We start from the raw sequence: 144,179 nt of genomic DNA, 5'->3' as shown, positions 1-144,179 counted from the left end.
AGGTGCCACATATTATGCCTTTTCTCCATCCTGCTTTGGGGCTTTTGTCTTTTGTTTGGAGTAAATGTCAAATATGCTGATATAATAATCAAAACGGGGAGAAACAGAAGAGAAACTTAGCATGATGTGTGATTAATCTAAGATGTAAAGCATCAGAACTAAGCAGAAAGACACTCAGACTCTTGATTTGTGTTGAAAACTGCTAAAATGATCTCAGCTGTTACAGCACTCAGGGTCTTCAGCAACAAGTAATGCAATTTCAAAGTTATTTCCAAAATAAGAAAGAAGAACTTACAGTTCATTTCAATTTGTTAGAACAAATTGCAAAGAATCCCAACAATTTAGATCGTTAAGTAAAAACAAAACTCTCAACTCTGAGGTTGTCTGATTGTTCAGAAGACTTCCCTTACCACAAAAACAATGTCCTTGTAGTTTGAGAGGTTCTCTCAAGACACCACCTTTAGGTTTAAAATAACTTGGCTTCTGATAACAAAATGTTCTGGTTTCAAACAAATCCATGTCCCCCGTGCCCCTTAGCTCTGGTTTACTCTGTCTCTTACTCTTTTCCTGCACATCCAGGAAGTGTGAAAGGTGCTCTTTCCCAGGGCTCAGGCACTACATTTACCTGACAATATCGACTGATATTGTAGGTTATAACTGTAGGTTATTCAGTACATGTGAACTAGACATACGTATATGTGTGGACGCTAATGAATGCAAATGTTGAATTCATTTTTTTATTGATATTTGAAATACAGGGATACAGTGGGGGTTTTTTTTAGATGTAGAGCAGGATTATAAATTATATTCATCATGCAGATTTTAATTCTGAAATAGCAAATACAGTACTTGACAAAAACTCCTATTAATGAGAAACATTAAATGGAGGCTACAATCAAACATAATTTGCATAGCACCTTTCAAACTCATTCAAAAATGTTAAAGTGCTTTACAGATAACTAGTTAGCTTATAATAAGACGGTGTTCATGTAAAAAAACAATTGAAAAGAAATACAACACTTTTTATATATATATATATATATATATATATATATATATATATATATATATATATATATATATATATATATATATATATAGTAGGCAATAAAAACAAGGACACTTTGATTTTGCTTAGCCCAAGCTACCATACAGAGGAATGACCTCAAACCTAGGAACTAAACAGCTGAGTGAGTTAACTGCCTGGCTGACACTCATCATACTGTACAACTGGTTACCATTTAGATAATAATCTTATGTAAGTTAATTACAGTGAGTAAACAAAGGGATGCATTGTCTCGTTCACGGACACTACAACAAGTCGCATGGCTGATTACAGGCACATGTTCACTATTTCTAGCATTAAACTTGTGACCTTCTCTTATAGGACAGTCATTCTATTCACTGCATCAAATTTAAACATGTGTTACGGCATCACATCCTGTTCCTCTGTTACCTTTCTGCAGGATTCAAGTGCTTGGAAACAGCCATCACATCCAGTTCCTCTGACCATTAATCCATTACATTAGTCTGCACAGTCCACCCTGTAATTGATCAAAAGCTATCATTTTGCAATGTTATCGTTATCATCACTAATTGATTTGATGATCCATGCGTCCCATTAATAATGTAATAGATGGGAGATTAAGAATTTAACTGTCCATTGCCATTAATGTGATCAAGATGTAATGATGAGCTACATTTCATTTCATTTAATCAAACTCAATTTTATGCAGTCCACTTTCAGCCCATATATCCTGCCAGCACACAGATATTAAATGCTTGATGTGAATGATGTGGAAAGGTTTTACATATCTTTATGACAGACTTAAGTTTTGGACACTATATTTCTTCTCCATACAATTATGAATTATCTGAGTGGTTATCAAATAAATGAATACCTTGTAAAACACAGGGCTTGAGCACCATTATCCTTTTAGTCAGACATACTTATTGCATTATAATGAGGACTTTATTTAAAAAAAGAAGCTAAAACTGTAATCACATATTGCCTTTTTACTTACAACTATTTTAAAATAAAAACACAATTTTAAGTACAGAGATACAGAAACTTACTGAAGGGTTCTTCTCATTTTTTCCATCTCTCTCTCTCTCTCTCTCTCTCTCTCTCTCTCTCTGTAATGCAATTAGAAATGCTGCAGCTCCCCCTATTGGCATGGATCAGGTGGGAGCCTTTTAGAGAAAGTTCTCCAGCCTTATCAAACACAGCTCTGTAATGTAATACCGCAGCCGGGAAACCAGTCCTGAACAATATTTGACACGTTTAAAGTGGTAATCTTTATCCATGATCTGTGCACTGTGGTTTGCCTAAATGGCACATTCAACAGAGCGGTGCCGGACATGTCATTAAGGCATTTATGAGTGTAATTAAGCATGCCTAATCTCAAATGACATCAATAACTGCCTCATTCTACACTACATCTGAGCTTATTCACTTTTTTTTCCATGCAGGAAAATTATATCAATTTACTGAGATCAAGCAGCAGCGGAAATCCTTCAGTCTCGAGTGTAATTACTGGTGTATTGAAACACAAGCACCCTTTCTGCCTTAACAGTTGAATCTCAAACTGCTTCTCTTTTGAGCTCCCTTTGTCCGACAATGCCAGTGACGCACATTCAAGATGTTCAGCGTGTTGATGCCTTTGGATGACATCTGGAGAGCAATAGACAGTGTGAGTGGTTCTCTGTTTTTTGGGCCTTCCTCCTGATTTTGAAAGCCCAGATGAATATCCGCTCATCATCACAAGCTCCATACACAGTGAACCTCCAACTGTCCCAATTTTTCACTGAACTGCCTGAATAATAAGTGATATAAAAGGAGATTTGTATCTCAGCAGCCTCAGTTTAGTCACAATCTAAAGACATATGATAACCAAAACTTGTACTGTAGGTAATAGTCTGTGCATGTGTCTTTTCAGCATCTCTGTGAATTCTCATTGTCGCATCTTTGAGTTTTTAGGAATCAAAAAGAAAGTAAAAGAAAGCAGCAGTTTGGAGTTGAACATGAATGCCAATATGGAATGCTGTTTTATTCAATATTAAATAAATGAATACATACATAAATAAATTAATAAATACATAAAAACATGAATAAATAAATAAATATGCCTTTGAAATACATCATGAAATAAATAAATGAGGCAATAAATACAAAAATAATGAAATAAATGTAAATATTCATATATAAATGAATCAATTAGTTAAATAATTATATTAAAAGGTTTTACTTGTATTTATTTCATGGTACTTTTATTTCATAAGTCCATGTTTATTTATTTCATGAGACTTTAATTTCATAAATCCACATTTATTTATTTGCGTGGACTTTTATTTCCTAATGCCACATTTATTGATTTCCCTCTCTATTTATTTCCAGTTCTTATATGCAAATCAGGGGGCGTGGCTATCTCTCACATTCACAACAGAGCCGTGGGGGAAAAAAGGCTGGCGAAGTGAGAGTCAGTAGCGGAGTGGCAATCGGGAGAGTCGGGACTTTTCCCGGTGGGCCGGTAGTGGTTTGAGGCCACGAGGGCCAGTCCGATAATACTTATACATTGCAAGCTCATAACATCACCATCCGGCGGCCCGCTGGTGTGCGGCCGCTGTCCGCTGGTCAAACTGTGCAGCCTCTGCTCAATCTGTACGGCGGGCTGCAGCAGCCTCTTATTTCAATACAAACACAGGCTATATATGTGGCTAAGCTGCTGCCTAGCAGGTAAAACCCATTATTAAAACACAATGTATTAGGTAGCTAGAAATTATGCCACATATCTACCACTTCGAAAGATTGTTTAGATCCTGTGAAACTGCCGTTTCGGTACGCCATTAAAAATTACAAAATAAAAAGACGTATTAACAGGAAGTGGAAGGCAGGAGTTAGGTTGTTTGTTTTGGTCGATGTTATGAAAACATCCCACCTACTCAGTTTAAAACTCGGACCCTCCACTCGCCTTGTCTGGAACCTGTAAGGTAGGTCAGTGGCTTTCTTTTTCTCAATTTGGCCGGCTGTAGCATAAGTTAGCTTGGCAGTCAGTTCCAATGCGCTACTTGCGTTGGGCTAGTGTGGATCGTGTTGCTGTGCTGTGTGTCCGAACATCCCCCCCGCCCCCAGTAGTGGTGCTCCATCAGTTGAGCGGTAGATGGTGGTCTAGTTACCCCAGAATAGATGACTGTAGGCTGGGTACAGGGCATCACGAGCTGCACTCTCACTTCGCCAGCCTTTTTTTGCCCACGGCTCTGTTGTGAATGTGAGAGATAGCCACGCCTGCTGATTTGCATATAAGAACTGGAAATAAATAGAGAGGGAAATCAATAAATGTGGCATTAGGAAATAAAAGTCCACGTAAATAAATAAATGTGGATTTATGAAATAAAAGTCTCTTGAAATAAGTAAACGTGGACTTATGAAATAAAAGTACCATGAAATAAATAAAAGTAAATCCTTTTAATATATTACATTTATTTAATTATTTACGTATTTATTGCCTCATTTATTTATTTCATGATGTATTTCAAAGGCATATTTATTTATTTATTCATGTATTTATGTATTTATTCATTTATTTAATATTGAATAAAACGGCATTCCATATGCCTGCCGTGTGTGAACACAGCCTAAAACAATCAAAACTCTGAATTGATTCCCTTCTCTTTCTCCTCCCTTTGCTTCTCCTTTGTGCTGAAAAAGCAGATTGAAACCATTGATACCACCATACATCTGTCTATCCAAATGCATATCTGTCAGCGAGGAGAAAGAAGGAGAAATGGAAATATGTCTGTGTAGAGTGGAGGAGGAGGGGTGGGGTTGTCGGTAAGTAAAGTTTGCCCCAGGTGACAGTTTGCACAAACTCCCATAAAGCTCTCTGCCGAGAGAGTTGCATGCTGGGCCGCACAGAAACAATGGACTAATTAAGGCGAGGCTCTCGATGCAGGGTTCATTGCAAGTCCCTGGTTCTTGGCTGGACGGTGGAGTAAGGGGGGGGGTTCTCCTGATTAAATTCAGATCAAGGGAGCTGACACAATCTGGCTTTGGTTCTGGCTTAATGAATGGCTCCAATTATTTTAGCTGCAGGTTCTATCTGCTTTGACTGCAGTAAACACACACACGCACACGCACACACACACAATGGATGGCACATGGCACTATCAAAACCAAATCTCACCATAAAGAGCCATATAAACTGTACAACAAACGGCATGTATGATTGTCTTTTTCCACATTATACTCGCTCCACCATACGATACTGAAACAAAGTGCCTGTGTGCATTTTTAAAATGTCACATGCAGATTGCTAAATTGAGCAAATAAAGCCCTGGATTCAATCTCTGCCAACCATATCAAGAGAAAGATGGATTTGGAAAGTAAACAGGGGCATATGGAAAGACTTTAGAGAGATTAAGCTTTTTTATGTGGTGTACTGTAGATGTAGGGAAGGAGAGAGACAGACTGTTGGGAAATCTATTTGACCGGGATCTGAATCAAAAAAGGGTATAAAAACCATTAATACACAGTTTTACCAATAAAGTCTTCCAGTGTAATTTGTGAGCCTATTTTAATATCAAATTTATACTGACAGTAACAAAAATTAATGCACCGTAACTCTGCATGATATTCTATAAATTCAGTAAAACAGGAGGCAGAGCTTACATAACTCAAATAGGCTGTTTGGCAGTGGACAATGGTGTGGTCTGGTAGGAAGCAGCAGGCATACTTAGAAATTACTACAGCTAGGATGTGCTATATTCATCTGTAAAATAAAAAAAATGGTATGGTGTGTTATTAGTGACATTACAAACATTGAAAGCAGAAACCGGTCTTGGAAAGTCTTAATTGTCTGAAATGTCAATATTGGTCTTATGTTTGATGTTTGATTGACCTTGACACACAGTAGCTATCACACTCCAACACAGTCTCACTGTTTGATTTGTGTACACAAACATTTATCTCTTTTTTTTCGTGACGGTCATCACTTTTTTTATAATACCAACAATTGCATAGCTGTATACAGCGGGACAGGTTGGGTTTAGGAAAAGAAGAACGGGACATTGGTTTTAGTAAAAGAAGAAAGCGACGGTTGGGTTTAGGAAACATGACACGATCCCCGGTCTCCGGGGTGAAAGTCCTGTGTTGTTTGACCCATCCACCACCCTAACCAACCTCCCTATATGGATTTTCGGGCTTTCATACTACTCGCTACCGTAGTCGCTCTTAATGCTACGTCATCTTCTCATTGAGAATCGTGCTGTGGTCACGAAAGATTCTTCCCATTGAAATACATTAGGTTAAAAAACGTGCTCACCATCACGAAAAAAAACGAGATAAACGTATTTGTGTACACAAATCAAATTATGTGACCTTTTCACAAACTGCCGTGAGACTGGGTTGCACACTCACAGAAGCAGTGGACTCAAAATGCACGACTCTGGTAAGTAGAATTCCAAAAGTTTTATTTGGAGCACAAATAAAACTCACAGGCAAAAGTATCCAAATCAACAGGCAAGGGGATGTCCAAAAACAGGCAATGGTACAAAAACACTGGGAATAAGAAAAACAGGAACACAAGGAATACAGGGAAATGCTCAAAAGCTGACACAATGGAACAGATGATCTCGCACAGAGGTGAAGTACAAGTGAACTTAAAGAGGCGCTATGCAGTTTTGGCTTTTTGCTCGCAGGTTTCTCTATAGAGCTCCCCCTACAGCTTTGGAATAGATATTTGGCAGCTCCTATGTTTACTTGTGTCTGATTCCTCGCTTGGTCAGTCTGCCGTTTCCTCTTTCTCTGTTCCTCTGACAATGCTTTCCTAGTTTTCTGCTTCTTTTTTGCCAGCTCAGCCATGACGATAGTGTGAAAAACTCCATCGCTACCTTGTTAGCCGGTTCCTGAATGGGCGTATGTGTGCAGTGCCGTGAAGCAATTTGTTACATCGCAAGACCTGATATCACAGGATACTTCCTGATGCCGAGGCCGGCGGCTTGCCAGCCGAAAGTTGCAAGGGTGGTTTTTATGCTCACAAACGCTAGGGGGAAACAAGACAACCACCATTCAACTCGAAAAAAGTCATATAACCATTCCAATGACTCCGAAGCTGTTCAGTTAAAGTAAATTAGCTAAAAAAGCTGCATAGCTCCCCTTTAAATACAAAAAGACAGGGGAGACAACAAGAGACAGGTGCAACACATAAGGGCGGGGAAAGGTAATCACACAGGCGGAAAAGCAGAAGACAGAAAGTAAAACAAGACATAACATGGGAGAACAGAGATACTACAAAATAAAACAGGAAACTAAGCATGAAACAAACATACAAGGAAAAACAGAAAACAGAAAAAATGAGATGTGAAACAATGAAACAAACACAATGAAACAGGAAAAAAAACTACAACAGAAACCCGCAATCGTGACAGTAGCGACCTCACCAACAGGGACACATTTATCCAGGTGCTCTTAAAAAACTGGGAACAAATCAGAGCAAAAAGGAGGCTGAGAACAAGAAACCAGAGTGGATACAGGGAATTCACCTATTCACTATTGATGTCAATATTGAAGTTTTGCTAAATCAACTGCTAAAATGTCTTGCTTTCAAAGGACGGCACAAGGGCTTGTCTTTCTTTTTGGAGTTCTTTCAATATCATGACCTTAATAAACGAGAGCAGGGTGAATCATACTTCCTCACTTCCAAGCTATGAAACAGGTTTGGTCTGGATTTAGCGAAGTGGAAGCATGTGTAACCATCGTGGCTGAGGTCAGTTGGCTTTAAATGAAAGGTTGTGTTTCAATGCTCAGTATTTGCATTCAGAAGGAAAGAAAAAAAAATATTGCTAATCATTCCCTATCTATTATTTTCAAGTTCAATCTGTAATCGTATCAGGATTTAATGGTCAGGTAGTTTACTTTCTAATATCAAACATTGTATGTGACACCCACAAAGTTGATGTCAACTGTTTTTAAGAAATTGTGTATTTTCCAGCAAGGACTATTCCACCAGTCGAGCTATGATGTAGTTGGAGCTCCTGTCATAGCATGTTGTAAATCAAAAGACTGGGCAACTGCCAGGTAAAGCTCTAGCTAAAAGAGTGTTAAAACAATGCTTTAGCAGTTCAACAATATCACTTTTTTTTTACATTTTTGAGATGTAAGCTAAAATAAAAGGGTCTCTGATTTAATGAGGTTGATTAGATCTGCCAAGATTTCTGTATAAAACGATACTGGTCTTATCAGTTTAAATTACAAAGTAGGGCTGAATTAATCATTAGCTCCTCCTGAACTGAATTCTGGTGTATGTAAGTATGTTCACAAGTGTGAAATCTTCTTTACAAAATCCAATTTATCCTCTAAAAAAAGTCAATTAAGATTTAGAGCCAACAACACAAGCAATGTGGCCCTACATTTACTCAAGGTCTCTGTTAAACTGTTAATTTTCCTATCTCATAAATAACAAATGAACTCCAACTCCTGTTGACATGTACAAAAGAGCTGTATGTCTCCATACATTGATACAGTATGGACACTTCATTCAAAATTACAGTGAGTGGCCAATGAAGGTCTTCTTGTGGTGTTTAAATGAGAATGTTGTATGATTAACAGTGTTTTATTTGTTTGTCTTTCACTTTTAAACGATAGCTATTATTTTTCTGTACCATCCCCAAATCGAAACAGACACACATTCTATCCATCCTCTAAAACTCCATCCATCGCTGTTGTTTGCCGACAGTTCGTTTTTGGGTTTTAAAATTTTTGTTTAAACTTGGCAGTGACAGCTATGCAGCTTGTCGAAGACTGGGAAACAAACACATGCTGTCATCTGTCGGCCTGTCTCTCTGTCGGCCTGTCTGCCAGCCTGGATTGTGAGGTTCCTCACAAGTGACAGGTTTCCGTTCGGCAATCTGCCTCATCTGCTGATTTAAATCGTTGTTTAGTGTGTGTGTGTGTGTGTGTGTGTGTGTGTGTGTGTGTGTGTGTGTGTGTGTGTGTGTGTGTGTGTGTGTGTGTGAGACCAAATGTGCAAGCTCTGCAAGTTTGTGTGTGCATGTATGTACGTGTCAATTTGTGCGCATGTTTATCTGGAATGTATGTGTGCAATGCATATGTCCAGCAGATCGAGTTTTAGTTTAACATTTTCAGATGCAGGGCTCTAGCTGGCAACAGAAATAAGAACATGGCTTTTGGAGCCAGAAATAACAAAACTAACTAAAAACATAAACTAAAAAAAAAAACTTGAGTGGCAGAGAAGAAACTAATTTATGGACAAAAAAGGAGACGTCAGCCCCAATAATTTCACATACTCTGAATCATTTGTTCCCCTCAATTAAGTCTATCAAATATACTATATACTATATGAGTGAGAAACAGATCACAGAGAGAGACTCTGCAGTTTGTGGTTTACACTTTTGACAAACAGTGGGCACTTCTGTCCGGTGGAGACATTTTCACTCAGCTAGTCAGTCGTCTCACTTGCTGCGGTCAACTGTTAGCTATTAGTCTTGCAGCAATCATCTATTTCAGGGTGCTAGCAAACTAATGTGTTTGTTGTTCTTTTGTTACAGAAGTGATAGTTAACCGGATGAGAAGTGTTATGTACTGCAAATTCAGTGTGTTCCACAAATAATAGCCCGTCCCTTTAAGAACACTAGTAGACTTGAGATCGGTCAAATGTGTAATGGAAATCACATATTCGACGCAGACATTGGCAAAAAAATCTTAAGAAAGTTTTTGCTTTTTAAGGTTAATTAATCACCACCAATTAACAGTGTAGTTTAAATCTTACTTTAGGCAATTTTGGGTGATTGCCCAGAAATAATTGCACTTATCCACATGATGAAGGAAACCTCTTCTGGCCTAATATCTGATGTATCTATTTTACAGACACAGGCTAAGTGGGAGGAGGTTTGAGAAGAACGATGATTTTATTGAAACAAAACAGGTTATCAGTCATAGCATCCATTTTGACATACTAATTAAAATAAACCAGGTACCAGGCAAAATGCATTTTTCCTGTGTATCTATAAACTGCAATGCAAACTGTGCTGGCACCAATACATCTTTGTAGAGTATAAGCTTGAATAGAGAGGGATGGTTTATCTTGTCCTGCTGTGGCGGTTATATTTCCTTCTGCCTATATTGATTTTACACGTCATCTATCTGTCTGTCCTGGTTGTAGGAGAGATGCCACTGAACGATTCACATTTTCTCCAGTTCATCTCCTGCAGTTGATATAACACACTACTATGGTGTTAGCCTTTAGCTATATTTTAGTTTAAACTTACAAAAAACTTTAATAAAAAAAGTTTTTTTGGGTCATATGACATTTGACCAGTGCATTTAGCCCATCCTAAGCATTAGGAGCAGTGGGCCATCCAGGGAAATCCTTTTTTTCTCATTCACACACACATTTAAACACCGATGGTGGTGGAGCTGCCAAGCAACTTGGGGTTTAGTGCTATACTCACGGACAGTTCAACATGTGGACAGGAGTCGATGGACCCACCAACCTTGTGATTAAAGCAACCCTAGGTAACTTTTCCCGCTTCGGTCCCCCTACAGTTTGGAAACGGAATTGTCCATTACATTACATTATGCAAGTTTGCCAGATTGGGTAGCGGATCTGTAGTTCGAATGAACTGAACAATGTAATGTAATGGACACTTCCGCTTCCAACCTGTAGGGGGACCGAAGCGGAAAAAGTTACCTAGTGTTGCATTAAAGGATAACCCGCTCTACCTCCTGAGCTACAGCCCCCTATCCTTAATCAGTTGTACTTTTTAAGTAAAAAATATTCACGAAGGAACAACTTATTTTGAAATGATATCACATACCAGTATCTACCTTCATCCACAGTACGCCCATTTGCTGCGGTCATGGAAAAGGAAAGTCAGTGCGAGAGAACAGTTGAGGAAAATAATAAACAACGAAGATTGATTTCCGGGAAAAATGCTTAAAATAGTGAACATGGTTTTCTCTGCAGCAAGAAAAAGTCCAGTTCTGCAAGTGATCCAACCACAGAAATAAAATGGCTAGCAAAGGACATTGAACTGTTTGCTGTGGTTGTTTGATTAGGACAAAACAAAATGGCTATTGTTGTAAGTTGTCATGGTAACAACACGCGTCAGTGGGTCCATAAAGTGTTTCTTTGTCCATTACTGCAAAACATCACATCCGCCACTTGCCGCAAGTCGGTTTATACGGAAGTTTATATGTTGCCATGGCAATGGTACACATACAAATGGCCTTTCTATCCATTTTATTTCTCTGAATCCAACTGTCCATTGTAGAAGTGCTCCTGCATTAAAATGCACGAAAAGCACTTGTTATAACAACAGACCCTCAGTAAGTTATATAGATCAAAGATATATTATTTGTATTTTCACTCTTCTATAATGCTTTAATAAATCATTAATAACCAATCAATACAGCCATTAGTTACAACTTTAGTACATTACTGTCCAAAGAGCAACTTAACAACTATTCCACTATACTATAGTGTATTCACAGGCTGTTGATACAAGCGTTAAAAGAGCTTTGATGCAGACATCTGCTAAAGTAGTCGGATAGCGAGAAAATCTGGTGCTCTGTGGTTCTGCCCACTGAGGTTTGACTCAACCTGTGAGATAATTTTTTCTCCTTTAGAGCAAAGTGTGTTTGTGAGGGTGTGTATGTGTCCATGGGTGTTAAGACAGAGTCATCCGTAGGAAGTGAAGATGCTGAATAACGATCACAGCTCAGAGATGACCGCAGACAGGAATCTGTGACCTTTCTGACTTTTCTATATCAAAAATGTATAGGAGGAGAACAGCTGTCTCATCTGATCTGACTCTCCAACATGAATAACAAACATTACGGTTCCCCAGTGTCACCAGATAGCTTTGTTGGGAGTGGCGTGTAGCTGGGCGGTGGCAGCTTGGCGGTGTATGCATGTGTGTGTATTTCTTCATCCTTTTGAGTTTTCTTGTTTTCCTTCTTCCCCAGACAAAACAATCGAAAGGCTGTTTTCATCACCACATATTCTTTGCATTATGGGTAAGACGATACACACTGCAAACTGTTCAAAACCAGGAGGTGCTGCATGGGCGCCGTCATCCAAAACTAAATAAAATATTTAGCCAAAGGACATGGACTCCTATAAGGCAGAAAAGCACACAGTGTATATGAAATGCTGCTGAGGGAATGAAGGGAGGGGGAAAAAGCACTCAAACATTTGAAATTGTAAGTGGTGCCATCTTCTATGGCCAAACAACTCAATCAGCAATCTGTCTGGACATTTAGAAAATGGAATTCTCCTTCAGTGATGACTGCAGGCATTCACTTCCTCTGTGATGGAATGACAGCTACCAATCCTCTGCTTTTATTTACCTTCGGCTCTCCATCGCAAATTTAATATTACAGGCCATATTTCCACATCTGCCCTCACTAGTTTTTATCAGAGGTCAAAATGTTTAAAAAAAAACTGCTGTCATTAGAAGTTTATCATGGAAAAAACATTAAATAAAAACATCTTGGCTCTGCTGTGTTGGGGCTGCAGCCTCTGCTATTGAGGAGCCTATGCGCTGTTAATGGGGTGCAGTGCACTGTGGAAGCTGCTGCCATACAGATAGATTACACTTGTCACTGCTGATCTACGTGGAATGGTTGGCCATTACCGGAATGATCTCAGTCCGCATACAAATGCACATTATATAAGCAGAGCACAGGTGGACCATCGGCATGGGATAGATATTTGATGGAGACAAGTAGTGTGTATTGTAGTCTACATGGCGAAAGACAGATGGCAACGTGGACTGTTGTAAAGTGCTTGTGATTACACATGCACACACACACACACACACACACACACACACACACATTCACAAACTGAGACACATGCGAGACATACCCATGTGCATCCACTCACACACTGGAGTCCCAAAGCAGATAAAGCTATCAGTGGAATTAATATCTGTGTGCTGTAGTGCATTGGGCCAAAGCCCTCAGCGTAAACACATCACTCACAGTGTAGCCAATCGGGCCAAGGGATCAACCCAATGGTTGGGAAGGAGGGGACATGATTTAAGTCTATGTTAATGTTGCGTCTGAGTAGCACTAAAACAGTAAGCTAAGGAATGGTTGATGTTTTCTTTACCGGTTGTGAGAGATAAGAATACAGTACCCTAAAAGATTAATTATATTCTGTATTTGTACTAACAATGAATTGATTCTACTAACAAGTATACGTTTGTGTAGCCAAAGCCTGAAATAGTTAATTCCGCTGTGACCCAATTTCCATAAAAAGTACATTCATGAGCCACAACTTTGCAGTGACATGTTCCTTTGCAATCAGCATGGGCACTGTAGTTTTATTTGAGTCACTTTAACATAGACCATCCTTGATCCAGAAATACTCTCTAACGTTACAAACATGTCTTAATCCACCAGTGTTAATTTTGACAGCAAATTCTGATTTAGTCTTTTGAATAACACACCATTTAGTTTTAGTCTTATTTTAGTCATCTGAAATCTTTTAGTCTTAGTCTAGTTTTAGTCGACTAAATATCACAAGAGTTTTAGTCTTAGTCTAGTCTTAAGTCTTGTAGTCTTAGTCTAGTTTTAGTAGACCAAATATTAGCAGATTTTAGTCGATTAAATCTACAGTGGATTTAGTTGACTAAATGTTTCTCCAGAATTTTTGGTCATTGGAAGTATCAGTCTGTTATGGAATGGTATTAAGGTTTGAATATGCAATACAGATTTAACGGTCCGTCCTAGACCTAGCTCTGACATTTCTGTTGTTCATGAGACATGGCATTGCCCTCGGACCGGGTGCACTGCAAAACGTTAGCGTGTTGCTAACGAGCGAAGTCAACTGAAATCAGCTAAAGCTGTGTAACTAAGACTGTGCAACTAAACACAACTAAGTATAATGTAAACAACCTTACTGTTGTGAAAACGTCCTCGAAACTGTGCAAAGTTCTGCAAACTCGTCCTCCTGTGTAACTTCTGCTGCATTTGTTTAGCTGTTGCGCCTGCATTTGCCGCGGCTTTTTAAAATGGCTCTGCTGCTTCCGCATTAATCAACCTACCCTCAAAGATTCGCTCTGATTGGATTTCTTCCCAACTTGTCCCACAAAAAAAGAGTGGTTCTGATTGGATCTCTTCTCCATTCGTCCCTCCCTAACATTTTCGTCTCATTTTTATTTGTTGACTAAAGTGTCTGTTATATTTCGTCACAGTCTTCGTCATCATATCTGACTTTTTATTTAGTTTTTATTTAGTTTTCGTCCGTGAAAAAGGTTCGTTGACGAATATTTTTCGTCATAGTCTTTGTCAACAAAATTAACACTGTAATCCACAGCTTTTTTTTTTATCTTTGTAAATGTAATGTTTGCTAACGACAGTGCCCTGCCATTTTAAAAGTTCTTTAGCCTTTTTTGATTTTTCAAAAAAGGCTAAAGAACTTTTAGCATATTTGTGACCCGTTTTAAGTTTTACACCTTTAGCAAGAACAAATTAGCCACTAAAAGACTGGAGAAGTGGTTTCTGTCTTTTCACAGGATTTGTTGACAATAACTAAAATATTGAATATCACCAGCCTTATCCTTTAACACTACAATGAAATAAGTGGTACTCTTGCACTGAGCTCTTTAATTGTACAAGAACAAAGATGTCTGAGATCCTTTTACTCTTCACCTACAATTAGGTTTCTTTTAAATCTTGGTGCAAGATTAAATTACCTTTGTTCATTGGAAGATTGTTTGCTTGAGTAGGGCACATCTGAAATATCTGTATCAAAAACGAGATGAGGTTATCATGTTGAGTTGAAAAGAGAGCAGAAATGTTTGATGATACAACTTCAAAGAGAGAACAAATCTTCCTTTATGGTTAAAGAGCCTGTCTTATAACTGCTGTTCCAACTTTAACTATTTTTCAACAAAACAAATCCAATAAGTGGGAAGATTTTATTGATTCACTACTGATTAATCTCATCAGCCTCTTGCAGGTAATGGTCAACTATTAAAGAATAGAAGGAGGCCATGGCTGGGAAAGACGGTGATAGTGGATTGTGGGGAAAAAAAGGAGGCACAGAGGATGCGAAGGGACCAGAGAGAAGGAGGGGTCGGGGACCGTACGGGAAGTTAGAGCAGTCCGTGTCAATCACACAGGCCTTGGCCATGGCTGAGTGGGAGGTGGTGATGGACCAGACCAAGCTCCCGTTATCAAGAAAAAGGGCACGGAGAGGACAAGCTTAGACGGGCGGGCGATGAGTGAACCTCGGCTAGACTGAAATAAATAAATAAATTGGGTGAATTTTCAAGTAGAATAAAGAGAGCGACAAAAAGGGAGAGGGGGGCTTGAATGCTCGGGGTCTGACATCAAACAGGACCCAGGCTGAGGAGACCTATTGTGCGTGAGAGAGAAAGAGCGAGATTGAAAGAGAGGCCGTGAACGTGAGAGAGATTGTGGGTTTAGTGCAGAGAGCAAGAGTGATGGAGGATATCACAACTGTTTTAGGGGATACACTGAGACAAGACGGGGGTAAAAGATAATAGAATAGAACAGAGACAGTCTTTGTTGTCTCATTCTTCACGGCTGCTTTGCGAGCTTGATTACTCAATCTCTGCAACCAAAAGGAAGGAGTACAAACACGGTCTGCCATATGTCCTAAAGTAATATAGAAAGCCTGGATCACAGCGTGATATAACTGAGATAGAAGATACATTTTACAGCTAATACATGGATCGAATCTAATTCTCGCAGAAAAAAAGATCAATGAAGTGATTTGGGGCTGAAGTGTAGCTCAGTCTCATCCAACTTTTATTAGAAACAAGGAGCAAAGAAAATCAGGAGAGGCATTTTTCTTTGAGCGTCGAGGGCTTTAAGCCACATTTTGAATCAGTGGTAAGGTGTCACACCTGCAGTCTCTTCTGGCAGCCATTTTGAAACAGCTGGAGGAAAAGTTTACTCAAGGAGAAATTAAGCTATGGTGATGAGGGGATAGCCAAGAGTGAGGGTGCTGCCTGTACTCCTAGCAGCATCACACGCAGCCCAAACAATCACATTCAATGATGCATTTAAGTTTAATTAATTAATTAAATAACATTTAATTTGTCCTTTATGGCAGAATTTTGATTTAAATACAAAGCTATTTTTCAGCCAGGAACACTCTCGTCATAGAATTAACCACTTATTTCAACAAATGCAAATAGAGTTATGCTTGGTGCTGATGGCTTGGCTCTTGATAATGCTCCGTGGACCAGCCAAGCAGCATGCTAAGCTGAAACAGGGAGCACTATGCAGAAACCCCCCTGGGTAAAAAAAAGAGTGAGCCAATAGAAAGACATTGAAAACCATTTTAAACCTTGAATCACGTTAGGACTCTGAACTAGAAAGGTGGAGGCTGGGGTGGTGGAGGCAAAATGTTGCCAGTAGCAGCAGTGAGTGAAGCAGCGTCAGTGTAGCAGGGATCAGTGAGGAGGGAGTCATATTTAAAAGGACTAGCTTGATGTGAGAATGGCTGTGATTGGTGTGTGTCTGATAGGAACGATAATTCAATCAGTGGGCGTATGACTTCCGTGTCCTACATGAACTGACGCCAAGCTTAATGATCAAATAATAACAAATGTGACAAGACATTCAATGCCATCGCTTGGCATACAGCTTTCAATACTCAGAAACATTTCAGTCAATACCAAAAAGTTATTGAGGTTCAATGCCCCGGCCTACTCCCACTTGGTGTCTGACCTGTGTATGTGCATCATTACATGCAGCAAACATTGCAGTGAAATCTACCTAATGACTCATTCATGTTTCCTTTTAGAGAAGGCTGACAAGCCACCTTTGAAGACATACATGTATCAACTACTGTAGAAGCAGTGTTTTTCCCTGTTTTTAGCTATTTGGATTGTCACTGTTAAAACAAAAAAACCCAGCCCAGACCAAATTAAAGCATCTGTACTAGCATTAACATTTGCAGAGGTGTCATGTATAGGCTGACAACTGACTCAGAAAAACAATAGCTGCTTAGAGTGTGAGGGAAGCACAAGTTAATTATAAACTGGAACAGTTGTACGAAGAAAAAAGTATCTCATTGGGCTTGATGGAAAATGTACTTTGAATCAGCTCCTAGTGAAAAGAAAACATGGAAGCACAACATTTTCTTGTCAAACTATAAAAAACCTTCAACGTGCTAAAGCCTGACAAGTTTCTGGCATTGGCCACCCACTCCGCCTCCTGAAAAATGTGTGAACTCCTCTGAATCACGTATCAAGTATGAGAAAGTCTAAATCACAAATCACAATCCACGGTATACACGCACAAAACCTGCCGGTGCAGCCAAAACAGTGTTGTGCAGCAAATACACATGTCCAGAAAAATTCAAAGTGACACATTTGAATGCGTTTCATATCTAATCTGGGAAATGTTCTACAGAGACAGGCTATCACTTTAACTTTCCTGGAAGCATTTGGGAGAAAACTGATGATAGCAGTCTGCACAGTGTTCCAAATGCTGCCTCCTGGGACTCATCTGTAAACACACACACACTAAAGATTGCCTCACACACACCTACTCATACTTAAAGGAACTCCCCAAACATGTGCACACTTAAGCAACAAAAACTTTCCCATTGAAATGCATACACATTTGAAGCCACCCGCACTTAAAACACACTCTCGCCATCCCTCTATCTCCCTCTTCTCCTCTCTCTCTCCTTCTCTTTCTCATGCTTTACCCAGGACGTCCGGATGAGCCTCTCTAACTCCTCAATGCAGAAATGTCCCCCTCTAACTTCACTTCTTTTCATGTCTCTGTTTGCCTGCTGCAGTGGGGTGGGAGCTGACAGCCAACAAAAGAGCAGCCTGTTTCTAGTTCCCCAAAAAATAAAAAAAGACTAATCCTTTCTGTGTTGAGTGGTTTGTTTTTCCTCCTTTCTGTGTACTTTGCTCCAGATTTTGGCCTCTTTTAATGTGGTCTTAATAAGAGAGAGGGAAAGATTTAATAGAATTCATTACCCCAAGCTGGCCGTCCGGCCAAAATGTTTTCTGCGCACACAGCAGCGGAATGTTAAAGTCTATAAAAGTCTAAACAGAGATATAGTGTTTGGAGGGTTTTAATGACTATAGTCAAGTCAACATGTTCATTCAATTAGAAAGATTAATTTTCTCCCGCACGTAGCTGACGACCTTGATTTGCAGCGTTGCTTTGAAGCACAGACCAGAGATAGCAGCGGTCAGAGGTGGCAAAGACCACATTGAAACCTACACTGCTGAAAAATGCTGACACTCCCTTAACATTTTTATTGGAAAAATGTATTTTATGTTTTCTTTTTGTTTTAAATTACAAAGAAGAAATAAATACATTGTGATAGTTTTTTGGCACCTGTAAATACAAAATGCAAAACACACTAAAGAATTTAAATTCCTATATCACAACAGGCCATCTGTGCATCTGTTCTTGGAATCAAAAACTCTATTCCATACTGTACACTACGGGATAAATCCAAATCTGCATATTGTTATACTCAAGGCCCTCTCCACCAAACACTGAACTCCTAAAAGTTCTGTGAATATTTAATAGGCACAGGAGGCTTTTTGTGAACCACCAGCACACCATTTCATTGTAAAATCTTTCAATATAGCCTATATAAATATTTATTTTTACTGTATTGGGCTCATGAATAATTCAGGTCGGATAGAAGAAGGCTCTCAGGGGCTGTGGTTGTTGTTATTGTTACTCTTTTGTTTGCTGTTATGGCACTCTTCTTGGCCCTAAGCTGTACCCTCTCTTCTTACAGCCGTCCGCTTGTGTTGTTCAGAGGAAATCACTGTAGGTCCTTTTGTTTTCTCGTGATGAGTTTGTGTCCATTGTGTGTGTGTGTGTGTGTGTGTGTGTGTGTGTGTGTGTGTGTGTGTGTGTGTGTGTGTGTGTGTGTGTGTGTGCGTGCATGCACAGAAATGAAAGCAGCAGCCATTATAGTGTAGCTGGTTGCAAACATGAAGGTTTCCTGAGGTGTGTGATGGCGGTCAGTAATGTTCAAACAGCCTTTTTTCCTTTATTGTGTATTTGTTGTGTATTGTGTTATAGCACTTCTTTTCTGGATTCAAACCATGCTATTGCTGCTGCTGCTGCTGCTGCTTCTGTTTGGCAAACAAGAGTTTACAGCCATGCTGGCAGCTCTGTGAGATGTATTGAATGCTAACATCAGCATGCTAACATGCTCATCAACACGCTCATTTTTAGTAGGCAGTATTGTATTAGGTTCAGCAGGTGCCATGTTCACCATCTTAGTTTAGCTAGTTTAGCTCAACTAAGTTTATTAGCACTCAACGCAATCACAGCTGAGGTTCATGAGGTATAGTTTTGCCAGAATTTGACATTAATCAAAGTATCAAACAAAGTTTTGACCCGATGATGGCGTTAAAAAGTTAAAGGATCTACAAAGTGATTATGATTCATCCTGAGGGGAAAATTAATGCCAAGGCAATGTGTCATAATCCAATTGTTGTCAAGACATTTCACTCAAAACCACAAATGTCAAGCTCATGGTGGCGCTAGAGGAAAAGTCATTAGGATACATTTGGGTGCCATGGATATTTGTACTAAATTCCATGGCAATCCATCCAATAGTTGTTGAGATATTTCAGTCTGGTACATTTTTAGCAACGTCGCCACCGAAGCTGTACTGACATGGAATACATTTTTACTCATTGTCATTTAAAATTGTGTACTAAATCAAAAGTATAAACAAAGGAAAGCATCCTGACACTGAAACATCATAAAAGGCCTGCTTACCCCAGAGGGAAAAAGTTCCAAATAAGCCATTTTAAATTCATTACACTCTGCTGATCCCTTGTTTCTATTTGCAATTCAGACAGGGCTTATGCGTTTGACCTGTCAGCCTTCCACAAGGGCTCGAACAATTGGCCAGATAAGTAATGCAGCAAATACACAATAGCAGTAGAAAGCAGTCTAAGAAAAACCTCCATCAGATTAAGGTTAAGACGTCAGAGTTTTCCCTGCCTGCAGTCCTTGGGCTCTCAGAGGTCTAACGCATGTGGTGGGGAGACAGCAGGGCTGCTAGGTCAGCAATCGGCAGTCGCTGATAAACAAACATGAGAGGAGAAGATGGGAAGAGAAGGAGTGCTGATGGTGAGAGGAGAGAAGGGAGGAAAGCAAAGGTACATTCTGAGAATTCAAGAGTGAGTAGTAAGGAGGAGGAAAAGGTCAAGAGAGTTGGGAAATGCAGAGAGAGATGTGAACTCAAGGGAAGAGGAGAGGTGGAAGTAAAAAGTTAGGATCTACAGGAGCTAAAGTGAGTTGAGCGACTAATGAGTCAGCATTTGTTCACTGGCAAAGTTTGAGAGTTTTGCAGAATACAGAAGTGCAAGTGTGAAACTGTGGTGTGTGCAGTAAGTGGATGTGTGTCCGTTTATGGGTTTGTTCAGACGGAATGCAAAGCTAATTTTAGAGAAGGTGCAACTAATTTGGAAATCTGCAAGAAGGTGCAGGTTCGCTCTAGGTGGTGAAAACTGAGGCAAATATAGAAGAACAGAAGAACTGTGTTATGATAAATCTTTGGCAGATTGGGGCATGTGTAGAAAGAGATTGAATGGTCAGAGGTAATAAGGGACGGGTTGTGTTAAGCCACTAATGCAACATAGCGTACTGTACTTGGGAGATGCTAGGAGAGCAACAGTGAAAATGTTGAGTTGAGATTTGTTATGTTGATTTCTTTTAACAATTTGGGAACTTTGCCATCCACCGTTTTAATCATTAAAATAAAATGTAAACTGCCAACATCAAGATAAGACTGCGCTGGCCAGAAAAGGACCAAAACACAAGGACCAAAAACACCACCAGCCTTATTGTCATGTCTCATGGGTGATACAGAGTCTATATAGGCTAGGTCATATTTTAAATGTTCCCACAATAGCTTAAAAGTTTACTGTGGAACAATATTTCCAAAAATGTGTCTAGTTTAGTAGAACATAGGGGAAATGACAGGGCTTTAAAAGAAGAAAAACAGAAAGAACCAGAGGTCCTCATTAATGGTAAGATGTCAGACACGCTGACAGTTGGTGTATGTTTGTTAACTGCAGCTAAGTTTGTGCATTGGCTGTTAGTGGCAAATAAAATGGACTGCAAAAAGACTCCAGTGGGAGAATTTGTGCAAAATAAGGCAAGGCAAAAAATGTCTTTGGTTTCATTTAAACAGAGGCAGATTTGAGGTTTAGTTATATTGAAGTCTATCATGCACAAAAGAAATGTCCTCAGTTGAGGCAAACCTAATTGGGTACAGCCAAAGTGCTGCAGTTTTTCCAATTAGGTTTTAATTAAATCCAGTGAAAAAAAATATTATAAAGCTCAACACTATTGCTGTCACCTGGAAAACCTCAGTATAAAGTAATAGCTGATGCTCGGCGTTATGTAATTGAATTACAATTTTTTTTTAACTGTAAACCGTTACAGTTACTGGGAAAAATGTGTAATTAAATTACAGTTACTTATGAAAATGTTTATGATTACATTAGGGGTTAGATCTGAATATTTTCAGTAAAAAGCTAGGCTTTATGTTGAATAATATTAATTGTGTTGCTTTGCATGTTTTTCATGTGCACAACGTCTTCTTTTGCCATTTCCAGCCACAGCTGTTTAGTAAAGTTTGACGCTATTCTGATGCTTTCGATTGGTTTTCGAAAGCAGCGCCACCCATCTGACAGTTGAATTGCCTCTCAAGCTGTGTGAGAGTTGCCACTATGGCTACGGATAAAAACGCATTCCAGTGCTGGAAATATTTTAAAAAAAATATTTCATACAACAATCTGTGAAGGGTTCAAACTAAACTGTGCAATGCAAAGAATGTTTGCCGCTGCGGTCAAAATGCTATCGACGGCGAAAATGTTGATGTCCAACCTCAGGAAACATCTGCAGGTATACAAGTTAAGTTATCTTACAGTAACGGCAAGCAGTTGTATTAAACAAATGCTAAACAGCCAAGCCACACTTCCACTGCTTATTCAATAATTGTTTTATTTCATATTTTGAGCTGTGTGTGCCGTGATATGTTTTTGTTTTGTTTTGTTATTATTTTAAATCTCTGACCTCAGAATGATCTCATATTAAAAAGAGGTGCTGAAGTCTGACTTTGTGGTGGCTGTTCTTAAAAATTTAATTATTATAATCTTAATTCATGTGATGAAGGATTTTAAAAGGCGTTTGACAGTAGTTTGTGTTGAGTACTGCTGTAAGGTTAACACTTCCAGGTTTAAACATTTGAAAATGGTTAATAGTTAAAAACATTCATTAGACATTTAGAAAAGTAATCAAAAAGTAATTAAATGTAATAAGATACTAGCCTGACAAGCCAGACCCACATCAAGATGTTGGGTCTGGGAACTCACCATTGACAGGGCTCAAACCGAGGGGCGGGATAAACGGTTGTCTTTCAAATTCCCTCTGCACTCATAACCAACCAGAGCGACAGATTAAACTTTTGCCGTATGCGGTCGGCAAAACTCCGAACACATCTTCCTTATTTAAGAATGACTTCAGTGCTTAACTCCAAGTCTTCCAGAGTCGCGGCCAAAGCCGATTCGAAAGACCGCTGTTCGCCAGCAGCAGCAGCCACCTTCTTTGTTTTCAAGTAGCAGGGAATTCACACGGAACCGTCGCAACTCTGACGTTATGTTAAGCCCGCCCACCGACTCTATACACGATGTGATTGGCCTGACCAGAATTTGGTTTTTCCAGCTCACAAGCCAACGGAGAGTTGCTAGACTGACCCTGGCTTTAAATTTCATTTGCTGCCGCTAGGGTGCGTCGAGATTTCTAGGCTAATGAGATACATCACTTTGATAAAATAATTAAAATAGTTTCAATACTATTACATTTTAAATAGGGTAACTTGTAATCAGTAACCTATTACATTTAACCTATTCCAAGTAACCTTCCCAACACTGCTGATGCTCTATCTTAAATATAGTAGCCTCTAGCTTCTCTGTTACTGTCAGCCTTCAACAATACACATTACATACTTAACCCACATCAAATGCCTAACCATATCAATGTATTGGCAGTAAAAACACCAGCCTGTTTCCACCAGCCCGCACCTTATTGGCCCCTCTGTCTGCACCTTAAAGAGCCTCAGGATTAGGAAGGTGTGATGTTCACCTGACAGCCAAACTTTAAAAGTATAGATCCTCATGTCTTTTCCCACAGGCACTGGCAATGGCAAACATGCACAGTCAGTCATTGCTCAAATATCTGTGCCGTGTCAGTAAATCCATAAAACTCCAGTGCTTACTGGCTCTATTCTTTTAATTCACCACCAACTAAGGATGAAGAATCTACCCTTAGTCCAAAATGGATTCATCAAAACAGGTGCTAGTAGCAGATAGTTCACCTTGAAAAACTGATACACAGATTACACATGCATCGAGGTGATATGCTTGGACGGATAGATCGCAGCAGAAAACAATAAAGTCAAGTTCAATCATCCTAAGGTGGAACTATAATTCTGGCAAAAATCACTGGAATCACTTGACTAGATTTTTGAATATAGACATTTTGCGGTTCAACTTTTACCGACTCTCTGTCAATTCATTTATTAAAGACCCACATTGCTGTGGAACAATCAATAATATGAACAAAGATCCTACTTTGAGGGCTTGTTTCGACAAGGAAGAAGATCGTGTGTGTTCCTCAATGTGTGTGAGGTCTTCGAAGCCAGACCACCTAGAGTTGACCCACACTGCATGCAGACAACTTTAATCTTTTACTACTGCAGACACATAAAGATAAAGAATGTATCTGCAGTCTAAAATGAAGTGTGCAGAATGGAAGATTTAAGGTGTTTTACCCTCCCTGCTGAGCCTCAGAGTCGAATGTCTGTTTCCTTGATCTCCCCCAACTGGTTTATAGACCTTTTGTTTTATAGCTTCCACAAATTGTTTCCCATAGGTTATCAGGTCAAAGATGTTCATGCATTAAACCATCCTGTCATCATCTTTACTCATTGACTGTTTCACTAGTTGGTTGCCTTGTGAAGGCAGTTAAATGCTTCTTGAAAGAAGTCAAATATGGCTAGATGCCGCCAGTCGATGTGCTTCACGGCACTTAAATCCAACACAAAGGGGGTTTTTGTTTTGCAGAGATTGCCTTTGATGTCAGGCAACCTGAAATAAAAAATATTGTTCAAACACAAAGATGAATTTAGAGTCAAGCATAAACTCTCACTCTTTCTGCTTCTGTCTCATTTCCACTTAACCACACACACTCATACACACATATACTCACTTACGCAATCTTTATATAGCCCCTATCCATCATATTCCCGAATCTCAGCCTGCACTGGAAGTCAGCACCCAATCAACAAGCCATGTTGAGGAATTAAAGGTCGGAGGCCTGAGCCACTTCCATGTTGGCCTATAAAAGCTGTGGTCACATCCTGAGAAGAAAGCTTTAAGACCTGAAGTGGATTTTTTTTCGGTTTTCTTTTTCAACTTACCAGAGACACACAGCAATACACACACATAGATCTCATAGATTTCATCACCCCTTAAAATACTGTCTCCTGGCCATATTTACGCTTGTGTAATTACTACAGCTAGATGACAAGTCGCTGACAGATGGCAGATAGACGGACTGTGCCCTTGAGTTTGCACTGCATCCACATTGCCCTTTAATCAAAAGCATAATAATACTGTAGGTGAATGGCGCAGAGTAACACATACAGATTCCGAACCCAAGGAAACTGGAGTGCTGGAGGTCTTCACAGCAGCTGGATGACTATTATACACTCCACACTAAAGAAAAATGAAAGTTTGAATGTTCAAACTATTTCTTTCCCAGGAGAAATATACTGCCATAAGTGCCATAAATATATTGGCACATAAGTGACTCTGATAGAAAGTTCCTTCTTCTGGGAGCAGTTAATGCTTGTTGGGTGAGAAAATGGAGGATTTTTCAGATGTTGCTGCCATTAATCCACAGAATAGTTTTCATCTGAGAGAAGAGACAGGGGCAGCCATAACGTTATGTCATCTGTCAATAAAAAACTTTCTTGCTCCCACAGCAACCATGCAGCGCCATCCGGTTTTGAGCAGACCGAAATGTGTATCGTCTTACCCATAATGCATAGAGTATGTGGTGATGAATATGCCCCTTCAGCTGTTTTTAGTGAAACAAAAGATAGCAAGCAATATATCACATGCACACATTGCAATTTTTGCCATTACGTGAGCAAATAGTTAATTTTTAGACACAATCATGTAGTCAGGTTTGACTCACATAGCCTACAGTAACATTCCCCTTTTCACTGCAGGAATTAGGTAATAAACCCTTCATAATTCTGTCACTGCAGTATTGTTACAGCTGCTACGGCCACTCGCAGCAGAGCCAGGAAGACAGTTGATGTCAGTGTTCAAGAACAACAAAAGAGCGCATCAAAAATTGTGAAGCATCGTGCCAAAACATGTACCCATCTCATCACCATCTGTGTATGCTCTGCAAAACTTTCATTCTCAAGCCTGGAGACTCCGGCTTTCACTCGAGGTTGCCACTTTGTGATGCGGTGAGCAATAACAAAGTATCCTCTTAAATAGGCCCGTAACTCATCTTCATCTGCCCACACTTTGTCAACACCCAGTGGAGGAACATTGCACAAATCACAACAACTGGGCAATTTCAAGTATTCAGCTACCCAAATCACCTGACAATACTGCTGCCACATTGGCCTTCAAGATTTCAAATTGTTTTTACCTTTAGGTATAGTCAATATATCATTAACTAGGTAATGAAAAGGGTCTGTCTAGCATGGCAACGCACAACACTGAACCACTAATTTGTGATTTGTTATATTACACAGATAAAGACTAAATCAGCCATTTGCTTATATTACCCCTTGAGGCCACGGCAATGAAATGTTTATGAGCACACATTACTTTGTCTCTCATTATTTGCAGGCAACCACAATAAAATATTTACTGGTGGGCTTTTAATTTCCTGCCTGGTTTCAGCAACAGTCAACTACAAGTTTAAACATTCTACTTCATTTGATTCTTGTTGCTTGTTATTAATCAGGCTTTGGAGCTGTTATATATTTTTGTTCACAAAAACACAATGTCACATATTATGAGCTGGGATATTTTAGGAGAAAAAGTTGTGTCTTCTTGCAAATCGGTCATAAGATCCCAGCAAAGAACACAGAGTTTCATGTTGAGAAGTAGGAAAGGACATGCCGTCATTCAGTGTGTGTGTGTGTGTGTGTGTGTGTGTGTGTGTGTGTGTGTGTGTGTGTGTGCATACATGCATGCGTGTGTGTAGAGTGTGTGCATTGTGTGTGTTTAGCGCAGGCCTCTGTACCCGTCATCCTGTCTCCAGAAGGATTTAATCTAGTCCCTTAGGCCTTGTGCTCAAAGGCAGTGACTGACAACTGGCAGGAGGTGTGAGAGATATGCATGATATGGTGTACTGTAAGTGTGTGTGTGTGTGTGTGTGTGTGTGTGTGTGTGTGTGTGTGTGTGTGTGTGTGTGTGTGTGTGTGTGTGTGTGTGCGTGTGTGCGTGCGTGTAAATTTAAATTAAAATAATTACAGTTATAATGTATTTAACAAAAGTTGGTATATGCTGATTGCAAAAGTTTGTTTTTGAGCTCGAAAACTGTGAGATCAAGTTCCACTAACTGTTATTTTCTGGAGCTTTTACAGACTTGTCTAGTGCAAAACAACATCTTTGAACTGGGGTTCAGATCTCCCCCCAATAAATAACAACTGGTTAATTTGGGACCAAAGTTCTATACTTACTGTGCTGACGACAACTAAGCAAATTCCTTCTGCTGATGCTTTTGGAGGCTCTTGAAAAAGCCAGTGTTAGGATTAGTTCAGATTATTTTGTCAAATTGGTGTCTGCTATTTTAAATGACCAGTATCTTATTTTGCTGTAACTTGCATACAACTTAATCAAACAGGTTCTTCATATCAAATTATACCCTTCTTCCACTACGCCACATCACAGTTTGCATTAGCTGGGAATGCCTGTCGCAAAATGTCCAAATACAGATTGAAATTTCATGTAAAGGCCTCACTGTTAATTATAACAGTGCACAGCTGCAGGTTTGTGTTGGCTAAAAGTGAGTTATCAAGCCCTGAGGCTGTGAATGGTTGCACTGTATTAACAGCGGTCTCGTATGTCAATCTACAGGGGGGCTACTGTTGCACCGCTAAGCCTTGTCATTGTCACAGTTGCTACTGCGGGATAGGGGACACACTTACACTGGTGGGAGCTGATATGTGTGTGTGTGTGTGTGTGTGTGTGTGTGTGTGTGTGTGTGTGTGTGTGTGTGTGTGTGTGTGTGTGTGTGTGTGTGTGAGAGAGAGAGAGAGAGAGAGAGAGAAAGAGACTGTATATGTGCAATGGGGGGTGTCCTAGTATGTTACAGGTTAAACCATTTGTGTTTTTGTGTGTGCATGTGCTCACATAAGCGCATCGTACAGCGTGCAGTATGCATGTGTCATCACAAGCACATGGACACAAGAGTGTCTGTCTTTACCTCGTGCATGTGTTTATGTCAGTGTCTCCTCAGTCATCTGTGTGCTTTCTATTGTAAGAGTGTGTCAATGTGTTTTGGCAGAATTTCAGATCCTGCGCCGACAACAACAGGACCCCCAGTTTCAGTGCCAAGTCACACAGTGCCCCCTAATTCCTCATAATCCACTCTGTCTCCAGGCAGGTGATCCTTGTATGTCTTTGTGAGGTTGAGTTATGTGTATGTCTTTGTACCAAACTCTGCCCTGGTAACATCAGCTAACTGTGGCTACTCTCACAATGCTTTGGAAATTCGTTTTCCCCATCAGCCTGTCACTCTTCGCAATAAACAGAAGGCTAAGCTTGTCACAGCCCTGGTTAAGCCTTATCATGTGCTTTGTCTCTCACTGGGGGGTACTAGGGCTATTAAATATCAAAACAAGGCCACTTTGGTATTGTCATTAGTCATTTTGTCAGCAACGTGTGTGTTACTAGTGTAGCATTGCTCCATAGAGGCTTTTCAGTGCCATTGCAAATCTTCTACCCATCCGTAACTGTCTGATTACCGCAGTTAGGCACTGTCTAAAATTTTAACATATTTTTCTGGCTCTAGCTTCATATTTAGCTTACATACAAAAGAGTGGTATTGATCTCCTCATCTAACTCTCAGCAAGAAAGTGAATAACTTAAAATGTTGCACTATTTCTCCAATAAAGCCACAGAAAACCCTGCTCCATTCTGTTGAGATGGACAGCCAGCATTCAATATCCGTATTACGTCAAGCAGAACTCCAGTATGGCTGCCAGAGGATGTGTTACATTACCTGAAAGTTATTTCTTGCTAATATAATTCCAGATGTGTATAGAAGCTGAACCCCATGGAGGCACACATTCATGAATGCACCCAGACAAATACATGCACTTAAACATATGTTCATAGCCCAGAAAGCCCACACAGACATCTGCTCAGGACCACACTCTTGCACTCACACAAACGTGCAGGATATCATCACCACCACCATCCCTATCATTCCACCCACACAGACTTTAACATGCCCACTGCATTTGTCAATCATCTAGTCAGTTATACCAGGTGCCAATCATCTTCCTTGCTGACCAGCCATCACGCAGTGAACACCGGCCCCCCTGCTGCACTCCAGCGTGAACTCCTCACCCCAACCATAATGCACTTGGCCTCCCTCCAACCTTCCTTCAGCCTCCCAGCTTTTACCTTTCTCTCTCTATTCACAACACCAGCATTTATGGACTCAAACGGATCCATCACTCAGAGTTCTCTATGTAACCCCCCCCCTCCCCACCATCCCTGTTTAGGCTCGTATCCAACTATTCCTGGTATTTAGCCTGAGTGACAGTGTTTAATAATGTGTTTAAGAATAAAAGGGAATTATTAAAAGGGTGAAGGGGGAGGGAGGCTACTAAAAGACCAGCTATTAAGGCGACCAGGTGAGAAGCGTGTTTGTTTGATGGGCGCTCGTTCGTGGGCACAAATGGGTCATGCCGGTGGTAACGTGGTGCTGGCATGGATGTACAAATAAAAAGAAAGCACACCAGAAGGTGTAATAGCTTGTTTAATCATTAGACAACAATTATCTCAACAAATGCCCACCAGTGTGCTGTCTGACGAGTTCTACACTGATCATGCATACAGTAATGAGCATGCTATGACGGTAATTTGGTGTGTAATTCTATGTGAAGTTAGCATTAGCCGAACATCACAAAAGGCATTACAGACATGTCTAGGAATGTGTGCTGCGCGGCCGATCCCGGCCAATGATAAGGCACCATCTGTTACCCATGAGTGGAACTGTTGGGCTGTCCATGCACACAGATGCATACACACACCAGTCTTGTCATTTGTTCCAAATGCCTCCCACCTTAGCCTAGATTATGGAGGGGTTTTGGTGTTTCAAGCTGGTTGGTTTCCTTTTTGTTATTGTAACGTCTTTGGGGAACAGACACTGCCCTTTCTTCCTCTCTTCGGTTTCTAGCCAGGATTACGAGAAGTAAAGGGGGTGAAGGAGTGGCTATAAACGCCTGTCCCCGGTCTCTATCTTCAATGAATTTAGGGACTCATGCATGGGCGTAAATCTGATCTAACAGTAGGGTGGGACAATAAACATAAAGTTTCTGAAGAGCATTTTTTGAAGGGGACACAAATAATACAGCCACAATTATACTCACAATTATACTTCTCCGGGAACCATCACCTTATCGTGGTGGAGAGGTTTGTGTGTCCCTATGAACCTGAGGGCTGTGTTGTCTGGAGCTTTGTGCTCCTGGTAGGGTCTCCCAAGGCAAAGTGGTCTCAGGTGAGGGGCCAGACAAAGAATGGTTCAAAAATCGAGGAAGGGATGAAGTGACCCTGCCCGGAGGAAGCCCGGGGCCCCCCGTCTGGAGCCAGGCCCAGATGGAGGGCTCGTCAGCGAGCGCCTGGTGGCCGGGTTTGCCACGGAGCCCGGTCGGGCACAGCCCGAAAAAAGCTACGTGGCGGACATCCCTCCATCCCATGGGCCCACCACCTGTGGGAGGAACCGCTGGGGTCGGGTGCGCTGCCACATGGGTGGCAGTGAAGGTCAGGGGCCCTCGACGGACCAGACCCGGGCAGCAGAGGCTGGCTCTGGGGGACGTGGAATGTCACCTCTCTGTGGGGGAAGGAGCCGGAACTTGTGCGGGAGGTGGAGCGCTACCGGTTAGATCTGGTGGGGCTTACCTCTACGCACAGTCTTGGTTCTGGAACCATACTCCTGGATAGGGGTTGGACTCTTTTCTTCTCCGGAGTTGCCCAGGGTGTGAGGCGCCGGGCGGGTGTGGGGATACTCACAAGCCCCCGGCTGAGCGCCGCTACATTGGAGTTTAACCCGGTGGACGAGAGGGTCGCCTCCCCTACGCCTGCGGGTTGTGGGGGGAAAACTCTGACTGTTGTTTGTGCATATGCACCAAACAAGAGTTCAGAGTATTCGGCCTTCTTGGAGACCTTGAGTGGAGTCCTGCATGGGGCTCCAGTCGGGGACTCCATAGTTCTGCTGGGGGGACTTCAACGCGCACGTGGGTAATGATGGAGACACATGGAGAGGCGTGATTGGGAGGAACGGCCTCCCTGATCTAAACCAGAGTGGTTGTTTGTTGTTGGACTTCTGTGCTAGTCATGGATTGTCTATAACGAACACCATGTTCGAACATAGGGATGCTCATAAGTGTACTTGGTACCAGAGCACCCTAGGCCAAAGGTCAATGATCGATTTTATAATCGTTTCATCTGATCTGAGGCCATATGTTTTGGACACTCGGGTGAAGAGAGGGGCGGAGCTGTCAACCGATCACCATCTGGTGGTGAGTTGGGTCAGGGGGTGGGGGAAGACTCTGGACAGACCTGGTAAGCCCAAACGGGTAGTGCGGGTAAATTGGGAACGTCTGGAGGAGGCCCCTGTCCGACAGACTTTCAACTCACACCTCCGGCGGAGCTTTTCGTGCATCCCTGTGGAGGCTGGGGGCATTGAACCTGAGTGGACAATGTTCAAAGTTTCCATTGCTGAAGCTGCGGTGAGGAGCTGTGGTCTTAGGGTCTTAGGTGCCTCAAGGGGCGGTAACCCACGAACACCGTGGTGGACACCGGTGGTCAGGGAAGCCGTCCGACTGAAGAAGGAGTCTTTCCGGGATATGTTATCCCAGACGACTCCGGAGGCAGTTGCAAGGTACCGAAGGGCCCGAAGGGCTGCAGCCTCTGCCGTGAAAGAGGCAAAGCAGCGTGTGTGGGAGAAGTTCGGAGAAGACATGGAGAAGGACTTTCGGTCGGCACCAAGGTACTTCTGGAAAACCGTTCGCCACCTCAGGAGGGGGGAGGGGGAACCATCCAAGCTGTGTACAGTAAGGATGGGGACGCTGTTGACCTCAACTGAGGAGGTAATAGGGCGGTGGAAGGAGCACTTTGAGGAACTCCTAAATCCGACTAATACGCCTCTATGGTAGAGGCAGAGCTGGAGGATGAGGGGGGATTGGCATCAATTTCCCTGGTGGAGGTTGCTGAGGTAGTTAAACAACTCCACAGTGGCAAAGCCCCAGGAATTGATGAGATCCGTCCAGAAATGCTTAAAGCTCTGGGTGTGGAGGGGTTGTCTTGGTTGACACGCCTCTTCAACATTGCGTGGAAGTCTGGGACGGTGCCTAAGGAGTGGCAGACCGGGGTGGTGGTTCCCCTTTTTTAAAAAGGGGGGACCAGAGGGTGTGTGCCAATTACAGGGGTATCACACTTCTCAGCCTCCCGGTAAAGTCTACTCCAAGGTGCTGGAAAGGAGGGTTCGGTCGATAGTCGAATCTCAGGTTGAAGAGGAACAATGCGGATTCCGTCCTGGTCGTGGAACAACGGACCAGATCTTTACTCGCAAGGATCCTGGAGGGAGCCTGGGAGTATGCCCAACCAGTCTACATGTGTTTTGTGGATCTGGAGAAGGCGTATGACCGGGTGCCCCGGGAGATACTGTGGGAGGTGCTGCGGGAGTACAGGGTGAGGGGGTCCCTTCTCAGGGCCATCCACCTCTGTACGACCAAAGCGAGAGCTGTGTCCGGGTTCTCGGCAGTAAGTCGGACTCGTTTCAGGTGAGAGTTGGCCTCCGCCAGGGCTGCGCTTGTCACCAATCCTGTTTGTAGTATTTATGGACAGGATATCGAGGCGTAGTCGGGGTGGAGAGGGGTTGCAGTTCGGTGGGCTGGGGATCTCATCGCTGCTTTTTGCAGATGATGTGGTCCTGATGGCATCATCGGCTCAGACCTTCAGCACTCACTGGATCGGTTCGCAGCCGAGTGTGAAGTGGCTGGGATGAGGATCAGCACCTCTAAATCGGAGGCCATGGTTCTCAGCAGGAAACCGATGGAGTGCCTTCTCCAGGTAGGGAATGAGTCCTTACCCCAAGTGAAGGAGTTCAGTACCTTGGGGTCTTGTTCGCGAGTGAGGGGACAATGGAGCGGGAGATTGGTCGGAGAATCGGCACAGCAGGTGCGGTATTACATTCAATTTATCGCACCGCTAGATGAAAAGAGAGCTGAGCCAGAAGGCAAAGCTCTCAATCTACCGGTCAGTTTTTTGTTCCTACCCTCACCTATGGTCATGAAGGCTGGGTCATGACCGAAAGAACAAGATCCAGGGTACAAGCGGCCGAAATGGGCTTTCCTCAGGAGGGTAGCTGGCGTCTCCCTTAGAGATAGGGTGAGAAGCTCAGTTATCCGTGAGGAGCTCGGGGTAGAGCCGCTGCTCCTTTGCGTCGAAAGGAGCCAGTTGAGGTGGTTCGGGCATCTGGTAAGGATGCCCCCTGGGCGCCTCCCTAGGGAGGTGTTCCAGGCACGTCCAGCTGGGAGGAGGCCTCGGGGAGACCCAGGACTAGGTGGAGGGATTATATCTCTAACCTGGCCTGGGAACGCCTCGGGATCCCCCAGTCGGAGCTGGTTAATGTGGCCCGGGAAAGGGAAGTTTGGGGTCCCTGCTGGAGCTGCTACCCCGCGACCCGACCCCGGATAAGCGGATGAAGATGGATGGATGAATTATACTCGTAGAGGACGTGTACACCTTAAAACATAATGACTTATTTTGAAAAAGTGTCCCCATATAAAAGATATACAATACTTTTGTACACTTGTTAAATTAGCTGATCATAATGTAAATTAGTGAGCCACTAGTAAAGCTCATCAAATATGAGTTAGGTTCATAGGTTCACCACGCGGTCATATTATAATTATAAAATGATCTTGCGTCCTCCGCATAAATATTAGGTTTTCGTCTGGGACACAACTGTAGATCTTCAATATTAACCCTGACAGTTCACACACATAACGTTAGGCTTATCGCCGTGGTAACGTTAGTTGTAGTGGGTGCATTTCTATCCAACAAGCTATTAAACAAGCTAGCTAACGTTACATTATATTACACTAACATAGCAAACTTTTTGTCACAACTAATTCATTACTCAGCATCATTTCTATTTAAGAAAAGAACAACTTCATCCGATGTTTAATGTGAATAAAATAGCCTTGAACCGCTACATTCCTGTCACTACCGATGTGACTGTGAGCCGAGTGCAGATCCGATTCCTAACGTACAGCATGCAGTGGACCAAACCACTGTGAGGCAAGGGAGGGGGGACTCAAAATGTTTCTAACCTTAAAAAGCATTTTTTGGGGTTTGTATTGTTTTACTACTTACACAGATATTGTAAGTATACATCATTATGTTATTTACAATACACAGCATTGTTTTAATGATATTTCTAGGGGGGGGACAACCCTTAGAAGGGGGGGGTCCTGACCCCCCCGACCCCCCTGGGATTTACACCCTTGGATTTATGGCTCCATAATGTCAATTCCTTTCCCCTCCATCCAGTTTTAATGTGATTGGATGTGCAAGCAGGGTAGAGGGAGAGCCTTACGATGTGAGCGAAGCAGTGACAAGAAAAAAAAAGAGAGATCACATTATATCAGTTTTTCCTTGTGCTGTGTAAAGTCCCTGGTTGTTGTGCTTGGAAGAGGTTCAGAGTGTGAAAGGGCTGCCATGGGGCACAGAGCGAGGATAAGGTGACTCCAACTTAGTAAAACGGTCAGAGGATTGGATTTCCACAAAAAGCTTTTTTAAAAAGTGGCATGACAATCTTTCTGACCTCACTATGGTTTAATTAAAGAGCAAGCGAGATGAACGTCAATCAAAACAAATGGAAACGATATCTTTTGAAAGTTATTTTTTCCCTATTTGCCTGCCTTGTAATGTCACACGAAGGTGCAGCAGGGAAATTGTCCCTTCCAATCAAAGTTCCTGATTTGTTTTGTACCATTATCTGATGAAGGATCAGAATGAAAGGCTGTCCGCAAATAGCTGGCCAATACTAGTCTGGGGCAAGTCACTGTTGGAAGTAACCATACGCCTCATATCTGTACTCACCGGTGCTATTTTAGGCTGTTTGCTTGCCATATTAGGATGAAAATGAAATATGGAAACAAATAAGGTTGCTTTTCTTCAAGACTGTTTCTCTATGCAATTGCTGTAAGCTCTCATCTAGTTGTTCAAAATGTTTTTTTTGCTCACCAGATTTTAAATCCCTTAATAAGAATACATCACTCCATTTCAGCACTTCAATGTCCACAGCTCACCTGAAAGTCTTCTCCCATACATGGAACTTCGCATTCTCCAACCTCTGGTCCCCAAGGGTGGTCGCCTGCGTGACAATGAGGGGGGGAGTTGGAAGTTGGTAGAGAAGCAGCAGGAGGGTGACATAGACAGTACAGTGGGAAACTGCAGTGAGGAGGTATTCAGATTGGTGGGAAGCCGCCAGGAGAACGGCAGCAGGGGGTGTAACAAGAGAAGTCTGAGATGAGTTAGAGATAGTGGGTTTGTAACTGGAAAGTAGTCAGTTCTACTCATCCAATCAACTCAAAAGATATGCAGAATGAATAAGAAATGCAGTCCGCTCTCATGAATGAATATTATAGTATTTATGACTGTTATCAACCAGTATGAGTTGTAACAGTGGTAGTACTTTTCATGACCTCTGACACAATTTAGCCTCTCTTTTCGCCCTGAAATAACAGTTTTATGCTATTAATAATGATAGTTTTAGACTATTATTTCATGGCAACAACACAATAGACTTAAAGTTTATCAAGACAGAGGCATGCAACGGTTAATTATATCTCTGATCTAACAGAATCATTAAATTACAACTTTAATAAACTATCTGTCATTTGGTGAGATTAGCTTTTCACCATTGTAGCTGAATTGTCTTGTTATGGTGATCAAGTGGCATCATCTCTTGCTACGTCACAAATGTCAGCATCTGACAAGTATTCCTCAATTTATCAGCTAAATATCCTTTAAATCAAATATATTAGTGTGTAAGAATCTTAAAGGCGCTAGATCTCCTGCTCCCACTCAGTACCAAGATTTGGTGGTACTATGAGCCTCACAGGTATGGCAGGGCAGTTGCCCTTAGAGAAGGAGGACATGCTATGTGAGCATGAAGGTGCACTTTCCTGTTCTGTTTTTTTCATATATATATTTTCTTTCCCTTGTTTGCGCCATCGTCTCTGCACAGCATTGCAGTCCACCCAAACCCCACCCACTGCCCCCCACAGTCTGCCAACTCTTGTCACTGCGATAAAGTCGAAACAAACCGGGGTGCCTTGCCAAGACAAATTCTGTGGCGTAGCCAATCATAAAATTCCTCCTTCATTTAACGAAAACGCACAGAAAACTCGCTGCTCACTGACAGAGTGTATTAGCAGTGACAAGTACAAGTGTGTGCCTGCATTATATGTTTATATTTTTCGTGTGAGTCTGTGCATGTGAGTTTGTGTCCGGGGGCCAAGAAGGAAAAAAATATGGCAGGCATACCACATTCCCTAAGCGCCATGTCTGCCCTGCCTCTCTTAACCTCAGCCTTCTCTTCAAGCTGGTCGCTTGTTTCTGTCACACTGCAGATGTCTCAGCTGTCCTGCTTCTTCACTGTCAAGGTGCTAACAAACCATGAAAGGTGTCAATATGGAGGTCCTCTGATCAGAGTTCGGCTTGCACATGAAAGCTGTCATACATGTGGCTCGTCTGGCCCTGGAGCACTGTGCGTGATGGCAGGTCTACGACTCTGTGAGGAGAAACTGATGGTGGGCCAAACGGCTCGACACACTCGAGTTCTCAGCGGCCCACTCTCTATGCAGATGTGAGCAATACGTTGGCTCGAGCCAGCGCGGTGCTGATCCAAACCTGTGAATCTGATACCAATTAGTGGCAGCCTAATCATGTGCCTCCCGGTCCTGGCTTTTGTTGGGAAACGAAATGAAGAGATGGAGAAAAGTAAGGAGAGAGAGCCAAAAAGAGGGGTAAAAAAAAAGTCCAGAAAGTGGAGAGAGAAAAGGGGGGCCAAGTAGCCATGGGATTGTTTAGAGAAGTGATCTGGCAGCAAAAGACTTAAATAGTCTCAATTTATTCTGAGAGGAAAATGTTCGCTGGGCTTCATCTGAAGGAATGAGTAGGGATATGACACAGTGTACAAACCTGAAATGTGGGATGTACAAGACCTTGTGTTTGCTGCACCGCTGGCCACATGTTAGCATGATTAACCACACCCAAAACTAGCCAAATGCTCACTTACAGAGGAATGCAAATACAAACACATGGACAAAGATTCACAGTTGCTCACACGCATACAGATGAATCATTGTCACTGTTCTCTCCTCTTGCAGGTGAAGGGTTGGCATTTAACCAGTCAGCAATGCCCCGCTGAGCTCCCAGCAGATTTGCAGTTCATCACAGGGTCGTATCTCTCTCACTCTCTTTCTCTATTCATTCATTACTCTTCCCTTAACAGCATCACCCAAAACAAGGTAATATACTGCCCCCTAGTGGAGCATATATGTCATTTAACAAATAGCCCCAGTCGGCCCTGCAGATCTGCAGCTAATTTGAACCAATAACCTCTGTGTGAACCCTGTGTCAATCAGAGTTCATGTGTCTGAGTTTACAGCTAAGCTTTTTATTCTGTAATAATAAAGCTTAGCCACATGAATTTGTATGCTGCATGGGTTTAGAGCTTTTTGTTTGTTAGTTTGAAGCATCATATCTGTTGGTGATGTCAATGGACAGCGTTCTCAGGCTCCCAGACTCAGCTCCGATAAAAAAAGAAACCAGAAATATCTGTAATTTTTTCATTACTAAATGTATCTTCTAAGCTACCTAGCCATTCCATGTAATGTTATTTTAACCAACAGCTGCACATCTCAATTTTTTTCCTCAAAATGGGGGCAGTACTCATTTAAAGGAAACAACTATAAAATGTAACATTTCGATATAGTCTGGTTTTATTTCTAGTCATCAATGGTTTTCATCATGGACATATCCTTGTTTTTGTATGGATATATGTATGTATGTATATCTGTTTTGTACATGCATGAGACATTTGGGCAGAGGTATTCTATATACACTATCAGGGAGAGTTTTCAGTAATTGTAGCAAAAATAATTGCTATTTACAGTTTACGTGGTAACTTTTTTTTTTTTGCATGATATTTTCCAGTCACGGTTAGGAAATTCTCCCTATGAGTCACTTCCCTTGTAATAGACGCTATATTTAATATATTATTTAACTGGATTATTTTAGGTGCACAGAATTCTGAAGTTGCTTTAGAAATGTTATTACGGACACACAAATAAAAAAGGAGAAAGAGAAACACCAATACAATTAACACATGACAGAGAATCTAAACAGGCTTTTATAAAAGAAAAGCAAACAGAAAACCTAATTCTATTTTTGAAAGATTTGGTAGTAAATTTGTTATCACTGCTTTTAAACTCCTCAAAGGCTCGTGTAGCTGACAGCTTGTACACCCTACCAGAAAAAAGAGTCAATGCACTCTTAGGAATGTACCTCTACATTTTTACAATTTCACATATTCCTACAGGAAGTCATGCATTATTTGAATGCATGGCTGGCTTTAATCAGCCTGCCCAGACATCAGATTATGTGCTATGGATCTAAATCAATATACATTTTAAAATTCATCAGAGACAATAGAAGAATGTGTATGCTCAAAGCAGCCTGATTTGTCATTTTCTAAATTAGAAATCTTTCTGATGAAGAGGGGATGTGCCTTTTGGTGATTTTTATTCATGTTTATAGTTTTTTATGTATTATTAAATATACATTATCCTGGTACTCATTTAAACTATAAGATTGAAACTGTGTTTTGAAGGAGGAGGTGTTATTCAATATTTATTAATATTTGGAGAAAAAAAAGAAAAAAATTAGTTTGATTTTAATGCTGTAAAAATACATGAGATCCAGCTGAAATGTTCTTTAAATCAACTTGCCTTGCCTTAAACATATTCTTATAACTTTGCATGATGCCTTTGCTATTTGCTATGCACAACAGTGTATAGTAAAATTGTAATTGGGAAAATGCACAAACATCTAACATCTAATACAAAAATGTAAAATATAACTTTTTTTCATATTTCAGCTTTATTGTGCCAGTTTGATTTATGGGATGGGTACCCTTTTCTTAATATATAATAATGATTTTGGTGGTTTTATATATTGCTTATAAATATAGGATTTCTAGAAAAAATGTCAATCTTATGCTTTTACGATTTGTAGAGGAGAAACCTCTGGAGACAAATGAGAAGATTATTTGTAAATGTATTCTGAAAACAGTAAAATAACAAGCAAACTAAAGGATGTTGAGCCAAAATGTAATGTGGAACATTTTGTCCAATGTTGTTGTCACGAGTGAGCTGAACAAAAAAGTATGGTTTTATTTTTTGAATTTTTCAGGGATAAGTGTTTTTTGGAGCACTCTGTTCTGCCCATCTTCTCTGTATTACTTCTGCTCTGTGGCACATCAGGAAAACAGCCGGGCCTATTTGTCAATGTTTATAATTGTTTTCCCGCTCCTGACATATACACATGACCGGCAGCAACGTGGCGTGATGAAGGGGAATGAAGGGGAGACGCTGAGGAGTATGCTCAGTACTAGCAAAGACGTATGATGCACTGGAAAGGCACACAGCTATTTAGAGAGAGAAAAGAAAATGGGCCATAGCCTCTCGGCGGCCTCCCTGACAGCATTTTCACATAACAACTGGTCTGCTTTTGTGGACACTCTAATCTTAATGAGGCCCAATCCTTTGTTTAGCCCACAGTGGATCCACAGATAGGATTGTTTTTAAATAGGTCCCTCCCCCCCACTGCGTTCCTCGTGTACCTCTATTGGCTCGCTGCCTGCGCTGCATCAAGCCTAGGCAGGCTGCCTTCCATGTCCGAACTACTGAGACATGATACATCAGTGTCAAAGTTGTCATCTATTCTGGGACTAAGAGCCTGTTAGAAAAAATCTCTCTACTTTTCTTGAGGGATTGACAAAGAGATTTGGTATGACTGTCCCCCTCAGCCATCCTGATTCATATTCAGGAAAAGAGGGGAATATGCTTAGAAACCCTATCGAGTCAACTCTGGGTCTTTGTCAAGTGTCATGATGTCTGTCTTTTTTCTGAGGATCAAGAGCCCAGTGAACGGAGTACAAAATGGCAGAGGCCAAGAGAAGGTTATGGCGGCTTTGCTGACTTTTATTGTGACTCCAAAGGCCTGGAGGACTTCCACACTAGGGGCAGAAAAATGCATATCTCAACGTAACGAGGGCACAGAGTCATCCATAAAAGGCACGGCAAGCTCAGTCTCTGTTCCTTGCGCATGCACTGTAAGTTATCACTTCCACCTTGACCCTGCTGCCTACTGATCCCAGACCTCAGCAAACCGTCTTTTGTCTTAGTTCTGCTAGCTGTTAGCCATTTACAGGGGAAAGCCTTACTGCCATCGGCGAAAATGCAGGGTGAAAAGTTCATTCGCTGTCTGGCACTTGAGCTTTTAGCTCCCTGTCTTTATACTAACACTTACTGAAGGCACTCAGCATCGCTGCCATAAAGTGAAATGTTAACTCCAAGGCACATTGTGTGCAAAAAGCACCATGTAAACCCTATAGAAAACCATTTCTTATAGTATCGTTTGTGAAATATCTTCTATTAAGAGCATTTAGGGCCTTTTCACACCTAAAAGTCTAAACCAAGGTTCACGTTTTTGTTACATTGTATAGATTTTATCCGTTAGTTTTGGTTTCACATTGCAGCGATGTGAGCACAGAACTATGCATGTTTCTCTCTTTCTCGACCACACACTCCCAACGCACTGAGCTATTCCTTAAAGGAGCTACACTAATCCTATGACATGTTGCTGCACGCTGGCCTGCCAGAACTTCCTGTAATTGGTCCGAAAGTCTGAACAGTAGGAACGATTTTTGGTTTGGATCAAACTAAAATGTCCAAAACTCAACAGACCAAACAAAGTAGGGCCCAAGAAACAGAAATGTTTGAAGAGCCTCTCAAACACTTTTCAGCCACCCAGTGAGATCATAGTGGAGACAGACTGGCCTGTTCAGGGTGATCAGATTCGGGGTGGGAACACTTGACTTTCTGGCTACAGGACTTAGTTTTCAAAACTTCACAGTTAAATGGTCAGGTGCTACATAATGTGTCAGACAGAGCATGAATCGCTCTGTGGAGATTGAGATTCTTTGTAAAATGTGTCAGCCTCTACATGAGTGACAAATTCCTTTCCAATGACGACATAGAGCGAAACCTTAGGACAAATGATAGTATATGTAAAGAACGGTGGGTAATTACTTATACATTCATTGCCACTATAGGGATATTGAATTAGGACTGGGTTGGTAACAGACACCAAAGCAACATAAAGATACTGTACAGTATTGGAAACTGGGTATGTACAGTACGTACATTTTAAACCAAAAACTGTTCATTTCAGTTTTATTCCTTATGATTGTGTATTATTAAATGTAAAATGTATTATTGTAGAAAAGCACAAAATAACTAATTATGATTAATTATAACTAACCCTAACCCCATTTATTAAAATAGTATGTAATACAGTACAGAACACTTCCAGCATGTAGCCATATTGTTTTATTACATTTTCGACATAATGATTTCAATTGTATAAATAAAATAGCCTTAAATAAATATTTATTTATTTATTTAAGGCTATGTTATTTATTTTTATTTTAAGTTGAATTTAAATCTCCCAAAGTTATGAGTAAAGTGTATTCATTAAGTTAATGTTAAAATATGTAAAATATTATTTATCATCTTAAATAAGAAATGCATCACAATTTATCTGCAATTGTGAAGTATATATCAAAAGTGTAGTAAGAATTAACTGCATTCATGAATGTTGAAAATATGTTATGTTATTTGTTTTAAATTTATAGTATTATTTAGAGTTTTTTTTTAAGTACACTCAAACTTACCTGCAGAAAATTTAGAATACATAAATGTACAATAGGGAAAAGATAGGACATGAAATTCAATTATTTTTAAATAAAAATATAGTTGAACACAACAAGGTCAGAACAAATGAACTTATTCTATATCAATGCATCAGTCTGAAACAATATTTCCATTAAATTAGCTCATCAATTGGCTCATCAGCCAAAAGTAGTTAAATCTTTAATTTACAAATAAATTGAAAAAAAAATAAAAAATCAAGGTGGCCATTACAACTTTTTTCAGTTTAAATCCATCAAGAAACAGCATAACTTTCAGTTTTAAATAATTTTGGTGTGGCTCCTACAAGAGGAAAAAGAACCGAAGAACATTTCTGTCAGCAGTAATTCAGTCTGACCTAAGGGACAGATAACCAAAGCAGCTCCTGAAGCCATAAAAAGTCATTTTAACCAATGCTTTTAAAGATATAAAAGCCCCATATAATCTGAATACAGACCCAGAAGGAGCCAGTAAATGTCTACACATAGTAAAGACAAGAAGATACATGAGAGCCCAAGGCAAAACCTAGACTGAATGTTTTACAGTCCATGATAAAAATACACAAGTAAAACAAGACATTAAAAAAGAACACCAAGATCAGAATGCAGATAATATAGAAATAACCACAGTACATTAAGGATAGCACGTAAAGGCAAATGTGTTAAATGAAAACCATACGGACTCAACATGGTCTGCATTCAAAGATTACATTTGTAACTTATTATGTCAGACTAATATTGTGTTTAAAAAATGTCATGCTAATAAATACAATTAACACGATATGAAGTTATAAAGCAACAATTTTAAAGAACAAATATCGGATGCATTATAAAAGCCAATTAACATGACATTTATAAAAAAGAATGTTAATTTATGTTGACTTATGATCGCTTGTATTGGATTCAGAAGACATGATGATAAGCTTAGTGAGTAATATTTTCATTGTAATAACTACGTGTTTGTTATTTTCTTGCTACAATATTACTTTTCCACAAAATATAACTTACATGCGTTTGGCTTTGAACACAGAAACTTCTTGACATTTAATACGTTGCTTCACCTAACTGGAGTTAACTCCAGCCTCAGTTTGTGCTTTAGCCTGGTTTGCACTACACTTAGTTAAGTCACACGAGATTTGACATTAAATATTTACAGAAATGCTCAAGAAGCCAGAGGTAAATGTTTATGGTTTCAGACAGAAATGAATTTTCTCAGGGATGTCATAAATGCACTCTGAATTAAAAGGGCTCTCCAGAGAATACGTTACCACACGGTACAACACAATAGAGTCAGAGATGTTCCTCAAAGCTCCACTCCTGGCCCTTTGCACTTTAAAAAAAAGTATTTTGTAAAATGAGTTGACATACTGGTAGTTTATTTTCGGAACATTAAAAATATTAAGTAGCCTATATATGCAATAATGCAGGTAAATTAAGCTAAAGGCGTAGGTGTACTTTTATGGGGAGAGAGGGAGATCCCTCTCTCCCTGTTTTGTGACACATTTGACAAATAGCCTCATGGCAGACTAGTGTTAGGAGAGAAATGATGCACTGTAGTTTAGGGATAGCCAAGGCAGTCATGCTGCAAACATTAATTTAGTGCTAGTGACCTATTGTTTCTTCATAAAAATGTTAGATAACTTAAAGTTAAAGCTCAACTATATCTATTCAGTATATTTTTTATCAACAATGAGTCCAATAACTGCATGTCAATCAAATACATACATATTTATACACTCTATACACACTAAAGTGATTTTTGAAATAAAGTATTAGAAATTTATTTTATTGGGCAATTCTACACAAGTACACCAGGGCTGTAGCTACAGTATCATTGAAGACATAGCGCCATGTACTCATATTTTTTTTCCCTCTTGATTTTGGGACCTGGAACACAGTTTACATTTTATAATTGAAAGTTCAACATAGTGTGTTTTAAAAAGTCAGATACCAATATGTTTTAAACATATGACAGTTTTTATGGCAAGAAATACATGAAAACAGCCATACAGCCACTAATTTTACCTGTGAACCTGTTGAGATACACCCGCTTTAACATGAATACATAAGTATATGTAAATCAATTATATTAAAACAGTTAAATTACTTAAAATTGAAAACATATCTAGATGTTTAATTGCTACATATTTTGTACGCCTCTTCAAAAAATATCTGCTGCATTCATGTGGCCTCAGTATTTCTGAAAGCGTGACCCCGGCCCTGGTATAAAGGGAGATTTAGCCAAACAATCCAGAAATTGCCGGAATTAATTGTCCAGTCCATTATCAATTACCAATAACCAGATTGTTCCAGCTGTATTTGATTACATTAAGAGGCAACTGCATAATACAAACTTTCCTGTTGTAACTTTTATGTCTTCGTCTTTTTATTTACCAGTTTACAGCTGTAACACTATGTCATGCGCATATATATATATATATATATATATATATATATATATATATATATATATATATATATATGTGTGTATGTATGTATGCATGCATGCATGCATATATATATATAAATAATAACAATTGTTAATTCAGTTATAAGCAGGTCCACTCAGAAAAAGAGTATTTTCTTCAAGCTGAGGTTTTAGGAATAGGGTAAAATACCTTCGACAAAAGGGCAGAGAATTTGCATTAGAGAAGACAGGCAACACAGAGACGTGACACATGAATCACAGATAAGGGTACGAACTGGGGAACAAGAGTTGGAAAAACAATGTGCATTAGAGCAGCAGTGTTGTGACAGTCTGGGAAGTAAACAAGAATGAGCTCACAGATCACTAAACCAAATGAGACTTCATGAGAAGAATGACTTACGTTGTCAAAGTGTCTCAAAATCTGTTCTTGTTTGTTTGTGCCTCAAACAATTGCACTCCATTTCAGAGACAAGAACATTATAAACCATGAAAACTGGAGAAAAAGATTAGGTTGGGTAGAAAGTGGAATGGAGAGTTGGGTAAAATGTGGATGGATTATTAAATCCAGGAGGGTTAGGGCATTTGTCCATGGTTAACTTTTATTTGTGTGAAGGATCAGAGAGAGGTTATTGAGAGGCCACAGCAGGGTGGTGTTATGCTGTGTACGGTTAATGTGTGGCATTTGTCTTAATGTGTGGCATTTGTCTTGGCACTGCTCTGGTGTGACTGCAGTGTCTTGGCACCACATGAGAACAACACTCAGGCTGTAGTTTTCTTTAATTTGTTGAGACATTAATTGGTTTGTCGGTGTATTTTGCATGTAAGGCTGGTCAGACTGATTGCTCTTTGATGTGTCAGCTGTGTCACAGGATGCCCAGCACCCTCACACCTCACTGTAGCGGCACTAAGGCAGGAGAGGTCGCAGGTGAAAGCGGTGAGGCAGGAGTCCCACGGCTAGGTCAGGAGTTCAGTGGTGGAGTTTTGTCACCTGCTCGGCTTGGCACGCAATCTTTCTCAGGAGCAGCAACACTAGAGCTCTACTGCCTACTACACACCCTCCATTCTGTCTCCCTCTCGCTAATTGGATTTAATGAGCGATTTAACAACACAGCACTGCCCGATCAAATCAAACTGCTACTGTCCACCGCGCTTAATCCTGGGTCACTGCTTTGTAATACTAGCATGTCCCAGGACCCCCCTTTCTGCAAGACTCCTGCAGACAAGCTTGCTAGCTCACACATTCTCACCACCCTCTCTCACCCTCATGTCTGTTTCCCTTAATGTCCACCCCATCTAAACCAAAACAGGCTGATAAACACCCTATCCCAAAACTGCACCGACAAAGTTCTCACAAGACTGGTCGTATTTGGAGAAGGATGTCCTTGACTGTTTGATGTTGAGCTCAGGGTGAGATCACACCTACAGGTCAGAAGGAATCTGATCTCTGGCCCTGCAACTTAAGCTCTGCAAGTTGGAGCTGCACCTTAAAAAGAGGTCAGAACCTTCAGAACAAATGAATTATAAACCTAATCAAAGGGGATCAACTGACGCCTAAACAATTTTAATTACTGCATTGATATACAACAGTACACTGCAGTTTTAAAGAGGACTGAGACATCTTCAAGCTTTTTATTTTATTCTGTAAAGATATCAGACGAGCAATGTTCTCAACTGACCGAACGAGCTGAACAACACCTCAGAATGTGAAGAAATCAAGTTATTATAACTGTTTGTGCATGTTTTAACTCCTTAACTACAAGTGATGTATATTTTACATCCATGCAGACCATCTTGCAAACTGTTCTGCAGAGTTTCAAAAAAGGAACATTAAAGGAACTTTTTTATTGGAATCAGTGATTGTGCTGGATTATACAATTTATGCAAGTTTAAAGAGTCTGCAACTCATTTTTATGACATATGGAATTCAATGTAAACCAAAGGCTGCCTAGAAGGCAACATCTAAAACACTACGGCATAATTTGCTAAATGGTTAGTTGTATTTAAAGGAATATTTAAATTAGTAGTTTAAAACATGCTAAATCACTGGTATTGTCCTTTAAGCTCACAGTGCTATTCAAGCACTGGATATTGCAAAAGTCAAACATTTGACCATTTTGTTACAGTACATATTATCTAACCACCGGTTCATGTTTCCATTTTCCCCATGCTTTTCTTGCTACTTTATACTTTGGCTTTACTCCAATTATAATGACTTTTAGTAGATACAGCCTGATGATGCAGGGCAACCGTCACTCATACACATCTGGTCAAAGCTGCAATTTCTTCTCATTAAAATGTCTCACATGTATGACACTAAATCAAGAGGTCAGCTTGTGAAAGCTGCTCTGCACTTAGTTGTTGATTATATTTGTTTGTACTTACTCACAGATTCCAAATGTAGGATTACTATCTCAGTAGGATGATAAAAGAGGTTAGAGTTTAACAAGGGAGCTAGAAAGCATCCATCGATGCAAGTAAGACCGCAGCGCCCTCTGCAAAGCAATGATTTAGTTGAGAGAGATTTGTCACTGCAGTTTGGCAAAGCTGCTTGTAAACTTATAATGCTCAAAGCAGCTTAATTATTAGGTCAAAGAAGAGATGGCCAGGAGCTGAGAAAGGGAGGGGCCTGCTGGGGTTGTTACAGGGTTCATCATGTTATCTCTCCATTTGTTTAGGTTGTTACAAATGCACAAAGGTATTATTTTCTTAAAACGTTCTTATACATAAGAACATCCCTACCCCATCACGTACACGGCTACAGCTATATGTAAATAAGGTGATTATGAAGAAAAATGTCCTGCTTTTCTGGATTATCTAGATCAGGGGTGTCAAACTCATTTTAGGTCATGGGAGACATACCGCTAATTTGATTTTAAGTGGGCCAGACCAGTAAACCACTCCAGAAAGATCAGAAACTTTATCTGCCACAGAGTTTCTTGTCAGCTTGATGTTGGCAAACGCAAATTGCTTCTGCTACAACAGCGTTCTAAGGCCATTGTAGGAAAAGATAATAATGTTACGGACCTGGAGGAAAGGGGTAATATTTCGAGAAAAAACTTTTCTCGACTTTAAGTCGTAAATTTACGGAAAAAGAACTCGGATATTGTCTCAGATTAACTTGGTAAATTTGGAAATGAATTACTTCTGTGTAATTTTCACACTTTACAAAGTCATCCAGTGGGACTGAATGGACCCTTTGGTGGGCCGGTTCTGGCCCACGGACCGTATGTTTGACACCCCTGATCTAGATCATCTTCATATAATAAAAATATATACTAGCAAACACAGATGGAAAAAAAATCTTACACAATTTGACTGTTTGAAAATCTGTGCAAACGCAACATGATTAAATCTAATACAGTTTAACATTGAAATTCGGCAAACATTTCAAAGTGTCATTTGTATTTCTCAAAATTGGGCCTTTACTTTTTAAACAGGAATGGACTGAAAAGGAATGCTATAATAGAGGGTCTACATTCATAGGTGACATTTTATGTTGAGACTAACATGTCACCCCCAACAATTTACACAAATAATTTGTCCGTCTCAATCAAGTGTCAGTTATAATCTCACACTTCTTCGAATAGTTGACAGATAGAGATGGAAAGATATACTGCAGTCTGTGGTCACATTCTCTCACACGACACGTTCGTTCACACTTTTGACAAACACAGCTGCACAGAGGAGTTAATTAGGGAGAAAATGCCACTAGTTGTTCAGTTGTCTCACTTTGTATGACTCTGGACACGGCTTACTTAACGTTCAGCACATTTCTATCCATTATGAACATTTACTTATTCATTTCTTTAAATAGAGTGAGCCTTGAAATTAAAATTGCATACATGTCATAAATGTCTTCCTTATTTGATTTAGGAATTAAAAACATTTGTAATGCCTCTCAACCATATGTGAACAAATCAGCACTAAAACATTTCCTCATTCAAGTGCAACAACAACACTGGGACATCTTCCATTATCAGTAATTTTTTTTTTTGTTACATTAAACTGGAAGTCAAACACACAGGATGAAATCCTGCCGGGCAACATGCCTGACGGTTTCTTGCCAACTTGTCCAGCAATATGTCATAAGCAAAATATCATAGCGGGCATTACTGTTGACATATGGTCTAACTTGACCTTTCAGACTGAGCCATTGGCAGTGACACATTTCTAGGTACAAACTTTGGGAACAGTAATAATTTCAGGTTCATCTGTGAGGAGTCATGCAAAGGCCATCCAACTGAAAAGCATATAATGGAGCATTATCCATGGCGATGATTTAATAAGAAGTGTTATATCGAGTCCATCCTCATATAAAAAGTTAAAATGTTATCTGACAATGAATGTCATTGTATTTAATTATGTAACGCTCCATATACAAATATGCCAGAATAAATGAGGTATGACCATAATACTGTTTTACAGAATAAGTATGTTGTGCCTTGGGGACAAAACATGAATGAAATCTTAATTTATGGATTAAAGTGAACCATATATTTCCACATGTCCCCTTTTTTAAACTTATGCTCCAGTCCACACTATGCAGCAAACATCTACACTGTCTTCTCTGTGTAATGATAATCTCGCTATAGTAGTTATAACTGAATCTTAGATGTCATCTGTTGCACCCAGCAGCTCTACAGAAGCCCTCTGAAAGTCATACCAATTTATGTTTTACCGCTGGAGTCTATATATCGTAAATGACACCAAGTTTTCATTGCACTAAAACAGAGAAATATATTTATGTGCATATATCTGTTCCACCCATGCAATCTTTGGTAAAAAGCTTAAAGCTGCCTTAATCTTTTTGCCATCATTCTGTCTCTTTTTTTAATTTTGTTTTTACTCCTCTCTCTCTCTCTCTCTCTTTTCCTGGCTCCTGTTCTCATCCGCCTTCCCCAAGTTTTCCCAATTCCCCCTCGGTTCAGTGGCAGGGCACTGGGTCACGGCACTGGCTTGATTTTCACACTGTTGCCTCTACTGAACGCCACATCGATTTAATCAGGGTTAACAATTGTGATGGGGCCTTGCTGAGCAGGGCTCCCATCGGCTTAGCGTATCCTGGCTGTGGTGATACAGATGGGCTAGTAATCTCTGTTCTAGGAGCAAAAGGGGAAGGGCGTGGGTGGAAGAAAGCTTCGTTGTGGCAGCTTGGGTGGGTGCGGATGTGGAATAGTGGTGGAAAGAACAAGAGAAGTATGTGATAAAAATGGGGAAATTGGATATACTGATATTTCCTGAAAGCAGGGCTGCAGGAACAGAGTAAATTCAAATTCTTCATATTTTCAAGAAATATTGTAAAGTAGCTTCTTAAACTTCCATGACAACAAAAGGCTGTTAGATATAATATAAGGCAATGGTAATTTTCTCATGCTCTCAATGTTAGGTAGCTCCTCTCTCTGATTCTTTGTCTGGGCCTCAGTGCTTTGCCAGAAAAAACGACTTCATGGCTCAATTCACCAATGTTTAATTCACCAAAATAAGCTTGTTTATATGCCTCAAGAGCAGACCTATCTTCAAAACATATCTAACTGAAATTTTGAATGTGAGGATATCCTGAAATACATTAGAGAGATAAAGAATGGAGAATAGTGCTACAGTGACAAGCAGAAATTAGAATGCTTTTCATAGAGTTTGAGTATGAGTATCCTTAATCCCTCATGTGCCACTCTACTCTCATTGTCCACACGGGTCAAGACAAGACTTAAAACAGAACTAGTGCGATGTCAAGGGTCAAAAAGACCATAAGAATTACAAATCCAGAGTAAGTGTATGCTGCTTTAAGATCAAAAGAAAGGAGGAAGAAAGTTGTTAGGAGAAAAATTCCAGCGCTGAAGATGACTGAAGCGTGACACAGAACAAGCAAAACAGAACTGTCAGTGCAATAGCAGCTGGCTAGCTTACAAAACATAGCCAAAGCTGCCCCGGCTAAAGGCTACGCACACTTAATTATTCATTCAGACAGAAGAAGCATTATACAACTTTTTCCTGATGGGACCAAGGAGAAAGAATCATCAGCATGTCACACAGCCTTGGGTGACTGAAATGGAGCTCAATTTCTTACAACAACCAAACCAAACTAGACTCTTCAGATGACCTTTTCAACTTAAGAAACTAGGTTAAAGTAGAACTTTGGCATGATACTGTCTTGCATTTTACCCTTTGTTATGGCAGACTTTCTGTCGCATGCCTTTTACACGTTATACCACAACTCAAGCACTCTGGTTCTTCTTTTTTTTTTCTTCCCATAACCGCCTTACTTTCCCCATAACTGCCTTGGTTGCCAGATGTTGCACCTCTTCGGAGTGACACATGTATTATTAACACAATATTCAAGTACTATACATGCAGGGACACTCACAGACTTTCACAGGTTTCTGTCGGTGCCATCATTTTGATTTGACTGTGGCTTGAGCGGTTTTCGCAAAAACCTTAAGAATCTGTGACACCAGTGCACAAACTAAATATTTCATACGCTTGACAGCTCAAAAGCTTCAAAGTTCAGGCTTGAGAGCACTACTATCCATTTATTACCCATCTCAACTAGCGTCATGAAAGTCTTATAATGACCACGTTGAAGGTGTTATTCTTGAACTGCTAAGTTGTCTCATGAACAGAGAGAGGATCTTGTAAAGTGCAAGTGAAAGGGCAAGAAAAAGGAGATATGTGGGAAAAGTGGTTGCTGATCCTGCAGTGTGGTTTTGCCCACACTCCCACGAGTAAAATATGTATGGTAGGCTGAGCTGCAATGTCCCCCCAAGCCCCAGTGTCGCAGTGCATCATCCAAATTGCTCCCTACACTACCACAACCCAGTTTGTGAGGGTCAATCGGTGATCAAGCCTGGGGAACTAGATTGAACCCCCTCCACCCACCCTCGAAAAAGTCCCACTGAACTCCACCTGCCCTCGTTGCCCTCTCTAGTAAAAGAAAAACACAGTTCATCAAAAGTTCACGTCATTGAATTTGGCCATATATGCCTCGCAACAAATCCCTGGGATTGACGGGGAAGGAGAAGGAGAGAGCTTACCAAATTTACCCTTAAAACCATTGCTGATATGACACGCGACGTGTTCTGACCCTGATACGCAGGGTCACTGTTCGGTCAGACTGCCGCTGTGGGCTGTGTGTGTGTGTGTGTTTCTGTGTGATGGGTGAAAAAGAAAAAGAAGTGAAACCCCAAAATATCTCCGTTACCAGCCCTGTGTCGTAACATTTCAGTTTTCCCCGCCCAACATCAAAACGGGTTCAACTAGAGTTCACGTGTTAGGCCACACCCCCTCGTCACCACGTCAGCAGGCAGACAGCGTGTCGTCACCATAGACTGTAGGTTGTCACGAGTGAGAAACCACCCGGGTCTCTGGTTCTGTCGGCGAGGTCACAGCGACCCCCAGTGGGACCGGGTCCACTTTCCAAATGAGCTGGCTTTCATGTCACTTCGTAAATACACGTTGTGGTCTAAAATCATCTGCAATGAGTATGTCAAATTCCATGTAAGTATTAGTAACAATAGTTTCTTATATATGTGAATCTATTCATACATAAATTGTTATTTGTCATTAACCAAATAATTGTATACATTTTTACTGTTCATAAATAATGTTGCATGCTATTTTGAAATATTACTGCAACTAGTAATATAAAGTAATTTAATTCATTAGTAGTTTAATTTATTCTGTATTATCGAATCATGAGGAAAAATAAATGAATAAAAAGGTAATTATTTTTCACACTGCATGTTCATGAATTTGTGCTTTAAAAATATAGTGTGTGTGTATATATATATATATATATATATATATATATTAGGGCTGTCAATCGATTAAAAAATGTAATCTAATTAATTACATACTCTGATTAATTAATCGAAATTAATTGCATACATAATTAACGGTGCCTGAACCGATACTTTTTAAGAAAGGAAAAAAAGGAAAAAAAAGGGTACTAAACAACAGTTGGTGACATTAAAGAACGGCTTGTTTATTGCTAAGGCCATATGGTCAAAATTAAATGATTTAATCATAATGTATAACAATAACTTATTTCACTAGTAAATTGCTGTTGAACGACAAAAACAACCACCAGATGGGAAATGGACATTTACAATAACTTCAAATGCACCACGAGTCTGTAGTTTACCAGTTTCTTGAACGCACCGTCTGTGTTGTTTTTCCGACGGCAGCTGCAGATTGTTACATACCGGTGTTGAATCCTCTACAGTAAAACACAGTCAAACTTTACACCGTTTAGCGTTAGCTGTCAGCATTTTAACCGTGTTTAATCCAGCTACTAGCTAGTGGTAGGCTAACGTTAGCTGCTGTCGAGTACAGCGTTAACTAGCGTCACGTGCAGCGGTGTTTGTGTTACCTGTATCGTCTTCAGAGCATCAGAGAGAAGTGCAGACATATCAGTGGTACCAGATTTCGGTAGCCAGGGTTGGCAGGAAGAAGATTTTTACAAGTAAATGTTCCAATTAATAATTCAGGCAGAACATTCTCGTCTCCCTCCTTCATTTTACAGTCCAATGGTGGCTAGAACGGCTCCGGGTCAAACATCAATATGGAATGGATTAATCTGCGTTATTTTTTCTCAGATGAATTAATCGAAATTAAGGACAGCCCTAATATATATATATATATATATACATACATATACATACACACACACACATTTTAATTTAAACAATATCCATTTTTAATTACTAAGAAATTATCCTCATATACAACATGAGTAAAAAACTTTCAGAACAGTCTTAAATTACTTTGTAAGACATGAGCCAACTATCCTGACCTTGGTTCTTTTCATTTCAGACTAAATTTAACATGTACATTTGTTTATTATATTTCAATATAAAAGCCATTGCCACTAATATTTATGACAAAAAGATAGTAAATTGTGACTGCAGATGTATATAACTTAAGTGTAACTAAACTTTTTGTTAAATTTTGTTTCAAATACTACAAATAATACAATGTAATATATTCTAAAGTGAAAATAAACATACAAAATAAAATTAGAGGAACTTTAAAAATATATTCCCAAATAAAGAATCTCTATAAAAGCACTCTGAAAAAGGCAATTTTATTAAGTTAATTAAATAACAATTTTAAAAGATGGTTTACATCCTGAATTTAGATCTAAAAGTATATTTTCATTTTTTATATAACAATTATTCAAATGTCATTGATACAATAATTGTACATAATATTTTTTGTATTGCATCAAAAAAAAAAAATTCATAGTCCCGTAACAGCATATTTATCCTTTACACATAACACTCTTTAATGCAAATATATTGGAAAAGGGGAAATAATACTTCAACTAAAAGTATACATTCAGTTAAATGTGATAATATGCTCAAAATATGTTTCTTTGTTTCAGTTGTAGGCCTTTGAGTTGAGAGCATGTACCCTACTAAAAGGGCAATCAATTCAAGACGTATATTACATATAAATATAGCCTTTTAATATATTAAAATCCTACATATTGTTTTCTTGTGAATTACATTATATATTTTTTAAACGTATTTTACTGTTCCCAGTTCGCCGAGAGAATAACAAAACATAAGCCAATGAAGTATGGTGAAAGTTCATCTTTTCTGTATAGACAAGTAATACAATAAAGTTAATGTGTTGCCTACATGTTAGGAGCTCACAAATGATCTAATAAATAAGAAATAAATAGTGTCATGGTTCATAACGTATATTTGGTGTTTGTGAATATAAAACCTGAACAATTTATCAAGAGGTAAAACACAATGCAAAGCCTTTTGGGGGAAAAACTGTGCTTTGACTGATTGGTGTGTGTTTCTGTCCTGCCACCTAAAACAATTACAAGACTTTCTTTTACAACAGAGTTCCTAATAAAGCGTTTTTTCCCTAAATGTGTATTTGTAATAGTGTCCCTTATGGAGTTATCTGACCGACTGATATCACACTACAAGCATTTGGCTCAGCAGTACCGACGGGGATATACTTTGGTAGAAAGACTAAGAGTGCCCACTAGTGTTGAATGTATGTACTACATCAGCATCAAACAATTAGAAATATGACATTTTTTAAAGCACGAATCTTAATGTATCCCTCACCAGCCTTTGTGCCAGGAAGATGAGACATTTTAATAACCTCCTTCAATTAGGGTTTGACAGTTATCCATTGTATTTAGTCTTTCCCTGAGAATTTTATTACTGTAAGGTTTCAAATGCCTTTTGACATAGCATATTCATCACCACGGTTTGACAAACCCACATTAATTCAATTCCTTTGTGTTAGTGTTAGCAGTTCCTTTAGACAGTGACCCCCAGTGAACACACTGCCTCAATCGTATAGAGGCCACTCTGAAAGTATTAATTAACAAAGCACATAATTCAACATTTAAATGAATAAATACAACTTGCAAGGAAAATAAAACATACAAGTTTTTGCAAATGTCACTGTGTTCGAGGGCAAACCTTCATTATATCAGACGTAGACCGAATAAATCAGAGTAAAGAAGTTGATTTTTTTGTCGAGGTCAAAATCCTTCTGACGAATCAGCAAAGTAAAGTGTTGGTTAAAACTTTGAGCATTTTACTTTAGAGGACAATAATGCCTGGTTTAAATCCACAACCATTTGGCATGTTCATTAATGGCAGAATGTGTGATGCATCAAAGTGTAATTGGTACTTGGTGCACAACACAAAATGATGGAAACAGCTTTCATCCGAAGTTTGCACTCGCGGTGTCAGCAGGATTCAATATTTCCATGGGAAATTAACATATACTGTACACCATAACAGTGCTTTGATCAGCCTCTGCACACAAAGCTGACAAGTCCAAGATTTAGGTAAGCCCTCAGGAGGTGGTGAGGTGTGTGCTGTCAGTGTGTGTGTTAACACCCTGCATGCTGGTCCCAATGCAGAAATTGAAAGTGTGGCGGGACAGTAAGACGCAGGACAGGGAATCTCCCACTGTGCACAGGCAGAAGGGGGAGAAATACAGGATGAGAGAGGATGTTACAGTCTCAAAGCTATCTGAAAAAGTATATTTTCATGATTGTCGTCATGCAAAACAACATGGAATATATCAACTTATTATTACGAACAACAGGATCCAAAATCCCAGAGACCATTTTTATTGTTACTGGCTTATATTATGTACAGTATGCATGCAAGAACACAAATGGTCTTGCAATAATACAATACAGGTCATATTGTGAATCCCTTTGGATGAATAAATGTCATTTATAGGTATAATATATAATTATATTTGTAAAAAACTACCTTCCACATCCACTTTCATTCCATAGTCCATCTGCTGGTTAGCCACAGTTGATCGACTCATCCACTTGCTCCACTGCAGCAGGTGCAACCAGCCGCTCGTATGAGAAAGCCAACATCATCTGTATAAGACAATGTGAGATTAGTTTTACTACAAGAAAGACAAAAATGAAGAAAAAGGAGAGAAACTGTTGTAGCAAGGAAAGCTCTGAGAGGCAAAATAAATGTTTCTTTTATATTTCTATCTATTTCATATTAATCTGAAATAAATATAGAATAGAATAAATATCAAATAGTCTGATGCCAAACAAAATAACAGACGTTCGCACAAAGCACTTTTCTTCACTCAGGTTGCAAAGTGAATCCTGAAACCAGACTGATTTGGAAAAACACCGAACCCCTGCGTCAGAGCTGTCAGTGATGTACAGTAATGGCATGTCTTGAAAACAGTGAAAGTCAGAAACACAGGGCTGTGGAGGGAGCTTCCTGGTGGAGCCAATTTAAAAGAAAGAATTGCAAGGTGGACTCTCTTTGTCCATCTCACACGGACACACACTTAGGTTCTCTTTTCTTCTTTCTCAGTCATAGTGGAAACAGTTGGTTGCTGCCCACGCTTCATTACAGGCACTACAAGCACTTTGTAATGCTTGTTTGTTCCTGAACGCAAGAGGAGCTGCTGGCTATAAAATGTCCACTCGCATCTCCTGTAAACCCTTTTCTGTGGTTTGTTTGTTTCAAATTAGATTCATTGCAATTTTTGCCTGAAACAGAAATGCCCAAAACATTTTAACCATTGCAAGTGCTATGTCTCGTGCACACAGACAATGAGGGTAAATCAAAGAGTAAATGCTATTTATTTCTATAGGCACATGGCATTTTGAGATTCAGTCCCCACCCCTAGTTTTTAATAAGGTTCCACTAAATTAGATTTGGTTAAATGTGTGCACTAGAGAGCGGATCGGGCCGCATTTTTCTGTCCGAGCCCGGCCCGCGTCCGACAGAGCAGTAACCGAACCAGGCCCGAGCCTGACAGGAATTAAAATCTTGATGCCCGCCCAATTTCGTTTTTTTTCTCATACTAATGACACATGTACGTTTGTTTGTGTGGAAAGCCCGCTTTTATTAAACAACTGTAGGAATGCACTCGGAAATGTCAACAGATGAGCGCATCAGTGCACACGGTGTAACAAGCGCACGTTAACACAGGCGCACACCTACGTGATAAGCTTTTTTAAATTTAAAATGTTCAATGCCTTCTCAAGCTGTTGTGACCGAGCCCGACCCGAACATCATTTCTAAATATCTGTCCGAACCTGGCCCGATGGGCTCGGTTCGCGTATCCATCCTCTAGTGTGCACTGTAATAATGCCACAACTGCAAAAACTGGTGGAGAAATGGTATGTTTGAGCTCTCACATGGTTGCATAAACTGTAAATTCTGTAAAAAAAAAAAAAACACTTAAAAGCCATCTCTCATATAATGATTTGGACATAGACACATTCTCTGTCTTGCAGTCTCCTTTTGCATACCGTTAGCAGTGCCAGCAGCGCCATCATCACCCCCATCATGATGTACATGTTCTCTGTAAGGCCACCAGCCCACAGAGGGCCCAGGATGGTAGCTAGACCGCCCACTGAGCGACGCACTCCCTGACTGAAACCTGCAATACATGGGAGACACAAAGACTCAACACACCAAACAACGCGGGGTACAGGAACGCAACAAAATCAAATACCTTCCAACATGCAATGCTTTCTCTTTTCCACTAGATGGTGTAGTTTCTCACCTTGTGTCTTCTCAGCAGTAACTTTGGAGAAGAGGGAAACCTGAGCGACAGCTACAAATGGCAAACCCAAAACCTGCAGAAACACCCCAATGATGAACTCAGTCAGCTGCCATGGGAAACCACCTACAGAAAATACAAAGTGCAACACCAAAACACTGAGTTAACCCTTGTGTTGTCTTCAGGTCAAATTTGACCCGTATTTTTATATCAGAAATATGGGTTTCTTTCAACCAAATTGCCCAAAAATAACTTGGATGTTCCATACAACGTACATGCAACATTCTTCGCAGGTAAAATTAATGATTACTTACATAGAATTTTGGGGTGTTTTACTCAATTTTATAGCATTTAAAAAAAAAAAAAAAAATGTAAATGGTTTTTAAAACAGTATCCTGACTAAACTTTGACATAAACCCATCTGTGATTCACTCAACATCCCCTAAACTTAACTATTAGTCAAAATAATTCATAATTTCTGCTACTTTTAACTCACAAATGAGGTCTAATGTCATTTAAATTAGGTTTATTGACCATGCATTAAAAAAAGCATTGAATAAAGTGTTAGAAACAGCGTCAAAAGCATAGAAAAAGCGACAAAAACATTGGAAAAAGCACACCAAAAAAAAGTTCATTTTCTATTTTGACCCGGAAGGACAACAAGTTAATGGTCTACAGGAAGATACAGCCAAGTTGTAAAAATGTTTGACCGTGAGGATGATTGTCATCGATTTTAGATCTGCTGTATTAACGAGTGTGTTTACCGAATGTGAGGATGTTTCTATACTTAGAAAAGTTATTCATATAAATATGTAAACCTGTTTTATTGAATAAACTGACTCTTAGTGGGAGATGTTTTGTGGTATAAGTTACTGTTGATGAAGATCTGTGTGTACAGCAACAAAGGTGAGAAGTTTCTTCAGTGCAGTCTGACCTAGTGGGTTAGCCAGGAAGATGAGGCACCAGACACCAGAGATGTTGCAGATGGTCAGACCAATGGCCAGGACCACTCGCTCAGCAACACGCTGGCTCAGCCAGCGCACAAATAGAAAGCCAGCGATCACCTCCACACCGCAGAGACAGTACATCACGCTGTTCTCCAGCTCCCCGTAGCCAAAGTACTTCTGGGTCATTGGAGTCACCATGGTCTGAGGAGGGAATGAGATGTTGGCACAGTGCTAAATGCTCATATTAACAAGTCATTTTGTCTCAAAGTCCTGAAAACATGGGTAAAAATTCCTATCCCAGCATGGTGTTACTCGTTCCTAAATTATTTAGAAACAAGAATCAATATCTTGTACCGTAAACAGGCAGATTACTCCACTAGTTTCAGGAAAATGATCCCTAACTAAAGAAGTACAAAGATAACTTGGGGTTTTATTTATTAATAGGATATCTGTGTCTTTACTGCACCTCCAGCGCTGTCTGATTGAAGAGGGTGATGAACTGAGCAGCCAGCAGCACGACCACTTCTTCTCTCAGGAACTCTACAAAGAGTCAGAGACATAACTTTTAAAACCTTACATTTGAAGAACATATTTTACAGCATTGTACAGACTTTTTATGGACCTAGAATAATATTGACACACGCACTGTCAACCACCCACCTCGGGATATGCTGAAATTCTTAAAGGGACTGGAAGACTCATGGGACTCTGGTAGCCCAGGCGAGGGAGGTGGAGAGATGTGATTTAGCGTGGTATTTGAGGCAGCAGAGGCATCCAATCTGGGTGGTTTGGATACTACGACTGAGCCGTAGGACCCCTCCACCTCCTGGGACCCCATCAGCGGCCTTTCCTCGTCATTGTCCTCTTCCACCAGCCCTCGCTCGTCCTCCTCCTCCATGCTCTGGCCTGTCGAATTCTGCTTGGCCTTCCCCTTCTCTAGAGGCGGTAGGTCCCAGTACATGAAGATCACTGCCAGTTGAAGGAGAGTCCACAGCAGGCACATGAACAACTGCAGGAGGTGGAAGAAAAGTGTTATGTTTTCTATGAGGAGGCAAAAAAAAGTGTTGCAAAGTTGAAAACAGCTTATTGTGGACCCTTACCCCTGGTGCCGTATATTTATTGACCACGAGAGGACCCAGGTGGAAATCACACAGCCTCAGGAAGATGTTAAATGCTGGACCTGTGTTAAACACAAAGTTAAAACCTGTTTTGACAAGACCTTGGCAAATCATTCTATATAATCTTGGTAAGGAGCAAATTAATCTTAAAAGCAACTGCAATGATACAGGCTTTTTGTTCGTATCATCATGTGTAATTGCCCGTGCACTATTATTTAACATTTGCGTGTGAGCCTTCAGCATTCACTGTGTGAAATGTATCAGGAAGCTAGATGGCCAGTAATCTCTAACCACTCCAATCTCTATCTTATTTTCTGTGAAAATAAAACAAAACCATCACAGCGTATAATAATTTAACTCAAATGATCAGCAGGCAGCCTTTAGAATGTGCCATCACAAAGCAGCAGAGCACTGACCAATCAGAAGGCCAGCTTGCCGACATGCCATGACACTAGCAAACGCAGTGGCGCGGTCCTCTGGGGCAGTGCTTCTGGTCAGGAAGCCAAAGATAGATGAGCCAGCACCTGTGCCGATGCCTGAGGAAAATACATATTTCATGACTAAATTACAGCACTTAAAAACAGTGAGGTTGAAACCCGGAGCTCCGGAGAGCATGTACATCATTGTTGTTTTCTTATCATATCATTTATAATCATATTCCTGAAATACACAACATAAGAGGGGATTTGCTGCTATTGGGTGGGTGCTCTTACAAATTCAGAGCAAACTGTAGCCCAGTGTTTTCAAACTATTGGATATTTTTAGCTGATCAACCACACATTCTGATATTGTATGTATGAGTTAAATATGCATCACATTTAAAAGATACTGAACAACAGCTGTAAGAAGCCCCAAACAATGATACAACATTCTATGTATAAGCTCCAAGTTATACCTTTTTATAATGATCCTGCAAAGCTCTACTGATTGACAGCCGGGTGTATTCTACTGGCTTACTACCTGCCAAATGGTTAATAAGTCACAGTATCACCTTCTGCAGACTCACCTGCCACCAGTCTGCTTGACAGTAATAGCCATTTGGAGTAGCCCATAAAGTACATGAAATTACCTGTGGAAATAAAAATATAGAACAGAATAACAAACGCAATTTGTGTTTCTGACATGACAATACTGTTTTAAGGTAGTAGCCGTGGAAATACAAAACATGAGTGCACTCACCAATTAACTCAAAAAAGTTGGCAAACAAAATGATTTTCTTGGTGGTCCGTGTTCTGTCGGACCAGTGGCCAAACAGCGGTCCCGACAGGAGGCCAGTCAAGCTGAATGCAGACAGTGCCAAGCCCAGAAAGTAAGGTGCTGCATCCAAAGTCTGCAAGTACATCCATATTGTGGGCAATATTACAGCTAGGGAGACAGAAGGAAGCAGCATTAGTTTTTTTTTTTTTTTTATCTTAAGTAATGTTACAGTTCTGTGTGAATTGAAAACAGCTAATGTCAACACATATGATGTGAACATTGTCTTCCAAATCTGCTGAATCTACACTCTCTGAGTGATGCTGAGTCATCTGTGTCATAAGCCCTATGTGGAGTCAATCGGCCATACTGTAGCTCTGTTGGGCTTCCATGTGGCATCTCATCTATGGTTATTGCAACCCTGTGACTCTCCTAAGCCCTACAGTGACATTTATCAGAGGCTGAGTTTGTGAGATGACAGTGAAACAAGAGATTAGATGATGTCTGTATGGTTTATATCCAGGTACAACTTTAAATCTTTTCCATGTCAGTGCTAGTAATGCCAAGAGAGCATGCAGTGGTAGCTCTTTCTCCCTGTCAATAATGCCTCCAGCCTTCATATCCATATAGACAAAGGGTAGTGCTGCTGACCCAATACAATCCTAATTCAATTACTGCGTCAGAAGACACAAAAAGCATGCTCTCAGGAAATTCCAGAGAGGAAAGGAAAATGTCTTGTCATCTAAATGGGATCACCCTGATAGATACATTTGTTTGTGGGAGTGATAAAAGCATGTTAGATTGAGTTGTGCTTCTTTGTCACAGCTTTAAAGACATTATACCTTGTGGAAGAAAAAAAAAAAAAATCATGTCCAATTCTGTGGCTGCTACATATGAGTTTTACCACTTGCAAAGTTAAGACAGTATTTCAAAACAAGGCTGTGGAATTCTCTCTCAAGATCAACATTCAGAGAAAGATTTTACATCAAAACTAGCCTAAAAACAATGGCTTGTGGGCTGGGCTAATTAAGAGATCTGAGTAACAACAGAGGTGAACAGAACTCAAGGGATCCTTGACAGGCTAATTAACAATACAATCTGATTCAATCTGCCCTAATCCCTTCAATATCTCTGCTATTGTAATGATCTGTCTGCATTGGGGGGTGCCTGGTAAATGTAATTCCCATGTAAATTCAAGTAAGCTTCTCAAAGACTATCTTTCTGGATGAGTAGATCAAAGAATCTGCACACAGGGGTCACATAATGTAGTTTGTCTCGGCACAGAGTGAACTTGATAAGTAAACAGGACAAGACAATATTGGGATAAGAAAAAACTCAAACTATCAGGTAATAATTACCTATTCTAAAACCTTCAGTGAGCGACCATTGAAAAAACAGGTCAACTGCAGTGCAATCTAATACAACAGTCTTGTAATAAATACTGTTATATATATATATATATAAATCTGGAATGTATTAAACTTTTTAGTCAAAACACAATTTATAACAGATAACAGGCAGATAACACTGTCTAACCCAACAATGGAACAGTAAAATGAAGATATTGCTTCATTTATGTCCTTTGTAAAACTAAAATCCTAAATACAGTCCTGGCCAAAGTGTTATTTCCCTGATAGGCTTATAGTTGTGTAAAACATCTCCTCATAAGAACAAATGCAAACACTAATCAACTTGTCAAATCACAGTTCAAGTGTTTCACCAAAAAGCAGGTGTGACAATATATAGAAACATTCACTCGACATGGCAATGAAAATATTTAGGTGACCATGAGAAACGTGTGAATGTTACTGATGAGTTCTGTGTCACATTCCAATACAGATTCAAGTAAGTGTTGAAACACAAAAGGCGAGAGCATTATCAACAATAACACAACACAGATGATCTTACCATATTCCACACCGCTAAGAAGAAATATGAGCCCAATGGTGAAGAATGTCAGCTTCTTCTTCCGTCGATTATCCATCCCGTTTGGCTGTTATAAACTGCTTTCTATACTTTGACTGATGGCCTTCATTATTCTTCGAGATACATGTTCATTCTAGTCGCTCTACTAAACACCACAGATGACATAATCCCGAGTGCAGTGCTTCCAATTAGAGCCGAATGCAAGGACATATCACCAAGCCCATCTAGAGCCAGAATGGGGAAAAAAACTTTAAATAGGAGTACGTATTCTTCTAAATATCTCTACAGTGAGTGTGCACGGCGCTAGTGTATGTCCGTGAAGCGCAGTAAACACGCTGAGTAGCTTGCTTTTTAAGCACCAGCCCCAACTAGCAAACACTGCTCAATGCTCAAGCTCGTCCCCGGGAATTTACGAATCCCACTATGGCCATGCCAAGACCCGCCCTACGAAGCAGTTGGGGTTGGGTTAGGCGCATCACTTCCGGCGGACAGTTCCAAGCACTGCATCCGCATCCACTCCTAAAATAGGCTCGGTCGAGATGAACTGCGCCTCGTCTGTAAAGTAGACGAGAGCAGGCGACAAAAATCAGGTCGGACAGTTTCCAGCCGATTCCAGCAGCCTTCAGGCTGAACAGGAAGTGACAGAAACACTGTGGTCCGATTCCGATTTAATAAAATGGTATCAGACCCATATATTAGCTTGTACAGTCTCCAGTTGTTTTTATTATGACAGAGTAGCTCTCAAAATACATGTGTACTGTTGCTGATTTTAATTAGCAACAGACTGTCTCAGGTCTCTCCACACCCTTACCAGCAGGTTCAGAGGAAGCTTCTTTCCTGCGGCTGTCACCCTACTGAACTCTAACTCTGCATCCCGGTGATAATTAATCCACCAAGATTTGAAATTCGGATAAACCAGCTGCCAATAGTGGGAAAACACCCGCAAATGACCCTGACACAGTATCTACGGTTATGTGTCAGAGGCACAATGACTAATCAGTCTGGATCCCATGATGGTGAACATTTTAATCATTTGGACATAAAATGTCTTACATTTTAAGTTACTAATCATCAGCACAAAATCCAATCTGCAGCTGCAGTAGAAGTAGGGGTTTTGGCTTTCAAAAACATAAAACCCTACTACTGTACTAAATCCAATATTTTCCAGTAGTACTTCAAACATAAATATTCCTATAATAATTTAGTGTGGTACTCATAGTGTATGTCTTTCTTAGACATTATAGGCTACAGCACTGCAGGCATTTTAGGCTACAAGCTTATTCTACAGGATGACTACGTTCATATGGCTTTCTATGCACAAATCAGGAGTCAGTGCGGGTCATTGGCAGTGCCCCATCTCATCTTGTGACACCCATTACCACCGACATTGAGAAGCCTGTGTTGGACACACAAGCTGCCTCTTCACCCTTAATTTAATCGTCTGTCTCCTGAGAGTCCACATTTTAGTTTGCTGCCATCCAAGCAAATATAGAACCATTGCCCATGACATGCTGGGGCCATTGTAGCCAAACTATTTACAAATGTGTGTGGAGAGTTGGGCAACTATCTTAATCTGTTTGTGCGTAATCAAATTTGTAAATGCGTAAAAGAATCTCTGCATATTGAGATTGGGATTTTGTCAATCTCCAAATGTGGAAAAGAATCCGTGTGTGCGTAATCAGATTTGTAAATGCGTAGACAAATCTGTAAAAGAGTACATCAATATTATTTGCAAAAAAGTCAAAGTATTTTGTTCCAAGAGATGTTGCAGACTGTTCCATTGTTTTAAATGTCACTTTTCAAAGGTGTTTAGTCAGGCTAAAATCCTTCTTGATTACACATCTACCAGATATGTTAGTACTTCATTTATTGGTTGTAGAAATGTCTAAATATTGCATTACCTCATGCTCAGAAATAATATGAATTTGATGTATAATATCCATACATTTGATCTTTTTGCAAAGACAAAGCAGTGTTTAAGACATTTGCCTTGTGAGCTGCAGTACTTGGCCCAGTTTGCACTTTCTTCACTTTTCTTCCACCCTCTTCACTTAACACCTTACCTGCAGTCCAAATATTGAGACAGTGTTACAAAATAAAACCTGAAATAACATGTTTGAAAGAGCGCCTAAGCAGTTGCTGAGCTGTATGGTTGGTTAGAAGAAAACAAAACCTTTTTTTAAAAAGGTGACTGACCATCTTAGAATGATTTTGAATAAAAGAAATATTTATTTACAGTTTGCCAGCAGATGGAGGTTGCAGCAGTTCTTAAGTGTCACAGTCTTTAATCTGTAGTCCATCTCCTTGGAGGAAACATTTTGTAACTACAAAAGTAAAAAAAAAAAAAAAATACTAAATATGTTTTCTTCAGCGTCCATGTGTTATGTCTGTGAGCTGCTCTTGGATAATGGCCATGTGCTCCGACTTGGGAGTACAAATGTTTTCAGTATGCAGTTCATTATGACTTTAAAGTTGACTGTGGCAGTGGAAGAACCAGGGTAAGCGGGCAGGCAGAGTTGGGTTTTAAAAGGCCAGTTTCTTCATGAGGAGGTAGACCCTGGAGTCTACCTCAAAGCCGTGAAGGTTGTTGGCATCTCCCTGCAGCCTCATGAGAAGGCCACCGTAAGACACATAGGCAGAGCTGAAAGAAGGAGCACACCCACGCAACTTGATTAGAGCTCACAAATGAGAGGTTACATTTTTTAAAACTGATATTATATCACAAAGACGAACACACACTCACACTTTTGTTGGGCAAGTTACTTTCCATAAAAGCAATACACAGCTGATGGTTTTAATATGCAGACAAAATGCTTAAAATGTAAAAATGTTGTTGAATTTTAGATTAAATCATGTTTCTGTGGTAATTTCAATATGCCCTAGTGGCAATTACTATACTAATAATGTATCAATAACAACTGAAATGGTACTTGTTATTATGCTAACGGTTTATTTGTCTAAATTATATTAACATATACAAGCTGAGGCTGAGCAATAAAATAAAAAAAAATAAAAATGTACTTTAAATCTTCATTTAAACCAAGTAACATCACTCACAGGCGTGTGGCTGCTTCTGTTGAAGTCTCATCGCCCTCTATCTTGTAAACCTTCCCATACATCACATAATCAAACTGGTCCGCCCTGGAAATGTAAACAAAGTTAAATGAGAGGACAAATTTAAACCAGCAAAAAATACTGCACAGCACAGGGGACAGTCACACTAAAGATGTACACACAAATGGTACTAGATCCTTCAAAAAAATAAAAGCCCAACAAGTAGCATTTGTTGGTGATGTTAGATGCATCAAGAGCAAATGTTTTACCTAGATGGCCGGTCATCCTGAGGATTGTACTCTCCATCATCTGGTGTTCCATCTTCATATAACGTGCTGGCAATAACCAGTCTGAACTTGTCACCTAAATAAAATGGACACATGCAAACAAAGTGAGTTCATATTCTGTGCTTAGACACCCTGGGTTAGCGTTGACTTTTTAATGCATGGTGCTTTGAACCTTTATCTAAAAGGTGCACTCACATATAGAGGGTATATGAGAATATTTAGCCGTTTAGCTTTGGACTGCTCACTTACATGTAAGCCAGAGTTTGGTAAACAAAAGTAAAATGGTGAAGACGCAAGTAGTGTTCCCAGACAAGACAGACAACCTTGTCAAAAATGATTCCTTTACATTTAAAAAGGTGCAAATTTCTTCTGATGGCATATGGAAAGATAACCGATTTGTTCTGACCATACTGTATATAAACTCTAGAATATGAATGTGTTAGACAAAAGCAACCATTAAATGATTTCCAATCTTTAACTTAAAATAAATATACACAAAGACAAAAAGGTTGCTCCTTACCAAGATCAACAGGATAGATCTGAATGTTCACATCCAAGATAAGGTCCATCTTAAAAGATTCACTTTCACAATGTAGACGAGATACTGTAGAAAACAAATAAGTAGTAGTACAGTTTGGATTAGTTCATTTTTGCCGTTTTAAAGTGAAGGACACTAATTGAAAAATCACACTGGGTACATGATAGTAACCCAAATGTAAATAAAGTTTAATACGTTTTGCATGTGAAAAAGCTTTCAGCTGAATTGATAAAGGATTGGCGACAAGCATCATTAATTAAGATTGGTGTTCTTGGGACCCTGGAGTCCAATAATTATTCTAATTTTACTTCGGTTTCGATCATATATATATATATATATATATATATAAGGGCTGTCAAAATAACGCGTTCATTTCGATTAATTCATCTGAGAACAAATAACGCGTTAAAAAAATAACGCAGATTAATCCATTCCATATTGACGTTTGACCCGGAGCCGTTCTAGCCACCATTGGACTGTAAAATGAAGGAGGGAGACGACAATGTTCTGCCTGGATTATTAATTGGAACATTTACTTGTAAAAATCTTCTTCCTGCCAACCCTGGCTACCGAAATCTGGTACCACTGATATGTCTGCACTTCTCTCTGATGCTCTGAAGACGATACAGGTAACACAAACACCGCTGCACGTGACGCTAGTTAACACTATACTGGACAGCAGCTAACGTTAGCCTACCGCTAGCTAGTAGCTGGATTAAACACGGTTACAATGCTGACAGCTAACGCTAAACGGAGAAACAACACAGACACACACAGTTCAATGAAATTGGTAAACTACAGCCTCGTGGTGCATTTGAAGTTATTGTAAATGTCCATTTCCCATCTGGTGGTTGTTTTTGTCGTTCAACAGCAATTTACTACTGAAATTAGTTATTGTTATACATTATTATTAAATCATTTCATTTTGACCATATGGCCTTAGCAATAAACAAGCCGTTCTTTAATGCCACCAACTGTTGTTTAGTACCCTTTTTTTTTTCTTCCATTTTTTTACTTTCTTAAAAAGTATCGGTTCAGGCACCGTTAATTATGTATGCGATTAATTTCGATTAATTAATCAGAGTATGTAATTAGATTAAATTTTTTTATCGATTGACAGCCCTAATCTATCTATATCTATATATATATTTATTAGGGCTGTCAGCATTAACACGTTAATAGCGATGCGATTAAGGGCCGAGCATAATGCGTTAAAATTTTTATTTATTTTTTTAAATCGTATTAATCGCATGCCGCCATTTATTAATTTATTTTCACTTCACTCGGCTTTGTGTCGTGCCTAACAGGCTACTATTTTGCCGTACTTCCTCGTAACACATCCTGCTGCTGCAGGAATAGCAACGCGGATTTCGGTGCCTCATTCTGGTGCCACTGATATGCCTGCACTTCTCTCTGATGCTCTGAAACAGACGTTACAGGCAACAGAAACACCACTGCATGTGGCGCTAGTTAACACTATACTCAACAGCAGCTAACGTTAGCCTACCGCTAGCAAGTAGCTGGATTAAACACGGTTAAAATGCTGACAGCTAACGCTAAACGGTGGAAAGTTTGTCTGTATTTCACTGTAGAGGATTCAACACCAGTATGTAACAATCTGCAGCTGCTGTTGTCGGAAAAACACTATGGAAAAACACAGGGTGCGTTCCTTGAAACTGGTAATTTACAGCCTCGTGGTGCATTCAAAGTCGTTGTTAAATGCCCTTTTCCCATCTGGTGGTTGTTTTTGTCATTCAACAGCTATTTACTAGTGAAATAAGTTATTGTTATAGTGATTACATTATTATTAAATCATTTAATTTTGACCATATGGCCTTAGCAATAAACAAGCCGTTCTTTAATGTCGCCAACTGTTTAGTACCCTTCTTTTTTTTAAACTTTCTTAAAAAGTATCGGTTCAGGCACCGGTACCGTTTTAAAAGTAACGCTTTAGCACCGGTATCCAAACCCTAATATTGACTCTAGATTCAAATGTGTGACTAGATTAAATATATAATAAACAAATACAAATCTTAAAATCAAGTTCATAAAGTCATTTTCTTTGCATTCATTTGATTCCCAATCAAGATACACTGGTAAGAATTGCTTTCCATTGTTAACATGTACTTAAAAAAAACTGTTCTGAAATGCAAAATAATAGAATTTTAATTATGTGATAAAACATGCGATTAACTATAGAAATTCAACGATTAAGAAAATGTAATCGTTTGACAGCCCTAATAAATATATATATACTATATATATGTTATTTAAGTAGCGTGCCTGATGGTTGATTACCTGCAGAAAGTACCAGTAAATTAGTAGAGACCAGAGATTGTAGTGTATTGTGTTATGACTTCTTTGACCTTGTTTTACAATTTCACAAACCTCTGTCAAACTTCTTGCCATCGGGATCAATGTCCTTTACATCAAAGATGTCCTCAAACAGAATTCCAGCCATCTCTGTCCTGGTCTATGAACTTGAAAAAGACAAAAGATATCATTAAGCCAGTTTATGTTGAAAAAGAGTTAAATAAGAACAACTGACATGTCTAGGAAGCTTTAGACTTCAATAACAACTGCTCATATTTTATCTAGTAATGGGGAAAGTATGATTTTACAAACAAGATGTTTGCAGGTTTTATAAAGTCAAAACTTGTTAAAGTTGATACCAGGTGAGAAATGATGTCTTATTTACATCAATATACATCATGCAAATGATAATGCTTTGTTTACAAACTTATGCTACACTGCAAGGGATTGCACACTTACAAACACATGTATCAGCAGAGACAGAAAGAGATAACTGAAGAAGCTCATAGTCAAGTTTTAAATGCATTTTTTAGGGATTTATCATCATCATCAACTTTATTTTCCAGACTCAAGGTCCATTCAGAAGACACAGACATGACGTACATCATACATTAAAAAGAGAAAGATCAACATATACAGAGAAATAATAACAAAAGAAACAACAATACTGCATTTCTATAAAAGACACTTATACCAGTGTTTCCATAGTGATGATTCTTATGATTTAGGGCATTGTGATGTTCTTAAGAACCTGCCCTATCCAGCTAGGTCAACCTGTACAAGTCAGCAGTTATATCAAACTAGAAGATGCTACAATTCAAAACATAACCGTTATAGGCATTAACGTTACATAGTTAAAGTTCAGTGTATTTCCACTCTACACACTGACAGCTGCTACCCTGACACAAGGCACATTTTCACGACCTTTGTTCATAATCTAATCAGATATCGCCAAGACAGCAAAGTAAAGCTCATGTTGTCGTTGCATTAAATGAGATAAATCTACTTCATAACACCAGCTTTAACTCACAATGACGAAGATGAATCCCATTCAATGGAATTCATGTGGAACATGAACATCAACTCATCAACATGTAAAACTCAACAAGTTGTTGGTTATTAAAAAAAAAAAAACACTCACACTCGACGTTAATTAAACAACATGGCTGCATGGCATAGCTAAGTTATCGTTAGCCAAAGTTATAACTTAGCTAGGGTCTTGTAATAACGTTGACTACCGTTACAACTTCAGTAGACTAACGTTAGCTGTTAGCATGTTGTGCACACACTTCGTTAAGCTTACCTCAAATACGAAGACGTTCTCGTATTATATTGTGCACAGAATAACGTCGCAGTCACTCAGTTTCTCTGTGTGGCAACGTGTGTTTAAAGTGTGCGCTAGATATCTTATTAGAGTAAAACTTCATTCATTACCATTACTGAGCGTAAAACCGCCGAGAAACAATGTGCTCATCCTCTGACACGCAAACTACTTCCGGTTGAAAATATATCGGCAACAGTTTTAACCTTATTTTTTACTGTCTATGGTTTTAACATGGATGGGCGAATTGCTATTGTCTATGGCTAACAAAAATAAACCATATTATGAAAAAAGTCAGCGTTATAGATATTTATTAATATTGAGAGAAAAAAGTGCTTAAATAAAGCACGTTTTCCTGGAAGACCGCGCAGTAATAACTGTTTTAGATACATATCACACTCATATTTTTGCTAATAATAATCAATGAATAACGTTAGAACCAAACGGGATGCTTTCATATCAGTTTAATATGCTTTCACGAAACGTGTAAAATAAACTGTTGTCATTATTTACGACATTTTCCTCTACTTTCCAGCTCCAACCCCAACTGTTTGGTTGCTAGGTGTCCTAGCGTCCTATCTGTGTACGGTTGCTAGCTAATGGCTACTTGACTAATATCAGTGTAAGTGAAGCCGATAAACCTTGTCGAAAATGGACTGTATAAGCAATTGCGGATGAATACGTTAAAAGCAACATTAGCCTATATTCACCAATTAAATGATGTGCGAATAAGGTGAGAATGTGCTCTCTTAACGTCAGATAACGTTAACTGATTAGCTTGTCAGCTAGCATGCTAGCTTGCCACCTTTTTGCAAACGATGTTGTCGCGTAATTTTACTGTTGAAGATATTGTTAAAATTCAAAGGCAGGAACAATCTGATTGCTGTGTTCACGGTGTGGTTCCACAGCTGTAAAATTCCAGTAAACATTAACGTTAGATGTCTGTGTTATTTGGTTAACAATGTTGCAGCTTTACCTGGCAACCCTGAAACAACAATTGCATCATAGCGAAAGTGCTTTAGGATGGAGTTCTAAAGGTGCTAACGTATATATGAGTAGTAATAGTGCCATCCGTCCTATCCTTACAGGCTCTACAGAATGCTTGATGGAAGTACCAGGGTTATTTAACGAGAGCAGAAGCTGCTGTCAGTAGGTGTTTTAAAGGTTTTGGTTACTCACATGAGTTCCAGGGAGGCAGCCAAGATGGAGGACATATTGGCAACTAAAGCCGATCTTCTTGGGATGATCAAGGAGGTAACAAATAAAAAAAATTAAGAATGCACCCAGAGCAATATGTAAAACAGAATGAGCAGCAATATAAGTGAATTAAAATTAAACAAGATGCACCACTTTTCTTCAATACACCTTGCTTGATACAGCATGATATTATAGATAGTTACGTCAAGGTTGTGCAGCTTGTGTAGTTTGGATGACTTTAAAGCACAAATTCATTCTGCACTGGTTAAGGTGGAGTTAATGGCGCTTGCTTGTTCTGTGTCTTTTGTAGTACCTTACGTTTGAGGTATTTGAAGAAACTGTCCACAGTTTTGACAAGGAATGCAAAAGCAAAGGAAAGCTTGTCTCAAAGCCTCAAGGAAGTACTCTCAGGGACGCAAAGACTCGTGGCATTCAGGTAAGTTCTTATAACCTGTTGTTTCTACAAGTTTGTTAATTATTTGTGGAGGTGGCACCTATGGATGGGCAGGATGTTCCAGAGTCAAGACTGGCTCACATGTTTTAAAACATAGCCTACTTTCTATCTCTAAACGGTGTCAGGTCTTTTTAAAAGTTATCTTATCGTGTGTCAGTTATCATTGTGTGATATCTACAGTACTTAAAATGATCATTAAGAAGTAGAAAATTGTTATCGTTGATGTATTTTCCCCCAACACACTCTTCTTTAACTCTGACTTTTCTAGAAAGACCTTCTTTGCTCTTTTGATGATGGAGACCACAAAGTGTTCTTTGAACTGTGGACAGAGAATATTTCCTCTGAGATAAAAGACACAGACTCTGAGGCGCAGAGCCTGGAGTTTTACCTTCACATCCACTTCACCATCTACCCACTGAGGAGGCACCCTGGTAGACATGTATGTAGATTACATTTTTGTCCTACTTTTTTTTTGTTTATTTAAGTGTTCTTTTAACCAGAACATTACTTTGTTTAGATTATATTCACAACAAAACTCAACTTTGTCATGCAACTCTACAGCTGAGCTGAATATCATTACGTGCTATTTTCAAAATGTCCACTAAGCTGTGCTACAGGCTTGTTCTCAGTGGGCTATCAATGAGGTTTCTAACCTCTATAATATGCCTGTCACTGTGTTGGTCTTTGCAGTTTGAGTTTATTTATTTATTTATATGCGTGTGACGTTATTTTATAAAAATCAGCAGCTTCTTCAGTTTTCAGTGGTGGTAGCAGGCCAAGAGACAGCATCTAATTGAAGAGAATGTGTGTATGCAACATGTTTTAAATGATGTATTAGGCTTTACTGACATGTTGTCATTGACTTGAAATAAATATTTTAATTTGAATGTTTCTCTAGGACCGCGCTGAGTTTGAGGAGAGGATTTCCCACTTCAAGCAGTACCTGGAGACTCGGGGAGCAGCACTGAGCCAGACCACAGAGTTTCTGCCTTACTATGCCTTGCCTTTCGTTCCCAACCCTACTGTCCATCCCTCCTTCAAAGATCTTTTTCAGGTGCTTAGCTAATTATGGAACAATACCTAGTTGGTTGTTGTTAACTAGGTATTACATATGCAACAATATTGCCCAGTGCCTACTTCATAATGACCATGACCATATTTCTCCCATTCTACCTTCTGTATATTTAGGACTCTTGGATACCACAGTTGAAGTATAAGCTGGAGCAGTTTATGTCAGTGACGCTGAAGTCGTCAAACACCCCAAGGCTGCTGAATTTATATGTATCCTTAAATAAAAGACTGAAGTGGGAAGAATGGGAAGGTGACCTGTTATTGTAACTAATGTCATTGTGACTCACTTGCATGTCATTGCTGAGAAAATCATCAGAGTACAGATTGGTGACAATGTCTGTGCTGCTCTCAGTGATGTCATATGAGTAGCAAATCTAACATTGTCAAAACATAACATTCAGTAAAAAGAAGACAAAGGAGAAAAACATAACAGTATCTAGAGGAGAACAGGGCAACAAGTTCTCAGGTGCATGGTGCAGTTTTATATTTACAAAATACTTAATTCAAAACATTGTACACATTTCCTCCAGGGCAGCATTTCAGGCTCACAAATGGTTCCTTACTTTAACCCCTGGGAGAACAACTTAGAGATTTAACACAGGCCAAGTATGAAGTGTTTCAGTGCAGTCATTAACAGTTAGACTGTTGTCCACACTTCTTTGTTTCATATCCTGCAAACAAATCTGATTTGCATTCATAGATGACTGTAAATGATAGATGGTGTTTGAGTATGGCAGAACCTAACCTGACACTAACTCACCCACACCCCTTGTACTTTTGGCAACTGACACAACATATGCACACATGAAAACGTGCTTACGTGCATATAGACACACTGAATGACAGATGTGTTTGCCCACGGTGTTGGTCTATTTTCCTTTATTGAAAAATATCGATCCCTCCCTTTAAAACAAACTAGCGTTGATTCTATAATGACAATGATATATCTTTGTACAATACAACGGATTAGATAAAAAAAAATGTATGACAAAGTTGTCCGCTTCAGACAGGATGTATAACATACTGTTTGTTTGCCTTATTTCCAGTCAAACATAAGCAATACATTGCATTATTACACACTCTTTTGTATGATTATATCTCTGGATAAGGAGACAAATACAGTAGAATTGTTTGACTTGTGTTCAATTGAGTGCTAGTGCGTATTCTTTAACAGGCATTATGCAGAAGGATGGAGGAAGGAGTACTAAAGGTAAATATCCCTCTTACATAATCTACTCTTACTTTTCTACTTTTACTCAGTGCTCCCTTACAGATGGAACCAACCTTTGAAGTATTGACTGGCTTATTGTGAAAATATTGTGATTATACACATATATTCATTCTTTTTGTATATACATTTTCAAATGAAACATTTAATATTGAATTAAAGAACACATGTTAACCTTATGATTTACACAGAGAATGTCATTTATGATATGAATGGCTTTTATGTGTGTGTGTGTGTGTGTGTGTGTGTGTGTGTGTGTGTGTGTGTGTGTTTCCGTTCTGCAACCTTTGCCTGTTGTGTGTTTGTGTGACTGCACAGAAGCCATGCAGCAGTTACAGCTCCAACTGGTTGAATCGGACCGGCGCATCACTAGCTACGTACGGAAGTTCAACAAGATGCAGGCCGACTACCACAACCTGATTGGAATCACTGCTGAGCTGGTCGACACATTGGAGGCCACCGTCAGTGGAAAAATGGTAGGTCAGATTGACTGTGGGGCAAACAGACACACATTCTTACAGGCAAAAACTATATAGACTGGCACAAGACAGACAGGCAGACACACACACACACACACACACACACATATGAGCTAATGAGTGGTGCACACACAAACACTGGACAGACACAAAAAGGGTTTAATTAGGCCATTCACATTTGGATATACAAACAATAAATAACAAAAGGCCTTTATACACAAAGCAAAGTTTGTATTACTTATTTAATATGCACACACATGCACATAACTGCCAGATGACACAGCTGTTAAACAGGGACACAAAAATGGCAACCCTGCCCTCCCTCTACCCACACACAGTATCTCAAAGCTCAAGGGGCCTGCTGTGTTTTTGCAGATCTCCCCTGAGTACCTGCAGAGTGTGTGTGTTCGCCTGTTCAGCAGCCAGATGAGGCAGAGCGTGGTGCAGAGTACTGACTTCACCAGACCTGGCACTGTGAGTGAGAGCATCTCTCTTGTTGAAAAGTTTAATAGGCATGGCACAACTCTGAATGCAGGAAATGAACAGTTGCAAACACCAGTCAACAGTGGCTCACACAATGTAAAGTTTATAAACCACTTTGATTATAATGGTTTAGAACAAAAAGGACCCATATAGTTGATTGCATGCCAAAAGAGATGGTAGAGTAGAACTATTCAAATTAAACTGCAAATAGCTGGTCAAACCTTTCATATCATTGTTTATTAGCTGTTACAGTGGGACTCTATGACACAGATAATATGTCCACACTGAAAGCTCGACAATCACGCTTACTGTCAATGGCCTTCATTGTAGTGTTGAACTCTGGTTTGTGAAATCTTGTTTCTTTCTCTCTTGAACTGAACAACTTCTTTCTGTGTGTTTGTGTTTTTGCGTGTGTGATGCTTTTGTTCACAAAGGGATATTACTCTATGAGTCCCTATGATGATGGATATGTAAGTTTTATGTGGTTTTGTCTTTTGTCATCGCTCAGGTCCCCGCTTCTCATCTTGCTTATGCCTCGCCATGTCTCTTCTTGCTCCTCCTCCTCTCCTCCTTGTGTCTGCCTCCCCTTCCTTTACTACAGATATACAGTAAATCTTGGCCTGCCTTTGTACTCTATATAGTCTATATTCCCTGTCATTTTCCTCTGTTTCCTACTAGACTGACCTAGTTTAAAGGGATTTTTGGCCTTGGTTTGTCAGGCCACTTGTTAAGCCAAACGAGCGTCTCTCTCAGGGGCGTACCTCATCTCATTCTCAAAGACCGTAGTCATTGTTCTTCCTCTCAACTGTCCTTATTGGTTGTCTGTCTTCTTTTTTTTAAAGGTAAACACTGTCAGTTGCAGTTTCAGTTTTCTCCCCTAACCATTTGTTGACAAAGTGAAAGGACAAGAATGGCCAACACAAGGCGCTTTGATGTAAAAGCACTTCTCTCACGCTCAGGTTGTCAAACATGGTAGATTAAATCACATCTGTTTGAAAAGAGGCAACTAGAATGCTTTTTATATATATATAATTGTGATGGTTCTTAACACCATCAATAGCAATCACTCAAACATATGATAAAACATATTAAATAGTAATACACATTTAGTTAAGGTCCGTGGAATGTCAGGCCAAGCCTTTAGCTGTTGTATGAGAAAGGGATGGAAATGAGAACAATATGAAAACAGCCTAAATCTAGCAGCATTCAAAGGGTGCTTAGTGTTAATTTCCGCCAAAGAGGTGAAGAAAGTAAAAGCATCTCTTATGTAAACTGCGCATTGTCAGATTATTTGGGTCAAGCCTTTGCTTTGTGTTTACGATTAACTGAAATCTGAGAATACGCATGGCCTTAAAGTCCAAGTTGTAGTTTTTCCGTGTTCCTCTTACGGCATCTTGTTTGACCCCACTATTTGTACCTTCAGCATAGGTGTGTAGCTTCCTGTTAATAGACGGCAATGGAAAATAATTGTTATCTGTAATATACATACAGTACATCTCTTGATCAGGGCCCCTAGGGTACATACCTCATCAGTGTCAAATGTCTCAGGGAAACATGTCCCCCTTGCCCTTCAGCATTCTTCAAGGCAACGGAAATTTTTACAGAGAAAGGAATTTGGGAGGGAATCCAGGTATCGATGTTCCCCCCCACTTCTGTATTACCTGTTGCACACCAAAGTAAAAATGTGGCCAGACCACCTGATACCTTAGACAACACGGATCACTCCCCTGACCTTACACTGCTCCTGCTAGGCCTGACCACCCAGGCTTCAGATTGGATTTCAGGGCTCCAAATCAGGGCTCAAAATCCCCTTTCCCCAGTAAAAACACTAATAATGAGTTATTTCAGTTTTCTTTCACACACCCACATTGCCGCCACAATTATATGTTTACTCTGTTTAGTTGTCTCCATTTCCTTTTCTCTAAAACATTAACAGTACACTTAGGTGTAACAAATGAAGGAATGGCTGTTTCACACTAACCTCACCCTCTCTGGTACTTTTCAATTGCTGAATTATCTTAGCTTACTTGTCACTGACTGCATGGGCAATGTTGCCGAACAGTACTATACTTGTATGTGCAGGGATTCAGCATGTACCACAAGCATGATGTATGAGCATGTCCAAAAAATTGCTTATTTTGATAGTAACTTGATTGTTTTCGACGGATAACACTGGGTAAGTAGGGGGACCAAGTAGTACAGATGATAAAACAGATGAACAGTCGCATGAGTTGTGTTTTCCATGCTCTAAAATAACAATATGAGACACATAATCTGAAATAATCAAATTCTAAAAAAATACTCTGCTCCTGTTTGTCTCCTTTTCCCAATTTTGCTCACTCTTTTAGGCCTCCTCGATGCTACGAGCATCCATTGCACCGCAGTAAGTCTTAAATTTGAAGCTGCTAATCTGTACAGTTTGATAAGTGGCATGATAAAAAAACATGGCTGGCTTGTCCTTTTTACTAATCTCCAGGAGATCCAAGGAGGTGCCAATGCTGCCTTCACTGGACTATGAGAAGCTGAAAAAAGACCTGGTTGAAGGCTCAGACAGACTCAGGTCCCTGCTGCTTCAGGCGCTGCGCTGGGTGAGTATTCCTATTCCTATTTACAGTTTATAAGCATTTTACGAAAAGGCTAGTGTTCTATACTGTACAGTGCATGTTGTAAGGGTTGTTGGATGATGTTTTTAAGACGGGCTATCGAAGCAATGCAAGTTAAACAAAGCACATTTCACATGTTTTGCCACCTTAGTTAACCCAGCAAAAGTTTGCCGTCTTAGCATACAGTATATGCTGTTCACACAAAGCCATAGCAGCCCAGTGCACCTATTGTGTTCTACTGAGCAATTGCATTGGATCAGTGTGGAGAGAATATAAAAAAACTTTTACTTTAAAACTGCTCATGAGTACAGCAGTTTGTGAGCACCGTTCATATTCACGTTGCATTTCTACTACTTTAAATCTACATTGGTGGGTCTGTTTCTCACGTTTTTTTTTTTTTTTTCAGAGACTGACTCGCTCACTCCCTGGTGAACAAAGAGACACAGTGCTTCAGGCCTTTATCAGTAACGATCTGCTGGAGCGTTACAGCACTAAACAGGTGGGATACTACAGCTTTTAATGTAATTACATTGTGGATGTGAACTAAACTGAAATGACAGTGATTTGTTTTACCCAAACTATATTTCCTTTAACCATCAGAGCCAAAAATATAAAATACCTTCTTTTCTATTGGTCTCACTGCCTTATTAATCCCCAGGCCTGAGCTGGTGAATTGGAACCTTTGCTGTGTGCTCGTGCCACTGACTTTAGATCTATAGACTGCAGACAAACTGGACATAGCATTTCAGATGTCAACCATATTCTTCTGGGATATGTGTTTTTATAAATGATATAGATAATTCCCTTTTAACTTTTGCATTCCCTGTAGATGGCAAGGACAAGCTCTTTCAATTAATTCGCAAAAATCAATGACATCGGTTTTCCACCATTTTAGATTATCTTGGGTACTGACAATGTCTTTGCCATTGGCACATTCTTCAATTATGATGAACCCAGGATGGATAGGAGTCATAGGACACATTGATAGGACATGTATGCTAGTCATATAGTAACTCTTCATTATTCTCTTGACAATTATTTTAAATTTGACACCTGATTTTTCACAATATTATCTATATATGTAATCTCAATGGAAACTTCTTCCCAGCCTCAGATTAAGTATCATTCTCTTTTTATTTAACAAAAGGTCAGGTCACTGATTATATTCAAAATTGAGTGCTTTCTGTTCTTTTCTTTTCACATTCCCTTCACCTAGTCTTTAGTCGTAGGGCGCCTTGCTAAATACAATCCCTTTACAGAAGAGTAAGTAATCCTCACGTCACAACTGAGCTCTTTGTTAATGTTGTTATCACGGTGCTCCAAGCCACCCCTACTAGAGCCGTTTATTGTAAGAGCCACAATAAGAAGGGTATCAATTTCTCGTAATCATATAACAAACATAAATGTTCTGTTTTTGACAATAGCCAAAAAGGGTAACAGAAGGAAGTTTTCCCAGCACTCTGGTCAACAGCGGTTCTAGCAAAACTGATATTGTGCCCCATTCGAGTTGATTGAGCCAGTTTCATAAAAGTCCATAAAGATGTCTCCATGCCAACTTCACTTTAAGGAATTCACACACAAAACAAATCGTACTGACAAAATAACATCACGCTGCCTCCTCTGTGCCAAACACACTAAATGTAGCATGCTTCATTCAAAGTTTCATCGATGCATTTCTATTTCTATATAAAGTGACAAACTGCTTGCAATGGCCCAATGAGGGTAATGCTGGAGGCTCATAAAATCTTAATGCAATGCAGTGGAAAGACATTGTCTATATATAAAAAGCATTGGCTACTTTGCTGCATAGGTTTCCGACCTGTTTTATGTATATAATTCCAGCTCTGCATCAGTTTTGATCATTTACTACTGAAAGCAGTATATCATTCTAAACTTCCCCTACTTTTTGTTTTTTCATAGAAAACGGTGCTTCATTTAATGAGATCGAAGAACGAAATTACCCGCCAATACATGGCTCGTCTCATTAATGCGTTCGCTTCCCTTGCAGAGGGTAAGTGCTCAAGCATCATTATTTCTTTGAAAGTTGAGTCATTGTCTGACTGGATGCATTTGGAGACATATAAGATTCACGGAAGACCGCAATGGCTTTTACCATAACTTTCCATTCAGGTTTGAAACCACTAATGATCCTCTGCAGCAGGATGCCAGCAACTTTGGAGGACATTTTGTAAACACACAATTCTGGAAAGACACATAATTTAGGCTGACACAAATTACTTTCTATTATGTAGTAAGTGGTTGGGGTAACATTCATTCTTATGAACAAGGAAAAGTTAGGGTTATTTATTTATTAAGTGTTATTTATTTGTCAGAATGACTCTTTGGCAGTCTGAAATGGCAGAGGGACACAACTTGTTGAATTTCTAAAAGATTTTTAAGAACTCCTTTGAACTAAATGTATTCTCAGTAACAGGTAGTGCTTGAGATAGACATATTTTTGCATCAGGTTTACCCATCATTGGTGAGTCTGGTCAGCTTTGCTTTTGTTAAGTTGATAATTCTGTTGTATTGTGTTCGTAGTTGCACCTATTGAAATCTATGGCTTTTCAGTGTTGAAGCCACTACTTGTAACTTACATAAAAAGTTGTATTTTTTATTGAGAATTACGTTGCCAGTAAGGCCTTTTAAGAAACCTATTTCTTGCCTTTTGATTCTAATTTCATGTTGTGTTAATGCTTACAGGTCGGGTTTACCTCTCCCAAATCCCAATTCTTCTGAAACTTCTGACAGAGGCGCTCAGGAGGGAGGAAAAAGACTCTCTAAGTAGAGAGAATGTGCTTGTGGCCCTGCAGAAACTCAGCCTCAGGTATTTTTTAAAACAAGCAAAGTGTTTTTTATACAGCCTTGTTTTTTTAAACTAAATTGTAAACTAAATTGCATGTTTATACACCAGATAATATACCGGTTTGTGTATTGAACAACCAGTCATCACCTAATTATCAAAAATTGGGAAAGTTATTTTTTTCTTGGACATCAACCAGAATTCCTGTCCTGTTGAGGAACACAAATATTTCTCTTCAAGTTGCTTTTAATTCATCATTTATGATCATGTCTTGGTAGAAGGAGCCAGCAGACAGCCATGATAGCAGACAATCTGATTGGCTGGCTGGTGGATGAGCTGCAGGACTCTGACTGCCTGAGTGACTACACCCTGGAGTACTCTGCTGCTCTGCTCATGAACCTCTGTCTCCGAACAAAAGGTAAAGGTGAAGCACAGGTAGATACAGAGACACTGTTGAATAATTGTAGAATACCCAATCCTTTTGAGTTTTGGCTGGATATTTTCCTCACAGGACACTTTGTTTAAATAGATCAACAATACTATATACTGTAGTATATCAGACCATTTAAAAGCATTTTTCAAAATCTATTAAATTTACCATAACTATGTAATACCATGCTTTATTCCCCAAATGTTTTCAATATACAGTATACCACTCTGTATATCCAACTGGCCCTGCTATACTATACCAAGGGCTTCTTGAAGTGAAACCAAAAAAGCATATGAAGGAAAATCTTATCTTATTAATAGTCCACTATGTCAGTGTCAATCAATTGTATCTCCTTTAAAGCCACATACATTCTCTGTCTAACATTGTTCCTGTTGGGTGATTTTATTATGGGCAGAGACATACAACATTTTAGCTTTTCCAGCTTCTTCTATACACGCTGCTTATCAGTGCACACTTCTTGTTTCTTATTTCCTCTTACATCATATCTTGAGTGCATCTTTGTTAATGCTACTCCCCTTTAAAGCACATACACCATCAACAAATATACTCTCTCTATTTCGCAGTACTTTTTGTTGTTTTGTTCATTTTTGTCTCAGTTGCCCGGGGCCTGCTTTTTATAGACTGCCACAGTAAAATACTGCACTGCATTTGATTTATTAGTGGTTTTGTTATCTTACACACAAAAAGATAAAAGGCAATGGCAATTTTGAAAAGAAATGATTGGGTTGGAGGGAATCATCAATTATTAATCTGAGTACAAGGTCTTAAAATCTTATCTTAAAACAAACAGTCACATTGTAGGATTAAATACATTTGGGTTGGTAAATTGATGTGTGTGTGTGTGTGTGTGTGTGTGTGTGTGTGTGTGTGTGTGTGTGTGTGTGTGTGTGTGTGTGTGTGTGTGTGTGTGTGTGTGTGTGTGTGTGTGTGTGTGTGTGTGTGTTGAATGGCTGTCTTTGTACAGGAAAAAGGAAGTGTGCAGAGACCGCCAAGCATGTGCTAAAGGTTCTCACCGACCTGCTTGGACATGAGAACCATGAGGTGATGCACACACATCACAACATTAAACTTTAATCCAAAATGGACAACACATAGCACTTCATTAGTTTACATTCACATGAACAGCATCACCACCTGATCTGTTAAAATACCACTGTAATCCAAGCAGACACACCAAGGCTTGCCATAAAACTAAGATTATGATGCCTTCCAGAGTTTGCGGCTGTTTTAATAGAAATAAGCTATGGCTTTAGGTTAGTCTATAAAAAACTTATACAACAGTAACACTAACACTAGCTTTCTTTATGAAAGGATGTCAGCAACTTTGGAGGGATATTAACTCAATCTGTTGTCTCCCTACTGCTAGGATAATTTGCCAATTTGTATCTATGACATACCGTACGCCTATAAAACAAATATACTTGTATTTGGATCCACTGCATAAGCATTCTTTCCTCTTTGTATCCATGTTTCCTTGCTGCGGCACGTTCATACAAACTGTTACCATTTGGCGTGAAATTATAAAGATAGAGGCTTTGTGTGTGTGTGTGTGTGTGTGTGTGTGTGTGTGTGTGTGTGTGTGTGTGTGTGTGTGTGTGTGTGTGTGTGTGTGTGTGTGTGTGTGTGTGTCTGTGTCTGTGTCTGTGTCTGTTTGCTCTCTCAGATTCGACCATATGTGAATGGAGCCCTGTACAGTATCCTGTGTATTCCCTCTGTGAGACAGGAAGCCAAAGAGATGGTGAGATAGCAGAAATGTCTTCACCTGCTTTGAGGAAACAGACCCAGTTTGTGTTTTAGCTCTGCATTTGTCTCTTTGTGTCACCAGTGTTTGCAGCCAGTGTTTGGATGGGAAACAACAGGTGTTCACAGTCATATGACACAGTCACTGTACCCAGATACTGGTGAACTGTTGGGTTGTATCTGTGCAGGAGAGTATATGGATATGGCTGTGTCCATCCTGTCCAACAAAGATCATGTTCAAGCAGATCTCTCAATCAATGATCATTATTATTAGCCCAAATAAAATACGTTATAATCAACTTAAAGTAAGCACTTTTGACCCCCAGCCAATTGTTGTTACAGGTTATACTTCCTTTGAATACTCAGTCACTGATTTCTATTATGAAGCTAACTAGAAAAATAGCCCTTGCATTTGTCTATCAGCTGTAAAGTTTTGTGCATACACCGGTGTGACTTGTGTTTCCCTCACATCTGTGCAGAGTGTAGAGGAGATTCTCCGTTGCTACAGCAAAGAGGAGAACCCAGACCTCAACAGACAGATTGAGTTCATCATAAAACAGCTAAACTCAGGTTAGTGAAGTCAAATTTACTATTACACTGGATGTATTCTACTCTATGTAATGTACTGACTGTTTATGTATATTTAAAGATAAAATACTGTACCAGATGAAAGTGACATTGTGCTAATTTAGGGTTTTGGGCAGCTGGTGTTAGTGGTGTTAGGTGACAGAAGTCCTGTACTAGTCAGACATGGCAGAGAATTGAACATCCATCCATCCATCCATCTTCATCCGCTTATCCGTGGTCGGGTCGCGGGGGTAGCAGCTCCAGCAGGGGACCCCAAACTTCCCTTTCCCGGGCTACATTAACCAGCTCCGACTGGGGGATCCCGAGGCGTTCCCAGGCCAGGTTAGAGATATAATCCCTCCACCTAGTCCTGGGTCTCCCCCGAGGCCTCCTCCCAGCTGGACGTGCCTGGAACACCTCCCTAGGGAGGCGCCCAGGGGGCATCCTTACCAGATGCCCGAACCACCTCAACTGGCTCCTTTCGACGCAAAAGAGCAGCGGCTCTACTCCGAGCTCCTCACGGATAACTGAGCTTCTCACCCTATCTCTAAGGGAGACGCCAGCTACCCTCCTGAGGAAACCCATTTCGGCCGCTTGTACCCTGGATCTTGTTCTTTCGGTCATGACCCAGCCTTCATGACCATAGGTGAGGGTAGGAACAAAAACTGACCGGTAGATTGAGAGCTTTGCCTTCTGGCTCAGCTCTCTTTTCGTCACAACGGTGCGATAAATTGAATGTAATACCGCACCTGCTGTGCCGATTCTCCGACCAATCTCCCGCTCCATTGTCCCCTCACTCGCGAACAAGACCCCAAGGTACTTGAACTCCTTCACTTGGGGTAAGGACTCATTCCCTACCTTGTGAGAATTGAACAACTTCATATAAATGTAAAGAATGGTGGGTTTTGAAAGTGTTTTATAATGTGTTGGAAAATCATCTAACTTGTTTCATCCTTATGATCTGGCTGTGTTTCACCCAGCTGATGAGGAGGGGCCAGAGTCAGACGATGAAGAAGAAGAGGACGACAATGATGTAAGTCCTCCCCTCAACCCATTAGGCATTGATATGGTATTGCTTTACACCATGTAGTCCCAACTATAGGGCTATATTAGGCCAGGAGCCAGGTCCACTCCTCAGGATGTGGTCATAAGGAGCAAGGTTACCTCCCCTTTCTCTGCTTTGTCCGCCCAGAGAATTTGGCCCACCCATGAGAAAGAGAGACATCATGGCTTTAAAACGATCAAAGTGGCAGTTGGTCAAGGCCACACCCCCACCCTCCACCTTGCCCCCCCCTCTCGCCTCCTTAATAGCTACAGACACAGAAATGGCACATACTAAGGAAAGCTCATTGTGGGACTGGCTCTAGTGGCTGTAATTCTGCACCAAGGCTGAATTTTGGGAAAGAGACTTCAGATACAGTATTAGGGGACCACTGAGGTCTATATAAAAGCATCCAAAGAGCGCCATGTCATGGGACCTATGTTGAGGGTGATATTTGACAGCAAAAAGGCAGCAATCCCCAGAATCTATTTCTGCTAGTTTCCCCTATGTGTCAGGATACACCATGTAAAGTATTAGGGTTATATGACCATTTATGTAGCTGCAGTACCTTAATATTTACAATTACATCATTCCGCCAAAAGCTTTTCCCAAAAAGGGTGTTTTTTGGCCCCTGAGACCAAACGGGGCCGAGTTGGGGGTGGTCGTTATCAACTTGTGATGGCCCAAGGTATAAGATAATAGGAAATAATAGTGAAAAAAAGATAGCAAAAAACATCCTGAGGAGTGGACCTGGCTCCCGGCCTATATTATCCATATATGAATATATCAGATCAAAAGAACAAAAATGAGAAATGGATGAAAAACGAGGGTGAGGGGAAGCACGCCCAGAAATGAACGCCTCATATTTAACACATTTCCAAAACCTGTAAATGGCAATCTCAGCATGACACAGATATTGTGTGTGTTTGTGCATGTGTGTATTAGTGGGAGAGGGGGGGGTCATGGTCTTGGCAGATTGGATTCTGTGAGAAAGTGGGAATGGCTGCAGTATCCTTGGTGTGTGTGTGTGTGTGTGTGTGTGTGTCTGTGTCTGTGTATGTGTATATGTATGTGTACAGTATGTGTGTCCCACTATTCCCCTAGTGGTCGCATGCAAATTCCTTCAGTGCGAGTGCCTTTATTCCATTGCCTCTGATCTCAGATGTGGTGTTTTTTTTAGCTGCTATCCATTTACCATTGCTATAAGGGTGAACTGATATATGTTCCCCACTTGTGTAAGGGAGTCCAACAAGTGTAGACTACACTGGTCTCTTATTGGCACTGTCTGACTTGGTGCCAAACATTGTAGTAGTGTATGTCCTAGTTTGTAGACTCACATCAATGGTATTGCGAAATAGTTCATTCTAAAAAGGAAATTAGGCACCACCAAACTGACCATAGTCACAAGGCTGAGAGCATGTCAGCTGTGTTGATTTCATTACATACTGACTGTTAAGAAAAATCTGAATTACTAACACTGCATACTATCATTGTCTTGTGACAGGAAGATTTAATGGAAACAGACCTAGATATAGAGGAAGTTCTCCAACCACAGCCCAGGGAACTGTCTGGAGAAAGTCTGCTTACCACGGAGTACCTGGGGGTAAGAGCAAGACACACACACTCACTACACTCCTCGCTATGCACAAGTTAAATAAACATGTTGTTTGCTTAGCAGACACAAACAGCTCACAAGAAGGCTGCAATAAGCAATTGTTAGGTGTTGGTGCATGTGTGTACTACACAGTTCCAGCTAGTTCAGAATGCAGCAGCTAGTGGAAACGATACCTGGAATAGGGGGAACTGTTAATGTGTGCGGCCATGTGTCACGCGACAGAGACAATAACCCCTTATGAATTGCAAGATTTTACATCATTGTGATACTTAATGCTAGATGGCTAGAGGAAGGACACAAGCAGGTCTTCACATTTAGGAAGCTGTTCCAATAATGAGTGTCTAAACACATACAAGCACAGATGGCAACTCCCCTAATCTGGAGATGTATGATTGTTGTCATCATCATGCTGCACTTACACTGAATTAGTAACTGAACCTCTGACCCCTCATAGAACTTCTGATTGACGTTTTGTAATTACTCATCACATGCTAACACCATATCACCAGTTTGACGATGATCTCTAGATTGGTCATGTACGTGGGGCACTGGACATGGGACAAGCTCTGGCAGACAGTACGTGTTGGACACACATAGAGAGCTTGGACTGTGGACACGTTCCGACCGGGCTTTATTTGTTGCATAACATCATCGCTACAATATGTCTCTCTGTTGTTTAGGAATGGCAAGTTCCCAATTTAACACAGATATATAACATTTATTGTAATGTGTGTGTGTGTGTGTGTGTGTGTGTGTGTGTGTGTGTGTGTGTGTGTGTGTGTGTGTGTGTGTGTGTGTGTGTGTGTGTGTAGATTATGACCAACATGGCAAAAGTGAAAAGGAAGTCGAACCCTCTGCCGCAACCAAGTGTCAATGAACCCCTACAACGGCCAGTCACCCCAAGTTCTCATCGTAACGTGGTGTAAGTTAAATAAACACACAGATAATGTCAGACAGTTTAAATTGCAGTTCCTCCTAATCAGACATGCTAATTCATGGTGTATGTGAGTGTCAGTGTCAGGTAACAGGAAGTGTGCATGATACTGTAAGGTTTAGGGTACTTTAGTTGTACATTGTACACTAGGCTAGATAAATTCATATGATGTCTGGCCTCTATTTATTCATATGATGTCTGGCCTCTATCTTAAAGTGGATCATTTTACAAAGCTTGTAGTCTAACCTGTAGGTCATTTTGACAATTATTGCGCTGCCACAATGATAAGGAAGTTCCTACATTTATAAAAACTAGTGCAGTAGGTCAAAGCAAGAATGGGTTCAAATACATTTTGCCATTAATCATTGCAAAGCCTGTAAGGGAATGAGTCAGCAGGATGAGATTGGACCTGGAGATGATATGTACTGAAAGGCAGATAATTGTCATAAAAAACTATAAGCCAGATAGCAGGGATTAAAGAAAGAGTTATTTTAGAGTAATGGATATGACAGCTATGAGGGAGCGGTGTACTACACATGACCTGGCCCCAGTGATAAGGGAGCACCGACTCCCAGCAAATAATTGATACACAGGAAGGATTCACAACTTCTAACTGGAACCAATGGTAATGATAATCTTTATTTATGTAGCACGTTTGAATATAAAGTTAGAGTGTTGTACAACTTTAAAGAAGTAGCCCTTATGAAGGTAAGAAAAAAAACATCTTGATGCAAGTTCTTACAAAACCTGAGCTGTATTGTTTGTGTCATGTGTAGGGATTACCGATCCGGCAGTCAGGGGGATGAACGTAGCCGGGACAGGGAATACCCTCTGAGCAGACAGAAGAGCGACGAAGGAAGCCTGCCTCCTTCTCGATACAACTCCCGACCTCCAACACGCTCTGGCAGTCGCCCCAGCACTGCTGACTCCCTACGTCACAGTATCGGTGGGTGGATAAAAAAAATACATTTGATAGCACATAGCAGTAGAATCTCAAAAAAAGTTCAACATTACGTCTTTGACCATGTCAGAATGCTGTTCTGAAGTCTGTTCGTCAGATGTATGCAGTCAGATTACTCATACTTAATACACTTTGTGCATACTGAAAATCAGCTGCATATTTGTGGGAACATTTAATTTCCCTTCCACCAGCTGCTCTTTATTTGGTTTATGTGGATTTATTTGATGTGATGCCCAGTGTCCACTAGGCAACGAAGCTCCTGTGACTTCCTCAGAAAGCATAAGGGATAAAGACTCAGCAAAGCGGGCACCAAATGGCTAAACCAAATGACCTATTTTGACTTTCCACAAAACATCAGCGTGACATCAGGTTGTGCTCATGTGTTCCATAGTGACCATAATGTGTAACAGTACTGTTGCATTGTTTTATTTAAGTTTTGAGTTTAAATTTGAAAGGCAGATAGGTTGATATAATTCAAAAGGTAGTGGGATGAAGGTCTAATATGTCCTTCCTCTCTGTCACAAACACTCAGACTCAGAGTGTGGCCGGTTGTCCCAGGAGTCCGAGTTGGAGGGTCCATATGAAGGGCGAACCAGAAAAGGACGTTCCCAGGAGGAGCACAATGGACACTCTGCCAGGTAAACTGCACACACACACACACACACACACACACACACACACACACACACACACGTACATGTACTCAAGTACATCAAGGGAAGTATGTAAGCAATATTACACAAAGGGTTTGATTTAACGTCATTATTGGCACAACAGTGATACGGCCGTAAACATCACTGAATTGCCAATGATATGATGTTAAATCAAACCCTCGAGTGTAATATTGTGATTATACAACAACGGTTACCAACAAGATAAAGGTTATAATCAAACTTTATATTGTGGAGCAATTCGCTCTCAAATTTAAAAAAAGCAACAGAGACGATTTCTAGTCCCTCCCTTTTTAGTCAGCCAGCTAACGTTAGCTTTGTAGAGATTGTGGGATTTCCTAACGCAAATATATACACCAAACTGCTTTGCCAAGATATCGGCTGAAAAAAATATTTTTTCCAAGGATAGATTTAGATACTATACGTCTGCTAACTTCAAACAACACAGACATTTTCCTGTTCCTGTTTAGCCTGAGTCAGCCAGTCAACTTAAGCTAACGTTAGCTTTGTAGAGATCGTGGGATTTCCCAAACTGAATAACTACCAAACATATAAACACAAAACTGCTTTGCTAGCTCAATCTTGTTGTAACTAAGATATCTGCTAAAAAAATATTTTTTCCCCCCACAGATTTAGCTCCTGTACATCCGAGAAATGTAGCAGCTATTATTAATATAGCACCGAGTCAAAGGCACAGCCGCAGATCCAAACATTTCCAGTGGAAGTTAACTTCAGAGCTTCAGAGTTTAATCCGATGAATCACTTTATATACATTAGTTGGAGAGCTTTTGTGTGTTCTACTGTGGTTTCTGATTTACATGAATACAAATGTTTCAAAAACAGTTTTTTAATTCAACTCTGTAATGTTGCCATAGAAATGGCGGAGTAATATTTTTAAGTGATGCTGATCAAATGGCTCTGGGTGTGTGTTGTGTGTGTTCATGTTCATGTACTGTATGTTGCTGTGATTACATGTCTGAAACATTGAGAGATCTTCAACTTGAAAATGTATTATCATATGCATTAGAAACAGTGCATTTCAGTTCAATGAACAGTTTGTGCTCTGGCTACCTCCTGATGGCACACAACGCAAGATATAAAACACATTTATGGAAGTTACTCTTGCCGCAGCATGCTTTAAAGGGCATTGCAAATGGAATGAGAATCTGCTGACACAGTAGTACTGTGGCAAAGAGGGGCATCGTCACTTCTGAGGAGGAGAGAAAGCCTATCGTGACCGCAGGCTGGTTCAGTTGCTGAAAGAAGGTGGATGACAGGTTACGGTACAGTGGCCATAGATACCGCCCCTCCTGAAAGGGGCCTGTTGTAATTGCAAATGTTCAGTTCACTCCTCAACAGAAGTGAGAAGGCAAGCCTATAGCTGGTTAGAGGGTGAGACCTGTGTGAAATCAATCTGAGTCATTGCTATGCAACGCCATATCTCTCTGTTACTGTATGGGTGTCTTTTTCTCAGTCAGAACCACTGAATTCAGTCAGGGTAAGAAGTGGGTTATGAAAATAACAGAAGAGATGGATAAAAGATAAAGTACAACATAAGAAAGAGGAGGATGTATGGATCATGTATAAGGAAGTGAAAATTAGAGATCTATTAAGAAAAACAAACATAACAGACTTATGTGTCTGACTTCAAAAGAAGCACAACAATAGAAAGAACACATTTGGTAGCAACTACCATGGAAGAGTGCCAGAGTGAGGTTGTTGGGGAATTATGCAAATTAAAATAAATGGTGCAAGTCAGCTGATGTTCCAGTGAATCCCTGAAATGCGTGTCAGTGCATTTGTGTGTCTGTGGAGAGAGTTGGCAATTGTTGCGCCACACCGATCGGTGACTCAGCACCGCCAAGCTGGTCTGTGAGACTGTGACATGCGTTTAAACGAGCAGTTCCCACAAAGAGACTCATTCAATCAAACCTCCCCTGCTTCTCCTCTCCTTCAAATCCCAGAGGAACTTGACTCCTGAATCCCGCCAAGAGTAATGAGTCCCAGGAAACCGCTTCGGTTATCCCTCCTCCCATCCCCCCAAAAATGTAAAACACCTCTACAATACGAACTTCAGTAGCCTCATTTCACCCCAGTTTGGGAACAAGACTTTTATATTAAAGAGATTTTAGGACACAGTCATTGATACTTAGGTGAATAGAAACTTAGCAACACAGCAATTTGGCAAATACCAAAAGAGAAGATGGATATGTATCCTTTTGCTTTGAGGTTAATGAATTCCCCCCCTTTGTTTTTATTTTAGCAACGCTCTGCTTCAAACTCATTCAAGGTAACACCTGGGGGGCCGGCCAGGCTTTTTCCATTCAGACATCAAAGTTAAAGACTGAAGGCTTGACACCTTGTTTCTCCTCGCGTTGCTGACTTTGTGGCTATTTATGCAATGTCCATGCACATTTCAGTTCCCTGTTCCACAGGGCTGAGCATTCAAGATTATAGAACCTTTAAAACATGCAGTTATACCAGATGATATCAGGCATGTTGGATGCCAATGTGACTACTGTGAACTGAAACAAGAATGAGCTGACTGAAACCTATCCATCTATTATGGTATGGGATTGCGCCACAGGATGTAGGTCATTTGGCACCTGCCTGATGAGGACATGAGCAGAGTTTTGGGCCTTCACTGTGTTACTGTAGGCAGAAGAGTAATGCATGCATCCTGCTTCTCAGACTTGCACAGACATGATTTAACACAGACACATTTTGTGGTTTGTGGCTGCAAAATATTGTCATTTTCATAAAAGGATGCAACTATGAAGTGTAAATACATCGGAGTATTAGAGCATGTATAGAACAGAAAGTAAAAATATGCAGGGAGGATGTCATTAATGGTGATTCACATTTTGAACACCGTATGATATTGTATACCGTATGTGTTTTATAGTATAAAAACCTGCAACTAGAAATCACAAAAAAAATATTATATAGAGTTACATATATATATATATATATATATATATATATATATATGAATAAACTCTGCACCTCAACAGTCTGCATGGTATGGATGACCCTAATGATAGCTGTCCCCATTGGATATGTCGGAAGTATCAATAAAGAAGTCTGGCAAGCCATCACCAGAAGTGGAGGCTATCGACTGAAACAAGTGAAATGGATGCTATTAAGTGTCGAGAGCAAGAGGCTTGTGCAAGGTTGATGCTGTACCCAGGAAAGCCATGATTTCTGTGCTATGAAACCTTCTGTGAAATGAGATCTGTTTGTGGCTGTAGTGTCTCATGACTACTGAGCAGCTCATCAGATAAAAGGATGACCTCTCTGAATGATCTTTCTAACCGTAAGCAAGTAAGAAATAAGAATAGCTGTAATAAAAAGTAACTATAAAATAATCAATATACAAGGCTGGCTTGGTCAATGTAGCCTTAAAATGGTAAATTGTGTAGATGTTCTGTACCCAGTTTAGCTGTTAACTTGTCTTATTTTGTCTTGTGTTTTATTTTTTAGCTTTTTCATAAGCCAATATTGTTTGATTGTCTGCTTTTGCAGCACCATTTTTGTATCATGGTGTTTGTGCTGATTAGTGATTTAGTGGGACTTATTTTTGTTTAATATAATTTATTCTTTCTTCTCTTTTCCCTGTCATCAGTGGTGATTATGTCCCTGCATTTACAAGCCAGCCCAAGATTCCCCGTACACCTGATGCAACAGTTAGCCAGGACACCAGTGCTCACCGGGCTCGAGGCCCAGCTTTGGCACCCCAGTTCTCCCAGTCGGAGCCACAGCCAAGTAACCGACCAGGCTCCGCCAGCTCAACAGGAGGAGGGGGACGACAAAGTGGAAGTAAGCATGTACCCACCAGCCATTGCTGGCAAATTTTGGTTCACGCTGGTTGCTTTATCTACCCTACCAGCTACTTTGGAAGATAACCAGCTATGTAACTGTTTATGTCAGTCTTTTTTTCATTTTCCAGCACGAAACTTTGAACATGTCCAGGTGTGGGTAATATGGATAACATCTTGCATAACAGAATACGAAATTTAATATTTTATGCTAATATTGTAATATAATAAATATGGAAATGTCACTGGCAAACTAACCACAGAAAATAACCACAAATAATGTGGTTACTTTTTCTTAAATCCTGGACATTAAACAACCGTCAAATCAAGGTACTTAATCTCACAGATACAAGAGAGGCCTCTAAATGCAATATTACCATTAAGCAGTCATGGTCATTGATTTGTAGCATTGCCCGCAATTACCTAATACAACTATAGGTAAGGCATAGCTACCTCAGTAGAAATGGTATAGTACAATCTCTCCTGGTTGACAAATCATATCACCCAATCGTAATCACCTGAAACAAAATGTGGACATGGAACAATAGCAAATGCCCTGTGGTGTAGTTCACAGTTAGGAGGTACTGTTATCTGCCTGTACAACTCTTCCTGCTCCTTACATACAGGTTTTACCAGAACTGTCGACTCTTGTTGTTCTAAAAACAAAAGAAGACTTACAATAACAGACAAAAAGTGGGATTAACTTTAAAATGACAAATCGTGCTCCAGTTTCCCTTGAGCTCACATCTTAATAAATAAATAAGCTTAGATTTTGGACTTCTCAGCCAGCTTTGAACATAATGTTTTAAATCTGTAGAGCCCTACTTGTCTTTTTGACTTTCTCCTTTACAGTCTTAAAAAAGGAGAACCATGAGTCAGGAGAGTATGATTGTATGCTTTTGAGGGTTATATTCATCTGAAGTTGTATAGCAATCAAGTCCTAGTGTGAAAATTATATTTTTATTGGCAGTATATGGCTGTTAAAATAAAAAAAAATGAAAGTAGTCCATTAGTTTTTTCAGCCCATCCCTACCATAGCCACTTATGCATTTGAGGCAACTTCACAGAACTTGAGTCACTGCAGGGAAGATGGCCTGACCAGTTGCTCTGGTGCTCTTAGTTGTTGGTGATATCATCTCTCCATGCCCTCATGCGTCTTAACTGCATTTGATAAGCAAGTAACTCTGGCTCTTACGCCTGGTGTCCTTACCATAAAGCCTGTAATAGGGCCTAATGGTTAGTCCAAGCCACCACATCTTCCTGTGTGTGTGTTGTACTTATGAGGTCTGGCAAGTGTCAGACATCTATCGACTCATAAGGAAATCACCTAATCATAGTTCCGCTTTAAGGGCAATAAGCAGGCGCACATGACGTGGCAAGCAAAAGACACTTTTACTGTGAGCATCTTTAGCTTTTATTGGTATATATTGATTTTATTTGCACACGCATAACACTGCATAACATCTAAATAATGAAAAAACACAATGTATCAGGAGAAGTCAAGAAGCCACAGGCTTACACAACGGACCTACCCTCAACTTAAGGACAAAAAACAAACAATAATGAAAAAGAAAGAAATATGAAAAAAGAAAGAAAATAAAGCTAAGCTAACATCATTTTGAAAAATACAATAAAAATAAATGACAGCAAGAAATACGCAAAATGAGCAGAAAACTGACCAATCAGACAACAATCCAATAATAACAAAGAAATGCACAAAGAACAGTACGGGGTAAAGTACTGGCCACGTTTTGGTTTGTAAAAAGGAAGGTGAAGATCATCAACCTGTCTAGTAATCTATGAATGAATTTGGGAATTCAATTTAAAAGAAGTGGCTAAGCGATGATGGTAAAGAAAAAGGCAAGAATATATATTTGTATATAAATGCACATACAGTCAGGTCCATAAATATTGGGACATCGACACAATTCTAATCTTTTTTGGGCTCTATACACCACCACAATGGAGTTGAAATGAAATGAACAAGATGTGCTTTAACTGCAGACTTTCAGCTTTAATTTGAGGGTATTTACATCCAAATCAGGTGAACGGTGTAGGAATTACAACAGTTTGTATATGTGCCTCCCACTTTTTAAGGGACCAAAAGTAATGGGACAATTGGCTGCTCAGCTGTTCCATGGCCAGGTGTGTGTTATTCCGTCATTATCCCATTTACAAGGAGCAGATAAAAGGTCCAGAGTTCATTTCAAGTGTGCTATTTGCATTTGGAATATGTTGCTGTCAACTCTCAATATGAGATCCAAAGAGCTGTCACTATCAGTGAAGCAAGCCATCATTAGGCTGAAAAAATCTAAACAAACCCATCAGAGAGATAGCAAAAACATTAGTTGTGGCCAAATCAACTGTTTGGAACATTCTTAAAAAGAAAGAACGCACCGGTGAGCTCAGCAACACCAAAAGACCCGGAAGACCACGGAAAACAACTGTGGTGGATGACCGAAGAATACTTTCCTGGTGAAGAAAACACCCTTCACAACAGTTGGCCAGATCAAGAACACTCTCCAGGAGGTAGGTGTATGTGTGTCAAAGTCAACAATCAAGAGAAGACTTCACCAGAGTGAATACAGAGGGTTCACTACAAGATGTAAACCATTGGTGAGCCTCAAAAACAGGAAGGCCGGATTAGAGTTTGCCAAACAACATCTAAAAAAGCCTTTACATTTCTGGAACAACATCCTATGGACAGATGAGACAAAGATCAACTTGTACCAGAGTGATGGGAAGAGAAGAGTATGGAGAAGGGAAAGGAACTGCTCATGATCCAAAGCATACCACCTCATCAGTGAAGTATGGTGGTGGTAGTGTCATGGCGTGGGCATGTATGGCTGCCAATGGAACTGGTTCTCTTGTATTTATTGATGATGTGACTGCTGACAAAAGCAGCAGGATGAATTCTGAAGTGTTTCGGGCAATATTATCTGCTCATATTCAGCCAAATGCTTCAGAACTCATTGGACGGCGCTTCACAGTGCAGATGCACAATGACCCGAAGCATACTGCGAAAGCAACCAAAGAGTTTTTTTAAGGGAAAGAAGTGGAATGTTACGCAATGGCCAAGTCAATCACCTGACCTGAATCCGATTGAGCATGCATTTCACTTGCTGAAGACAAAACTGAAGGGAAAATGCCCCCAAGAACAAGCAGGAACTGAAGACAGTTGCAGTAGAGGCCTGGCAGAGCATCACCAGGGATGAAACCCAGCGTCTGGTGATGTCTATGCGTTCCAGACTTCAGGCTGTAATTGAATGCAAAGGATTTGCAACCAAGTATTAAAAAGTGAAAGTTTGATTTATGATTGTTAATCTGTCCCATTACTTTTGGTCCCTTAAAAAGTGGGAGGCACATATACAAACTGTTGTAATTCCTACACCGTTCACCTGATTTGGATGTAAATACCCTCAAATTAAAGCTGAAAGTCTGCAGTTAAAGCACATCTTGTTCATTTCATTTCAACTCCATTGTGGTGGTGTATAGAGCCAAAAAAGATTAGAATTGTGTCGATGTCCCAATATTTATGGACCTGACTGTATCTGATGAATATTTATGTCATATACTTAAAGATTGTTCAGTTTCCTGAACAATGGAACAGAGGTCTTGTTAGAGTTTGAGAAAAAAAAAAAAACGTTTTTGCAGCAAATAAAGTTAAGAATGGATGGGTATGTATTTGCCCAAACAAAATTACCATAAATCAAATAGAGATAAATCATGAACTAATATAAAGTTAATAAACAATTATGACATTTCACAGTTTTGGTACGAATGTAATTGTTTTTTTCCAATTTAATTTCTCATCAACTAAAATGCCTGAGAAACGAGTATGTTCCCTTTCTTGAGCGGCTATGTTTTTCATTTATTTCTACTTGAATGCAGCTTCTGCTGACTCGGGCTTTATAATACCTAATGTTTGCTGCTTGGTGGAGTCTGGCTACAGAGACACCAACCACACGTTGAGACAGGATCCCCTTTAGATCCATATTTGGTAAATACTTCCTTGACTGACAACTTGGCTAAGGAAAGATAGAGGAGGCATTTTTGTAGCTGACCACCCACTCAGCCAGTGCAAACAAAGAGCCGCCGCTGCCTCGCCATGTTGAGAGGATGGGGAAAAAAAACTGTATTATCCTACCAAAGTCATTTCAACAAGGCTGACTTCACGTGATGACAGATCCCCGTTATGTCGCGGTGCAGCTAGAGAAAGTGTCGGAAGTGCAGCTGTACCTCTTAAGACACTGAATGATAAATGTAATGAGGAAATCAGATCCTCACAAATAGGTGGGAAAGAATATAACAAAACCCAAATCCTTACCTTTCCAAAAGTAGGTAGTCGGCTTTTAAGTTATATCAAGATGATAACAAATCTTAACATGTCAGGAGGGAATCTCCTTTCATTTTCTTTTTATTGATGTTTAAGTTCAAATATGGCTGTCCTCTACCTTCTCTTTTTTTTCAAACCCCACATCCCTTCCTCTTCTCTCTCCTCCATCAGGCAGCCAGTCAAAGAGGAGGTGAAGAGGGAGCTGTCACCATGGAGTAGCACTATCTCCCCGGGAGCATCGGGCTTCCTGTAACATCATCCGCCCAGGTTGTGATCAGGTTCAGGGCAACAGAGATGGTCGAGGCTCAGCAGCAGCAGGAGAAGGGGCTTGAACAATGTGAAGGATTGTGGCCCTCCATTTTTTTCTCCCCCTACCCTCTTCGGCTTCAGCACAGACTTCTTCTGTAACATAATACAGACAATAACCACAACCCCACAGCCATCCAACTCTGTGCACCTTGTAGCGTTAGTTGGCCCTGACTTTCTCATTGAGGTGATAGTTGGCACACCTAAATATGTGTGACATCCTCCATCCATGACAAAGTTATTGTGGAACAAGATGCGGGTGTTCTAACCCGGAAGTATACCGAGTGCTCCGAGTTGGGGCAGTTCAAGAGAACGTATTTGATCACCTTTCTGGTTTTCGACACATCATTAGGGATAAACAGAGTCCCATAAACACAGCTTTTTGATACATCCTAAACAAGCGCAGAGCGCTTAAGTCTGAATACGAGCTGACATGTTCAGACTTCAGCACAGCATGGTTTTACCTGGTTTTAACTACATATAAATGGGGGATTAATGGTACACTAATGGTTTGGAAAACCAAACATGATTAGACAGAGACATAAATGTTTGATAATCTTTCTGTGATTATCACAAAGTGTAATTAATTTAATATGAGCCCTGGCAAGGACATGTTTTGTCTTTGAAATGATTGTACAGATATTTAAAGAAAGAGTGAAAGCTCCTTTGCTCAAGTTCTCATCTTGATTCTACAAATCTATAATCTTCTGAATTTACCTACGTACTGTATATATTGATTTCTGACTGTGGTGGAATATATCCCTCCTCATAAATAAATAACTCATTTACTTCAGATATAAAACATGATATCAGAGTAGCTGCCTTTGTTTAACTTATGCTCCAGGAAATGTTTATAAGAAAGACACAGGTCTTGACATGAGTTGTCAGTGCATGTTTCTTTAAAAAGATTTAGAAGTGCTTATTGCTATTAACATACACTACCATCCATACAACATCTGACAGAAAATACTTGAATTTGTGTGAGCATCTTAAATTCACCATCGTTTGCATTGTTTTCCAGGTGTGGTGATGTACAGTATATTTATGTTCTATGTTGTTAGAAATGAATTTTGATATTGTTGTAAGACATTTAAAATAAATGTGTGACATGTCACCTGTTTTCTAGTCTTTGGAATCTATATCCCTTGCCCCCAAACCCCCCCATTAACTGCTATATCATATTGAATTTCTCAATATGATGATTCTTAGGTCTATGCTACATCCCAATTGGCTGCTGCTTAGATTCGCAGCTCAGTCTTGAATCATAAATCACCTCCCCTTACATAATTACTGCCAGCCAGTAGTTGGCATATTGTGCCCACACAGTGTTGTGTGCTCGCCTTTGTGCTGCACTCTGCAAAGACAAAAACTCTTTGTGCTCAACTCATCAAGATGTCACGCAGCAGGAAGATTTCTGCTCTCGTATCGTGTTGTGAACTGAAAGCTGTGTCACGCTCGCCAACTCACCTGACAGATGCACCCTTACAAATGTCCCGGGGACATGCAGAAGCCTTCATTACAGACCCCATGAATGATTATCAGTAGCATTCAAGATATACTAGAGGATTTGTTGTCATTCATTACTACTGGATACTTACAGTCTTTACTTCAGCACTGTGTGCTCTGAGTTTATAGACAACAGAGATCCTTAACAAGTGACAAGGCAGGAGAAGTAGACCGCATACATTTTAAACTGTTCAAGGTTTTGTGTGGGATTTGTGTAAAGCATCAAAACTGCGGTTCACTCTCAGCACACAGTTGCAGGTGTAATGTAGTTTAAGACCCGAATGGAATAATGTGATTTTTACAGTTAAAGAATACAAATAACACTCTAACGTGACGTGACATTTCTGGCCGCAACTTTGCCTCTCCATTTTCAAGGTATGTTTTACTACTCACTGATGAAAGTGAAACATGCAATAGAATGATAAAGCTGTGTAATCAAAACATGGAAATTAGCAGGAATGCTAAAAAGAGAGTCACCCTCTGTGACAGCACTGTGACAATGTGTTGGTGCCCCACTCTCTTCCAAACAGAGCTGCTAGACTAGCTATGCACTGTTCATCACACTAGCATTGACGAAATCCATTCCAAATGATCCTGGCTGCTTGTCAAACCCATACTTTATTTAAATATCCTGTTTAGCAGGAAAACTGCCAGGCTCTTCTCTCAAAATAGGCAAGTTGTATGTGTAAAATGGCATTTGGAAAAGTTCCCAAATTGTTACACAGTCCAAAACAACAAATCAAACAATTCCCCCTTTTTCATCGGTGTTGGCGAGGTACAACTCGAACTGTTACTCTCCTGGTGTTCCCCCAGGTGTGTTGCATCAGTGGCTCATTGCGAGTCAGACCTCTCCCCCTGTGTGTGACGTGAGTGCTGCTGACCCTCCAAGAAGCCTTTTTCATGGCAGACATTTTGACACACAGTAGGATATGCACAAGTGTAAATAATTAAATTAATTCAATTTAGGTGCTACGGTTTCATGCTGAATCACTGTCACACTGGGACACTTGAAGAGAACAGAGCCACTGTTAATAATGTTAGTAACGGGCGCCCGGATAGCTCAGTTGGTAGAGCGGGCGCCCATAGAGCTTTACTCCTCAACGCAGCGGGCCCAGGTTTGACTCCGACCTGCAGCCCTTTGCTGCATGTCATCCCACCTCTCTCTCTCTCTCCCCTGTCATGTTTTCAGCTGTCCTGTCAAAAATAAAAAGGCCCAAAATGCCCCAAAAAGGCCTGTCTTCTAACACACGACCTAATCTACTACACTAACAGATTTATGTATATCACAAGTGACTGCAAGTTAAGTTCCTGTGGTCAAGATGTTATAACACCTTGCCAGGACATTGCTTAATAACAGTCAGTCAACTTCCCCCTGATAAGTAAAGGCTACAGGAATGATATTGCTAGTTTTAGCTGGGCAAGTCTAACACGCGGTCCCCCGAGGCATGACATATTCAGCGATTAATATTGTGGTCACTGCCAGTGAGCAGCAGCACAATGCGAGGAAACAGGCCGCACATGACAGACTGACGCACTTGCAACCAGGTGGCCATGTAACCCCGAGCTCGAGCCACGTCGGTGCTGTCCAGCTGTAACTGCGACAGAGAGGAAGCTGCTGCTTTCTATCAAAACAAAAGTGTGGATAAACACTAGGGATGGGGCTTACAGATGTGGAAAATATTAAACAAATGGCTTTTTATCACACTGAAGAGATTCAAATTTGTTGCATGACTCTCTGGGCCTTTACAGCACTGGGTGCAGGGTAACACTTCACCCCCAGTGTTATCTGATTTACCATTTCGGTTTTCGAATGCTGTTTCAAAACAAGTTGTAGAGCCATTGTATTGTCTTTAAGGCTGTATTATCAACAAGTCAAAGTGGACAACTGTCCTAGGGCCCCAGAAGTCCACGAGCCCTAAAAGCTCCCAGGTTCTTTTTTTTCTTTTGACTAATTGAATTTCAAAAACAATATTTCAGTTTTGTGCTCATATGTTGCATATTCCTAAATTATTGTCTTAAATCAAATTAATACGCATCAAATGTACTCTAGCATTGAAGAACTAAAAGAACAGGGGTTTATTAGGTGTCCTTCTTGCAGCATTTTCAAGAAGTGAAGACATGCTGAAATGTCCTCACTCTGCATTATTATCCCCTCTCTCTCTCTCTCTCTCTCTCTCTCTCTCTCGACACTTTAAATAAAATTGAATTAAATTACAATGGGACAAAATTGAACCAGAAAGCGGCTTTTAACATTTGCAACCGGATTATGTAATAAATCTACCTTTACCTTTGATTTTACTTGTAAAAAAATGGTTTAGTAAATATAGTTAACCTGGAGACTTGTTTATGACCTTGCGCTGCATTTTCAGCTATGTTAAGTAGAGACCCTCAAATCTCCAACAACAGGAGCATCCTCTGCTGAAGAGCCCCAGCTGTCACCAGGATCACTGGCAGTGTCACCCCGTTCACATTTGTTTATCAGTAGACAGCCATGTTCTCCACTGATAAAAAGTGACGCCAACCAAAAAGAGACAGCATGTCAGTATCTCTGTCTCCGTAACCTCCTTTTTTGTCCTGACCGGTCCTTTTGAACAGATAGATAGAAGTGACCCACCCCTCACAAATGCACTTTCTTTGGTCGTAAACACTTTACTTTCAGGCTCATTAAAAATATCATTACATACCGACACAAGGCATTCGTGTCAGAGCTTTTGATATTTTCAAAAACATTGAATTGTTAAATGTTAAAGAGGCCACTCATAAAACTAAAGAATAAAGCTTATTTGGAATTCAACTTTTTTAATTTTTGACTTTCTCAGGAATGTCCTCACAAACTATCCCTTAACCTTTTGGCGTGAATGCGAATACACTTTTTCTGTGTGTACACTAGAGCAACTCCAAACTGTGGGTTAGCATGTTTTGTGGTACACAGCAGGCTGTTTATTCTTAAACAGGAAGGGAATACAAGATGAATAACTGTCACAGAACACTAGTTGCTTTCCTCTGGGCTTTTTATCTGCACGCACAGAAGGTGACTGATCTGTGGCCGACACCAACGTTGATGGAATTGAGCTTGACAATTAATATTGTGCTTGTGACTGACACTTCAGACCTAAATCAGTAATGTATTTGAAATTAAACAGGAAGGTGTGTCAGCAAAGCCTTACCAGGAAATTTAGTCAATAAAATCAGCAAGATTCTTATTTTTGAGTGATAAGTATTTCAGATTGTCCTTTGTAGCTGGGTGCTGGTAAGCTTATATGAGTGTTTACTAAACCTATAGGGGCCTCTGGGTGGTTAGAGATGTGTTTACCTATAGCTACAGCTGACAGAGGCATTCATAACACAGCCTGATCACTTCGCCTTTGTTCTATCAGTCTTTTCAGAAAGGAACATCCTCAGTTGACAGCGGAGTGGAAAAGAGGGAGGGGGAAGATAAAGATCCCCTCAAGCTACTCTTTCTTCCCCAGCAGTAAATTCTTTCATGGTGACTGAGGAGCTAGCAGCCAGGGGCCCTCACTTGTCCAAAGGAGGAGGGACACATGAACTTTCTGAGGCTCGTTCATCCCAGTACTTGACAAGAGTCGGACAGACCAAAAGGTAATCCTCTCCCAAGTTCCTCAAGTGTGTTAAACCCAACAAAGGATTAGTGCAGACTTCCTCTGAGCCAAAAGTAGTGGCGAGGTGTTCCATTTCTTATTAACAGTGTCTTTTTCTGACCAACCCAATCCATTCCAGCTCGCCTTGATTTCCTTTTGTCACAAACCACAACAAAAGGTGAAGGGGAGCAGTTGAGGAGAAAATGATCACTAATGAGATGACATGGGTGGGTCAAAATTTCACCTTTTGAGGATAAAGATTTCACAACTCTGCTATCATTTATCCAAGACTGACAGGCTTTATTAGATAGGGAAACAATTATATAAACTTCTTTGATCATTAACCCTTTCATATCTTGGTCTTGAACAATGCTTCTTTTTTGAAAGATTATAAAAACAGTGCTATGGACAAGGGATGTTAGATACAGTACTTCTGCATTTTGGGGTAAGGACTTCCGTTATCTTGCAATGCCTACTGGTCAGCAGAAGTCATCTTAGGTTATTTATTTGACTTTTATTGTATCATTATTATTATTATCATCACTTTTTGTTGAAACAGCTGCCTGCTGCTGCTGGACACCAGGTTGATGAGAGCCGTAAAAGTGAACCACGAGAGTAAAACCAAAACAATGAGCTGAAAGACACTAACACACTCCATAGAGCTGAGGGGAACTGCAGTGTTGGGTGATCATTTTTCTCTGGATGCATCACTACAAGTAACCCCTTTCACATACAAATAGTCATCCATTGTTAATAAGTATTGATGCGTGCAGCTTTAATGTTGCGTCACGTATATTTTTCAAGAAGCTCAATTTATAGAAGATTATTTGTTTTAAGTTAAACATGAAAATCAACAAAATTGCAGTTACAAGGTCATATCCTGACACCAGCCACACGTTACAATGAGCCACTGTGCTGAAGGCTCAGTTTTCCTTATCGGCTGATGCCTTTGTTAGACATCAGTAACAAACGCTGCCTTTCCAGCCAAGGGAAAGATGAGGGACGGTGGCGTCCATCACCACTTCACTCCTCTACAGCACTTGCAGAGCATGAATCCACAGAGAGAGAGAAAAAAAAGAAAAATGGGAAAAAAACAGCGCCAGCAGGCAACAGGATGCACATGGCCCTGAGAAGGATGGCTGGTTGGATCCAGGAAATGAAGAGGGAAGGAGAGGAAGGAGAGAGTTTGGATCGCAGCTGTGTTCGGATTGAATAATTCCTGTTTTGAAGCACAGAGAGACATTCTGTTGTTTTTTTCCCCAGACCATAAACCACAATGAGGCGGAAGAGCACCGGTTGCCACAGCAAGGGTTAAGTGAGGCTGTGGTGGTGACAGCTATGCAATCAGCCATTCACCCATCACCAGTCCTTCATTTTGTTTTCATGTCTGAGGGACCGTAAGAGTGAAAATCAAACAACATGTTCACGTCCATCACTTAGAAAGCTAAACTTTGACTAGCTTTCGATTTCCAGTAAATGTAGGCAAGACTTGTAAGTTATGTTGCAAGAATGCATTTAACAGCCTACCTTCCTTATTGACATATCAGGTGACATGTTACCTTTATAGGCTGTCATAGTCATATGTGAAATCCATTGTTACACAATGGCTTTGAAAGACCGGGGAGCTGATAAAAACCTGTGTCCTCCTTAACACCAAGACCTCTTGCTGACATCAGTAGCATACCGGCAAAGTGCACAGTATGTCCTGAATCCTGTCCTGGATATTATTAATAGATTAGTTATTCATTGTGGCTCTGTTAGTTTGGCTGTTACTGGTGGCCAAAGGTTGAAGAAATTCTAATTTCCACTTCTTTAAGTTTCCATTGTGCAAATATTCAGAGAACTGACATGCACCCAAACTTTGACATATCTGCTTCATTTTTATTATTCCTCTTTTATTATTTGTCTTACCATGGCCACAGAAAAAAAGCTGACAAATCCATCACCACATCTCTGCTTATATCGTTTTTATGGCAAACTATGGCAAAAAAAATGCCAACTCACACATCCGAGAGACACAGAGCAACATTACCTGACTACCTCTCCTTTTTGCTCTGTTTTGGTCTTGACAATCTAGAAGAGGCTAAAAAGCTAATGAAGCAGCAGTAGTGAGTGTTAATGTTATTGTCTGTGAATATCAAACATATTGATTATCAGTAATGCACACAAGGTAATAGTAGTAGCAGGACAAGGACTGTTGTTTTATTGTCTTTGTGTTCTGAGTCCGACAGATGACATCTTGGGATTTGCAAAGATGTAACATAGGTGGGGATCGGACAATAATAATAATAATAAAAATGGGTTTTTTGTAAAGGTCTTTCTTCAGCTCTGGCATATTGTATGGAAAATGACAAAGTTTCGTTTTATTTAATCAGTTTGAAGTTCAAATGTTGTTTGATTCATAATGAAAACATCTCTGGAGCAGTAAGGTGGGTTTTTAACAGTGGTGGAAAGTATCTGAGTACATTTACTGTACTGAAGCACAACTACTTTGGCACTTTACTTGAATATTTCCTAACCCTCCTCCTCCAGAAAAATCTTGAGTGTCAAAGACTTCATTTCCTGCATTCTGACACACTTTTATGCACCAATTTACAGTAGAAAAACCTTTATTTAGTCTATGCGAAGAAAAAAAACACAGATGACAATTCAAAATATATCCAAATTATAATGGAAAGTATGTTGTTACGTGCCATTGCACATTTTTAAGTGGGTATATGGAAATTCTGGCGCTTTCTTAGTGGGTATACTGCGTATACATGTGTATCACGTAGACTACACCACTGCTGAGATGGTACATTTTGCTGATAATGCTTTTGTTTGTACTTTAAATAAAATGTGAATGCAAGTCCCATATTATCATTGCTTTATGGAGTTGGGAGTTGCAATTACCAATGGAGGAGTTTACAAATACATGAAAATTACACACCAAGTTTTTAAGGCTGATTTTGTTTGAGTCAGAATTTTTTGTTGTATGTCAAAAGCACAAATTGGTTAATATTGTATTATACAATAGACTAAAGCTGCAGAAAAACAAACATTCTAACAGTTACATTAATATTAAAAATGTGAAGGAAAAACAAACATTTTACAGATATTACAGGGGGTGGCACTGGGGAGGGCCAAAATCTGACTTAATGTCTTAAGTTCTAAGAGAGTTAAGGTGAAATGTATTTCCCTACGTGATATCCAGCAAGGACCTACAGTGTTAGGACCTTTACTTAATGTCTAGGGGAACACAGGGAGTATACATAACAAGTTTACCCAAAGCCTTTGTATAAACGGGACCAAGACGTCCATAAAAAGCTGCTGAAATACTTTTAAGTGTAACAGAGATAAACTAACTAGCACTGAAGCACATAAGGTGGCAGGGTCTCCAAGGCCGAAATAAGAAACAAAAAGCCCACACTAACCAGAAAACAAAAACTCAATTGAGCTGTAGGCTACAGTAGGCAATTATCAAAACACAGAGTTCTAAAATCAATTTCACTAACAAATGCAACAACAGCAGCAGCGCCAGCCCAAGAAACAGCTCAGTGGCCAAGAGACAAGTAAGACTGGTTCTGGGGGCTGATATGTCTACAGCTCCACTGACTATTATTATTAATATGTCCAGGTGTTGGTGATCCAGGCACAGAGAGGGGCGTGGCAGACCTGAACACAGCAAAAGAGACCGCCGTCTTCTGAAAGGAGACCAAAGGAAAATCAGTGGACGTAACATACTACAGTAAAACAAACACACTTGATTGGTTATTCCATCCCACACTTCTACTGATGTAGGAGTAACAAAAATAAATTCAATGTTGACTTGTCATTGGGGTTATCGTTAACCAATGATGGAGTACCATGCATGTGAAGTAGTCCTGTGTGTACGCTACACGACGGGCGGAATCTTCCCTCCCTGTTCATTCATCATCAACGTCCTGCGTGTGTATGTGGTCTCCCCACGTAACTATATCCGTGTCTTTAAAAGCAGATCTCAGTGAAGGAGGGAGGCCAGTCCTCAGCAGCACAGATCACACAGCGCATATCCTCCAACCTCTCTGCTGGCGACGGTTGCAACAAGACAAGTTTCGATGGGAAGGATTATTTTATCATTTTGTCCAACAGCTGAAGAGACTTTAAACTCAAGCCCTTCTCCTGGGCTAGATAATTGGGCTTTCTATATTGGTTTAGCCTACTGTCTTCAAGCAACCGTCACAGATCGTCGGAAGCATAAGAGAAAATGTAAGTCGCGTCTTCATCATTGTAGATGAAGTTTAGGCTACACATCATGCATATCTGACGGTTTCTATCCTCTTTTGGTTGAATCTCTCCATATTAAGGCATCAACTCAAAATCTTAAAACTCTTGAAGTCACTCATCGAGATTTTAACTTTAGAAAATGCTTTTTCAAGATAAGTGAACAATAGGCTATGTTATTTTATATTTCATTTTTAAGATGATGCTGTGGATTTAATATCAGTAGTATTTTAATCTTAGGAGGAAGTAAAAAATATAGGCCTTTCGCCTTAAAGACAATTTAATGCAGCATAGGCTATCTGCCTTTGTTTCAAGACGTGACTTCAGAAAACTCACAAGTGAATTTTCATTATCAATGAGTTCGAATTGGCCTACTATTTTTTTTTAAGGGCATGTCGGCTTTGCGTTGTTCCAGAATTGGCCAGGATTTACCATGTTTGTGTTTGTTTTTTTTTTGGGGGGGGGGGTCTCTGGGCTAATGAGTGGAACGAGCCCTGGCTGGCATGACATGTTGGAGATGTAAGAATTTTGAAGTTCCAGGTTACTTCACTTTCTTAGTACATTCCACTCTTCAAGAAGTGACACTGTGTTATGTTAACAACTAAGGACAGAACATATCCCACATCTGATGTATGTCATGTGTTTAAAAGCAAACAATGGTAAAGCCACTAGGCTACATGTAGGGAGGAAATATTTATATTTATGTACCAAATTGTATGTATTTACGCAAAACACAATTACAGGGAACGCATATGTGATCAGTCAACCTTCCCTTAGTCTAGTCTTTGCTAGCTGTAGCTGCATATTCTTTTAATATTTTCACCTATATTTGAATACCTATTGTTTTTTTTTGTTAATGCATGTCCATCGAAAAACTAATACTCTGAGGTTCTTTTTTGGTGTGTAATTCTTACTCCTAGACCTATCACAGTTACATTAATTTCGGGTTAAAAACGTTAAAATGTTTTAAGAAACGACAAAACAACTTCCTTTACTAATGTTGATCTCATGTTACAATTTCTGACAGAGCTCACTGTATGACACTCTTAGGGATTTGATTGAGTTCAAATGTATTTGAACTCAATCAAAACGCTTGATATTAATACAATTTAATATTCAGCTTTCCATCTATTAAAAGGGTTTTGAGTTGGATGATTTTGCTCTAACTGGCATCTGTGATCTTTGTCTTCGCCAGGGTGAACAACAGAGATCGCTGGAGGGTGTACAAGAGGGTGAGTGTCATGTTCTTCCTGGCTGGTGTGGCGCTGACTGTTTTCCAGATAGGGAGCATCAATATGGGGGCTCCCTTCGAACTCGAGTGGCAGACTCGCATGGATGCCTCTGAGCGAGTGGAGCCCGGTGCTGCTCTGGGAGACAAAACTGACTTGTACCTGGGGATAAAAAGCTTTTGGAAGGCTAGCAAACGCCAGCCGGTGCCTAAAGCTCGGGTCACCACGCAGGAGCCCAGGATCACTGAGGACAACAGCCCCAGAACCTGGGATGTAACCAGCTCCAACTGTAGCGCCAACCTCAACCTCTCAAGTCAGGACTGGTACAGGGGCCTGGAGGACAATTTCAAGCAGTTCATGCTTTATCGACACTGCCGTTACTTTCCCATGCTCCTCAACCACCCTGAGAAGTGCACTGGGGACGTATATTTGCTCATGGTAATAAAATCTGTAGCTACCCAGCATGACCGAAGAGAGGTCATTCGAAAAACCTGGGGCAAAGAGCAGGTGGTTGACGGCAAGAGGATAAAGACCCTCTTCCTTATTGGTAAACCTTCTAATGTGGCAGAGAGGGCGAATCACCAGAAGCTAGTGGAGTACGAGGACTACATCTACAGGGATATCCTCCAGTGGGACTTCCTGGATAGCTTCTTCAACCTCACGCTTAAAGAGACCCACTTCCTCAAGTGGTTCCACACTTACTGCCCCAGTGTACGCTACGTCTTCAAAGGGGACGATGATGTCTTTGTCAGCGTGGAGAACATATTTGAGTTTCTAGAGAGCAACGGCAATGCAAAGAACCTCTTTGTGGGGGACGTGATTTTCAAGGCTAAGCCAATTCGTAAAAAGGAAAACAAATACTACATACCCCTGGCTCTGTATGATAAGGCACACTACCCTCCCTATGCAGGTGGAGGGGGTTTCCTGATGGACGGGAACCTAGCGAGGAGGCTTCACTGGGTGGCAGACACCCTGGAGCTCTACCCCATCGATGATGTCTTCTTGGGCATGTGTCTGGAGGTGCTTCAGGTCACTCCTATAAAACACAACGCCTTTAAGACGTTCGGCTTGGTGAAAAATAAGAGCAGTAAGTTGAACAGAGAACCTTGTTTTTTTAAGAGCATGATTGTGGTGCACAAGCTGCTCCCGTCGGACCTCATGCACATGTGGAATCTGGTCAACAGTGACCTGGTCTGCTCGCAGAAAGTGGAGATCCTATAGCTTGATGGGAACACCAGGTAAGGACAGCATCCACAAGCTGTCCCTTGGTGGATACTAGCATGATGCATGAGAGTCCCAGTAAACTCGCCTTCTATGTCGAGAGGGACAATGGACAATATTTGAATTTGCTGTTTCTGTGCAGTAGTGCAATTTTTAGAGGGGTTTCCTCAAAAGTCAAGTAAATTATACAGAGTTTCCCCTTGTGTCAGGGAGCTGTCACCAAACCACCAATGATAGCGACCCCATTTATGTGAATACACTTTAAAAATTCAAAGTAACATTTATTGTGAGGACAAATGGTAAACAAAACAACGAATATGTATTTGTAGCATATGGTGCTTTTGGGGAAATTATGTTTGGTTTAGTTTGATCTTGAAAAAAAAAGGACAGTTGGCATAAGTTGGTGCCCTGGGGGATTGGATTCGAAAATGCCATCGCACATGCTGTGCAGCCTGTAGTTATGCTAGCATTTTGGGTTTGTACTAAGTGTTACACATTGCCCTCACTTGGACCAGTATGGCATGCTGCAGTGGCTTCAAATCAAGTAAGAGAACAAAACAACTCTCTCTACCTCAGTGATTCGGTCAAAAAACTCATTGGTCAACTTTTGTACTGTATGTGTAACCATGATACCATTGTCTTCATATGCAGTACCTAAAGTAAAAGGTTAATGAATTTTAGTACCTTAGAGGTCCTTGCACTAATTTTTTTGGAATGTGACTGACTTGTCTGGACGTCTACTTCTCATTATACTACTGGAAACTGGTTTGCTGTCTGTGGATTTGAATGTGCTGATATACTTGACATGGATTTGGTAGAGGGTTTACATTGACACTGTGAACTAAAACTATTGCTGGTACGAGTATATGACATGTTAATTTAATTCCCAATGAAATGGGGGCAAATGTAGGGTTCTTGTATTTAATTTAAAGCGTCATTAATTATTAATGGGATGCTCAATGATTATAAAGCTGAATGTTGTGGGTCTAGCGGGTGATGACTATGTCTAGGTGATGTAAATATATGTAAAAATCAAAATGTACATATAATGTCAGTTGTAAATAAACATCTTGACAGTAACAGTTGTCTTTGAAACTTTGTTATAGATTAGCTGTTTGTTTGGCCTTATCAGCATCGAACATCTACTGTATGTGGAAATCCAGATCAGGTCACCCCACAATAGTGTCCAGTGTTGACGTGTGGGTGTCAATTACGCAACTGAAAAAGTAAAGAAAACATATGCTCGAACAGCTATGGAAGTAATAATGTGTATTTAAAACAATTTATGAAGTGCTCTTTTTATCAATGTTCAGGAACTTACTCCACGAGTATGTTCTGTTTTCTCTGTCTGCCTGTGATAAAATATCAAAGAGCTCACTTGCGTAATTCTGAGCTTTTTAAATTTAAATTAAAAAACAAAACGAGGGGCATTGCAAAACATGACAACTACCTTCCTGTTGTTCTTCATAATCGGTTTCAGGACAAAGACAAGAAAGCCATGCAGAAACTGGATCTTCTCTATATATTGTTTTTTTTTATAAGGAGTGCAGTCGCCAACACAGAAGTATAGTACAAAAAGATGTATCTCTTTCTTTGTGTTAAACATAATGTACAAGTGATATGGAGTCAAACCTATCAAAAAATGAGCATTGCGTTTCTATTGAATTCTAACATTGCAGAGACCATTTAACAAAACATAATCAAAGGAAGAAAAAAAACCCAGTAGTAAACAATTGTGTACTTAAAAATGTTTTCTTAGCAGCTGTAAGCCCATCGGTCAAATTTTCTCTGTTGTTTGGGGTGCTGGGGGTCCAGATGGTGGCAACATCTGCGTGTGAATGGGGGGTGACAAGTAACGTATTGGTGGAAATTCTTCAAAGAAACACCAGCTACGCAAGGGTGTTCCTGCGTAAGAAGGAACCAAATTTTACTTTCATTTTGAAATTGGGTTGCACCTCATAGCAGTTAGAAGTTTCTTTTGAAAGGAGATCCCTCCCAGATATTAATACAAAGTCAGTTAACGGTAAGCAAAGTGCCACTGTAGCTCAACTCATTGAAAATCCAAATGTATTTTGAACTTCCTGTATCGCAAGGTAAAGAGAATTTTGCTTCTGCCTCTTCCACTCTGTCAGTTGGGTCAACTGCCCTCTAAGTCTGAGCATTCCATCCCAAACACACCAATGTAAAAATGGCAGAAAGGCATTTTTTCTAAGCCTCAATATTTTAAAAAGTACTGATGGGATTTGAAAGTTGAATACCAAACCTGAATGTATGAAAGATGTGGAACATTTTAAAGTTTGAAAGGAGTTACTCTGTTTATGTATGAATGAGTTGAAAATTAATGAAAATGTGTCAACTTTGAACATTCAGTCCGTCCGCTTTAATGGGACAAAAATTGCCTGCTAAACGTTAGAATATTTCGGAAATTATGAATGTTATGAATATTATAAATAGACACGCACTCGATTCTGAATCGAGCTGAACGTTTTGATGTTTGAATGTAGTTTCTATGTTGAAAAATGTGGAAGGAGTTAATGTGCAAAAAGAAGAATGAGCAGAAGAAGGAGAATAAGAATAAAAATGTAGAAAAACATAGTTTTTGTGAAATTTGGGGTGTGAAACACCTTCAGCATTCACACCAATAAGTATGCAGGATAATAGTCATTCTGCCAATTGCTGCTATTGCAGCACATCGGCACACTGAATAAAGAAAATAAACAACTTAAAAAAAACAAACACTGGCTTTGTGGCTGGAAGAAGTCACGTATGAACTACGAGCCAAAACTGACTATCATCTAGTGTAAATGTCCCACTCCAGTGATAGTTGACTGTATGAACCCCACACCCAGCTTTCCAACCTGCCTGCCACAGACCAGGAGCTGCATATTTGTTGACACTAATTGGAGGAAGCTTTTGATGTCAGCATGGCCAATGGGGTCGGCTGGAAGGGGCTACAGGCTTTCACACTAGCCCTCTATTTTCTTCAAAGGCCTCTGGAGTAACATCATCGGCATGGCTAAAGATGGGAATGTTGTTGCTTAGGCTTAAATTAAAAAGAACATTCCTCAACCTACAGCCTGCTGGCTATAGCTTCTCTATCAGCTCAGGCATCACAGAACATATCATACAGCATGATGAGCCAGTTATTACAAATCATGTGTACTGTAGATAGATAGATAGATAGATAGATTTTTATTGATCCCAAAAAATGGGAAATAACGGTGTTGCAGCAGCAAAATATCAGACACACAGCCCACATACAGAGTATACATTAAATAATAGGAAACAATATACATGACATAATAATAGAATACTACACGAGCAATATTTAAAATATATACAATTTGGAAATTCAATAGTCATGATAGGATGTAGATAAACCTATTGTACAAGGTTGTGCAAGGTGCATTCAGTGCAGTTGTGATGTATATGAGTCTTATCTCACACTCAGTGATGAAGTGTTAAAAAGTTTAATTGGAATGATTTCCTGTAGCGGTCCATGCGACATCGAAGCTGTCGGAGCCTCTTAGAGAATGTGCTCCTCTGTTGGACCAGTGTGGGGTGGAGAGGGTGGTCTGCGTTATCCATGATAGATAACAGTTTGTTCAGTGACCTCCTCTCCACCACAGCTTCAAATGTCTCCTGTTTGCAGCCAATAATGGAGCCAGCCTTCCTGATCAGTTTGTTCAGTCACACAGACTGGTAGAACATCTCCAACATTCTGCTGCACACGTTGAAGGATCTCAGCTTCCTCAGGAAATAGAGTATGCTCATCCCCTTCTTGTAAACAGCAGTGCTGTTGATTTTACAGTTCAGCCTGTTGTCGATGTTGACACCCAGGTATCTGTACTCCTCAACCATGTCCACATCTCCACCCAGAATTACATTACTGCTGATCACTTAACGGAATATAGTGTTCCAGATCACCAAATGTGACTTTACATCCAATATTATCAATAGTTTGATGGATGATCACACAAATATTCAAACAAGCCAAATGTTGTCCTGTAGAGAAACACATGACAACAAATGGCTGTCTGGAGGATATGACAAAAAAACACTTACATTATCTCTAAGCAATCATTTGGAAAAAAATGGATTTAGGAGCTAAATAATCACTATTACCGTCAGGAGAGAATGGTGTATGAGAAATGGGGGAATTCAGAGGCTAAATAAAAACATTAATTACAACTGAATAATATGTGTCCACTGTACGTATAATGCTGGGAAACAAACATATACCTCTATGCTGTGGTTACAGAAATAATTTGACATTTTAGGAAATACACTAATTCTCTTTCTTGCCAAGAGTTAGATGAGAGGAACAATACCAGTCTGGGTGGTAGTAGCTCAGTCCGTGGGGACTTGGCTGGGGAACCGGAGGGTTGCCATCTCAAGTCCCCAAACGGAGTTGCCAATTCAATTTCTGGGCACTGCACCCCCAACCCCTCGCTCTGACATCTTTTCATTTAATGCATGTTTATAGGTCCTGTTTGCATGTGTTTTTCGGGCCTGTGTGTGTGTGTAATTTGTATAATAAAGTCTTAAATCTGCATACTTTAATAAAGTAGGTCTTAATAAAGTATGTCTACTTATTCTGTCTTTATGCTAAATATGAAGCTACAGCTTAGCTTAGCACAAAGACTGGAAATGACCCATGACTCTTATAAGAATAGTTTTGGGAAACACAATTTGTTTTCTTGCTGAGAGTTAGATAACAAGAATGATACCTATTTCTAAAATAAATATGTAGCTGGAGCCAGCAGCTGGGTAGCTTAGCTTAGCAAAAAGACTTGAAGCAGCTAGCCTGGGTCTGTCCGAAGGTATAGTCAGCAAAATACTGCGTGACAACCAGCAGCTTATCTGATGTCAATACAAAAAAATGTGCGTAATACAGTGTGTACACAGTAAACATAGGACACTGTGGTTCACGTCAACATACAGTATAACTATAACATGTAAATGAACGTGTACATGTGACTTCCTCAAACCAAAACTATCCAGCACAACAAAGGAACTACATCTTACCGGTCATTGGTGAAAACTGATCTTACCATTGGTGCATAATGAACTATTAGGAATATAAACATCAGATTCCATGTTATTCCACGATAAAACAAAGCACACAATAATGTCTTCTCTATTACATACATCCCGGAAATGTGAAGAAGATAAATTATTATTTCTATGCTCACTCAGCAGATAAGGAAAGTGTAGTGCCCAACATCCCAAATCACACTGGAAAAGAGGCCAAGACAATGCGACTTCATAGTGCATCTGTGCTATAGGACACCATGTACTTGACAAAGATCCACTGTGAAGAGGACTCTGAGCTATATTCTCCCATTTAAAGAGGGTCCTATTTAGATCAGCCACTAAACAAATGAGATAAAGTATCAGTCTTTGTCCTCTCTCCTCTTCACAAAGCCACATTGACTCAGTGTCAAAGCTTTATTAAAAGATGCTTATGGCTTGGCATTAGAGTGTCAAAAATACAGCACTCTCACCTACCTTAAACATTTTGTCCTATAACTTTCTATATTATGCTGAAAAAATATATATATTCTTCCTTCTATAACTATTCTTAGAAATATTAGAACTTGATGCTGGCTGGCTTGCAGCTAGATACGAAAGCCTATTCTATTGTAAACTCTACTGCGACTGAGGCTGACTGTTGAATAGAAAAACAAACGAGAAATAATATACCAATATGACAGTGAGCTGAACTGAAAAAACAGCACTCGGTAAACTCAAAGATAAAAAAGAAAGCACACAGGTCATTCTAGACGGCTGACATAACGCCACAGAGAAAAGCTAGTGTGACCTCTGTCACTGTTCAAGGCGGGGGGCAACAAATCTCTAAATGGAGGTATTCAGTGGTGCCATCATCATCAGGGCCTCCAGCCCAGGCACCTTCAGGAACAAAGATCCCTGTTGAACTACCAGGACCAAGGGATGACAGCATACTGCTGTCCCGTCTGGTAGTGTCACTGACGAGAGACCTGCCTAGCAGCTCAGGGTCACTGTTAAAGTCACAGAGTCCCCATGAGATCAGGAATTTAAGATTTTACAGTAACAGACCTGTTTTCACCATCTATGCTGATCTCCCTGTACATTTGTTCTTGGCACGGTGTAAGTATACCTAAAGTACAGCTACTAACTGCAGTTAAATACCTTGTATGCCTAAGCATGCATGTACCATAAAGCTTATGATTTTTAAAATGCTGATAGGTTGTACCAAAATCTTGATTATTTTCAGCAGTTTTATAGCTTTCTCAGCCAAGTCTCAAAGGTATCACCAAAGCACGGGATGTATCAACAATGGCATACAAATGATAGTTTCTACAGCCTCTCAATTTCCATTCAACAGGAGTCTCCACAATGTATGTCATCCGCTTTACTTTTGCACCTAAAGGGGTTTAACCACTGGAATTTACAGTGAATAAAGTGATAGAGCCCCCCTTGCATGCTTGATGGTTTTAGAGCCTAACAACTCTGAGGGCAGTTTAGGCAAAGTAACACTAACCATGTCCAATTCAGCATCACTTGATTACTCAGGAGGCAGTTTCCCCATTTGAAGAACAGACCTTAGTCTGAGCTGTCATTACACCAAAAAGTTACCAGACACTGCCACCTTGTGGAGTAAATGGACTCATCCAGCAGACCTACATTTTTTTAGGCTTACAAATAGGACCTTCCATCCATTTATGTATACATCATAAACAGCAGGTTTCAAGTGTCCATTCCCATTTATGTAAGCTGGGTTTAACACTCTTTATAAACACCCAACTTAATGCAATACAACAGCACCATAAAATCATTCTCCATAATTACTAGAGTTGAACCAACAATGGTCAGTCCTGACAAATGCTTCAAGTTTCACAAAGGTAGAATTTATTGCAGGGATGTTGTATTGCATAAGATGTAGTTAGCTCTAACGGCTTCCATTCTGACAAGCATTTCAAGCCTCTGGGAAGCTGCCGATACTTATTCAATGCTTCAGATTTACACAGGTGCAATTAGGACAGACATTTAAAAATCACCACCTACAAGGTTTTATTTAATCACGTGAAAATCTTAAGATTCTCAGATGGGGGAAAAAAAACAAAAAAAAAAAAGTTGTCAATGCACTACAAATATTTTATGTTACATAGAGAAGAGGTACGTCGTCCTCTGTGACACCGACACTGATTGTGCCCCACCAAAACAAACATGACAGAACATCTTTGCCATTTCCTTAACATCCAACTCTTGGAGCACTGACTCAAATCATCTATCAAAATATGTTTCGCACATTACAGTAAAACTTGGCAGCTAAAGCAAACTAAATGACAAAGTAAAAACAAAAAAAATATGGATACAAGTGTATTTTTTTTACAAAAAGGTAAAATGAAATCATACAAACTGTTTAAATTTACACAATGTATCTGACATAGACAAACGTATTTTATTACAGCAAACTTGTTTGCCAGACCCGTTCCATTTTTACTCCTTCGGAAAAGCAAGTAAACTAATGAGGGCGAGAGGTACAGGTTCGCATTTGGGACATTCAGTACTCACAAAGCACTTCAGCTGAGAAGGTCAAAAGTACCATTCTGGCACACAAGGATGGGGAAGGTTTGAGGGCTCTAAATAAAGGGCTAAAATGCCCATTAACAGTTAAATATATATCAATGACGCTTTCTGGAATGTCCAAAAGCTCTGAAAAGTGATGAAACCAGAGTCCATTCAAAAAGTAAAATAGACTAAGGATTTAGTCATCAAACTTGATTTTCTTCCCCTGGGGTTTGGCTCCAAATCCACCGCCACCTCTTCCACCTAAAATAAAAACAAAGGAAAATTAGTTCACTGGCCAGCATCTTTAAGTTAAACTCAAAATATTAAGTTGGCCAACATCAGCTCCTTAACTTTTGCCAAAATATTGACTGACATTTTCTGATTATGAGAACTATGAAACCTCAGATTGCTTATATTGCTTGTCCCCACGTTTCAACACCTAAACTTTAGCTGCTCAGACATTAGCCGGTGTTTGATTACCTCCAAAGCCACCACGTCCGCGTCCACCTCCACGGGGGCCTCCCCTTCCTCTGCCACCACCTCGGCCGCCAAATCCACCTCCAAAACCGCCGCCGCCAAAACCACCACGACCACCTCTGCCACCGCCACGGCCGCCAAATCCACCACCACCTCGACCTCCACGGAAGCCACCTTCACCCTTGGGCTTAGCGTAGTCCAGGGTCACCTTGCTGCCATCGATCTCGCCGTCCTCCATGGCCTCCTTGGCTGCCTTGCAGTCGTCCTCGTTGTGAAAGTCCACAAAGCCGAAGCTGCGGGGGAAGGCGAAGTAAAGGGCTCAGTTATACTTCACTAAAATGGTAACATGGAGACTAATTGATTTGGCATTAGAACAGGAATTCCTACCAACATAGCTAAAATTACACATTGCGATTGGTTTAAATAATCAGCTCAAATTGGAAAACTGATTTAATACTTCCTAAGAAAGTAAGAATGCATTTCACAATACTTTAAGTTCAGGTCGCCCATATTATTGTGTTTCACATAAGACATGAGGTGCTCACGAAAAGATTGAACAGCCACAGGGAATATTTAAAATTCTACAAACTTACCCTTTTGATGACCCCGTTTCTCTGTCTGTGACTATCCTGGCTGCTGCAGCACCCTCAAACGCATCCTTGAGGGTCTGGTCTGTTGTGTCCTCAGAGAGACCCTTGACGAAGAGGGTTTTTGTTGGACCTGGTAGCAAAGAGAAGCCATTATTGAATTTTATACACAGCTGGTTTAGATCTAGATCTGGACAAATACTTCAAGCTCAAGCGTCATGCACAGACCAGATCGGGACTTGACTTTTTTTATCGTAATCGAGTTTCAGGGGGTCAGATTGTCACCACACCTGGCCATGGTGACCAACTTTCGTGCTACCACTTTCTTTGAATCGATTTGGGATAACCAACCAGACCACATTTTAAAATGTGCCTTGATAAAGTTTGCAGACCTACCCGAGTTTCCTCTGCCCCCGTCCCTGCCACTGTTCTGGCTGTACTCCAGTCGGATCGACCGGCCTTCAATATCTGTGTTGTTGAGGTTTTCCAGAGCGTCCTTGGCATCATCTGTACTCTCAAACTCTACAAAAGCAAAACTAAGGAAAACATGTATAACATTAGTAAAACGGTAAACACTTATCTACCAAAAAATAACTACAAAATGCTGGGGGGGTTTAGTGGTAAGATTCCTCAATTTATACTTGTTGCACAACAGACATAGGCATCACCCATATGAGAGTAGAGTGAGCGTGTTCTAACTGTACATTGACTCTGCTTCTCGTGCGAATCCATGCATAATCATGGGCAAGATTAAGAGGAGCTCATGAGAAGGTGTAGCAGTTTCAGATGTAATGCTAGTTTTAAGGATGAAAAATGACAATCCATAGAAAGATAGTAAATCCTCCTTGGACCCATCAACACAGCGTCATTACAGAGACTTACCCTTTAGGTCTGCCATCTCTTTGTGGAATCCTAATGGAGACTGCCTTCTCAAATGTGGATTGCAGGGCTTCCTCTGTGGCAGTGAAGGCCAGATTATTCACCACCAGTGTTTTACTGGCTGCTCCTGACGCTACAGGGATGAAAAGAAATCAGACCGGTGAGACAAACAGTTTTAATTAAAATAAAATGTTTAGACTGCCAAAGTTTGGACTCCTCTAGACCAACACACACCAGAGAATCATTAAGTTCAGCAAGAAAGTGCATGGCAATTCATTTTGAGAAGCCACCAAAGACAAGAATGTAACAGCGATTGAGGATAGAACCGGCAGACATTAAACACACCGGTACCGAAGACATAGCGCTGCATTTACTTTACCTCCGTACATTACACACATGAGTACTGGATAAACATGCATGCCAAGAAATGGAGGGTGTGTGGCAATTTTCTTAGAATGTAAAGGGTAGAAATTTTGACCTGCCAAAGTTGACTGCTTGGAATATTCCAGTTTTTACTTTCCTTAACATACATAGATAGCGAGACTGGTAAGACAAGGATGGAGAGGCATTTTCTTTGATCTCCTGGATGTAATAAATGATTTGCATCATAACCGGCCACAAAGAAAGGCAGCTTCCCCTTTTAATTAAGATACGTAATCACAGTGACATGTGAATACATGTACAACATGGTATAGAGCTTTATAATTATAGTTAAAATAATCCATATATTAAGTTATTAGTCTTGATTTGAAGCAAATAATTAACATGTTTCAATGACACAAAAACACATTGGAGTCAATTATCAAGCTGCGTGTTTACCACTACAATAGGTGCACAAATAAACATACATGGAGCAATGCAGTAATCATTAGCATAGAGAGCTAACTATGTTCCTGCAGGAGCTGCTTCATAGTCAACCCCTTAAAATAAACGTTCTCACCCACACTTCAGTCATGCCCTGCTTCTGATTCTCTACTATAAAACATTCTGCTATAATCACAGAATATATTTTATAATATAAATAAATTGCATACAAACTACCACTTTACTGAAGTCTCAGTTTAAATACCAATGCTAGCTTCATAGCTTTACAAGATTTCTGAGGAATTACCTGCCACCATGGCGCCTTTCTGGCTCTTATCTCCAACATAGTCGACCATGATGGAGCGCCCCTGTACGTCGGCTCCCTGAGCCTCCTCCAGCATCTTCTCTGCTTCAGCTTCAGTTTTGAACTCGATGTAAGCAATGCTGTCAAAAGGAGAAAAAAAAGTTTGTCTAGAACAAGTATAGTGTAGCCCAAAACCAACCCAAGTTCTGGTCAACTGTATATTAATAGCAGGTTTACTAGGAAATAAAAAACTAGACACTTGAACGCTACAACTACAGCCTAAGAGGTATGGACACAGAGCCGATAACCGGCCATTGGACAGTCTGGCGAGGTCAGTGACTCGATTCCGTTCGGTGTGTTCCATGCCGTCGTCCGTCCGTAGCACTGCCTGCTGTTATGGAGACGTATTACGTCTCGTCGCTTTGGTGTGTTCCCGAGGTAGTTGTTTGACTCAGACCAACTGCCTTTTCTGCCGACGTTTGGCCGTCGGCTCTGTGTGTCCACACCTTAAGGGTAAGTCAGTTTCCTACACTGTTCAGGATTTCTCCATCCAAGGTTAGCTTGTAGGGCTCTCACGGCGCTCTCGTGTTCATAATTTTCTCTAGCAACATCATCTGAACTAAGAAAATAAGCCAACAACTACTTCTATATTTAATGCTGGCTTGTTCTTACCCCCTGTTTGAACCGTTCTGGCCTGGAGGTAACCTGACGTCAACTGCATCTTCAAAGACTTCCTTCAGGTCATCAGCCGTCGCCGAGAAGGGAAGGTTTTTCACAAACAGTGTCCGTGCATCCCGCTCTGTGGGATAAATGTCAATGTCAGAATTTCTCAATTCTGAGAAATTGCCAAAGTTAGGACTCAACACAGAAAAATTCATTTAAGTGCATGGACAATTCATTTTGAGAAACTCGCACTAAAAGCCATAAAACCCAAGAATGTAACAGCGATTGAGGATAGAACCGGCAGACATTAAACACACCGGTACCGAAGACATAGCGCTGCATTTACTTTTCCTCCGTACATTACACACATGAGTACTGGATAAACATGCATGCCAAGAAATGGAGGGTGTGCGAGTATTTTCTTAGAATGTAAAAAAGGCAGACATTTTAAACCGCCAAAGATGACTGCTTGGAACTTTCCAGTTTTTACTGTTCGTAACATACATTCTGATAGCAGCCTTTTATTATTTATTTTTATTACCCTTCTTGCCCTCCTGTGAGCTGTCTTTGCTTCGGGCCCTGTCCAACTTCAACTCCTGACCCATGACCTTCTTGCCATTGAGCTCCAGTGCCTTCTGCATGTCTTCCTCAGATGCAAAATCCACATAACCAAATTTCCTGTTGAAGCAAGTCATGCAAGAACCATTAGACATTCCAGTTTCAAGATAGAAAAGATTCCCAGAACTTGCTTAAAGCCAGGTTAAAAGCAACGTATTTGGTTGCATCAACATCAATTTCATTGTTTTGGGGTGGGGGATACTTTGTGAAGTCTGCCAAATTAAAAAATGTCTACCAAAAGCTAACTACTAACACAAGGGTCAATTTAGAGTATTCAAAATGTAACAAAACATTTAAGCCAACATTCTTAGATGACGTCCAGCAGTAATACTAGATTGTTACCAGTTTATGTATTCCACAAACACACCTCTGTGCATTACAAATAGAGATGTTCCGATACCAGCATCGGTATCGGCGCCGATACTGCCTAAAACGCTGGTATCGGGAAGTACTAGAGTTCATGCATCAATCCGATACCATGTAGTGAAGCCCTAAAGAATAGCTACGTTAAAGTAGTTTGTTCTTTTTCCGTTATAACTGGCGGTCTCAAACTGCAGAATAACAGAACGTTCTGTGGCATTCATGTTTCACAAAGAGTTTAACCTGAGCCAGACCGACAACAAAGATAGAAATAATATCACATCCATACAGGGATAGTAGTATACAGCTGTTAAAACATAATAAAATATGACACACTGGTATCAGATCGGTACTCGGTATCGGCCGATACGCAAGTTCAGGTATCAGAATCGGTATCGGGAAGCAAAAAATGATATCGGACCATCTCTAATTACAAACAAGTACTGACTGACAGTATGTACGACAATGTTGCTAAGATTTGTTTGGCAATTGATCGCTTACTTGGATCCACCCAATCGGACATCAGCGACCTCAAGGCTGTTCTTGGAGAAGAATTTTCTCAGGCCTTCCTTGATTTCTTCAAAGTCTTTGTTGGAGTTCAAGTTTCCAATAAATAGACAGAATCCTGGTGAATGGGAAAGTACATTTTCATTTAGTTACATTTTGTGTGTCATTTGTTTGAATTAATTTAGCCAGGCAGATTCAGAATAATAAAGGTGACATCACACATCAGTATTAAGTCCCTTGTTGATCATCATAATGAAATATGTTGAAATTTGATTGACTGTCAATGGATTATTTCTACCGTCGCCTTCTGCCTTTGCTTTCTTGGCAGCAGGTGTGTCCTTCTTGCCCTCTGCCTTCCTCTTTGCAGGGGTCACTGGGGCTTCTGTAAAGACAAGAGTGTTGCAAAATCTTAAATTCAATGACATTGATTCAGCCAAGACAGAGGAAGAAAGTCTGTAACAGGCCGATGGTGTTAAACTGTACTGTAAGGATTAAATAATCTTTCAGTTATGTTGATTTCAAGTGTATGTTTCCATTTGCCCTTATCAATATAGCAACTTTAGCCTGGTTTTTGCAGCCGTTCGTGTCACCAAAACTCACCCTCCTCCTCCTCCTCGTCGTCGTCGTCTTCATCATCATCATCATCATCCTCCTCCTCCGATTCTTCCTTGGCCTTGACCATGCCGGCTTTCTTTGCCTTTGCTGGAGCAGGGGTGGTGTCCATCTCCTCTTCAGAATCTGGAGAATCACAATTATTGTTAAAAGTTATCAGTCATTGTGACCAAATTAAAACAAATGACAACCTGCATCAGATCCATATAAAGGTGACATCAAACAAAATCAGTATTAAGTCCCTTGTTGATCATCATATACTCTATGACTGCAGCTCACAAGTCAGTAACTCCAACAGTATCATCAATATTAAAGATACACTAAAAATAAGATTAAAAGTAATCAAAAGTTTGTTCCAACCATCTTCATCATCATCGTCGTCATCATCATCATCAGACTCCTCTTTGGCAGCCTTTGCAGCTGGTTTGGCAGCTGGTTTAGCTGGAGTAGTCTTTTTGGGAGGTGGGGCCTCTTCCTCTGAGTCATCTTCATCAGAAGACTCCTTTGCAGGTTTAGCCTTCACTGGGGGCTTGGCAGCTGGTTTAGCTGCAGCCTTCTTGGGTGGTGGGGTCTCTTCTTCAGATTCATCTAGATGCAATACAAACATGAGCATCATGAATTTTAGCAAAAAGGTAAGTGCATGATAATCTATTTTGAGAAAATCTGCAGGAGCGAAACCCCTTTTAGACACAGCCAAAACTCAAGAATGTAACAGTGATTGAGGATAGAACCGGCAGACATTAAACACACCGGTACCGAAGACATAGCGCTGCATTTACTTTTCCTCCGTACATTACACACATGAGTACTGGATAAACATGCATGCCAAGAAATGGAGGGTGTGTGGCAATTTTCTTAAAATGTAATAATATGCGAGTTGGAATTATTTAATCTAATTCTATGACCAATGGTTACTTTAACATGGCACAAAAAAATATATACATTTTCCTTCTGAAATTAGCAATGTAATGCTGTAGGTCCTACCGTCGTCTTCATCAGACTCCTCCGCCTTTGCAGGAGCTGCTTTGGCTGGTGCAGGTTTAGCCTTTGCAGGGGTCTTTTTTGGTGGGGGAACATCATCTTCAGACTCCTCCTCTGTAGGGTGATTGACAAAGCACAATAGTTAACTAAAATCCAAGACAACGCAGGAAGTCCACATTTGTAGCGAGTGTGAATGTGTCCAAATACACCTTTATAGTATTTGTGTGGCAAATGAACAATAAGCTAAGGACTATTGGAGCAAACGCAGTGTGTTGACCAATACTGTGTACAGACATATGGCCATTGCTTTCTCAAGTTAAATCAACACATCACTGGAACTAATTGAAAGAGAGAGAAAGAAAAAAAAAAACTTTAAACTTCTAATTGATTTATGGTCTTGCATCACAAGGTTATAATTTAGTGAATCACCATTTCCCATACATTTGGATGGCACACCCAAAAAGGTAATATGCATGTTTTATTTCTTTTGTCTATAGAAAAAACTATCCCCATCACTGCAATGACATTTTTAGCTGATACACAAAGTGCTTCAAAGTAAGATTGTGCAATACAATCAAAAGCTCCTAAATGGACCTTGTGGTTAGACTTTTGTAGATTCTTACATCCAATTAATATGGGTGTGCTGAATATTATTACTTACCAGAATCGTCATCATCCTCACTTTCTGCTTTTTTGGCAGCAGCACCATTTTTAACGACTGGTGTAGCTTTTGCTGGTGTGGCTTTCTTCACCACTTTAGGGGGAGGAGTCTGTAAAAAAAAAATTAATAATTATATATATACACATACACACAAACTTAAAAACTACATTTTTTTATTTAGTTGCTCAGAAATATCCTTTATTAATTTATATGACTTAATCTCTCAAAATATTGGCTTAATATCTCAAAGTAAACTTGGTAACTGAATATTGACATAGAATCCGAAAGTAATGAGAAACTTTAAAATAGTGACTTAGAATCTAAATATATTGACTGGATTAAGACTTCAACAAACATAATACAATACAAAAAATATATACAATACCTCTTCCTCATCACTGCTGTCCTCTTCACTAGATTCCTCCTCCACTTCTTTGGGGGGTGGAGGGGCTTTTTTCTTCTGTGTTGCTTGCTTGCTTGCTGCCTGCAAGGATAAAATGCAAAAAAAACACTTAAACTTTGCTGATTCAAAGCACAGGTTTCGCTACAGAATTAAAAAAAAAGTCAGGAGTATGGTACTCAGGGTCTCCGTTTCAGCATGCTTAGCAACATTGGGGGTTTTAAACACCATGGGGTACTTTAAAGTTAACTCACACTGCCACGAAAAATGACGATTTAATTAATGTACCAAATAATCATTTCCGTGGGTTAAACATGAGCCACGTTTAGTGTCTGGGCGGTAATCTGGTTTCTCGGTTTTGGTTGTTCACCGCGTGTCTCCGAGCAGGCGCACAAACCACGTGGAGCTCAGGAGGTCGGTCTGCTAGCATGCTGGCTACATTTAGCAGTTTGTAGACGGGGTTCTAAACGCATGCTGAGCAGATAAAGAAAAACGGCTGTAGGAAGAAGGGCAACCAACTTTAATGTAAACTGTTAACGTCAGTTAAAGAAAACTCGGTGAACCATATATATATATATATATATATATATATATATTATGCCAACAACTATGAAATAAACTCCGGCTTTGCATTGGCTCTTTTAACCACCATGCTAACAATTTACTACACGTCAACGTTAAATATAGTAAATGTCATGTCTTCAAATAGTTCATTAATAAATGTTGGTATTAGTTGGCAAACGTGTTTGGCCATTATTTGATCCGTCTTCTATGCATCGCTAAACTCCATGCTTACCATCGAGAACGCGCATGAATGCCATCTTGAGTAGTCGGTTAAGCGTTAGCAGGCCAGAAAACCAACAGGAAGGTACAAACATGGCCGATCACGAACAAGACAAAACGTTTAATACGGTTTCAATATCACCGCGCATTTTTGACCACGTAGACCCTTTCAGAAACTGTGTAGCTAATTAATGAACATAAAGCATTAGCAGCAAGATATGCGCAGACACATCCCCCCGGTGTCAGTTCCGTTTTTCACACAAACGCAGCAACTTCTTCGTAAAGGCCTCATGCGTAGCACAACACAGCTTTTTATCTCAAACGCACACACTTGAAACAATAAAAATTGATGCCACTTGGACTTACCTTTGCTAGTTTCACCATGGTGCTGTTGTGTGTTTCAAGGAAACACAAGTAACTGGACGTTTGGAAACAATTTACGAAATAGCTAACGTATACACGTGGATCAGCCTGCTCTGTGGGACATTGGACAGGAAAGACAGAGGAAACGAAGTCGCGCTCGTTACTCTCCTGCTCTGCGCGTTCACGTCGACCCGCCCACACGACTGTTTCCACCAATCACAAGGTGGAACATTTGCATCGTGCCCGCGCCTCGCCTACATAGTTTTTTAAATTAACGGTACCTATAAATAAATAAACAAATGAATACACGAAATAAAAACATGAAATGGATAAACACTTGCTAATGTGTTATTGTCCAAGCGGAGTGTTTCGTTTCTGAAGACAGTATGACATTAATTTATTATCTAGTTTATGTGTTGTATGGACACCATAGACTTAATAACGGTCTATGATGGTCACACTAAACCGATCTACTGTGGTAGGCTACAGAGCCTCTTTATGTCCCGTGCAGCTGTTTTAAATGAACCACGTGGTTTGGCCAGTTGCCATCACCGATCAACCACGTGTAGTAGCAAAGCTACTCCTTATTTTTACAGTCACTGCTCTATACCTTCTAACCCCTCTAGTAGCTACCATGACGAACGCTTGCACCAGAGTAATTGGTACAGTAGGAGAACGCAATTGATTAACTCAAGTAGTCTAATTTACAACTTTGAGGTAGCCTACTACTTTAACAAGAAATTAACTAGGCTATTTGCTCTAGGCTACATTGATTTTCCATGAAGTTGCCAGTTACGCCTACCTTGTAGATTAAGACTTTTACTTTTGATACTTTAAGTACATTTTGCTGATAATACTTAGGCCTACAGTTTTACTATTATTATTATAGTATTAGCGCTTTTACTCCAGCAAAATATCTTAATATGTTCTTCCTTCATTGATAAAAAAAGAAACTAAAATAAAACAAATGTGGGCTACAGAATGGACAGCCACCAAGGCAGGACACATGTTAAAGTAATAGACAAAACCCTATAAGGTCCATTTAGTCACAGTTCTGGAGCTTGAATGTATCACTCAATCTTCTTCAGCAGATGGAGTTTGCCCAGTTGTCATAAAATTGAAGATTTTCCATTTTTAAGGACTTGTCATCTAGAGTTGGTTGGCTTAAATGTTGAGATTGAAAGTTCACTCTTGACCAGGGAAACAGCAGTTGACATCTCACCACAGATCCATTTACTAGCTGTCCTTGAACGTTTGATCAAATTAGACAAATTTCATTTCAGCAGTCTGTATAGCCTGTGTGTATGCGTGTGTGTGTGTGTGTGTGTGTGTGTGTGTGTGTGTGTGTGTGTGTGTGTGTGTGTGTGTGTGTGTGCAAAGTGTACAGCATTTCATCTAAGACTCAGTTGAATCCCAGGGGACACCAACAGCACATTTGAGTAATTAACCCTCAACACCACACAGAGGCAGCATTGCATTTTACATCCCTCACAGAGCAGTGGGTAGAGAAAAACTTTCCATTCCAACAGACTTAATCTCTCTTTCATAGTATGTATTACTGGAGTCTCACAGGGTACCCATCATTTTATTAATGAGGAGGAATATAACTTATTAGTTTTGTTTTATTAGTTTTATTCGTTAGTCTTATTCTTCTTTTTTTTAACTGAAAAGACTGGTTGAGGTTAAAGGCGATTCAGGGGAACATTTGTTCATGTAAAGTGTGAATTGTATAAATAAAGAAATTCGGGATGTACAGCAAGTTTGATTTGGAACCATGTAGTCAGAATCAGTTGTATGTTTCAGCATTTAAATTCTATCATCCAACATAAACATCAGTCCCTGTTTTAAGTGTTTGGATTGTATTCCACCTGTACGGTGGTCGAGAGGGGCAAACGCCCTGCAACTTAAGAAAACACACACAAATAGACAAAACACAAGCAAATTAAGAAAACAACTTCAGATGTCTTACTTACAACACGTTGGAGTTAGCAAAGCAGTTTTGTGTTTATATGTGCGAGCAGGATTTATTCAGATTTTCGACCCCACGGGTAAATTGGCTGGTTTACTAAACAGGGAGGGACTATAAATCCTGTCTGTCTTTTGTATTTCAAGAGTGAATTGCTCCACAATATGAATACAGATTGATCACTTATTTTGTTGGTAACTGTTGTTGTATAATCACAATATTACACTTGGGTAGGCCTATACTTCAGTAATGCGCCTTTCGGACCTCGAAATTAAACCCTCTCATGTAATATGGCTTAAACAAACGTCAACATTAAACGCTGATGCAGTTTTAAATGTTTTATTACCACGAGTTTACAGACGTCTCTGCTGATTGAGTATCACCTGTGACCTGAGCCGAGACACACCCACCAAACGAGAGAAAACATATCTCAAACATAGACTTAATATTTACAGTCTCTCTCTCTCTCTCTCTCTCTCTCTCTCTCTCTCTCTCTCTCTCTCTCTCCCCCGTGGGGTCGAAAATCAAGCTGTTCCACTAGCTGCTCCCTCTAGAGGTCTGGAGAACTTCCATTGTGTAATCTGGATGCTGCGTTTTTTTGTTGCATTAGTTTTCTGGGTTTGTGTGCTTTTCTTTTTGCATTGTTTCATATTTGTAGCGCGTTTATCCATTTGGTTGTGTTGTGTGCATTTCCAGCGCGTTTGCTGAATGCTGCGCATGTGTTGTCAAATTAATGAAGTTGTTTTCTTAATTTGCTTGTGTTTTGTCTATTTGTGTGTGTTTTCTTAAGTTGCAGGGCGTTTGCCCCTCTCGGCCATCGTATACCTGGCCATTGAACAGGGCATCTAATTTAAGAGTCCTGTCACCTTCCCACGTTTTATTAATATGTTCTTGCTGTCTTTCAAATAAACTATGCTGAATTTATGGAATGGACAAAGCTATTCTCCTGCAACTGTTAGTCACTGCTGTTTTGCAGGGATGGATTAAATTGATTGAATCCAACAAATAGAAAGTGCAGGGAGAGAAATAGATGCATCCTGGGATTTTAGGTAAGAAGGGATTTCCGTTATCACTGGGAAATGCACATTTATTTCTGGGCAACCACCCAAAACGGAGCCAGAGTAAGATTTAAACAACTGTAAATTGTTGGTTATAGCATACATTGGTAAATCTTTGGCAATTGAATTAAAATGTTAATATTTTTTGTCAGTGTTTGCATCATTGCTGATGGAGTTAAATACTAAAAACTCTTGTCTGCTGTAATGAGTTTTTGACTTTGAATTCTCAACAGGGTCAACGTGTAATACACCAACATCCCAAAGTCAGTAACAAGAGCTACCCATTGTCTTTAGAGCACTTTCATATTCTTTCCTGGACTTGTATATAGATACTGATATCTGTAGTTCCTTGAGTTATAAAGGACATTTTCACACACTCTACCCAGGACCTTACTATGAGTGTTCAGACATAAAAAATAACATAAAATCTGTATAAGGCGCATTTTATACAATTCAGCCCCAAATGCTTCAAAAACATGGTTCAGAACACTATAAAGGGCAACAACAGAAAGATAATTGGGGTTATGAAAAATATAAAGAAGTTTTGTCATGAAAATCTCAACAGAGATGTTCCACTGTGGTGTCAATGAATGAGGCTTTCAGTTTCATCCTATTAATGTTTGGTTTTTGAATTGTCATCAATTAATCTTATAAAATATGCAACCGTTCAGAGCAATTGTCAGACTTTATAGCTTCTATAAGACGCCAGGATTTGCGCTCTCACACAAGGTTATTTATTTTTGTACACTGGCCTTTGATGCAACTTTAATGGATGGCAGTCCAGTCACAAACGTTTAACAAAGCTCACAATGTGGAGCATTGGGTTTGACACAGTGGTGTTGATTAAGTTCTGTGGGGCTGCTATATCCTGTTCAGTGTAGTCCCTTTATCCATGTTTAACAGGTGTTATCATGTTTTGCACACTGCTTCCTTTCTCAGGTTTTTGTGACTGCAGTGTTCCTGCAATTTGGACACCAACTACGGTATGTGAGGTGTGTGTGTGTGTGTGTGTGTGTGTGTGTGTGTGTGTGTGTTGCCTTTGTGTTTTCAGTGTGAATGTAGCACTTACCCTTTAATGTCACAGTTCTCTGTACATTATTATTTTTGTTCTTTTCAATTATTTCCTGATTGTGTGTTTGGATGTGTGCTTTTTTTGAGCCACTGACATTCATTCAAAAGGTTTTGCTATGTAAAAAAAATCTAACACAGTGGACACAAAGTCTCTCAACTGAGTCACTCAACCTTTACAAATGTAATATTTTTCATAGATTGGTAAATTATGGGGTCCATTGTGTGATAGTGCAACAGGTGTCTTTCCGTTTCTTTTCCGTTTTTCTTGGCTCAATGCTTCCCTCTAGTGTGGGAGTATATTAGTGCAAGTCATCTATGTGAAAGTACTTGGTTGAGCACTTTTTTGCATTCTGTAAATATTACGTTTAAGTAAGTTTGAAAAGTACGGTGGCCGACAGGGGCAAACGCCCTGCAACTTAAGAAAACACACACAAAAAGACAAAACACAAGCAAATTAAGAAAACAACTTCATTAATTTGACAACACATGTGCAGCATTCAGCAAACGCACTGCAAATACACACAACACAACCAAATACATAAACGCACTGCAAATACACACAACACAACCAAATTGATAAACGCGCTGCAAATATGAAACAATGCAAAAAGAAAAGCACACAAACCCAGAAAACTAATGCAACAAAAAAACGCAGCATCCAGATTACACAACGGAAGTTCTCCAGACCTCTAGAGGGAGCAGCTAGTGGAACAGCTTGAGAGAGAGAGAGAGAGAGAGAGAGAGAGACTGCATAGACTGTAAATATTAAGTCTATGTTTGAGATATGTTTTCTCTCTTTTGGTGGGTGTGGCTCAGCTCAGGTCACAGGTGATACTCAATCAGCAGAGACGTCTGTAAACTCGTGGTAATAAAACATTTAAAACTGCATCAGCATTTAACGTTGACGTTTGTTTAAGCCATATTACATGATAGGATTTAATTTTGTGGTCCGAAAGGCGCATTACTGAAGTATAGGCCTTATATATTATAGTGTAATGTTGTGATTATACAACAACGGTTACCAACAAAATAAGTGATCAATCTGTATTCATATTGTGGAGCAATTCTCTCTTGAAATACAAAAAACAGACAGGATTTATAGTCCCTCCCTGTTTAGTAAACCAGCCAAGTTACCCTTGGGGTCGAACATCTGAATAAATCCCGCTTGCACATAAAAACACAAAACTGCTTTGCTAACTCCAACGTGTTGTAAGTAAGACATCTGCTGAAAAAGTTATTGTATTCATTAGCATGACTGCCGTACTGTTTAGTTCACAAACATCCAACACATCAAAGTACAAAGACATAGCGGACCAGACGCTAGCTTTTATTTTGAAAAGCCGAAGCTCGGGGACGGCACCAGCCGGGAGGGCATGAGATGGGAGCATAGACTGTATATAACTAATATATTATGTTATAAATAATTAATAATATGAATTTAATATACAGTCTATTGTGTTCTCCAGGCTGCAGCCATACCCGACTCTAATAAAAAGGCAGAGCGCTCTCTCCCCATGGGGTCGAAAACCAAGCTGTTCCACTAGCTGCTCCCTCTAGAGGTCTGGAGAACTTCCGTTGTGTAATCTGGATGCTGCGTTTTTTTGTTGCATTTGTTTTCTGGGTTTTTGTGCTTTTCTTTTTGCATCGTTTCATATTTGCAGCATGTTCATCTATTTGATTGTGTTGTGTGCACTTGCAGCGCGTTTGCTGAATGCTGCGCACGTGTTGTCAAATTAATGAAGTTGTTTTCTTAATTTCCTTGTGTGTGTTTTCTTAAGTTGCAGGGCGTTTGCCCCTGTCGGCCACCGTAGAAAAGCATTTCTCAAAACTATTTGGACCTAAATAGTTAAATTTAGCATAGACAGATAGTGTGCAGGCCATGTTACCCTGACTTTAGTTGTACTAATCCAATTTTTTAGATCTACATGTGACCACAGTAGCTTACACTTGTCATGAAGGGTAACAACTCTTTAAAACACATTCAACACCAAGGTTTGACTCTTTCCCCGAAAAGAATCAGAGCCTACAGATCTTCCTCTATGGCCTGTCTGGCTCTCAACTGCCTTCTGGGTGATTATACCCCGAGACCTTGGAACAACCTGTCTCAGAAACCTCAATTCATTATCACGTTTTCCTCATAAACACACTTTTATGGACTTGCTTTTATATGTTTCCATCTTTCTTTCTTTGAATATTTCACATATATATGTCCTTATTTGTACACTTTACTGTTTTCTTTTTATGCCTTTCACTTTGGAAAATCTGCTCTCCATATAAATAAAGATAGGCATTATTATTACCATCATCATAAAACTTAAAACTGTGGAAGAAAAGGCTTGAATTTCTTCCAAGTTCCAAGAGTTACTGCAGCAAAACATGAAAACGTACTGCTTTAAGAATCTCTTCAGTTCCTCTGCCCCCTAAATCCACCCATATGTATTCTTCATATTGCATTGGATGCTAAAACTCTGGATTACAGGGACATCATGAACATGTCTGCTTTTAAAGGCTTTGTCCCACTGACTTCTTTACAATTAGGGATGGACATGGTTGGTGATTTGGGAATTAAACCACATTGTGACTATACAAGGTAATGTTATATTTCAATTTTCTTTTGTAATGTTTGTCTCTATTTACCTCAGTAAGCAATTTTCAACTTGGAGTATAACTGTGTCTGTAGGATACCTTATGTTGATAAAAGAAGCTTAGACAGTTGCTCTGCACCAGCTGTAAAAGTGGCACTGAATAAAGGTAGGTCCTATGATGCCAATAACACTGTACATCTCCAAATCTGTGATGTGTAGGTCCCCTATTGGTGTGGAAAGTTGTGTTACACTCGCTGCCAGGGAAACCTTTCAAAATCTGATCTGCATAGAAATGAGTGGTGGTTGAGCTGACAACAAGGCAGCTTTTTTCTTAGCTCCTGACAAGCTGACATATCCAAGATACCACTCTCTCACCTGCAAGCCAAGTCACTCAAATTTACCGACTTCGTTAAAACATAAAACCCTGAGAGGATACATGTAAGTGCACATGGAATGTTCTTTTTATCATTTTTGAAAACATTTACAACTATTTGAGACAAAAGAAAAATGTTACAAACAGAAATGACCTGCAGTTTGCATCCATTTTCAAAATGTTACATAAATAAAACTCATATTTATAAATATCTCTTTTTATAAACATATAAATAGTTTTTTAAACATAAATACATTTATGCACGGGAAGATGAAGTACATGAATGTACAGCAGCAGCGGCAGCAGCAGCAGCAACAATATACAGCTTTGCGGTTTGTAGTTTTTACACCATTGTCCGCCATCTTGTAGTATGCATCTGTTTACCATTTGTATGGTATACACATATGTGTATATATATATATATATATATATATATATATATATATATATATATATATATATTTTTTTATTTATTATATATATTTATATGAGAGTTTTGTAGCATTGTCATCTTAGTCTTTGTTTATGCTGGTCGTGTTGACTTTTTTGTACCGAAAAAGTCTCCCTCAGGTGAGAACAAACTGAACTTTTGTTATCCAACCCATCGTCCAGAGATCTAGAGAAAGAGAGGAAACAGGAAAGGTAAGGTTAGACAGAGCATCCTGAAACAACTCAATTCACACAAGTCCATTTATTCAGTAATTTAGCAGTTTTTATTGACTGTGTATTCGTGTAGTGTAGCGTAGCCATCTAGCCTGTCATCATCATTGAATCTCCAAATGTACTTTTCGGTTTTATGCTTAGTTAGCGTGTTGCCCTGACTCTTCAGTTAACTGTTTCACCTCAATGAACACTTATCTAACAGACTGACACATTTACAATACATTGCAGCCCTGTGGAAAAAAAGACAGGTGTCAGCTGATGAAAAACGCACACATACACACACACACACACACACACACACACACACACACACACACACACACACACACACACACACACACACACACACACACACTCAAGTTAGTCACTAAATCACACTCCCCCATCAGGATTTCACAGTTTGTCGCAACCGCAAAAAAAGGCCTCAAGCCTCTGGTGTAATTGTGCGTCCCATAGCTTCCTCATTACTTCATTCAGCACCACATCCCCTTTGTTGGTTTGTTAAAATCACTAACGGGTTTCCCAGAAAGATCCTGGCCACCGCAGGGTGCCGTGTGTTTATAATGTGTGTGAGTAAGCCTGTCTGCATCCCTTCTTCCCACCTCCCTCCCTTTTGTCCTCTTCTTTTCTTAAACCTGATATCACATCATTCATGATGATGTGTGTAAATACAAGAGTGGACTTCCTAAATACCCACTGGATTGTTTTCAATACATCACTTTACATCAGATTAAGTGGGCTTACCCGCTGTCTTGTTAAGGGAGTTCCTGTCTGAAGAGGGAACACTGCTAGACTATAGGTCAAGGTTTGATGATATCACAAGTTCAAGACATCATGTTTTCTTAATATCATCTCAAGTATCAACTCCTCCCACAATGAAGAGACAGTCAGCCAGCTGATGTTAATGACATAGGCTATAGTGGAATGTGTTGTGCTTAATGTGATTTCTTACATCAAGATGACCTTTGACCCTGACTGTAAATTCATCACCTGACAGAATACAACCATGCATGGTCATCACTCTACACTATATTGCTGCCACTCTGATGTGATGTTTATTCTAAACTGGCCTAACTGTGAATGCAAAGCACACACTGTCCTGCGACAATGATGATAAACGAGAAAATTACTTGAACATCTTTTCTTTGTTTGTTCTGTCTTTCTTGCTTGCTTTCCTTAGTCCTTTCTGCAACTATACACATTAAGGACCTTGGATGAAACAGGAAGACTTCCATCTGTCACCTAATGGAGTCCTTATATGACCATTGACAAAAGAGAAAATGTAAAAAAAAGAATGCTTACCTTCTTTCTGTCCTGACATTATCAATTGTTTTTTTCCTACTGTCCTATCCATTTTGCACCATACTTCTATACACAGGACCCTCGTCTTTGCTCTTTTCTCCTTGTCTCTTTTTCTCTCCCCCACTAGTCTTCTACACATTCTTTCTTCCTTTTTGCCCTCCTGGTTCTGCTATATGTCAGTATGTCAGGTCATAGTCAATCTAAGTGTGAAGTGTGACCGTGACTTTGAAGAAAACTCACCAGCACAGCGCTTCTCCAACCCTAGCAACCCATGCCGCTGATGGTTCCTATCCTGTCCATCTTGTGTCCAAAGCAGCCACTCCGCGACGTGGAACCCCCTTTCTTGTTTCCCGATTTGTGTCTCCTCGGTGCAGGTTGATCGTTAAGGAGACGAGCCCACATCCCTCTGGCCTTGGTGTCCATGCGTAAATCTCGCAGTAACCGCATCCGAGAGCGCACATCGTCTAGCCGCCTCTCCCTCTCCTCCGACTCCAGAAACTCCGCCAGCTCCTCGCCCAGCAAACTTCTAAGAGACTGGAACACAGATTGAGAAAATAAATCCCTTCCCTTGAGCAAACACGTTGTGCACACGTTTGGATACAATTGAAATACTCGCTGAGCAGAGCAGTCGTTTGGATAATTAATTTTAAATTGGAGGGGGGGAATTCAACTTGGTGCGTATTTAAACTCTTAAACACCACGTGCATTGGCCAAGAGGGAAATTGTAAAAAAAAAAAAAAAAAATCCCAGTTTTACGCACGCCGCTATAGGATTAGGCTAAATGAGATGGATAGTGGTCCTGTCTACTACTACTACTACTACTACTACTACTACTACTACTACTACTACTGCTGCAGTTATTCAATTCAAACCTCAAAGGACATCCTCAATGTAGTTTGTTTCCTGTAAGGGTTCTTTAGTTTCATTTTTACTGTTTAACAGTTCAGCTCTGACACTTCAGACCTCGCTGCCTTCAGTGAAGGGTCATAAGACAGGTGCCTGTAGCCCGCTCCTCTGGTCTGAAGGCAGGCTGTGGCATCCACTTGCAGCCATCCGAAATTCTAGCCATCGAAGCTAATAACTAAAACTTTTATTTCAAATGATCATTTCTGAAGTTTCGGTGTTTTTCTACAGGCGAATTCTATGCGTAATGGAGATTTTACGCACAAACCCGTTTAGTTTATTTTAGTTTAATTTTGTTTAATTCCAAGATGAAATATTTTAATCGTGTAAAATAGCTTCTTATATTGATTTTTTTTTTTTTTTTGTAATGGTTTCCGCCTAAAGGCTTTGGTTTCTTTCTTCATTGGAGAGCTTGTCAAAATGACTTCATTTGGCGCTTAAATGCTAAAAATGGCAAATGCTGGGGAGCAAAATATGGGAGTTATAATGTCTAAAGGAGTTAATATTAAACATGCTATCTGTTTATGATATAGAGTGATAGAATCACAATTACTGGGATGTTTTAGTTTCAGGGTGTGGAAAAAAATGCCCTCGCTGAATTGCTAAGCATGACTAAAATGATATGAAATATGATGCGTAAAACAACAGTCACGATTGCCTGGACCACAGAACAGCTGTTCACTTCTGAAGCGGCATTAAGCTCCCAGCGGTTAATAGTGCGAAGCAAATAAACTGCTTTATTTCTCAGTAATAAGAATATAAGTGACTTCTTCTTACCTTCTGCTGCGTCTGAGATAAAGGTTTTGCCCCCATCCTTACTGAAAGCAGGGTGACCATAAGTCCACACGCTACCAAGTACGACAAGTTCATTTTGACAAGTCTTGTATTCTTTAAGGGATTCCTCTGCGCTGAAGTTCAGAAAGAGGGACGGTATTAGCAGCCAATCAGCTGTTAAACATAAGAGTCTTCAGTCCGTCCTTTACTCCAAAGCTCCTCAAGTGCTCTTCTAACTCTGTGTATTAGTCCTCACCGCTTTATAGCCAGCCCGTGGTGATGTCATGATAACCTGCGTAATGGTCCTCCTTCCTCGCCAACTCTCTGTTTTCTCTACCTGCCTCTTAGCACGTCATGCCAGGGATGCATTAAATGATAAAAGCGCCGGTCATCGGTGCTTTGGAGGAAATGAGATAGGCTATGAGGTATCAAAATGCCCAGTTTTTTGTTTTGTTTTTTTACTTTTAGACCTCTGGCTGAGATGCAGCGGCTGAAATCCAAGGTGGTTTCAAAGGCTGCGCGTCAAGAGCTGAAGAGCGACTTTGGCAGAAAAATGACTTCTAAGATGCCAGACGCTCAGTCACATATTCTACTGTGAGAGTGTGAATGACATATTTTCTTTACAGGAGAAGTGAGAATTAAAATTCTGTCACTGGAAATAAATCATTTCTCTTATTGTCAGAGAAGTTCCAGGGAATTGTATGGTCAAATGTGAAGTGTCATTTGCCAAACAAACCCTTTCTTGCACACATCTTAAACAAGTGAAATCGCACTAGAAATGCGTAGATATGTTTGCCTCGTAGCTGCCCCGTCATTCATTTAATATAAAGAAAAGTTAGATTTTGCGATGTTTGTGGTGTGACACAAATAATCAGATCGTGTTTCAGATTTAAGTATCTGTGCGCAAAGAGCTCACTGGAAATTTGACTTCATATAGAGCGATGACATGACTGTCATCATGGAACATTCAATGTTAAATGGATCTGATGGTTCATACGACAGATATGAGTCACATTAAGAAGGGAGCCTCATTTTTAAAGGAATTATGACTGTGTCTCGATGTGAATGACATGCGCAGAATCACATACATCATTAGTTCATGTGAATTGTAGATTTGTAGACGTGTGGATCTTGGAAATATCTTATAGTGTGGGTTTCATTCAAAGCTGTCACATCGCACCAGGGACTCACAGTGGAACCACACAAAACAGACACATGCTGAGGCTACTCTGAGGCACAGCCCACCATAATGAGTGTTCAGACAGAGGACTCTTACGATGTGTGCGAGCCTCTGTACAGACAGCCACCTGCCCACACTCAAAAAGGAGGCTGATTGAGACTGATTGAAACCTTTGGTTTATAATAGGCCTATTAGGTTACTAATTAGGTATTATGTTATAGCTGCATATAAAAACACAGACAATTGAACCCTATTTTAATAAGAATTACTACTTCAATGCCAATTCAGAATATATGTTGCCAGTTTACCATATTGTTTGTCTTTACTGCACAATTAAAATAAAATAAAATAATTCAAGATTATTTTAATGCTACATGATCTCTCTGAAAAAGAAGATATATTGTTTTAAGCTTAATACCCCCCTTGTATAGCACCAGAAAAGGGTTCTTTGGACTAGCCTTCATTTCAGGCTTACAGTATAATGAACCTTTTCAGAAAAAAATATAGTATAGTAATGTATAGCGAAGAAACAATTTGAAACTTAGAGATGATTTTACCACAGTAGAGCCAAGTAGAAACCTGAAAGACTGAAAGAACCATTTTTTAATCCAGTTTTGATGTTCATGCTTAATTGCCTGGTGACATTTAATATCATTTAGTGTCTAATCTTATGAGATGCCTATTGACTTATCTTTTTATTTGAGATGGAATGTCATAATTCCATTCATTTTTTAAAGCTTGACTAATGAATGCAGGGATGTTCTAGAAAAGCCACATGTTAAAATAAATTACAGTTGGCACATTACTTAATCAGTGTCAAGAGAATGACATAACATGGAAAAGACTTGAACTAAACTAGTTTAGCCCACAGACAGGTGGTTTCACACAGTTTTAGAAATGTGCATGAAAAAAAAAAGTTAGTAAAAACTAATATTTTTTGCAGTGTGGAATGATTCTGGAGCAGTCTGTGTGTGCAGAGCAGAGCTGCAATCTCAGGCAGCACCAACTGTTTTGGAACACAGAGTGGCAGTATTTGCTGTGCCGAAAAGGGAATAACCCTGGTTGTCACTTGTTTACTGGATCAATACCATGCTGTGAAGATAACTCATTATTCACAGCAGATCATGAGTAGGCCTACTTGAAAACCCCAATAAGACTGTGCAGAGCAGATTAGGCAATGTAATTAAAGATTATCAATACATCCCTGAGTTTATGTGGATTTTTCATATTTATCTATCAACCAGCCTTAAAACGTGTATCTAGAAGGTGTGTTGGATTTGTATTGAATTGTGTAGCAAAGGTGATGTTTGGATACATTTCGTCACAGCTGACAATCACTTGCTTAAGCCATTGTGTTTATGCTCACATTGCTCTCTCTCTCTCTTTGGTTGCACACCAGGGCTTCACTTATATGGACAATAGTCACATTCTGTATGTTACAATAACTGGCTGTGAGCTTAGTGATTTTCTTTTAAAGCAAAAACCTTCAAATGTTTAGTGTATCATCGCCCACAACCATACTCTAATGACTGGGTGAAAGTGTCTGAAACAGCATTTGGTGTTAAAACACAAAATGAGTTTCTGAATTACAAAATAAAGTGTTCAAAACCGATTTGCAAACAGGCCAACATCAGTCACCAGGAAAATGAATTGCTCAAACAGAACACACTCAAAACTAAGAATGCATCCCTTCCTTTAGCCCCCTGTATTGTAAGAGCCGATATACAGAAGGGCTCCATTCAGCCTCTATTATCTGAGGAAAAGCATCTATCTGCGAATGTCTCGCATATGCACTAATTTATTCTTTAAGTCTTACTGCATCATTGGATTTAGCAGTCAGTGTTTCTGCACTGCACTTCTATAAGATAATGTATGAATAAAACAGTGTGGCATCTGCCTTGTAATTCTCTTACTAAGTTTGAGTTTTAGTGCCTGGCACTCTTTTCTTCTGTTTCTGCTCAGTCGTGGTGATTATCATTACTCATACCAACTACCCAGCTCTTCTTCTATTCGTGCCTGTATGCTCAGGCATAAGTAGACACATTGCTGGGCAGAATTTTCCCAGGAAAGAGCAACCAGACACTACAACAACAGACTGACAACCTCTTGTGAACTGGAAAACACCATTGTGCTATATCAATATGCAACAGTATGTAGCAAACCAAGCATTTACTGATATGAAAATATTGCAGAGTTTTAATATAAATGATTGTGTAAGGAAAATTCGACTTCCAAAAACTGCATAAACGTGTGGGTCTGTAAGCACAAAAGGGTTCACGTCAAATAGAAGATTAGAGGTGCATTTATTAATTCAGGGAATGTTGACTGAACATGCATACTCTTTTTTTTCTTATGCTTTGACCTCTTAACACAGCACAGAGGCACATGTAAGCAGTCCTCTACTTTAGCTTCACCGGGGAAGTTTCAGGATAATGTGCCTTGCTCCAGGGCACTTTGACAGTCAGTTATGAACATTTTCATTTATTTCTTGGCCAGATCCTCCCAATGATCTGGGATTTTAATTAGAGGCAATTGTACTTATTGATCAAAGTGATCCTAATTGTGATTCAGCAGATGCCATAAAGATTTTGATGGCTATTGTTTTCTGCCAAAACCATCTGCAATCAAATGAAAGCTGCTGGAGGAAAGTCAAATGAGAGCGGGCATAGTAATTACTTCTTAATGGGCAACTAAATCAACTAAACTAAACTAAACATGTGCTACCAACTTTGCTTCATGAAAAAACAAACATAAAAAGCTATTTAAAGACAACTGTTTCCTCAATCACCAACTACATGTAGACTAGCTCTCTGACATGAGTTATATAGCCTTACACCGCAACGGCAATACTTTCACTGACACATCATTACTGTACAATGAGCAAAACGTTTTGGCGCATAATTTATCTGATGTTTTTCTTTAGTTTTAATTATGCTATGCAGTTTGGGTATTTCACTTTTTGCTCGCAGGTTTCTCTATAGAGCTCCCCTTACAGCTTTGGAATAGATATTTGGCAGTTCCTGTGTTTACTTGTATCTGACTCCTCGCTCGGTCAGTCTGCCGTTTCCTCTTTCTCTGTTCCTCCGACAATGCTTTCCTAGTTTTCTGCTTTTTTTTTGCCGGCTCAGCTATGACGATAGTGTGAAAAACTCCATTGCTACCTTGTTAGCCGGTTCCTGAATGGACGTATGTGTACAGTGCCGTGAAGCAATTTGTTACATCGCGAGACCTGATATCACAGGATACTTCCTGACGCTGAGGCCGGCGGCTCGTCGGCTGAAAGTTGCAAGGGTGGTTTTTCCACTCACAGGTGCTAGGGGGGACCGAGACGACCACCATTCAACTCGAAAAAAAGTCATATAACCATTCCAATGACTCCGAAGCTGTTCAGTTAACGTAAATTAAGCTAAAAAAAACTGCATAGTTCCCCTTTAACAAGGATGCATAGATGGAGATTTAGTATCTTCCTCAATTACACAGCTGTTATTGGAATCAAACTTGTGACATTTTTGTTACCTAACAGGCTCTTGCAATGCACAGAACCTGCATATGAAAGCCTTGCTCTTTTGTGCAAGAATATGTTGTTAAAATGGACAGTTTGTCAGTTACCACATTAAATCCCTGTACATTTAATGTACTTACTGACGCTCATACTGTATGTTTGTGGCGAGCTGGGAAAATTGGATGCAAAAGGCCAATGAAAAATTATGATATGTTAAAATTTCCAGACTGGTGCTTGCCCTGTCATCAAGTTTTTGTTTTTCCAAAAATGACAGTCTCGCTGCTCTTTTTCAGCTTTTTGTGGCAATAGGGTGCCGCTATGCCAGCTATCATCAGGAGAGATGCTTTTGTTTCCCATACTTAAGACGAAAGGAAGTCTCATTGAGTTCATTCTATGAACTAATTGAGGGTTTGCCCCTTTCAGCAAATGCAGCTGGAAAAACCCGCTCATACTCTACCTGCAGTGAGAGGGAGTAGATGATGCTGGATCTCGAGTCGCTTCATATCTTAACTTATCTGCAATCAACTTCACTTTCACAACAACAACGTTGTGGAACTGTTGAACTCTCTTGACCTTGTGTCCGTGACGACTTCTCTGGTTTTTGCAGATCATTTTTCTCTGATTGCTAATTCCTTTATTTAGAATTTTAACAAGTGAGTGACACAGTCTTCCTCAGTGCCTCAAGTGTTATGTCACAAGTTTGTCTTTTTTTGCATTGTTTAACAATGTTACACACTTTTCCATATGAGATCACACGGGTTACTGAGAGCACCTACTTTGCTGTCCTTTTGTTCCCCCTTTTCTCGCTCTGCCTTTGGAGTAAATTCTTATCCGCTTAATTTTCAATAAATCTTTTAGCTTTCATGTGGCTGAAAAAAAATGAAGCAATTTGACTGGTTTGCATCAGGAAGCTATACAAACCAGCGAAGGGGCCATGTGTTGCAAAAGCCTTAGCAGTGAGTGTCTATGGGAGGATTGAGTGTCTTGGTTCCTCCACTGGGGTTTGTGTAAGACAAACTACAAGGCTGTTACAGTCCTATAAATAACTGTTTTATTGCATGGAGAATTTTAATGCTTTTTACACAAGTGCTCTGAAGGCTTTCACATGTGCCAACAACAGGCTTGCCTTCTATGGCAAGGGAATGGATAGTTCTGTATACACACATAGCAGGGTCATGGAGGTCAGGAGGTTGGTTTTTGATCTGATGTTTTGTTGCATTATTGCATTATTTTTATGTGGCATTTTTAATAAACTTTGAAATCTTTCAGAGACATTTTCTTTACTATGGAGCAAAATATTTGCATATGTTATTTTGACGTTTTATAAGAGTTGCAAATATAAAGGAGGTTTCATGAAGTGAAAATAAATTGAACTGGATCTCTCTGTTGTGAGTTGTACAGATCTTCATTTGTGCATTTGTCAGTATCATCCTGTACATTCAAACCCACATATGTTTTTTTGCAATATATTTCCGCGGGAAGTTGGAAAAAATCAGTTACATCGCTGTTCCTGTAGCGAATCAGAGAGCAGTGACACATAACCTCCATAGATCCAATGAAGATCTCTACATTTCTGCACATAAATGTAAAATATGAATTTAATCTGTTGTGCACATATATTCAAGCACAAGTGTACATTGTTTGTTTCAGTTCATGTAACCTTGTTTACATTTGTAAATCTTATAAACCCGTGTAAATAGTATACCCTATTTTTGCTGCAAACACATTTCTTTCAGTTTTCTCTTTCAGTTTTAGAATCCAGTGTTTGATTTAAGTTATGATACATCACACATCACAACCCAACCTTGTTTCCAACTTATGGAAAGCAGGCCCAGGTCCTCTCTCTGCAGCAAACCAGTCCATAAATTAATTTTAAATAAAAAGTAAAAATTAAAAAGAAGCTCTTTGCCAGTTGTGATTGCCAGTGACCCCCAACAAACAAGCAAGGATGCCTGCAGATTTTCCACAGAAAGATGCAATCATTCCAAAATATTGTTCAGCGTTGGTCATGCATGAAGCCAAATACAAAGGACAACGAAGCCACAAGTGGAATATACTCATATGAACAATAGAGTTTTATTGCCCATTCCAAAGCATGCACTCGTGTTTTTACTTTATTGTAATTCCATAACCAAAATATACTCATGATTTTTGAGCAGACAGTGAGATGACTAAAAAGCGGAAAAAGTTCAGTCATCTACAAATAATTCAAATTGTCTGTGAGAGTCTACATCTCATTATATCACAGCCATGGCATTGCACTTTAAAACTGTGGGCAAATTCCAAGCATGCCATCTTTTTAGGTGTCTAAAAAGGTGAAGTGAACAAAAAAAATGCCTGTTCCCTGTGAAATTTTTAATATAGAAAATGATGCACTACTTTTAATGGAATGACACTGCTGACCATTCAGCCTCATATATTCAACTCTTGCGCCAACAATACTCCGCAGATTGTTTCCCGTGTGTAATCTTTTGCTCTCATAGCATGTTGCCTCAGTTGGAAAAAGATTTCAATCTGGGGGCACGAGGAAAGAACATATGAAAGATGCTCTTAGCAAAGCTATTCTTGCACAGATATTTTGTGTTCTGGACCACAAGATGCTGTCTGGGTTTTATTTTACTGGGTTTGTGTTGAGCAGTTGAAATGACTGTATAACTACACATGAACACATTGCTAAGATCACCAAACACTGGGCCAATGATATCAGTGTGACAGCATGGCTCTCCTCAGGCATCATTTCAAAAAATAGCTACAATCATAATAATTATTCATTATGTAAAACTAACTTTAAATCATCTCCATTATTATTGATGTCACTGCCAATGTTACCATTATTATTAAAATCATAAAAGTGAATAATATGCAGACTGTTTTAAGAGCATTTATTCCAGTGTTCACAGCATCACCACACATACTTGGTGGCAGAAATGTTTTTTCTAAGCCACTCTAACACTGGTGTGTCACTTGTGTTTTTCAAACCATGTGGAAAAACGCATGTTTGTGGTTTGGGTAGCACAAGCTGTGACAAAACCACATGGAAACAAGACATTTAATCGCAGATATATAGTCTCGAATCACAGTTTCAAATAATTTGTCTGTAAATGAAGAGTCCTATTGCTAGACAAATGCCACTGCACAAAGACACTCCAACACACTGTTTCCCTAATTATTTCTTTTTATTTGAGAACAGTATTTCCCCGATATGTAATTTATGGGCAATTGCTTTTAAAACTCACAATGAGTCACAAGGATGTAAAATATGTCATTCATGGTTTTGAAAGTATTAACAGCCATATTATCTGTGCTCTACAGAATGACGTGTTGCTGCTGTACACAACTGCAAACCATTCCACTGATCCTTTAATAAGTGGTGTAGAGCAGGGTACATACAAGTATACTCATAGACTACTATGTAGCATAAGTTAGAATATTGCATTAAACAGTTCGTGCACAGCATCATTTCATTGGTGCTCATTTTAACCATTGTTGAGTACTGACAGAGGTCTGAAATAAAGACAGTTGTTTAAAGGAAGGTCACACCTCACATTATGTGGTACAAAAGTGAGTTTAGGCAAGGCAAGGCAAGACAGCTTTATTTGTATAGCACATTTCAGCAACAGGGCAATTCAAAGTGCTTTACATGAAAACAGATTAAAAAATTCAAAACAGATTTACATGAAAACAGATAAAAAAATTAAAAACAGATAAAATACGAGAAAAAAAAGTTACAGTGCGGTATAAGAAATTAAACATTGACGAGCAGTTAAAACAGTTAAATATATAAAAGCAGATAAAATAACTTTCCAGGACTCAGTGATCCATTTTTTGGAAAGTCAAAGCTTTTTGACCAATATGACAGATATCTCAAGCAGTCCGGTCCATATTTTCTAACCATCTCACCCACTATGGGTCCAGATGCGTCGCACGGCTTTGAGGTTTCATTACACTTCGTTACAGAAGCTTTCTCTTCTCTTATCTTTTTCGATGTGGTTGTCACCGCAAAGCTTAGTTCTTTTCTTCGGCAAACCTTGTAAAACCCGGTACAGCCCTGCAGACAAAAATCTTTTAATAGCCAAGAATGTATTCTTAAACTATTTTATTTCTTCTGCAGTCTGTCTCTAAATAGTCAAGAACTCGCTC

At 39.8% G+C, this 144,179-nt stretch overlaps 6 protein-coding genes and 4 non-coding genes across 14 annotated transcripts; 2 read left to right on the top strand and 8 right to left on the bottom strand.

Annotated features, from left to right (window-relative positions):
- Positions 1-54,057: 54,057 nt before the first annotated feature.
- mfsd8l1 (major facilitator superfamily domain containing 8-like 1) lies at positions 54,058-62,457 on the bottom strand. Its single transcript, XM_078258783.1, has 12 exons — positions 62,020-62,457; positions 60,097-60,282; positions 59,924-59,986; positions 59,334-59,453; positions 58,900-58,979; positions 58,460-58,808; positions 58,266-58,339; positions 57,787-58,000; positions 56,856-56,978; positions 56,599-56,729; positions 55,073-55,191; positions 54,058-54,760 (listed from the first exon to the last, which is right to left on the bottom strand). The coding sequence occupies exons 1-11, from the start codon at positions 62,093-62,095 to the stop codon at positions 55,111-55,113; spliced, it is 1,497 nt and encodes a 498-aa protein (XP_078114909.1). The 5' UTR covers positions 62,096-62,457; the 3' UTR covers positions 54,058-54,760; positions 55,073-55,110.
- Positions 62,458-64,243: 1,786 nt separating this feature from the next.
- Positions 64,244-70,790, bottom strand: polr2h (RNA polymerase II, I and III subunit H). Of its 3 annotated transcripts, none has more exons than XM_078258781.1 (6): positions 70,730-70,790; positions 68,305-68,396; positions 65,899-65,982; positions 65,361-65,454; positions 65,095-65,178; positions 64,244-64,678 (listed from the first exon to the last, which is right to left on the bottom strand). In XM_078258781.1, the coding sequence occupies exons 2-6, from the start codon at positions 68,375-68,377 to the stop codon at positions 64,561-64,563; spliced, it is 453 nt and encodes a 150-aa protein (XP_078114907.1). In that variant the 5' UTR covers positions 68,378-68,396; positions 70,730-70,790; the 3' UTR covers positions 64,244-64,560. The 3 variants fall into 3 exon arrangements, with proteins under 3 accessions (XP_078114907.1, XP_078114906.1, XP_078114908.1); XM_078258780.1 differs by lacking the exon at positions 70,730-70,790 and adding an exon at positions 69,533-69,730; XM_078258782.1 differs by lacking the exon at positions 70,730-70,790 and adding an exon at positions 69,664-69,724.
- armc9 (armadillo repeat containing 9) lies at positions 70,094-97,423 on the top strand. Of its 3 annotated transcripts, XM_078258776.1 has the most exons (26): positions 70,095-70,283; positions 70,639-70,804; positions 71,058-71,183; positions 71,470-71,640; positions 72,100-72,255; positions 72,390-72,482; positions 73,458-73,482; positions 73,819-73,976; positions 74,355-74,453; positions 74,897-74,932; positions 76,811-76,845; positions 76,939-77,050; positions 77,472-77,564; positions 78,986-79,076; positions 79,769-79,892; positions 80,147-80,286; positions 81,284-81,360; positions 81,983-82,057; positions 82,539-82,629; positions 83,607-83,659; positions 85,173-85,271; positions 86,096-86,205; positions 86,994-87,163; positions 87,711-87,816; positions 91,475-91,668; positions 96,175-97,423. In XM_078258776.1, the coding sequence occupies exons 2-26, from the start codon at positions 70,730-70,732 to the stop codon at positions 96,195-96,197; spliced, it is 2,532 nt and encodes an 843-aa protein (XP_078114902.1). In that variant the 5' UTR covers positions 70,095-70,283; positions 70,639-70,729; the 3' UTR covers positions 96,198-97,423. The 3 variants fall into 3 exon arrangements, with proteins under 3 accessions (XP_078114904.1, XP_078114902.1, XP_078114903.1); XM_078258778.1 differs by lacking the exons at positions 91,475-91,668; positions 96,175-97,423 and adding an exon at positions 88,480-90,786 and having other exon boundaries at positions 70,094-70,283; XM_078258777.1 differs by lacking the exon at positions 74,897-74,932.
- A 7,971-nt stretch (positions 97,424-105,394) lies between these two features.
- On the top strand, positions 105,395-109,186 carry b3gnt7 (UDP-GlcNAc:betaGal beta-1,3-N-acetylglucosaminyltransferase 7). The gene is made up of 2 exons (XM_078258775.1): positions 105,395-105,641; positions 106,852-109,186. Coding segments are annotated over exons 1-2 (1,257 nt in total). The 5' UTR covers positions 105,395-105,639; the 3' UTR covers positions 108,107-109,186.
- Positions 109,187-115,137: 5,951 nt separating this feature from the next.
- On the bottom strand, positions 115,138-124,810 carry ncl (nucleolin). The gene is made up of 16 exons (XM_078258774.1): positions 124,666-124,810; positions 123,502-123,600; positions 123,117-123,225; positions 122,459-122,569; positions 121,835-122,062; positions 121,463-121,600; positions 121,161-121,244; positions 120,857-120,980; positions 119,919-120,055; positions 119,387-119,513; positions 118,718-118,854; positions 117,610-117,739; positions 117,124-117,263; positions 116,734-116,860; positions 116,144-116,433; positions 115,138-115,924 (listed from the first exon to the last, which is right to left on the bottom strand). The coding sequence occupies exons 1-16, from the start codon at positions 124,681-124,683 to the stop codon at positions 115,860-115,862; spliced, it is 2,064 nt and encodes a 687-aa protein (XP_078114900.1). The 5' UTR covers positions 124,684-124,810; the 3' UTR covers positions 115,138-115,859.
- On the bottom strand, positions 117,367-117,500 carry LOC144523970 (small nucleolar RNA SNORA75). Its single transcript, XR_013502552.1, has one exon. It is a non-coding gene; the product is annotated as a small nucleolar RNA SNORA75 (small nucleolar RNA).
- On the bottom strand, positions 117,906-118,040 carry LOC144523984 (small nucleolar RNA SNORA57). Its single transcript, XR_013502565.1, has one exon. It is a non-coding gene; the product is annotated as a small nucleolar RNA SNORA57 (small nucleolar RNA).
- LOC144523985 (small nucleolar RNA SNORA57) lies at positions 119,649-119,783 on the bottom strand. The gene has a single exon (XR_013502566.1). It is a non-coding gene; the product is annotated as a small nucleolar RNA SNORA57 (small nucleolar RNA).
- On the bottom strand, positions 122,179-122,313 carry LOC144523971 (small nucleolar RNA SNORA57). The gene has a single exon (XR_013502553.1). It is a non-coding gene; the product is annotated as a small nucleolar RNA SNORA57 (small nucleolar RNA).
- A 7,399-nt stretch (positions 124,811-132,209) lies between the features above and the next one.
- Positions 132,210-135,581, bottom strand: nppc (natriuretic peptide C). Its single transcript, XM_078258137.1, has 3 exons — positions 135,361-135,581; positions 133,921-134,214; positions 132,210-132,331 (listed from the first exon to the last, which is right to left on the bottom strand). Exons 1-2 carry the CDS (start codon positions 135,451-135,453, stop codon positions 133,942-133,944), a joined length of 366 nt encoding a protein of 121 aa, XP_078114263.1. The 5' UTR covers positions 135,454-135,581; the 3' UTR covers positions 132,210-132,331; positions 133,921-133,941.
- Between the last annotated feature and the right edge of the window lie 8,598 nt (positions 135,582-144,179).

This window comes from Sander vitreus, chromosome 9 (assembly GCF_031162955.1).
Source record: "Sander vitreus isolate 19-12246 chromosome 9, sanVit1, whole genome shotgun sequence".
NCBI classification, from domain to species: Eukaryota; Metazoa; Chordata; class Actinopteri; order Perciformes; family Percidae; genus Sander; species Sander vitreus.
This window is presented reverse-complemented; position numbering and strand designations above follow the sequence as displayed.

Coding starts and splice junctions, on each gene's coding strand:
- polr2h (XM_078258781.1), bottom strand. CDS start 68,377: ATGGCTGGAATTCTGTTTGAGGACATCTTTGATGTAAAGGACATTGAT. Junction 65,983..68,304: donor TGGCAAGAAGTTTGACAGAG/GTTTGTGAAATT, acceptor TGTTTTCTACAG/TATCTCGTCTACATTGTGAA. Junction 65,179..65,360: donor CAGGATGACCGGCCATCTAG/GTAAAACATTTG, acceptor TTACATTTCCAG/GGCGGACCAGTTTGATTATG.
- mfsd8l1 (XM_078258783.1), bottom strand. CDS start 62,095: ATGGATAATCGACGGAAGAAGAAGCTGACATTCTTCACCATTGGGCTC. Junction 59,454..59,923: donor GTCAAGCAGACTGGTGGCAG/GTGAGTCTGCAG, acceptor TATTTTCCTCAG/GCATCGGCACAGGTGCTGGC. Junction 58,340..58,459: donor GAATTTCAGCATATCCCGAG/GTGGGTGGTTGA, acceptor GACTCTTTGTAG/AGTTCCTGAGAGAAGAAGTG.
- nppc (XM_078258137.1), bottom strand. CDS start 135,453: ATGAACTTGTCGTACTTGGTAGCGTGTGGACTTATGGTCACCCTGCTT. Junction 134,215..135,360: donor TATCTCAGACGCAGCAGAAG/GTAAGAAGAAGT, acceptor TCTGTGTTCCAG/TCTCTTAGAAGTTTGCTGGG.
- armc9 (XM_078258776.1), top strand. CDS start 70,730: ATGAGTTCCAGGGAGGCAGCCAAGATGGAGGACATATTGGCAACTAAA. Junction 70,805..71,057: donor TTCTTGGGATGATCAAGGAG/GTAACAAATAAA, acceptor TGTCTTTTGTAG/TACCTTACGTTTGAGGTATT. Junction 82,630..83,606: donor CATAAAACAGCTAAACTCAG/GTTAGTGAAGTC, acceptor TGTTTCACCCAG/CTGATGAGGAGGGGCCAGAG.
- ncl (XM_078258774.1), bottom strand. Junction 123,226..123,501: donor ACAGCAGTGATGAGGAAGAG/GTATTGTATATA, acceptor TTTTTTTTACAG/ACTCCTCCCCCTAAAGTGGT. Junction 122,063..122,458: donor GGAGTCTGATGAAGACGACG/GTAGGACCTACA, acceptor TATTGCATCTAG/ATGAATCTGAAGAAGAGACC.